Source organism: Bactrocera tryoni, chromosome 5 (genome assembly GCF_016617805.1).
Source record: "Bactrocera tryoni isolate S06 chromosome 5, CSIRO_BtryS06_freeze2, whole genome shotgun sequence".
NCBI classification, from domain to species: Eukaryota; Metazoa; Arthropoda; class Insecta; order Diptera; family Tephritidae; genus Bactrocera; species Bactrocera tryoni.
Genome location: NC_052503.1, coordinates 15,235,288 through 15,379,466, shown reverse-complemented (window position 1 = coordinate 15,379,466; position 144,179 = coordinate 15,235,288). Strand labels below are relative to the sequence as shown.

The window sequence follows — 144,179 nt, the reverse complement described above, 5'->3', positions numbered from 1 at the left end:
CAAAAAATCCTCATCCGACGGTTATCGTATTTTGGAGGAAGATTGTGGTGAACATGCTCTAGCTAAGTCATTTACACGATTTAAAAGTGGTGGTTTTGGCTTGTCAGACGAAGTACGTTCCGGAAGACTTTGAAAATGAGAGTTTGAAAATGGGAAACTGGAAGCACCACTCAACAAAGATTATTGTCAAGCGAAAGAAGAGTTCGCGGAATATTTGGCAGTCACTCAAGCAGCCATTTTCAAAACATTTACTATTTGAACTCTATAAAATGAAGACGAAAAATGTCTCGATTCATTACGACAACCCTGAATCGAGAAATCACTTGTAAGACTTAGCAAACCAACCAACTCAACGACAAAGCCAATCCGACAAAACCGACAAATTCATGATGCCAAGGTATTGCTCAGTATTTGGTAGAATCACCAGGTGAAAACATTATTAATAGGAAACGCTGCCGCCAACAATTCCTCAAATTGAAGCGAGCGATCATCAAATTTAAGACTAAACATGAGGCAATACTTTTCCATCGTGACAGCACTCGGCGTCATGCTGCAAGACCGATTAAAAACTATTTGGGAAGCAGGGGCTGGGAAGTTTTGCCTCGCTCTCCTTTTTGTTCTGATAATTCCTTCGCTGGTATATGGCTCACATCATCACAGGGGGTATTAAAATTGGCTTATTTCATTCTGCTGCCTAGCCGGAGCAATTCCTTTGTGATGTAATCTGCAAATGGCCAGAAAGATGGGAAATTTGTATGGCTTCATATTCGCAATACTTTGAATGATACTATTGTGCATGAATATAGTTTCAGACCTAATACTTGTAAATTTGTTTAGGGTTGCCAAAAGACGAATATATTCAAAATAAATAAGCAGTAAAAAATAGATGTGCTTCATATGGTGAGGAAAACAAGTTTATGTTATTATTTATTCTTTAAAATTGTAGTCATTTTGAAGTTAATTAAACCAGTTATGTAGTATAAATAAAAGGGTTGCCAACTATCTAAATCTCAAACATAGTATAACTATGCGGTTTTACACTTTTATTTTATTATATACCCGTATGTAAATGCCTTTTCAGATGGTTTTAATACAGAGCAGTTACAAATAGGGTTGCCACCCTACTTTCTCCAAACTGTTATTATTATAATCTAAAATAATATTATAACCAGTGGCAACTGTATAATATTTACATATACATACATATGCACTATATACATATATGCACACATACTGGTCCATATCATATTCACCGTCCGTTAAAAATCACGCACCAGATGTTCAACCGATCTGTGATCGGCAATCACTGGACCGCATACCAGCGCGACTTAAAAGCAAATTCCAGTTCAGCGCCATTTTTGGTGCGTCCATAAGCATACAATGGCGACGCCAATGCCGTTACTGACGTCGCAGTCGCCGCCAACGACAGCGGCAGCCCATTTAAGGAAGAAGCGCGCCAATCACGGCAGCAATAACATATGAAACACTTGGCCGAAAACAATGATGTCGAAGCAATAAAATGCCGTAGCCGTAAATGCAACAACAAGAGCAACTTAAGCGCTTAAGTGCATCGTGCAGCTGTGAAGTGTAGAATAAATACAAGTACATATGTATATACACCGTAAATACGTGCATATGTATAGCACGGTGTGTGCACAAGTGCCAAGCGAATGTTGGCGCGCTCATTTGACTTCAATTACAAGCAGCAGCAACAACAACCACCGTTCATATCATACCACACGTGGACGACTTGTGAGTTGCAAGTTGCCAATAAAAATAGCATTAATAGCAACAACAACAATAACAACAATGCTTGCAATGCCAAGCATGCGGTGAGCGGCTGATGACCGGTTACGCTGCCACTACGCCGTTGCGTGTTGCAGGTGTGCTAAGGTGCTAATAAAAAGAAACGAGTGAAATTCTTAAGCGATCGCGCCAGCAATAGCCTGTTCTTATAGAACAGCAACAGCAACAACACGCGCTGGCGGCTGGCCCTGCCGCAAACGCACCCATAAGCCACCGCAGACAAGCGATCACGGTCAACTCCCACTGCACGCCAACTCACACATGCATGCGCTTGGCGCAATTTTATTTCTGTTTATGCATATTTGTTGCATATATTTGCATACTTCGTGTGTACATATGTATGTATGTATGTAAATGATGTGTGTACCTTTGCATAGGCAAATTGCAGTTTCTTTGCGGGAGATAGGGTTACACTCATAAATATATGTACATATGTATGAAGTAGATATATGAATACTATTTATTGTGCTGATATTAAGCAGTTCAGTATCGGGATCCCGTTATTTCGGGATTCAACTTTCGGGATTTATGTTTCTAGTGTTTTGAGGCTGTTAAAAAGTTAAGTATCGGGATCCCGTTATTTCGGAACTCAACTTCGGGATTTGCATTTCGGGATTTTCGAGCAAACTGCACCTACATATGTATGTAAATCAACCCTTTTCAGAACTAGTTCAAATATTTTCAGATTCTGAAAATTAAGTACATATTTGCCATTTTAAGTAATATCAAATATTTCGGGATCCCTAAAAAAGTAGGTAACTTATTATTTCGGGGTCCCGAATATTAAGTTTTTCAAATCCCGAAATCCCGTACAACACAAAATGTACTGCTTTTTTAATAACTGAATGGCAACGTATTTTTTCCGAAACTAATTCCAATATTTCGGGATAACTAAAATTAAATTTTTCAAATACCGAAATCTCATACAACACAAAATGTATTTTTTTTTTAATAACTGAATGGAAACGTATTTTTTCCCAACTAATTTAAATATTTCGGAATCCCGAAATTTAAATTTTTCAAATCCCGAAATCCCCTACAACACAAAATGTACCTACTGTTTTTTATTTAATAATTGAATGACAACGTATTTTTTCCGAAACTAATTCAAATATTTCGGGATCCCGAAAATTAAATTTTCAAATCCCGAAAACCAAAACATCACAAACTCCATCAATATTATTTATTTATGCCTTAATGGCAACGCATTATTATTACGGTGAATGCAAACGCGTTCGAGTGCTGATTGATTAATCACCAGCTGACTGCTTGGCTAACTGCTTGTTAAATCTTTGATTTTGTCTATTATTGTTTCGTTTTTGGCTTTCGTTTTTTACGCGTTTGTATTATTTTCATGTTCACATTCGCGCTTCATTAGCCCGCGTTGTATTCAAATTTAATTTTATTTCAATTACAAATCGCTGCACCTCAACAGTGACGCCATCGGTGCGCATGCTCAGCACAATTTTCAGTGATTTTCGCATTTTATTCGCAATTTTTGCAGTTGTTGTAGTCATGTTCGCGAACATTGCTATTGTTTCTGTATCACTTAACCGACGATCGTCATGATCGATTACCTTGCCGCATGTCAAGCGCCAAACTCAGCTGAGCAGCCGTCTCAGACGCAGTCTCAATCTCAGCTGTGCGCACCTCACCTTGGCATTAAAAAGATGGCGGTGGCAGCAACCAAACGGTAAATTGCGCGCGTTTACATATTCATCACCCGCACCGTAGGCACACTCGTATGCAAGCGCTTTTGCACTTGGTGCATAAATAGCACAACGCCGGTACCGGTTTATGAGCGCACACTCGCTCGCGTGATCTACATTTGTTTACAGTTGAATGGAGATTGTATATCTCTGAGGCATAAGTGCTCATATTGCGGTCGAATGATTTATGACTTACGACAGTTGGCGAGATTTCGCGATCGATCGTTTAACTCCCCCATCAACGAGGCATGCTATAAACGTTCTCTGACTCATAGCTTGAAAGTGCCATACTTTGACTTTATATTATGTTCGGAATAAAATTACGCCCAAATTCGCAAAAATATGTTGAACCCTAGACTAGTAAATTGTCACCGAATGATGTCGGAGGCGTAGTTGGTGTATGGATTTTGAATAACTATACTGACACAGACGACGCTGACTATTAAGGCAGTTAGCGAGGAAGCTGTTCTACGCCAAATTTATTTCACCACACGATATCGGATGGGCATTGCACGAGCAGGAATTGTAAGCTCTACAATTTATAAAAAACGTCTGTCCTTATTTCTTAAAATTTATTGTTCCATTGGTTGTATGACATGTAGCGGTGTCTTATTGGAACCAAAGGTTGTCCACATCAACATTCCCTAATTCAATCAAGAAACAGTAATTAGTGGTCTATAGCGCCCCATTATCGGTAATATTATGGCCATTTTCAGTTTTGAAGGTATTTGGACCAATGATTCCCTGTGCCCATTGATAACACCAAGAAGTGACTTTTGGTTTTTGACGTCTCAACAATGGCTTGTGAATTATAATAACCCCAAACGCGACAATTTTATTTATTATCATACTCATTAACCCAAAAGATAGTTTCATCGCTGAAAAAAAATTTCTTGTAAAAATCGGGTTCAGAGGCCTTCAGATCGGGATCGGTGACCTAATGGCCGTTCGGCTTCAAGTTCGGCAATATTTGAATTTTGCAAGCCCGCAAGTCGAAATCCTTCCACAAAATTTTTCATAAAGTGGATGGCCTCAGCTCCAATTGTTGTGCGCGATGGCTGATGGACTCATTGAGGTATTCTTCGATACTCTGCTCCACAATAACGTCTTCGGTGCGCACTGTACTTCGTCACTAAGGATTCGCATTATCCACTAGTGTACACGAAATCGATCCAGTGTTGCATTAATAACCGACTCTGCTGGACGATTATGTCGATCGAATATTGGAAGCAGTGCACGATGCAACGGCTATACTGGCTTTGAGCTCGCTGACTGTGCGTTCATAACTAGTCAAGGACTGCATGACCTCATTAGAAATAAAGCCGGTGAGCTTGCAAATGAGAATTCCATGTGATTGGAAGCTAGCCGGTTTTCGAATGTGTGTTTGCGTTGTGGCACTAGATTTTTGTACCTTCAGGGAGCTTAGCAAACGCTGATCATCAACCAGAACTTGTGCGACTGCAAGATCCATAAGGGCCTGAAGGTCCTCAGAGGTTATCCGAACTGCTGGCTCTTAGCAAAGCAAGTTTCGCCGCAATTGTATGTGTTCTGACTGGACACTGTCCAATAGGTATACACGCGGTGCGGCTACATATTTTGTTGGACGATCTTTGCCAAAGCTGTATGGAGTAAAGCGAGGTGGAATCATCTCGTCACTTTCTCTTCTACTGCCCGGCTTTTTCCGTACTAAGATTGAAATATTTATCTTTGGCGAACCTAATGAAGTGGCTGGTATTGATATTGTTGATTTATGAGTATGAGGTGATCCATTTTTTAGGCGTTTATAGATAACACAAAGTACAAATATACTACTGTGATCAAATTGAAAGGTGAATTTTGTCCATTTCATCTCCTTCAAAGTAATCCCTTCCCGCTGCAATACACCTATATCAACGAATTTTTGAGTCATCATAGCACTTGGAATAATTATCCGTCGTAATGGCCATCAGAGCCTTCCTCGATTCAGCTTTTATAACCTCAATTAACACAAAACGGCGTCCTCGGTGTGGTCATGTGAATTTGTTGAATAGCCAGAAGTTACACGAAGGTAAATCAGGCGAATGCGGTGGTTACGGCAGGAAATTCGCTGGAAATGCGGCGAAATGATCACGAATAACCAATGCAGTATGAGTTGGTGCATTATCGCAATTCTTTGTTCAATAAATTCAGACAAAGTAAAAATCGAAGCATTCACTTTTAGAGCCTCATAGCAAAGATGTCACTAACAGTACTACCAACTTACAGAAAAAAAATTTACCGATTCGAAAAACGCGCGAAGTATAAATTAAAAATTCACCTTTCGATTTGATCACAATAGTATGTCCGATTGAGATCTATCGATTGGCAAGAAAGCTCGACATCTCTCGCGTGTCTGTTCGAATGATTTTGGTGGATATTTTGGGTAGGAAAGCCGTTCTTGCTCGACTCGTACCAATAAAGCTGAATTTTTTTCAAAAAGAAGTATCTTTGGACATACTTGATCGTGCGAATTCCGATCCCGCATTCATGGAAAATATTATAACTGCCGATGAGACATGGGTTTATGAGTTTGACATGCAAACAAGTCAACAATCAACGGAATGGAGGAAAAAAAAGGAACAGAAACCAAAAAAACACTTCAAAGCCGATCAAAAATCAAGGTAATACTCATTGTTTTTTTCGATATTCGTGGTTTGGTACATCATGAATTTGTTCCAGAGGCACAGACGGTCAATAAGGAGTTTTATTTGGTCGAATTGAGGCAGTTGCGTGAGAACATGAGTCGAAAAGGGCAGGAATTGAGACCTGAAATTGGGTGATGTGTGAATTGTTCATGGATTTAACACGATGACACCATCACATCGAGCCAAGATAGTGACAGAATTTAAAACCATCGATTCACCACCGTGTTGCCGCTCCGTTGAACCCGTTTTCTGTCGACGAAGAGACAAACCAAATTTCGTTAAAGGAGCTGAAGACTCGGGAGTCAAGGGAATCCCATGATTTTCAAAATAAATCACGAAAAGAGTCCAATGAATTCTGTAAATATTTTTTTTATTTATTAATAAAATGTATCTTCAATAAAAATCACACAACGCATTTTTCTGACTTACACGTGAGTATAACCGCTGAACTGATAATCATAAAACACATACTTAGATATGTAAATCCGTTTATTTAGATTTTTATAGCTCCATATCAATCTCCATGCGAGCTCACTTCATTCTGCATTTATCGCCCAGGGTGTTTATGCATACATACCATATACTAAATATGAATGTATGTAAGTATGAATATTTATATGTTTGTATGTGTATATAGAAACGTCAATAAAAATAAATTGTATGTCAATGTGCATTTAATTCCAATAAATATATCATTTAAATCATTTAGTGCCGGTGTAGTTAATATTTAATCGCTAATTGCGTTTTACGGTCCATAAAATATTTCTTGTTCTGAAGTGTTTTAAGTATGACTGAGCACAAGATAATAAATATATTTTACTGCCATTTGTCACTTCTGCATCGATTGGCATTCAGTTTTTAATGGAATTAATCGCAATGTGTGGAATTCATAAATTTTAGAAAACTTTTCGTTTGGTATGCGGATTCATAACAGGAACTTGGCAAGTTGACTTAAAAGTTGGCGCTCTTTGAACGAACAAATAATGTAACTCTCCATAAATAGAAACCGAATGACGTAAGCCTACCGTTAGTCCATATTTCGACTGATTAGATGTTGCTTGAACTTTTTGGAAGGCAAAGTGTTATGGCTGATTTTGCGTATGATTTTCGAAGAGGTGAGCAAACAGGGCAAAAATGATGAAACGATGAATTTTCGAAAATTTCTGATAAAAACAAAGTATGCAGCACAATTCCATGGATGCTACTGTCAATACAAAATGTCCATAAAAGACAAAACCAGTTCAACACATTTTCTCTCACATTGTTGCTTTTGAAAACAGTATTAGATGATTTTAATTAGTACCATTATCGGCAAAGAAAGCTTTTCGAACCCGAAAACACAAACTGTGTGCAAAACCTTTTCGGAAAGGCGCTCCTGGAGTACACTTGTCCGCGCATTTCCGGAAAAGACCTTTACTATGTATATTTCTCCTCGTACAGAATTTAATCGCGTACCTTTGCTCTAAAGAAGGCTGCAATTTCGGCTTGCACCACTCACGGAAACACGTCGCGCGAAAATGCTTGTACTGACTCTCCAGGTGCTCGGGGATAACTAACCAGCCGCTCGTTCGTTAGCTAGGAACGCCCTCTACCGAATCCACCCTCCTAAGTATAGTCACGGCGGAAGAAAATCAGTCCAATGACTTTCCGAACAAACCATTTATTCAAAAACGTTCCGCCATTTATTGTACTCACTTCACTTGAGCCCTTTCATAATATGTTCCAAAAATATATACATAAATAGTGACCCCCAATATTAGAATAACGTAATCACAGGTAACGAGTCATGGATCTTTGAATTTAATCGCGAGAAAAGGCCGATGAAAGGTAAACATTTTGAAACGGCAAAGGGATCCAAGCAGCATGCACCTCGGCTCTCAAGGCTATTCCGGAGAATGCCTACCGTGACGCCTTCAATACTTAAAAATCGCGCTGGCAGCATCGACGGTGTCCAAGTGCCGAACCTATTATCCACCTCGTAGTAGTCACATATGTACATAACCCACCTATGCTGATCATCGCACTTCGAAATTCACAAGAGATCTGAATGCCCCTATTTGACCTCACACAACAATCAACAGGGCGTCACAGCTGTCTTAACACTAATAAATGTATGTGTGTAAGTATGCGTCTAAGTTTGCTGTAAAATCGGTGCGTTCCCATGACTTCAAGCATAAAGTCAGCGTGAAGGGCTTGTCGCTTCAGCTGGCAAACACAGGAACAAAACCATTTAAATGGTGAGAAAATATGCTGGCGCAACAACCAAGCTTACTAACATACCTACATACCGCCATCTATTCAGCCAGGCAGGTCAACATTGGTCTAGAAGTCAAGCCATCACTCACTTGGCCATTCAACTGCTCATTCAACTCGACTCACTTGCTGCGCATTGTTGTTTCGGTATGTGATTTTCTAAGTTGAGGTGAATGTAAGACATAATAATTATAGGCAGCGCCGACGAAGGAAGGCAACGCAAGAAATGAAGGGTTTGCGGTAGTCGTGTGGGGGCGGACTAGTGGAAATGACGATGATGACGACGATGATATGGCGAAATTTCAACGATCGTCACGGCAATACAAGATATGCCTAGAAATATGCAGATGTGTGAGTTAGGGGAAAGGTGAATGAAATTCACGGCGGTTGAGGGGTCGATGGCGCTGACCGCTGCACGCTGCTTACTGTATGTTTTTTTTTTGTTTCTTTCTATCTACTATTTATCTGCCAGAGTGAAAATAATTTAAATAGACATAATTCAAATCAGCTCGAGCACCTATGTACAAACATATATGGCAAGTCTTAACCGTTACTATAACATATAAGTTTACGGGCTTAAAGTATAACTCTTAATGATATACCATCTGAACAAAATAGTGTCGGAAAATCCAAGTTGTTGAAAATGTTGCAGAAGTGTTTCGAAAAATCTACTTTAACACGAACTCAAGTATTTTAGTGGTACAAAAGATTCAATGAAGATCGGAAAATCATCGAAAACTCTGCTCTTGCGAGTCGTCCATCCACCTCTATTAATCAGAAAGTTTGCAAAGGATCTCAACTCTTATGGATAGACTCAACAGATTTCAGTTAATGTTTTGGGTATGTAGCATAACAATGTTGGACTCTTCTCAAAAGAGGAATTAAAAATACCTGAATCTTTTGTAACTAGGATTTCTAGTAGAGGTCGCAAAAGATGAGCTTGACAACCTAGCTGAGAAGCCTACATTTAGCAAACGCATCATTGCTGGTGACTGGACTTGGATTTATGAATATGATGAAATCGAAACTGTCCAACAATCTAGCTAATGGCGCCAAAAATATGCCGAGACGATAATAAGATGGAGATTTTGTCAGTTCGGTTCACATTTGGTATATAGTGGAAAGGGGGCTGATATCAGCAATAAATAATGTCTTCTCTTCCTAAGAAAGACTCAAAAGAAATCATATGGTTACCGACTGCTGAAAAGTGTAATGTTAGATCATGGCAATAGAGGAAAATAATCTACTTTGGATCAGTACTAAGTACTTTCACCACCTAAGCTCTTCAGTGAACTTAGCAAAAACTGGTAATGCTCGACCTTGAAAGATCTTCAGAGTCTCTATGATTAAGAACCACTTTGTGTGGTAAATCATATAAACAAAAAAATTATAATTTTCGAGGAAATGTTAACACAGTTCGTGTAAATTTATTGAAAACTTCTATCGCTACAAAGAAATATTACGCTGCCGAGCCGCAATATCAACTATCAACTTTGTTAGATCTTCAGTCGAGTTTCTTATTTTTGTTGAGGGTCCATGTTACCCGACTACATTGACCAGTTTTCATAAAAAGTTCAAAAATATTCGTTTCTATGCAACCGGAACGAAACCCACCGAAGACAGGCAACTCGGCAGCGTTGTTTAAAACTATTTTGAAAAAAATAAAACAACCTAGAAAGTCTTGGAACTTCAAAAATATGGCATAACCTTCTTCAAATCTTTGTACTACCCAATGGCCACCCCGACCATTCAAAATTCTTTGGTATTTCAATAGAAAGCCACCGATCTCACGATTTTCCTGATTTTTCCGTGTTACTTTAGAAGTCTCTACATCATCACCCACACCTGAAAAGTTATTGAAAAAACCAGCACAAACGAAGAATAGGAAGGCATAACAAAAATTTCCCGCAGGCGAATACCAACACTGGCTCACACCCACACGAAGAACAGCAAAACTTCATAAGTAAAAGCGGGGGATTGCGTGTCGACAAAACTCCACTCAAATTGTAATTCGTGATGTCAGTTTTATTACGTTTACGTATTTAAATGCCGACCGACTACAGCCACAACAATAGCAAATACACAAGTAGTACAGCTGCGGGTCAACAACGTTGTAATTTAAGACGAAGCCATCAAACTCATCAAGCCAGGCGGACAGTTGTATATGTTTGTACTTTCAAGTGGGTACTGACTGCGTCGAGGTAAAGAACACTTTTGAACTACCTCAAGTTTAGTGGGAGCCATGGAACGTCAGTACGACAGCCAATTTAACATCGACAGTGCCACCGTCAGCGTCGACCATTCGTTCAGTATTTGGACGGTGGATATCGAAAACCGCAATTCGTGCGACAAATATACGAATAAAGAGAATAGAAAGACAGCTTCGCAGCTGCGGAAGTCCGTACGAAAAAGCTCACCACATAAAAAGGTTCAACGATCGTGGGTCACGACTTTGCTGCCGCCATAACGATCCCCAACGATCTTGTCGATCGCACCAGTGTCGAAGCTGTTGAAGTTGACTAAATACACAAAGGCGACTGACGCCGTTGATTGCTATTGAAATGCGCGTTGCGTTCGGGTGTAGTGCTCTGAAGTGACGTTGAGTGAAATTCAATGGCACAGAATGCAAAGAGTAGTGGGTTGGTAGTCACTATCAAGCCAACCGACTGGATGACTGACTGACTCGCTGGGAAACGGGCGATATTTGCACAGCTGTGCGCCGCCAAAGACCCCCACAAGTACTGCGTGTGTGCGCCAATGAACACCGCAGCAAAATCGATCACTCGCTCACTCTGTAAGTACGTCGGTGTGTGTATGTGTGCCAGGTGCCTGCTCCCAATATAAAAGCTATCAAGCGCAAAGTGGGAGCTAAAAAGGTATAAATGCACCAAAGCACAAAGCACTGATAGACGTCACAACGTGCGGACGAACGATTGGCTTGGCCGCATGTCAGCGATAAATCCATCCGAAAAAGAGCATGTAATCGTTTTGCTTCACTGCGGTCGTATTACAAACATATGTACTTACGAGGGCGGATGAGGAAGTTAGGATATCGAATGCGGTTTTGTAAAGTTCCCTAGCTGGATTATGTCTTCGAAAATAACGAATGGTATAGAAATCTCGTGTAGTTCAACATTTAGTAAAAAAATTCTCTCTATTTCTCTCTGCTCTCTTGACCAACAAGAGGTAGTTTTGGAGTGGAGTGTTACTAGTTGGAAGACGTCTTTAAATGTCTAATGGATTTTTGAAGAACTATTATAATTTTATATTTGAACCCGGTACCCATCACGTGGTAATCATGCTTCCAATGTTAACAGTCTAGGCGGAGGAAACCATATCTCAGCGAATTATACTATGGCAACTAGATGACCATTACACAATATTTGAATGGACCGAGGCTCCGCAGTGCTGAAGATATTTAAATTATATTCCTTCATCGTACTTTATATCTTTAAATCGCTTAAGCCATAGATTAATCCCTAACAAGTATCTCGGTTATGGCGGTCAGGTTAGGTAAATGGGCTGATTTTCGTAAAACCACGAATAATACCACTTGGAAAGACTCCTGTCCGTTGTGTTGCCCAGAACAAATTTGCTGAGACGCCCAATATCAATTCCGACCAATTCGCCGGGTTCGTAGAAAGTAAATCAACCGAGATTATTTTACCTTGATCTGGCGGAAGCTGGACACTGAAGGTGAAAGTGTCGAGTTACTCCCAACTCATCGTCCTTCCTGCAATTTTTTCAAGTTACTACTTCCAAAATCTTTAGCCTCACCGCTTGAGTGCCAATGGGACAGTAACCAGTTAGGAAAACTATCATTGCGGCGATGTAAACCTTGCTAAGAGCTTGTAGTATCGATAATAATGGCTCCCAGGGCAAATGTATCTTGTGACCAATTCATCACCTATCTAAGTCTGAACTTTTGAATGTTTTTTTAATAATAATGACCTATTATGTGTATGCTAACTCATACCCAAGTCCTCAATTACGGATGCTTGGAATAATAAGATCCAATATATCGGCTCACATTTCCTGACTCGCTCAATAATATTGGGTAAAAATACTTTGGATATCTTAAGGATGTTGTTGTACTTAAAAACTATTTTTATGGTGTAAATGATATTTACTAAGAACTGAATTCAATCTGTCGTTTTGATCACTGATCGCTTGCACCTGAATCTCTTGATTAGTATAAATTGCTCTTTCAGAGCTTTCAACAACCAAATAACACTCTTTTCGTCTGAATCTAACTTCAATCTGTTAATTTTCTGTCCATCCCTCGCACCAATGCAATCGAAATCATTACCTAAAAGCAGCCGATCGCTTAACACAAGCGCTCCATACGAATTCTCCGATGTAATACCATACCGTGGAATCTACATACAACAACATGCGAGCGTTGCACCACTCACTGCCATGGCATACCAAGACTATTGGTTTACATAGAGCTCAGCGTAGCGTAAAATTTGCTCCCGATTCATTAATCGTCTGATCACACAATCGATTGTGCGATCACCTTCTGCCGAAAGCGGCTTTCATTGCAGCTCAGCCTTACACATATGTATATGTACTTGTGGATATGTACAGCAGATATCTGTGGTATCTACAGCAGTCAAAACGCTTGATTGTCTGCGAAGCGGCAACAATTTGACTATGCCAATGTGATGTCGAGCAACAATTTTCATTTGATCAATGAAGCTGATAATTTAGCGCGCGATTGTGCGGCGTGATCGTAGTGTAAACCTATATTTATGGATATACTTGTATATGTAAGAATAAAGGGTGGTTTTGTTAGAGTTCTGTACTTTTATTTTGAAGAAAACATGCAAAAAGTTAATGCAAAGACCTTAATTGGTAAGAAGATCATCATCCATGAATACCTACCATGTATTGAGGCTAAAAATTTAGTCGGACTCAATCTGTCAAAGTTGTATGGAAGAAGGTGGGAGGTCCAGACACTTTCTCCTTCATTGTCTAGTTTTTGCACGATTGAGATTGAAACATCTCGCCAGTCATACCTTCGATGGAGACATGCCGAAACTGACTGGTTAGCCGTCTCAACAATTTGTGATCGACTCAAAGCTCTTCAACGTTTTTTGAGGGTCTTTATGATCATTATTATAGGAGTGCTAGGTACCACAACGCACCGGCGATAAGCTGTCCAAGTGAAATCCTTCTTAGGATCGTCTTTTTAAATGAACCTAAACTAATTGGTAAACAATTTTCTGTTTACTTTTGAATCGGAAACCGGACAATAGAAAGACGAAGAAGGTAGGGGGTCCAGACACTTTCTTCTTCATTGTCTAGTTTTTGCCAGAATGAGATTGAAATATCTCGCCAGTCATACCTTCGATGAACCAGGAGACATGCCGAAACTGACTTGTTAGCCGTCTCAACAATTTGTGATCGGCTCAAAGCTCTTCAACGTTTTTTGAGGGTCTTTATGATCATATAGGAGTTCTAGGTACCACAACGTACCGGCGATAAGCTGTCCAAGTGAGATCCTTGTTAGTTAAACTAACCTAAATCAATAGGTAAAAAATTTTCTGTTTACTTTTGAATTGGAAACCGGACAATAGAAAGACGACCTTAAAGTTCAAACTTTTTATGCATTTGGCTCACTATGACTTTATCCTCTTTTCGAAACAGGAAAACCTGTTTCAGGGAACGTATCATAAGTCCATAGATCCAATATATGAAAATCGCTCAACAAACTTTTCGCGTCGTACACAAAACGCTGACTAGATTATAGCAGACTAATGATTAGATTATGTGGAGATCATTCTTCTCACGAACATAAAAGGTTCATACCAATTTGGGAAATATTTTTCGATTCGGTTTAAATAGACTAATCCGAGTCATATTTGATCTTGAGTGCAAGTCTTTGCCAAAGTATACTGACGATGAATGTCAAATCGATGTTCTGACTTTGACAGCTAAACTGACAGCTATCCCTTTAGTATACTCGACACCTCCAAAAACACACCCCATGTAACTCTACTGCTTGTGCAGACTCACTCACACACTCGTACGCTGCTTAAGAGCCGGTAGGAGTGCTTTGGCTTTCAAAGTGACGAGTTGATTGACGTCTGTAGACTTGAATGGTGCGAACGATCGTGCTGGCGAATTTGCTTCACATATATACATACCATGTATGTATAGAGATATATGTACATCAAGCTTTTTTTTTTGACTGTTGGTGTCTGTAGAAATACAATAATCACTTTGGATATTGCGGCCAACTTCGCACCGGCGTTCGAGCTTCAATATATACATACATACATAAATGTGTGTAAGTATGTTTGTATCTGAGCCTATCATCTGAAATTGTAATTTTGTTATTTTTTCATTCATACGCTGTGGCTCTTGCTGTGCCTTTCTTAAAATGTTTTCTTGTGCTTTCATAAGCCGCTTTGTCTGCGGCTGGAAGATCAAGACTTGACCTTCTTTAACTAAGCTTTTTGGCGTCTGCGAACACGTGCAGCCATGAAAAGTTGCCGCTTGCTATTCATAAAAGATACCTGCTTTCATATATACATGCATACCTACATACCAGCTAGACAAGCATACATATCTACACCTGGCTGATGCCCAAATGAAGCAATACTTTGAAAGTTTGCCGCCGGTTGGGTGTTAATTACCGTTCAACGCTGCCAACTTACTGACTTACTTAAAACCTGCTATTTTACATGCACTAACACACACATACATATGTATATACACTCAGCTGGCTGATAACTTCTGCTTGCATAGCGCTTGAAAGCCAAGCGATCTTGTCGCCGCTTTATGCCGGCGATCTTATTCACCAGCCACACACACAAACACCCCCCTACCGGCTCTATGTATCTGGTTGCATACACCATTTTCTGCTGGGGAGTTTTGTTTTTATAGCGTGTAAAGAATTTGTTACTTTGACTTCTTTAATGTGCTGGTTAATTAGCGTTTCATGAGCTTGTTGCTATATCCGCTGCACTTGTTGCACGCAAAGAATGTTGCAGGCAAAGGTGGCGGGTTTCTGTACTCTTATAAAAGAAAATTTCTTCATTTGTAGGTGTGTTAGTGCGCAATAAAAAGCCGTAGAAAAATTGTTGTTCACTTAGTGGAGTGTGCCAAGTGAATGGAGAGCTTGAAATTTTTGTGAAGATAATTAGCTATGGTGCAACATTGCTACATTGCTTACATAATATAACATCGTATACCAATCGTATGTTCTTGATATTATACTGCTATACATATGAAAAAATTTTAAATATCGATATTTTCCGATAACCATTTATCGATACAAATTTAATGTATCGATTATAATTTTAGAATCATTGAGTGGTCAAATGAGGATTTCATTTACGAAACAAATTTCGAAAAATGGAAATTTTCGATAACATTTTAGCGATAAATTAACGAACATTGCTACATTTTATTTTACTTGATATTAAATCTTTTGCACCTGATATAATACTATGCATACGAAAAACATTGTCTATCGATATTTTAGTTTATTTCGGTAACAATTTATCGATACAAATTTAATGTATCGATTATAATTTTAGAATAATTGAGTGGTCAAATGAGGGTATCATTTACGAAAACAATTTCGAAAAATGGAAATTTTCGATAACAATTTAGCCATAAATTATCGAACATTGCTACATTTTATTTAACTTGATTTAATTGTATACCAATCGCAGGTATCTGATACATGTAATACTATGCATACGAAAAAAAATATTGTATTTTATTTCGATAACAATTTATCGATAAAAATGTAATATATCGATCATAATTATAAAATGATTGAATGGTCAAATGTCATTTACGAAATCATTTCGAAAAATGGAAATTTTCGATAACATTTTAGCAATAAATTATCGAACATTGCTACATTTTATTTAACTTGATTTAATTGTATACCAATCGCAGGTATCTGATATAATACTATGCATACGAAAAAAATATTGTATTTTATTTCGATAACAATTTATCGATAAAAATCTGATATACTGATCATAATTATAAAATGATTGATTGGTCAAATATCATTTACGAAAACATTTCGAAAAATGGAAATTTTCGATAACATTTTAGCGATAAATTATCGAACATTGCTACATTTTATTTAACTTGATTTAATTGTACCAATCGTATGTATCTGATATAATACGATGCATACGTAAAAAATTTAAATATCGATATTTTATTTTATTTCGATAACAAATTTATCGATAAAAATCTAAAATACTGATCATAATTATAAAATAATAGAATGGTCATTTCCGAAAAATTTAAATTTTCGAAAATATTTTATCGATAAAATATCGAATATAACTACATAGTATATACTGATGGAATGGTAAAATGAAGATTTGCGCTAAAAACTTCACTTAAAGTGGAAATTTTGCATAAAATTGTATCGATAAAATATCTAAAATAGTTATATAATTATTTAATTTTCAAAAAATCGACGTTGAAAACATTAAAATTGTGTTTAGCATTTCTTCCTCTTATATCACAGTAAGAAAATTCATAAATCAGAGTATGTGGCATTCGATACCATGACATCTTACTAACGATCTTGCTACTGATATGTTCGCTGACAAATGGCCTTCTGTACTTTGAGTAGGCATTATGTAATTATGGCAGTTAGAGAGTGTCTTCTCTACATAACCGATGTAAAAAAGTATGAAAGGTTAAAACTCAAAATGAATAAAATATGCTAATGAGGGTCTAAGTTTATCAAGCTGCACTTTCTTTTCAACACAAACAATTTACCTAAATTTATGTGCAATTGTTGGTAAAAGTGGAAACAATTTAGGAACATACATACTCATATGTATGTATGTGTGTACATTCATAAATAGATAAAAGCACTTATCAGCAACAATTGACTTCGCCGTCATGAAGCAAGTTTCTGCTCTTCAAATGAGGATCCTGTGAACTGCTCAAACACTGATATCTTTTTCACAATCTTATAGGCGCTGTACACGTGTATGTGTGTGTGTGTTTGTTCTCATGCAACTGTACAAATATAAGGTCGATCAAACATCCCTCAACGCTTGATAAGATGTTTAACTTTTCCGCACACATACACACATACACGCATACATGTATATGTTGTTGTATATCACATATTTTCAAAGGCGTTGAAATTTATCCGCATAAAAAGGTAGACCAGGTGTTGATGACCACACAGATGTTCCAAATCTAAAATATTAAGTATTCCGGCTGCTCAATTTTGCATATTTAAAAATTTAAACAAAAAAATATTTTCTGTGTGTGTTTGCTTGTTTCTTGATTAATTTGTAGTTCCTTGAGAAATGCAGTCAGCAAGAACGATTGCTACGCAGCAAAAATAGAGGCGAATAATCTTCTAAGAAAAGCGGAAAAAAGGGGTTGGATATATGCGTATAGTCGCACAACAATAACAAAAACATAGGCGGTGACACCGCAGCACAGAAGTCGTGCCCAACAATAAAAACAAATATTCCATTTATACTTATGAGTATATTTGAGCGCGAGTGATACGAGGGTGGTTCCAGCAGTTATTGTGGCCTGGAAAAATATATTTTGTTTTTGGAAAAAAAAATATTTTAAAAATGTTTTATGTCAGCAAAAAAACTCAATTTAATGACTTCATAATATACTGCTATCTTAAAATCAACCCTGCAGTTACTTGCAAATATCATAACGGGGAACTAAACCCCAATTTTTGGTAGGAAGGAGGAATCATCGAAGACTAAAATAAAAAATTAATTTTTTAACTAAATTTTGAAATCACCTCTTGATACTAGGACCATTTCGCCAGCAACAAAAATTTTTCCCCAAGTTAAAACGATAACTTCGATTTCACCGGAGCTGTAATACCCTCCACGCATAACAAACTTTCCATACAAGGACTTGATTTTGACTGATCAGCTATAGTAATCCGATCTAAAAAATGTATCAGAAGATTTTGCGTATTCTTAGGTAATATACTGCGCCAAATATCTTGTCGAAGAAAAACTTAAATCTGATCGTTCCGCACCCATATGCTATAATATTCCGATATCAGCGATTCCGAGAAATGAAAAAATACTGTGCTATTAAAATTTCTTAGCCTCATTATCAGAACGTCTAATATCATGTTGTTCATTTTATTGAAGATTCTTAGTATGATCCGTTTTTCCTGGATTCGTGAATTTTCGGAATAATTTGTACCTATTTGATACCACCATCAGGACTTTCCTTGGCTTGGATAATGTTTTCTACCCACAAAACTTAATGCCTTTCTAATATAGGAGACCATCTTTCTGACTATCGACCCAATACAGATACCCCGTAATTCACCAAAAACAATACAAAATGAAGTTCCCGAAAGGTATGACAGACGGATGAGGCAAAATACTTTAAGAACATGCCGAATCACCAAGATCATGTACAAAAACCCCGATGCACTTTACTTGCACAGTCTTGAAAAGACTGAATGACGTTTGTTGGCCTAGTCAAAATTTTAAAGTTGAGCCGGATGGGCATTAGTAAAGATGATGCATGCAGAAAGTTCCGGGAAGTAGTCATACAAGACACACCCCATGTTGCTGTCTAGTCTTATCTAGAAATTGCCTTAGATATACATATGAGAGCTTCGCAGTTCAAGGGACTAGATGAAGTATCAAAATTAGATCTCAAGTCAATCTTTAAGTTCGCCAAAAGCGTTGGCGTCCTGTATGAAGAATACTATACCTCAGCTTAAAATAAAATAGACCTCCATCTGGCACTACTATGAATATTAGGTATACATACATATGTATGGCGTGACAGCCTGCCAGTATAACCTAACCTAACCAAATCTAGTACAGAAAACTGGATTACAACAATTTTCGTTCAAAACTTCAAGAAACCACTAACCTACTCTAATTTTTTATAAATTTAAAAAAGATTGGATCTCCAACCACATCACAAAATCTGCTTAAAATTTAACAGTAGTCGAATAACTTTTTTCTATTAACAGACGCAGGGTTGGATTTAATGACCCGGATAATGAATCCCAAATTCACAAAATTATCAAACAACCCTCGTAACAATATTAAATACTTTTGTAATTGAGCGCATGACTTTAAATTTGCGCACTTTTACAAGTCCAAACACACAAACACGCATGCCGCACTGAAAGGAATCACGCTAGAGTGACTACTGACCGCCCGAGCGTTCTTCAGCTGTCTGCAAAGTGGTTACGCGACCCTGTCAGGAATGTCTTGCACTTTTGGCGGCACATACATACATATGTACATATGCAAATGCAGCTAGGCTTTTATCAACGCGTACACACATACGCAAGTGTTCCGTCCAGTTCGATTGAGTCTGCTTGAAAGTCCGCTAAGTAAAAGTAGCCGCTAAGCAACGATCACCACTTTTGCAGAGATTTCATGACCGCTCACCAGACTGTGTGAACTCGCATATCCATATAAGAATATTTGTATGTATGTATGTGTGTACACTTTACATTTGCGCAGCTGTGCGCAATTTGACGATTTCGAATCGAGGGAATCACAGCTGCTGACCGCTCTGTTTCCTTTTTTTCTTCGCTCTTTTTTTTTGGTGGGTATTTCTGATATCGCCGCAGGGCAGCCGGCCAGCGAGCAATTATCAACCGCTCAGGCGGCATTACGTCAATATTTGTGGTAATTTGCATCCGGAACTTGACTTCCCAACAAGGCTTATGACACATGCATATACTCGTAGTATGTATGTTTGTAAGCGATAGCTGCCGTTTTCTTAGACTGATGGGTGAATGTAGGGTATATAATATGTCCATATGTGATGTAAGCAGAAGAGTATTTAAACAAGCCTTTAGTGCTTACTTTGCTCATTATTTATTTTGAAAGAAATGCTTGCTCGAGATAAGTTATTGTTTTCTTAACGGAAGCTATAAAAAATAGACTGGAACTGTTTCTAGCAAAAGCTTCAACTTGGCTAAAGCTTCGACTTGGCATAACCTTCCTCAACAACTGTACCACAGACCAGCGTTTGACCGCCGAATGAGTTCAAGGCATACATACTTTGGCTTTGAATTTTATCACTGGTATTGATGATGACGAGATGGTTAAGAGGTCAAAGAGAAATGAGAAGAAGGCCACAATAAATTTTACACAAAAAATATTATCCTAACCTAACATGCTTCGAACTAAGCTTTGGTTAGATTAGGTTAAACTGGTAGTCCAATAAGCCACGCATAGACCAGTTTTGGTCCTTTGCGATACCAGATGGAGTTCAGTTCCTAGGTCCAACAGAAGTAGTCACCCTTTAGGGTGCCTGCGCTTTTGCTTTTACAAGTTCTGCGGCCTCACTATCGATACCTCCTCCGCTGTTTCATAGCATGGGGACCCAAGATGCTTACAGCGAACAAAAGATACTCCACTGTTTCCCTAGGGCCCTGCTCTAAACATTTCCCTAACTTTCATTGGCAATCTAGAATTTCTTTGGAACTCAACATTAATGTCTTTAAACTGAACGGTCAAACTCAGTGTTAGAGAATCGGCACTTCAAACTATTTTGGCCGTTCAAATCAAACCAACAATTATACTGGAGTTCATAAAAATGCTTAACAGAGTTGCTACGGAAAATAACATTTTAATATCATGGATTCTTGGCGATAGAGACATCGATGGAAATGAGCTAGCCGAACAGTTCGATGGAACCAGAACCTTTCTTCGCTTTACGAGAGGAGCTATGGAAATACGGGAAGACCCTCTGGCAACAAGTGCCCGGGCTTTGACAGGTGAGGCTGTTTCTGGAAGAGTTCGATACAGAACGGTATAAGAAATAATCATTCTTCCCAGAAACAAATTCAGACAGCTTAAGGGATTTCATACAGGCCAATGCAGGCTAAGGTGTCAACTACACAGTTTAAGTTACTGTTCCACCGATCGGTCGCTTCTGTAACCGTAATCGCAAGGAGAAGGAGTCAGACAATCGAATAAATTAATCCGGTGATAGAAGGTAATACACCGGAGCTTTACTAAATTTCTTTGAATCGACGGGATTTAACGACGTGTTGTGACAACAGAAGTGGGCCATGTAATATCTACTCTGCAGCAGCTATCTACGCACACCGAAACTTGCTCCCTTTCCAGCAAACTTACAATAGCCATAAACTTGGATTCGTCTAGAAGAGCTTTGGTTTCATACTTAACTCAATAGCGTTCTCTTATCGTTCTATAACTTGCTTCAATATCAATACGGTTCTTTTGCCTATTATAACCGGTCTTTCATACGAGTCTTATTAAATACAACAAAAACAGTTGGGGTACATTCGATGCCATTATGTATGGAACTTGATTTTTGTTTTACTGTCTTCTAATAACACGAATAGCAACCCTTATTTCGCATTTCCGCCAAAGGTCTATGTAAAATATTCAGTTTCTGGCGCCATCTCATGGTGGCCACTAGAAACTGTGACGAAAAGAACTGCCTAGATGTCGCAAGAAATGTGGTTGTTGTAAACGCTAGAAATCTTGAAGCTAATTCAAATCATACACTGAGAAAATAATGTAGCTAATTTATACATAAGATTAGAAAGGAAACCTTGTTTTTGAACTTATTCGTCAGCATGAGTCCAAGGTAGGCTTGCAGCGACTAAAATCGACTAAATCAGCGCTCAGACTTCAATTGAAATGCCTCAGATGGAAAAATCTTTACTGAGAACCGAAGTCGTACTTTATAGCATTTACCGACCGCCATCTATTCATAACATTTAGGCTGTTGAGTAGATTATCTCTCTAATATACTGTATAGCAAGAATTATCGATACAAAAATAGCACTTGTATATCTCGTCACCAGGTGATTTGTATCTAATCTACACGAAATCTCCCAGTGCGACTTTGATATAGCGTCATCTGTCGGTTGAGAAGGGAAATTTATCACAGCTGATTTAGGCACAACAAACAGCAGCGCAGATTTATATGTATGGACGTTGTCAAATAGGAAAAAACTGTAAACAAACAAATAAATTAAATGCAACATCAATTAAACACATAAGATTAACTGAAAATAGCGGAGAAACAGAGCTAGTGATGTGGAGTGAGGCTGCCGAAGCCGATCTTATAAAGCTGTGGCGAGCAAAAATGCCACAGCTTCGATCAGACAGGCAATACAGCGGCCACATACTCGTATATCAGGAGATGGCGGACGCCATGGAGACTCTTGGCCACGAGTATACTGCCGCAGAAATAAAAGAGAAACTGTATGAATTCACCAACAAATACAAGTAAGTAATAAATTAACAAATAAAAGATTATTATTAAAAAGTATTTGTTGTATATTTTTAGGCATGAGCAACAGAAAATTGCCCCTTCTTCGTGGACACATTTTACTGCGGTCCACGAAGTATTAGATGGCTTTGGTTCGACGAGCTTGTAGAAGACAGCATTATGGGTAAGTTGTAAGTGTATTGGAGTAGCTTCGATAAAGGACTGTCTCTTTTAAATAAATATATACAATATTAGTTCGTATTATTTGAAATTCGTATTCGCTCTTATATTAAATTTAATGAAACGGCCTTTTTGGAACATTTTTCAATGTTTTTTTTGTTTGTTGTTATTGTCTTTTATATACATACTATATGTATGTACGTATTTCATTTCAGTTGATATTGAGAACATTGAGCCGATTAATGAGGATTGCGAAAACGAATGTCAATCAACACTTCCGAGGACTGACGCATCGCCATTCGATAACTCCAATCACTCTTCATCCAGTGGCACTGAAAACAATGAAAATAAAACGGCAGTATCGGTGATGGAAGAAATGCGGGAGGATTTTTTGAAGGCGACTCAGTCGTGGAAGGAGGCTAATGAAAAACATCAAATTATTTTGCAAAAATATGTCAATGACTTTCGCGAGATGAAGGATGCTTTCATCGACTTCCTTCGTCGCCAAAATTAGTCTTGGACTTGTTTTTTATGCTTACAAATATAGATATAAGTATGTATAAGTATGATATAGTTTTTATGTTTGTTGTTTTACCGTAAGCCATACATTTATAAAAACACAATTATGGTTTAACATAAAAGACTGTACAAATTCACAAAATAATATTTTTTTTTATTTTTACGACTTTGGTGTAAACGAATATACATACACACGTATGTTTATGTATATATATTTTTTTGTTTGAATACTGGAAATTTTTATGAAAACGTACATATGTATGGCATATGTAAGTATGTACCTGTTGTTGAATACGCAGGTAGTTTGGGAAATGGGCCAACTAAAACTTAAAAATATATCGGAATTTATTATATTAGGAATATGAGGTGTGGACCAAGGTCTCAACCAATTCCATTCATATTAAGCGCTAAACCACTTAATTTCACTAAAATACCACAGATTTTGACTAACCTGAACGGTTTAAGCCGATGGAAAGCCAAAAATATGATATATTGAGGGCAGAAAATCACTGGTCTGATTGCATAAACTTTTGACATTACTCGGGTATACTCGAAAACATATTTTCAAGCACATAATCGGCATAAGTTTTGTAAGAATAACGAAAATATTACATCTGTAAGGAGAATGAGGATGGTATTGCCCAAATTTTATGAATTTTTGGCATTACGACATAAGTATTATTAAGAAAATTCATACACATACCATCACCAATATAATATATAAAGAGTAAAGTCAACCGGATGTTCGAAAATCCTGATTTTAGTTATTTGGGCGCTAGGGCAAGTTTCCATCCACTTTTATCAATTTTAGGAAAAAATATTGACTGCTATTAGAAACGGTCTCTCCATTTTATTGAGATAACCCTCATGTTGATCGAAAATTGTGGTATAAAGTCCCGATTCAACCCATTTTGACATGCAATCAATTATCAGAAAAGCGTTCTCAATTCAATTCTCCAAATTCAATTTCAATTATATAGCTTACATATTGACCGGTATATAATATTAGGTAAAAAGTCAACTATATGCTGTGTGGTCTTCATCTTCGGTATATAGGGGCTTGAACGACTATGGTCGGCTTTTGATAATTTTTAGACTTGAAATGGTATACCTTAAAAGCGATATTTGCGCAAACTTTAATCCCGATATATTCATTGGTGTTTGATTTTTATACTGGAAACTGATTGAATCAGATCTCATTTAAAATTATGTTATATAGAAAGTAGGCGCGATAACGCCCGTTTTTGCACTATAAGATTGGTTGAATAGGTCCAGAGATATGGGTTTTCACTTAAAGGTAAGCGCTTCCACACTTCTCGTCTAATTTTGACACCGACTCCTGGAAAGCCCTCTAGTACCAACCCGGTTGTAAAATTTAATGTCTGATGTATTTAGTTATTGAATTATGGCTCTTTAAGTAGTTTAAAAAATCGTTTTATGGGGAGTAAGCGGGGTTATCATCCGATTTCACCTGTTTTAACATTTTCGCAGCTTATTAAAGCTTCATCCGTCTATGCTATACCTACATATTTATAGACTTTAACGAAAAACGAGCTTTGTGATGACGTCATTATAATTCAACGAGTTTCGAAGTCTACTCCGGCTAGAACAGATGTAATACTACCTGGTTTGCTGGAAAGAACTAGAAGAAAGCGTCTTGGTTTGCACTAGATATTTCGAAAGGGAGCTAAACAACCAGACAAAAACAAGATTTTTAATGAAAAAAAGCTTTTTTATACTCAAAGTACTCAAGTTAAATGCTTCGAAGGACAGAAAATCAATGAATAAATATGATAAGAACCAGCAAATAAAATTTATGTTTAAATTTTCCTATTTCCTTAAAATAATATGATCGACTTAATTGAGCAAAACGCTCCAGCAAGCTTACTAAAGCATTACTCTCTGAGTAAATAATGTGTAAAACGCTTTCTACTTTTATATAAATAAACAAATATCTACATACTAACAAGCACATACAATTCGACACAATTCCACATTGAATGTTGAATATAAGCATTTGTGAACCTAACAGCTTAAAAGCTTGCTTCTCCCCAGACAGCGATACGATATGCTCTATTTGCTCATACTCACGAGATGGACTTCGACTGGCTTCATTATGCCTCTCTTAAATATATGTATGAACAAATGTATGGTTAATATATACTTATATATGTACGTATATGTATGTATGTATATATTTCTTTACTGCCATTTGCAAAATTCAAAGCTTTTTAGACTGATCCAACTGCCTTCACTTATCGGAAGTATGAAAAAGTTACCGTGCAAAGCCTTGTACATATGTATGTACTTATGTACATATGTAGCAATTTACGTCTGTTATAAAAAGTTTACCTTTATACCACTGACGTACCTACATATGTAAGTATGTCTACTTTAGTACATGCCATTGTCTGTATATGTATGTATATCTCACTGACTCGTACAGATAGTATACGGTTTCACTTGTTGATACTCACTTCTTCGCATGCTACGATGTCGGTAGGTATTCGCTCAGCCGTAATGCTCCGAACCGAGCCACCGCTCAACAGCCGATATGCCCGAGAGTAACGGCATGCTTAGACAATTGCCGCGAGCGCACACTGCAAATTTATTGAAACCGACTCAGCGCTCTCACCAATAATAGCTTCACAGCACTTCTTTGCCATTTTACGCTTTGAGGTTCGCTTGCCTTAACTTCGTTTGCTTACTCGCATACCTACACACTTGTTTACTTAGATATATACGTATATACTTATGAACATAACGAAAAACAAGAGTGTGTGCCGAAGAATTGAATTGAAAATTTCAATCGCGCTTAATGAGCACAGCACAGCGTTTTCGCTTCCATGTCTCTCGATCGTAGCCGATCGACGGCTATTATGCGGCTACGCCAGCTTAGTATCCGATAGAGTTTGGAAGTAATAAGTTGTATATTCGCTTGAGAGGACGCTTCTGTGTTGCTAAACGTGGTTTTCCGGAGCTTTATAAAGCTTATTGTTGTAATTGTAGTTCGCTGCTCTTTTTTTATACAAACATACAGGCAATGGAATTGTTAAACGCGAAACATCGCGATTATAAAACGCGCAATATACTGACGACGGCGGAGCGCATTAAGGTGATCAAAGCCTACAAACGCATGCCGAACTATCAACGTTTGGCGAGCACATTCGGCTGCAGTGCCAAGCAGATAAAGAACATCATTTCGAATAAGGATCAACTGTTGCGTCATTACGATAGCGTGCGCGCCAATAAGCTAACCGATGAGGTGACCAATCGACGGCAAGAGAAGATCGACTTTCTCGGCAAAGTCGTCTATGAGTTTCTGCTGCGCGCTCTCTACCTGCGCATGCCGATCGGCACCACGATCATACGCCAAAAGGCATTTGAAGTTAAGGAAGCGATTGCCATTGAAAATTTCTCACCCAACAATGTTTGGCTGCGCGACTTCAAAGCCACTTATAATCGTTTGGATTTGGCGAGCATGATGGAGCACTTGCCCAGCGATATGGATCAGCGGCGTTCGCTGAAGTGCATCGATATAATCGAGTATGTTAGTCAGCAGGAGAGAGAAGAACGGCGCAAAATGTTGACAATGACGAAAGATGAGAATTGCAATAGTGTGTGGGAGAGTGATGCGGATGGCAGTCATAGTTCGTGTAGTTACGAGCATACGGTGAATAATCGAGTCGACGACAGTGGCGAGGTGTTCAGCGATGCTGATATGAAAAGTAATGATGACGATAGCGTCGTCGGTACAAATATTGAGCCGATTGTCGTGAATCTAGCGTCGGATGACGAGGAAGGGAGCAATGATGGTGTCTCTCTTGCCAAAGCAGAATCAATCAACGTGCCTACTAATCAGAGCATTTCGACGCAAAAACCGATATCGTTGCCCCCCTTCCCCGATATACACAGTTATCCGGAGGCTTTGCGTCATTTGCGGGTGCTCGAAGACTTTGCGATGATTGAGGAGAACTATCGTGCCATCGGCTTGATAACTCAACTGGAGCAGATATTTAAGAATCCACCCAAATTGAAGAGTTTAACTCATTGAATTGGAAGTGGAATTTAAACTAAGTTCAGTTAATTGTTAAAGAAATATGTAAATACAAATATATTATTTAAGTTAAATTAATACATAGTATATGAATAATTTAAGTAAAAATTGACATGCATACATATGTATGTATATTTAAATAAGTTCATGATTATATTTACAAGCGCATTTCTAAATGTTATATGACAAAGGCTTTTTACAAAAGCTTTTTCTAATATTTTTTTATATATATATTTTTTTTTTACATTTTCAGTGAATTACTTTTAAAATCTTTTTATTGTTGTTTTTGTAAGGTAATGTTATTATCTAAAGTAATCTGGTTATATTTGCTTAACCCAAAAAGATTTATATCTAATAATTAAAACAAAAAAATTGCTATATTTTAAAGTTTCAGTTATGTCAAAGTAACTTATACTAAAAATGTCTATACATTCTTCCATAAGTACTATTTTTGATTATCATTTATTTTTCTCAATTCTATATTCTTTTGATTATAGACTCCTAAGACTTCTTAACATTCCAATGAATACACATGTACATAAGGGTTGCAAAAATAAACTAAAAATGTATTTGAATTAATGTTTACTAGTGATTAATAAACTGTATATCGGCCCCAAATGTTGGAAGCACTTCCCTTATCTACAATCATAGACCTATGCTCCTTTTTTATTAGGAGAAAGCATGGAAAGCCGTAGTGCGAGACTTTAATCCACTAAATCTTACCATCTCATGCCTCTTCCACTGGAACACAGGAGAAAGTATCATGTGAGAGAAGCAGACATTTAAGTATTCTCTATTGTACGGACTGACTGACGCCTAATCTGTTGTAAATAAGTATCTCAATATTGTCATAATTAGAGCTGCCGCTTCACTGACAGTTTTCCATAGGTCTCACACATTTGTAAGTGCATTCAAAATTTCCACTGTGAGACTACCACCAAGTGTAGTTTTCAGCTTTTCCCTTATACTTGAAAACCGAGGGAAATGATAGAGTACGTGTTCAGAGTCTTCTATACACTCTGTACACCTCGGACAATATGGACTGAAGTCATGACGATATTTGTATAGGTAGCTTCTAAAGCACCCATGGCCAGTGAGTATTCGGGTTAGGTGAAAAGCCAGATCCCCATGTTTGTCCGGAATCAGTCCGTAGGTCCACCGTCCTTTGTATGAAGTTTGCCACTGTTAGTGCCACATTGCGATGCTTTTGATTCTCTTTTTGCTGCAGTACGCGTCTCTGATAAGTTATACATATGTATATTCGCGCGAATTCGTCTCCCTGGATGTCAATCGGCTCCATACTGGCTAATACCTCAGCAGCGGTCATTTGATATGGTTCGGAAAGTACTTATCACTCGTATTACAGAAAGCCTTTGCGCTGCATTAATTGGTCCAGCATATTATTTTATGTCTAGTGCCTGTATCCATATTGGTGCCGCCTACAGTATAACCGAACTCATTACCTTAGCTATTAAAAAACGTCGGCTGGAACGAACACAACCTTTATTTGCCGTCATTCTAGATAGAGCGTTATAGATTTTATTTGATTTACAATACGTATTTTCCAAGTACTCCTTAAATTTGAGCCTTGAGTCCACTATTACACCAAGATACTTCAACTGTGGCTGTGAAGTAATCTGACATTCTCCTATAGAAGAGACTTTCCACCAAATTAAGTTTTATCACAATAAATCAGTGTATCGTCTGCTTACGTGGAACTCAAAAAAATTATCACGTCGTTTGACATATTGCCGAGATTGTTTTTACTTAAACGCCAAAGATTTAAAGCATCTACTCGATCAATCTTTTTTTAGTTTTACAATGAAATCTTAAATAACATAAATAGAATCAGAGATCTGAAATTATCATACGATATTTTAGATTTTGTTACGTAACCGGAACGAATCCGGATTTGCATATATCCTTTCAAACACTGTACTCTAGGCTGCATTCTCCCGAATTAATTAGGCATTATTTATTAAAATGACAGAGCTTCTGAAAAACTCTTCAAAACGGAAAATTATTTGGTTTATCAATTTTTGTGAATTGCAGTTGGTTTGACTCTCTATCCTCCAAGAAAAGTATCATTTAAGCTATCTACATACATAATATGTACATAGATGTAAATACTAGCCAAACTCAATGACAGCATTATGCTTCAAAGACTACCCGATTTCACAGTGCCACAAAAAGTCAACTCGGAACTTAACTATGCACTTCAGCTAAGCCTTGTATGAAGCCAGTTGTTCAACTTCAATCATCATTCGTGAATATTAAATTTTTTAAGAAGCATGATTTGAAAATGAGTCTATGGTCTCTTATGAAGCCCCCTTTTACAGTATACGAGTATTATGACTTCCGTTAATTCATTCATTCCAATATCCACGATTCCAATTTCCATTTTACAACGATCTAATGCCAAATAGTTGGGTCTGAATGCGTGATAGGACCAAGGATGTTCCTTTAAGGGCATTCACCTATTCGTTATTTAGAACAGCACAGTGCGGCATCGAAAATTTTTAAGCATACCTTACCCCAGTAACCCTAAAAAGTGGCAAGAGTATTTAATATACATACAGTAATTCGGTTCCGAACTAAATCCACCAATTTATTGTTTCACATCACACGCTTCTAAGCTTTTACAAATAATATAAAATTTGTTTTCTTTTCAGCATTTCATGCAAATACAAAACACCTGTTCTACGACTCCCAAAAAGTTTGGCCTATCTCAGCGAATATCAAGAGAGCAATGAGACGCTCTCTCATACTCACTTTTAGAATTAGCATGTATTAGGGCTCTCGCGTACGTTTGGAGATCTTAATTATAGATATTGAGAATTATTATTATTGTTACACTTACAATAAATAACGGTTGTACGAGTATTTGAAATTATATCCATAATATTATACAATTAATTAAAACTTTTACTGAGATTTTTTGCATACTCACCTATCTACAGGCCTATGTACCTATCTACATGTACATACATACATATGTATTTATATGTATATTTTGGTTTTTAGCTTCTCAAACAGCTGTTCGGCATTGTTTTGACTTGTTAATATAACAGCCAAACGCTCGGCAAGCGATAGCAGAGAGAGCACGCAATGTTTACAAAATTTCAGTGCTGAAAGCTACATATATACATGCATAATACATACATGCATACATAAGTATACATACACATATAAACGCGCTACTACATATATATGTATACTATTGACTCTCAAACTCAGCTCTCGCGCCTAAAATTGCACCAAAACTTGTTCTCTTGAAAGCGGTGAGACGCTCTCGTGTTTAGCTATGCACGTATGTTTAGGTGTGTATGTACATACTTTTGTTCATGAGTTTATATGTGGGAAATACGATTATGAGCGCACTACTTCCCTCGGCTACTACTCTTCTTATACATATGTATATTAATGGGTACACATGTGTGTTTCTGACGATCGTCACTGCCAAGGCTTGGTCAGCTGCTCAGTATCCGATACAATTTGGTAGTGGTGTGTTGTTTTTCGTCTGTAACGGTGGTTTTCCGGCGCTTTATATGACTAATTCTCAAAATTAAATAGCTTTGCATGCTTTTGTTGTATATACATACATACATATTTACACAACCTTATATAAAGTTAGATATATATAAATATATGTAAAATGGAGCCGCAACAGCTGAAGTGGCGCCAGTACAAGTCCTACAAGAGGCTGACGTTGGGCCAACGCATACAAGTGATTAAGGCCTACAAATACATACCAAACTATCGGCAATTGGCCATGCATTTCGGCTGTAGTGAATTGCAGATTAGGAGAATTATGGGCAGCAAGGATGAACTGCTGCAGAGCTATGAGAGCGTACGTGCCAAGAATCTAAACGCCACAGTGGACAATTCAAATGAGGCGAAAATCGAATTGCTCGGCAAAGTGATCTTTGAATTTCTACTACGCGCACTCAATCATCGCATGTCTACCGATGCGACCGCCATACGCCGCAAAGCGTTGGAGGTGAAGGAAGCCCTGGCCATTGAGAATTTCACACCGAACGATGCGTGGCTGCATGCTTTCAAACTAAAACACAATAGTGTGGACCTCATGAAGACGTTGGAGCAATTGGAGAGTGATATGGGTAAGCGTAGCTCGTTGGATTGCAATGACATTATTGCATATGTGCGCGAGCAGCAAAAAGAGGAGCAACGCAAACTGTTGGCCGAAGATAAGCGCATTGCTGCATTGAGCAAAAGAGTGGAAGAGTTATGCAAAAGTGAAACTGAACTGAATATGGAACGTGCAAAAACTAAAGAAAAAACTGCAAAAGTACCCACGACAACAAAAACCCAAAGACGTCTTAAAGACGATATCGAAGCGCTTGTTATGAGCATAATGTCAGATGTCAAAGAACAAAATGTCGAAACGTCTGTGCCAAGTACAAGCACTACTAAGAGCGCGCAGGTAGTGGAACCCACTGAAATCAGTATAAAAACCGAAGCTGAGGAGAATGACCTAGTCTCGGTTGTTAAAATTGAATCCACCGATATTAGCGATAACACTTACAGCACAACAACTCAAAAACCAACAACAAATCAGCCAAAACGTAGCACACGTATAACAAATTATAAGGAGGCGTTGCGTTATTTAAGAGTTCTGGAGAATTTCGTCATGACTGAGGAGAACTATAGCGCGCTTAGCTTGATAACACAACTGGAGTATATATTTAGGAGTACGGCCGATGCGAAAAGTAAAGCTACGTAAGATAATTACTAATATATGTACTTAGGTTTATGAAATATACCTGCGAGAGCATATAAAACATACTTGGAAGTGACTAGTGTAGGCCAGCCACGGCATACATACATACACATATAGATATTTGTTTTTGTACCGCGGAAGCACAAATCATTTTTTAGAGCACGCAGGCAATATGCTAATGAAAGTGCTGCGATTCGCTGTTGTAATTAGCGTAATAAGGCTAAGCAGATAGTGGTGCGAACAGCGAAGCTGTGATAAAATACGGAATATAAATTAATATTAACTATATAAATTTAAGTTAGGTTAAAACATTTTAATAACTTTGTTCTGCTAGATTAATGGCTGGTAAAGTTTTTAGGTGTCTATGTAATAATACAAATTATTCAATACTATGTTCCAAAGAATTTTCAGAGTTATCTTTAGCTGTAGATTTGTAAGATCAAAAAGATTCTAGCATGTTTCTAATAATTTTAGCAATTAAAATTTCCGAAATAAATTTTTTAGTCTGATAATTTTTAACTAGTTTATTTGAAGAAAATATTATAAGGGCTCTTGATTGTTTTCTTTTCATTGAGATAGTCATTATATGACGATCCCAAAGGACTTGATAACTTTTTCCCTCACTTTTAGATCCTGAATGCACCGCTCTCTCGCTGTTCCTCAATATAATTTCAAAAATTATCCGAAAACTTAACCAGATGATTCTGATTGATCCTGAAGGATGAAGGTCAGAAAGCTTGTCAGCATATTTTTCACAATTTCTTCATAATTTGGTGTTTTAAAGACTACCTTAGAAATTTTAACTAAAACCTTCCAAAAAGTTACGAAGATGCTGCTCAAAAGGAAACCATATGCCGTGATTGGTTTCGTTGCTTCAAAGACGGCGATTTCGTTATCAACGACCGTCCGCGTGAACGAAGGCCAAAAACCTTCGAAGACGCTGAATTGGAGTCGTTCGGAATAATCCAGAAATAAGGCGCTTCGGTTCCTTATGACCTCAATAGTACGAAAGGCACAAAAAGTAATGATACTTGATGACAACGCTCGACCTAACCGAAGTTAGAGTTTATGCTCATCGGCGTCCGTGCCTATCAACCGAGTTCTTTGTCTTATCAGCCGCATCCACCAACTTCCTGAGTTCTACTGGAATAGTGGCATTTCAACACATTAAAAATTAGCTGGAGACGCTTATGGTATACCCAAAGTATTGCACCGTCCGATTATTATTTGTTCTGTTCAATGGCACATGGGCTTATTAGGTGTAAATAGATAGAAAATATAGATCTGTAATGGCAAATAAAATTAAACTTAAGAAAAATTAAAAAATTATTTATATATTTTAAACACAGTCCAACTTCCATAGCTCGAACTATTAAATTGGCACGTGATTCTCTAAATCGCTTTTTTAGAAAAATTCGACTTTGTAAACAGCCGCTAACAGAGAAGTCGCGGCGCGTATTAATTCCTTCAAATATTACTATTACAGATTATATTGAGGTGTGACGTTCGGCGCCCTTTTTTCTTCTATAGGTGTAACGTAACGATTTTCAGCGTATTCTGCACAATGCATCTGAAAAATACAAATTAATATGTGTATAAAACTAGTAAAAGTGTATATTTCTCTTTACCAATGAAGATATAGAATTATGTTTGTGTATCAATATGATCAGATTGACGAGACGAATTGAATTCCGAATGATACTTTTTAAAATCCTAAGATACCGAGTATGAGTTTATGCTCATTGCCGTCCGTGCCTATCAAAAGAGTTCTTCGTCTTATCTGCCGCATCCACCAACCTTCTGAGTTCTACTGGAATAGTGGCACTTCATAACCGTGGGTCATGTAACTGGATGAAAGGTGTGTGTCTAATTCTTGCCATCTTTTACGTCTACCACAGTCAGGTCATCTGAAGAGAAATTTTGATCAATATGTGAGTACATATAGTACTTTTCTTTAGCAGTGTAGCTGTTCTGACCTTGTTTGTTTAACTCGGGAAGTACGACTAGTATGTTGGTGACTTTAGTCTAGATAAAGTCAGAGGCTACTTGCTATTATTCAGGTATGTTTGAAGAACCTTCACTGTTAAATTCGGGTTTCTTCTCGGGGTCGGGTTGAGTCACCGGCTCACCCTTACTTGCGTCATGGAGCTTCAAGGTGGCCTATAGAATATCTTCTAGATCCTCCTCCATCTCGTTATCCTTCAACGTATTTTCATTGTTATCGTCTGGATGGCCGTTTAAAATGTCTTCGGACGACTTATTTATTTGAAGAAAGTACAATTGGCTGACATCTCTCTTGTCGGAGTTGGTAACCTTCAAGACCTCCAATCTTCCGTCGGCATATCAGAATTTATTTCTTCTGAATAGCCGCAGTGCATCCTCCGGTTCTACCGTTCGTGGAATGAGCACCTTCGCTTTCGGAGGAATGAGAATGCAGCTACGGTCCACAATGTCCAGAAGGGCACCCTTCCACAGGCCTTGAAGGTTCCTAATCACTTCTTTTACCCATAGAAGTGAGGACCTGTCCTCACCCGTCCATCGAAATTTGGTATAAGCGTGCCCGGAGCCCTATCGATTCTTGCGAAGAGCGCATGGGGTGGCTACGGTCAATTAGGGCCTCTTGGCTATCTCGCTGGCCGTTGCTGCCGCCCTAGATGTTGAGGGTTTCTCTCGATCGAGGCAGTCGTTTGGCCTTACAGCATCATCTTCTCTCTTCGGTCGTTTATACGGGCAAGCTGTTTCATCGATCCAGTTTGCGAATTCCGTATCTGTCGAAGTGAATTGCTGCCGTGAAGTATTGTATGGCCAGTTGTATTCGATTTTCTCAGTATGCCAGAGCGTTTCGCTTTCAGCGGACAGCTGCCATTTGGCTGAAATTCTTTCGTCGACCCGATTTGCGAATCTCGGATCCGTGAACGTGAATTTTTGCCGCGACGTATGGTATGGCTGGTTGTAGTCAATTCTAACACGATCGAGACTGACATTTGGCCTTACAGCATCGTCTTTCCATTTATGTCGTTTAGACGGACGCGCTGTTTCGCTTTCATCGGACAGCTGCCAATTGCCTGCGATTATTCCGTCGACCCTGAGCCTGACATTTTGTCTTACATCGTCGTATTTCCTCTTCGGTCGGTCATTTGGCCTCGCTGTTTCGCTTTCAGCGGTCGCGATGCATAATAAGCTCGGCCTTCTTCCATTTTTCCTGTAGCCCAAGCCAACATTTCCTCCTTGCAGCTAAGTGTTCCGTTGACTTCGACCGCAGCTTTGTAGATCGCTTTCACTTTTAACCCCTCCTTATTGGGTTTTGACCTAAACCTAGGCTTTTTCGGCGAATCAGCATCCCCTGAAGAGCCTGGCAATACTTACTCTTCAGTTATGTTGACGCTGTCAATACATGCAAGGTCCATATCTACATGGACTGTGGCACCTCTACATTGTAAACCGAATATGGCAATAGCACTACTACTGTGAACTGCTCCCTTCACAGCAGAAGTATGGCCACTGGCGACACAGTTTGTAAACTCGCTGTGCCCGCCGGTGGTAGCAACCACTTTTCCCACCGACGTTTGGACTGGTATCCCAGCCCGATTTTCGTCCTTTTTAGCCTCCATATTGAAATTTACCAGCACCGCGTTCTGACTATTCTGCTTTATCTAGTTGCTGAAAGTGAAAGTGAAAGAAAGTGAAATATACTAGTGAAGTAATGGACCTGCCGGTTTAAACATAGATTAAAATAGGAGCTTCACTCATACCCACCACCTACGTTTGAAACTAACTTCCTCATATGTGACATCTCTCTACTGAGAAGGAATATACTTTAGTTGCTTTTCCTTTTCTTCCGCAGGCTTGATATGCAGATATTTGGGACAAGCGACATTTAATTTGCATAAACAGTATTTCTACTAAAAGGCTTATACTCCTGAAAAGGAGTTCGCTCCTCGGCATCGCCTGTTCCTGTTAACCATTGCGAGTAGGAGTTACCAGGGTGTCCCGACGAGCTCATTGTGGTATGAATTCTTCAACGTTCCTTATTATTAAACAAAGGAGCGCCAAGATGTTTCTCAGTGGTTATTCGTGCCGATAGCGGTATAGTCTGTTCGCACGCTGTGATGTTTTTAGAATGCGCAACGGTAGTTGGGAAACTCTCCAGGGGAGATTTTGCAGGTTTACCTTTTTCGAAGCGCGCATTATGTAACTTAAAGGCACATATGTCCGAGGACGACGACAGGATTAGGGCCATTAGACCATCGCTGAACACCGCCAGGAAGAAATTTTGCACTCCGCTGACATACTCCCTCCCGAACGCCCAGCGTCGCCATCAGCGGTGAATACAAACTAATTATCGATGCTTGGAGCGGTTAAACTACTGCTAGCTATTTTGTTGGGTACCTCGCTGGGGGCTTGGTATTTTGCTTCCGGATTTTGTATTTGTTTTTCAGTATTGAGAAGCTGATTGTTTTCGGCATTAGTAACAGTGACCTGTGTACTGGTTGCGGCTGCCAGACGACCGAGACCGAGACGCTTACTAGTAGTCATTCCACCATACCAACCCGCATCCTTTTTTTTCAACATGGGCTTGGGACCAGCTAGGTCGGTGTTACTAAGTGTGACCGGATGTTAAGAATGACCTTCAGCACAGAAAATATACCGCCTTACTGCCCACAACTTCAAGTCAATAAAACGAGTACTGATCAATGTTCATTGTGTCCATTATGAGGTCCTTTCCTTTTCACTTATTGCTTTTCAACTGAACTCGATCGGTCACTAAAAGGTTGTATTCTTTTAATACTGACATTTCTTCAATTCAAACGAGTACGCATAACAAGTTTTATTGAAGGACATTTTTTTTTAAATAATTGTATGAGTTTCATTAGATTTTGTTCCATTTGAGAGATCCAGACCTCGAGATTTCATTTTGTTATTGTCGTATATTACCAAATTACCCCGTTTTCATTTTTCATTGCGGTTATCAAGGTCACATTTAAATTCTGGAAAACAAAAATATAAGGAATTTATGAATTAAGACGAATTTTATATCATAAAGAATTACTGAAACACTTAAATATATATGTAAATTACAATTTTTTTCTAAGGGGTTAGGGTGTATTCATTACCTATTAAATCAAAGAGTAATTCTTCAAATCTATTATAAAGATATTTGTATACTCTTTATGATTTAATTGAACAACTACAAGCAATTAATATAAAGGGATAAAACTTTGCACTAATAATTCCTTCGAGGTAAGCCACCTTATGCCCAAAAATTGTCTAAATCGAACCAAAACTGTTCAAGCTCCTAGATAGCGTATGTGAACCCCAGTATCTATAGTTGATTTAGCCAAAAATATCGGCCAATGTATGAAATATATGTATGTATGTACATACATTTGAAATTCAGAGATAATACTTTTCTGATTAAAGTGTCTTTGCGTATTAAAAATGGGTTAAATCGGGTCAATACCTCCCTGAGCCCCAAATAGTTATAAAGATTTTCGAACTTCCGGGTGACGTTTCACACCTAAGTTCACCTGACTTGTTTCATTTACGATATGATAATACTCATAAATACATAATATAGACCAAAATACATAATATATACTGATACACGAGGTGTGTTCAAAAAGTGTCGCGAATTTTGTGTTTTTCAAAAATTATTTATTTATTCATGAATATCTATTTTGTCCCCTTCAAAGTGATCCCCATGAGATATTATACACTTGTGCCAACGGTTTTTCCAATCTTCGAAGCACTTCAAAAAATCATTTTTTTTATCTTCTTCAGCTCCTCCTTCGATGCCGTCATTATCTCGTCAAGAGAAGCGTAACGTCGTCCTTTCATGGGCCTCTTCAGTTTAGGGAACAAGAAAAAGTCACAGGGGGCCAGATCTGGGGAATACGGTGGCTGCGGCATCATTAGTGTGTTGTTTTTGGCCAAAAAGTCGCGCACAAGCAACGATGTGTGAGCAGGGGCGTTATCGTGGTGCTAAAGCCAATTTTTGTTCTTCCACAAATCCGGGCGTTTCTGGCGGATTGCTTCGCGCAAATTACGCATAACTTGCCAATCGATATGTTTAGGTACTCAGCAACTTCTCTAACGGTGATTCGACGATTGGCCAATACCATTTTCTCCACTTCATTAATTTTTTTCCGGCACGCTCTTCGTCGTTCACATCTTCTCGGCCTTCTGAGCGCATTTTGTACCACCATTTTTTTGAATAGCTAAAGATCGAAGCCGATCCAAAACACGTGCAAGCAAAGCAGCAGTCAACAATTAAATGGACATTCAAAATGGCCGAGCTTGTCGGCATAAGTGAGAGACATGAGTACCAACATAACGCCACAAAAAATTCGAAATTCGAATATACGTAACCCGCGAAAATTCAAAATTCGAGATACTTTTTGAACACATCTCGTATACATACATATTATACTTCCGTACAAATAGACTTGAAGATCATTATATATTTCATTATGAATCCCTTAGCTAAGAGTAAATTATGTACATACATATGTATGTACATATGAAGGTATTTATTAAATAATAATAATGTAAATAAATACTCAAAACTACGTTCGATTTATCATATTTATTAAATATCGTTCGCATATGAAATATTAGCCGAAGCGCCACATCTAAAAATAACCTAAATTCACATTCTTATGTATAAATACACACATGTATGCATGTACATACATAATATGAAAATACAACTATATGCATACTTACATATATGCTATCGTCAGTACATATATATTTCACAGCCCTATCTAACGCACACAGTGACGCGATACTCAGAGCGCCTGTAAAAGCATGTTCTAAAGAAGCGGTTATGTGAGTAAATGCTCTCACAACGCTTCTTCTACACATTCGCAATGGCAAAGCGAGCGCATGTGAGCGCCGACAATGACACTAGCTCTCGTCAGCCGACTTTCACTTGCGGTGTGTGCCCGCAATTGTATGTTATTGCTGTTGTTGCACTTATTCTTGCTCTTGCTAAACACGTTTTTCGTTCGATCCGCGGCTGCTCAACTGGCGTGCAAGGCGAAAAACGTGGCTACGAAGAACCGTTGGAGAGAGGCCGCTTCTAACGACCCTGCAATCGTGACTCTCCCACACGCACAAAAATATTCTCTTGCGCGCTGTCCGTGTGCGTTTCTCTTTGACGCTCACTTGCGCTTGTTTTTCAGCTCCATTTCGAGGGCGTTAGCGGTTGTTGGCGGCACTGTAGGGAGCGCATTAGCGAACATTGTAGAAGCGTCGAACTGAATTTAGTATTGTTTAGCAGCTTTCAGTGTTGATAACGAAAAAAGTGTTGGATCGTCAGCGTATTACTTAATTTTTAACACACACACACACATACTCGCACACAAACACAGTTGGAGTGTATATCAAGATCTGCGAGGGAAAAGAAAGCAATTTCGCGCCCACAAAAGCTTTTAGTTAATTTACACACAAGCACATCAGCTAGTCGCTGTTTGCTTACAACAACAACAACGTAGAGTTGTTGAAGCTCACGAAATCTACTGCAGCGGCTACGATTGCGTTCTTATTGTTGCTGCTTTCACACATTGCTTTGCGTGAATCATTGGCAAGCAATCATCACCTGACTAACCGAACGACAACAAGCTGCCAAAATAGCCACAACAACAACACTGCCGAGTGCAGCAGCAACAACCTACACTCGCGCAGTCATACATACACATACACACGCACTCACACAACTGGAGCAGCGCTGCAAATATTGTTAGCAGAAAACCGGTTAGCCACGACCAGCCTGCACAGTGCGCTTGCTCATGCCGTTTTTTTGCTGTTGTTGTTGTTGATGCATACGCGTTTTGCGAACAGCACAAGGAAAAAACTGGTTACCGCTTGCGCCAGCGAAACGCGGACCGGTTGGGCGAGTTCGTTTTTTCTACGCTGTGGGTCTGGTTTCAACTCTAACGACACTGAGCTCTTAAGTGTTCTGGTTTTCTGTGTTTAGTTATCATTGTTGTTATTGTTGTTGCTGCTGTTTACGTGTTGTTTTTTTTTATTTCAAATCGGGGAACGTTTGAACGGTTTTTGTTTTACGCTAAAACAGGCTTTGCCATTTATCATTACAGTTTCAGCCGTCGAACATGGCTAAGGTGAGTGTGGCCAAGTAAACTTCTTTCGCTTTTGGAAATTTTAATGCATAATTAATTTAATTCATATTCTAATATTTACTTATTTTACATATGTATGTACATATATTCGTATGCATTTTGGAACGTCACAGGACACAATTTCATTACGGAACAAGTCGATACCGGAGATCAGCAAGAAAAAGGTTAGTAACAGATACATTTTTGAACTAGATTAAGCTTGGGTAGAGGTTTTAAATCGTTTATAGGTACTATTTATATTATATAATATATTTGCATTATTTATGTATAGTATTGATATATAAATATCTAAACATACAGTATAATGGATTAGATCTTATTGCTTACTGTTAAAACAATATATAGAAAGAATTAGATTTTCTAACATTTACCAGGAGACAATGATGAATATCCATCAGGGGTGGATCAAGAGTAGAACTTCGGGGTGGGAACTGTATAATTTTTACTTGCAACTCCAAGTATTTTTCTTATATAATATAACTTTTGGGGGGAGAGGAGACTCTACGCAGCAAAAAAAAATTATTTGTATTTTTTTTATTCCACAATCGTGAATAATAATTTTGAAAATAAATTATCAAAATATTATTTTTTTAATTAAAAAAATGCAACCCTGCATATAAGAGAAATTTCAATTTTCTATACTTCATTTATCATTCGTCTTTTATCAAATTTACAAATTTTCGAGCTGTAAACCGATAAACCAGGATTTTTTTAGACATAAACCCGAGATCAAAATGCACTCGATGAAAATAACAGCTCATACTGGCTATGAGGCTGGGAGACAGTGGTTTGGTCCCAACCACAATCATTGGTTAAAACATGTAGCGCAAGAGAAGATATGTAGTTCTAAAGAGTTTTATTTCAAAGTCAAAAGTGACATAAACCTATTTGAATTATGTCTCCAATTTTGAGGGCTTTTAAGTCAAACGAAACTGTCAAAGACAAATATTTTCGAAAAAAACGCACAAGAGCTTTCATTAGTCCTCGCCTCCACTCAACAACGACAATGATGCCTTTACAATTCTTCAGATTTCTACTACAAACTTCAATATCAAAACAGTTGATTAATGAACAAATCGTAACATTTCAGAGTGTCAAGGACTACATCGACATCGATCAAACCGTGCTGGAACCGAGTCCGCAACGCATACGCAACATATTGACGCTGGAGGAGCGCGTCGCCGCCATAGAGGCCTACGATTGTCGGCCCATGTACACGAAAGTGGCGAAAATGTTCAATTGCAGTTGGGAGCAAATCAAGAATATAATCGCCAATCGTGATGCTATAATGGAATTCTATATGGCCACCCGAAGCGCTGAAACGCAAAACGATTCCAATCGCCTTGAGGTACGTTCGCGTAAAATACGCTTTCTCGGCGAATGCCTCTACGAGTACATACAGCGTGCACAATTTCACGCAAAGGCGCACATAACGGAAGAGTTGTTGCGCATGAAAGCCATCGAATTTCGCGATATCATACAAATCGATAATTTCATGCCGAACAAGGCGTGGATTAATCACTTCAAAGCGACCTACAATTTTTCGCTGTCAAATCGACAAATAACGATCACACGCACACCGCCCACCTCGCTGGATCTCAAGGACATCATGACCTATTGCACGAAGAATAAAGCCAAAGCGGAGGCGTCAAGCCCAAGCGCGATTGAGGACAGAGAATCCGATCTATATCGCACCGCCACGCGCATCGCTATCTCTGGCGAGAATGAAGCCGCTTTGCAGGAGATGAAACAACGGCGCTTACGCAAAATCAACTTTCTCAAGAAGACGCTCTTCGAGTATTGGCAACGCGCCAGACACCACCATAAGATGCGTATGAATGAGAACTCGTTGCGCAAAGTCGCTTTCGAATTGAAAGAGATGCTGAAAATCGACAATTTCTATCCGGATAAAGAGTGGTTGACGCAGTACATAACGGTCATATATCCGGCAATGCTGAAGCAAGCGCAGGATATGCGTCCGCCGCCGCTTTCGCTCGACCTGAAGGACATACTGAGCTACTGCAGCAGGCAGGAGAATAAGAAACAGGCGCCCAGCACGATAACACTTGCGCCAAAAGAAACTGCGCAGCAACCAACAACAACAACCGCAGCAACAACCACACCGCTAGTGCAAATACACACCTTTAACTTGCGACGCAGCGATGAGGCTGGCAAACCTACGGGTGCGCAGAGCGCAACAAGCGCTAAACCAGCTACAACAACAACTACGTTAGTGACGAAAATCAAAGAAGAAGTCATAGATCTGGACGCGGATGAAGAGGAGCAGGATGTTAAACCAAACATAAGTGAACTTGTGCCACCACCACCATCGCCTACGACAACAACTGCAGCAACTGTCGAAACTAATAAACGCCGCAGAACACCAACACCACCTGCCGCGCCGGTGTCCACACAAACCGTGCAACAACAACACGCGGCGCCAGCCACCACGTCCCATGCCGCTCAACTGCCCGCTCTGAGAGTCGTGAGCTTAAGTGAATTAGTGCCACCGCTAGCACCGTTGCCAAAAATTGCGTCACCGGTCACATCGCAAACCAATAATACGCACACCCCTGAAATAACTCAAACAATAAGCTTAGGTCGCAAACGTCCGAGCAGCGAGGCGAGCTTCACGCACCAACCGCTGAAAATACAAAAGATCGAGTCGATTGGCGTACCAGTTACCGAGCGACCAGCACATAGTCCGGGACATTGGTCGGAGCATAGCGACCGCGACGAGGAGGAGCTGCCCAAACACGTGACTAATTACACCGACGCGCTGAAGCTTTTGAAACCATTGGAGGAATTCGCGATGCTGGAGGAGAACTATCGTGTCATCGGTTTAATATCACAGCTCGAAGAGATTTTCAAGCATCCACCGCCGAAGGAGGACAACTAAACAGAGCTGATTGTGAAGTTATGTGTTCTATAAAAAGTAGCCTTAGGCGGCGCTGTGGACTTGTTTTAAAGTTAGCCCCGCAAAAAAATATTATAGTGAGAGCATGCTTGTAAATATTTTTTGTAGTAAGAGTATACATTTTTTGACTTATAAATATTAAAAATTCATATTTATGCGCATACATTGAGTTTATTGTGTTGTAATACACCAACACAGATACAAATGTACACTATTAGATATAGAAACGTCAGTCAGTGAGATTACTCGCATGTATGTATATGTGATACAACTATTTATGGATACATCTAAATTTTGCAATAATCTTATGTAATTATGTTGGCTTTGCTCTGAATTAGTCATAATTTTTTTGATTAATTAATTTCTGTAAAATATTAAAATAATTTTCTTGAATATTTTTAACTAAAAATTAAAATGAAACTGTTTATAATTAAAACATCATATTAAATTAGAAAATTTCATATTTCGACTATACAAAACTACCTGTCTATGGTTTCAGTATCATGGCAAGTCAGCCGATTTAGTATTCCCTTAAAATTTCTTTTAGTAACTATGTGTTGTTTGTATGGCAGCTATATGCTATAGTAATCCGATCTGAAAAATTTTTTCGGAGATTATATTGTTGTCTTAGAAAATAACTTGTGTTAACTTTTGTGAAGATACATTGTCAAATGTGAAAGTTTCCATACAAGAACTTGATTCCGATCGTCCAGTTTGTATGGTAGCTATATGTTTTGTGTTTCGATATCGGCAGTTCCGACAAATGAGCAGCATTTGAGAAAATGACGTTTGCAAAATTTCAAAACGACATCTTAAAATCTGAGGGACTAGTTCGTATTTATACAGACGGACGGACATCGCTAAATCGACTGAGCTCAACATACTGATCATTTATATATATACTTTATGGGGTCTCCAACGCTTTCTTCTGGGTGTTACAAATTTCGTGGCAAACTTCATATACCCTGTTCAGGGTATAATAAACCATAAAATCCTTACTAATGGATTACCTAAGCCAAAAAGTATATTCCTAGGAGCAGTAAATTTTATCGATCGAATGGTTCGAAACCATTCCCACAGTCCCGACTTCCGCCTGCACAACGTATACAAATCGTTCAACTTTATTTCGAAAATTCACGGTCTGTAAAGAATGCGCGCTTCGCTCAACTTATGGACAACATAAACGGGCTACTGAGCGTACTATTTGCAATACTATCACACATCTTGAGATCTAGCATTCATTCTTAGAAAATATTCGACCGAATAGACTACCTCCAGCACACAGTAGTAGCTGTAACTGAATGCGGAGGACACGGAGAGTCGATTCGGCGCCGTTCACAGCAACTCGGACTGACGTATGGAACGACTTGGAGCATTTTACGTCGAAATCTTCAATTGAAAGCATACAAAATACAGCTTATGCAAGAACTGAAGCCGCTCGACTCTCCCTTCTCGCTTCGCTCTGTGGACTCATGAAAATTTCCAAGAAGACCCGACGTTTTGGACCCAAATTTCGTTCAGCAATGAGGCCCATTTCTGCCTCAATGGGTACGTAAACAAGCAAAATTGCCGCATTTGGGACGAAGAGCAACCTGAAAAGATTCAAGAGCTGACATTTCAACCATATTTTTTCAAAAATGATACCAGTGAGAAAGTAATTGTCAATGACGACCGTAACGCGCCTTGATAACCGACCAAACTTGACTTCACATCAATCAAGGGATTTATTGAGAGAACACTTCGGTGAGCAAATAATTTCACAGTTTGGGTCGGTCGATTGGCCACCAAGATCCTTTGATATCACTCCGTTAGACTTTTTTCCTGTTCGATTCAAACTTTAGAGCAAAACAGCATCGTTCGCCTGTTACCAATTGAAATGTTCGAAGAAGTCATGGAAAATTGGACTCACCGGACCATCTGCGTCGTAGCCGCGGCCAAGATTTGAAAGAGTTAATCTTTTAAAAATAGAATTTTCTTTCGAATGATAATAAGCATTTCCCATTACATTTGAAGTTTCTGTGTTTTTTCTTTAAAAAAGTAGGGAGCCTCGAAATGGATCGCCTTTTCACTCACCTCGTCCAGTTTCGGAAGTTTACTCCACGAGTTCAACAAATTTGTCACCTTTCTATGTATTTGTACAAAATAACTAATTGAAATATTTTTCCTAAATACACGCACTAATGTCATTTACAACCGTTTAGTAGCAGTTGAAAACTTTTTGAAGAGAGTTAGCTTGATGAGGATTAATATAGGTTTTCACGTAATGGTTAGAGCTCTGATTGTTGAACATTGTATAATTAAATAAGGCTTCTAAAGAGAAGAGATGCAAGTTTTATTTAATGCCGATATTTCAATTTACAACCTAACTCCATTCGGTTGAGAATTTACTAATCCGATATTATCGATAACAACTCAACCTGCCTAAAAATTTTAAGTTGAATTGTTAATCATAAACTTCAACTGAAATTAGTTGTAATGCCAAAAAAAGAGTTAATTTGTTTTAAAGTTGAGTTGTATTGGTTTCAATTCAACCGAGTTTTAGATATTACCTCTAATACGGATATTAGTGTTTGTTCGCACAATTAAAGGGACTACTTTTCCCTTTATAGGCATGAAAAACCCTGATTATATGAAAATGTAGATTTAACTCTAACTAAATACCAGTTGCTAGACAACTGACAAGCAATGTAGGAAACTTTTTTTTTCAGACATCAGACCTCACGACCACTGCAAATGCATAAAAATTAAGCTGAATAATTTACTGGAAGTCGAACTCCCTTACTCACATTAGAAATTCAGTACATCTCCGTCATGCTACTTAGGCCACACGTACCTACTACAGTATATACTTTGAACTCACAGCTGGCTTGCTATCGAACTTTCCAAGGTAACTTCAGATATTTTCTTTGTAACAATTTTGCCTTATAACCATTTACTATGTACATACATACTTCTTCAGTAGGTAGATACACAGCTGCTAGGCAACTCGATGGTTACTACCTCGTTTATGGGTTCTCATTTATTTTATACCCTACCATTACTACTTACATTTCCTTCGGGTTTTAGCGCACCCTTCAGTCGCAGTCATTATATATATAGATATTGAGTTTCATCCGCAACTGGTCAGCAAAAGTCCGGAAATTCATGGAAAAGTCCTTGTGAGCAGTAAAACCAAAAGTTTCTTTCAACCATTGTAGGTTGTGCACACACTTTATCGGGTCGGTTGGCGGTAACGAAGGGTCTATTTATATTCATTTGTATGCCCGTCGTCCATCCATTGAACCAAGCTTTTGTGAGGGTGGAAAGCTGTCAGGTTGAATTACCATCCTGTGCAATTGAGTTGGTGACGTTCGTAAGCTGAGTGTTGTTTTTGTCAATCTCAAAAATGTTTGTGTAAAAACTTTTATGTATATATACATACATACATATGTATATAGTATTCATTTAAATGTATTTTGCGATGGTATTAACTCAGATTCTTCATGTGAATTCATTAGTTCTACTTGTTTGATGTTAATCTCGTCCATCTATCTCTCTTTTGATGGCCGATAACAAATGATGTCTTTCTTCCTCGGCAGTTTTCAACATTCGAAAAGTAAATAAATATCTGTGGTATATCTACATACATAAGTTTGTATGTAATTTGCTTAATTTAATAAATTGATTTTACTGAATTATGTTTCCAAAGCGAAGGGTGTTGAAAGAAGAATAGCTTTGAAAAGATGCATTCGCTTTAATGAGGGTTTTGTGTGTAATAATGGAATTTAATAAAGTATACGAATATTTACGTGACAGATGTTTGTATTGCAAGCGGGTAATGAATTTTTAACTGGCCTTCAAAAATATGTTTGACGCCCTCAAGTGAGTATTGCAATTATTTTAGATACAAGTATATAGGTAGAGACTTCTGTGGTGACTAAAAGCAGTTTCCTGGAATATGTTGCCTATACTAGGTACGCCCCTCTCTTTGATGGTCGACAACAAAAGTTGAAACTACCTGCAAGGTCTGCAATTTCTTAAAATATGTAGATTAAAGATTTTTTGTTTTTTTGCTTTAGAAATGAATTATCTTTAGGCACTGCATTAAAAACGGTCAATTTTTATGAAATATTTATACTTGCGTGAGAAGGGTTGCCACCCATATACAATTTTTTTCTGGATTAAAATCACAAATAAATAAAATTATAGAAAATGGACAGCAAAATAAAAAGGGTTACAAAAGCTTTCTGTATGATAAAAATTTTGGGTCTACCAACAAGGACGCCGGGATGTTAAAATAAAATAAAATACTCAAGCGCGGTCAAAATGTGTGTGTAATAAATGGCGACCAATGGCCGCCACTGCTCCGCGATTTCAACAACAGAACCAGGTATTTGAGGATTGATAAAGACTTTTATTAATAAAGATGTTTAAACCAAACGTAGAGCAAACATAAGAAGTATCGAAGGACAAAGTTCGGGTGTAACCCGAATTTCAGTATTAAACCTGACATGTTGATTATATTTTCGGTAAAAGTTCGCAATAGGAACTGTCGTCCACATATTCGATATCTGAGGCGTGTATAGTTTTGGCCCGACTTGCACAATTTTTAGTCATAAAGTGACTCACCTCAAAGACACTATTCGTGCAAAGTTTTATCAAGATATATCAATCAGATTTAAATTTGTGTTATACGAGAAGAAGGGGTTCGCCCATTTTCACAGCTTAATATACATTTGAAAATAATCCTACGCACCAAATTTGGTTAAAATTGGTCGAGTATGTCTGGATATATGTGATTTTCCCCTAAATATGGGCGGTGCCACGCCTATCGGATCCTTCATACCAATTTCGACCAGTTGTAGGTGATACAAACAACCGTTAGGCGAACAAAACATGTTACAAGAGTAAAAAAAATGTGATAACTTTATATATATTTTCGAAACACAATTCCCAGTTCCACTTTGGAGGTCAAACCTCGTTCTAGTTGAGCGGTTACATGGGTTTACAGGTTTCAAAACATCGATTTTTCTCGAAACTGTATTTTCGAAGTCGCTTGGCAATATTTCTCAAGAACTACTCAACCGATCTTCATGAAATTTTACACAGATCTTTGGGATACAATTCTTAAAGACCCGGACGAAGGATTTTTTTCGTTTTCAATTATTACAAAAACAACATTACAGCAAAATAAAATGTCCCGAAATTTTCACCGAAATTTTAATTTTTTTGTAAAAATGTCTTTCAAAAATCCAATTTTAATTGTTTCCCTTCGTCCAAGTTCTAAATTAAGGTTTTAACTAAAACATCTTTTTTCCGAGGATCATCGGAAATGGCGTCGCAATGGCGGAGTTTCAAATATTTTTTTCCAAAAATATCAGAATTTCTTTTTTAATAGTGTATGTTTGTAACAGTAAAAAATCTAGTGAAACATTTATTTTTTTATATGAAAAAAAAAAATTTTCTCGAAGAAACCCATGTAACTCCTTAACACAACTATTCCAAAGATGTAAAATAGAACCTATTCTGTGGATTGTTGACGGACAAATATTAAATATTAGTTGAAGATTCAGATGTTCATTATGTGGATCTCGCAACAGACCTTAATAATAGTTTGAGCTACATTTTCTCATCAGACTGCAACTCAATATAAACTTTACATAATATAAACTTTAAACTTCCTTTTACAACCATTTACCCTAAAAATTATGATTACCGCATATTCCACGCATAAATAAAGGTTCAACCTAAACTTTTAATATTTTATGTATGCCAACTTGATATCTAAGGCACGTAGGATTAAACGATTCATTACTACTGCGCATTTATATTCGTAAAATAATGGACGACTGTCGTAAACCCAAAAAATACGATTTTCCTCTACGACGCCATTATATTAAATTGAGACTCACACTTTGAAAGTAAATGCAATGAAGAACAGAGAAGGCATAACTGACGAAACTCTTGCGATAATAACTTTGCTTTCAAAAGTTATCCGAATGAGGACAATGACGGCGACAGAAGTAACAACGAGCCCATATAAATACCATGCTTGAATCTGATATCCCTTACCGATAACACCGCACTCAAGCCAGCTGAGCTGAAACCCATATTTGCTTGCTCCCCTATGTGCATATATTCACAATCATACATACATATATACTCGTACATAGTAATTTTGTTTGAAAAGAAAACACACCCTGAACGTTCTTTTGAAGGTGACTAGGGTCGGGTAAAATAATAATAATCATGCATACCTACAATATACACGTAAGAGTATATACTTATCGTATACTGAGGCTTGTTCTTGTAGGGTTTATGGAAAAATTATAATGTAATTACGAAATTGATAAAGGGAACCGTTGGATAGATATGTAAATATGCTTATTACTATAGCTGCACATATGTATTTGAAATAATTTTAAATATAACTATATATTATATGCATATATACAATATATATTTATAAAATTTATAAATACCGTCCGATTTGTCCCACAGTGATAAAAAAATAATTATTTTTTTAATATAAATCGTAATTATCGCCATCAAAATAGGCTGGCAAGATAGGGATTATACAAGTTGTAAGTCAACTCCGTACTGTTTCTATAGTATACCTGTATGAATACTGGGCTAGGGTCGCCAGCTGTAGGAAAAAGTCCTACCATTTTCAAACCTCAGACCAAATTGGTACTCAAGACCTCGCACTCAATTGCGGACCTCAGCGGTGCGAGTTTAACTTTTTCATAACATTTTCTGTTGGACAGATTTTCAGAGAGTCCTTCGCCCAGTCTTTAATGTTAGAAGAAGAAGAAAATTTATAAAATATCGTCATCGATCTTTAGGAGACTCTTAATTGAACGTTTCTTGGACTTTGAGGTTAACTTTGTTTCTTCAATGTCTGTTTGTTTCATTTCACGGTTTCTTTTGTTCACTCTAATAATACATAGAACCTTAGTTTTTCATAGACGAGCACAGGTTTCTCAACAATTTTCCTTCCATGAAGTAACATCAAAAGCAGTATCTGTTCGCTAGACTACGTTTCTCCGTAAAAACGCTCGCAAACTTTGCTTTCAAACTGCACTAAGCCCCAAATAAGCAACGTTAAATGAAAAATAAACAGCAGATTAGACAGATGACATCAAAACAACATGGCGGCCTAGGTCGTCAACATCTACACATTACCATAAAGTAGGGTGAACATATTTTGTCGGACATGCGGAACTTTACAAAACAAGCGCACATAAACTGCATATAAATAAAGCTAAAGAGACCTAAATTAAAGAGATACAACAACTTGAACCCAATTTTGACCCGCTATCCAAGCACATACAACATACCCAGATACATAAAATAGTACATACATATATATGGCATTTGGAAATGAGAGTATACTACCTCACAAAGTTTTAATGACGCACAAGCATGTATCTATCCAGCTCATGAACCAATCGTATTACTACTATAGTATGTATCTACAAGCAGATACCCAGTTTATCTTCACAATAAATCGTGCAGTGCAGTTTTGAACATTGTCCAAATGGCATAGAACCAAGCTGAATACTTGTTTTTCCTTTCCATTCCCATAGCTGTCTAGCTGCCAAACTGCCAAGCGTCGAAAATTTTTGCTCATCGTCATTGCCGTTTCGACGAGGCCAACACCACTCACCAAAGAACCCAGTCAGACCGGCATAACAACTCGGACGAGCGCCATGCAACCGACAGTTGTGAGCTGAGAACTTGAGGCGAAAACACATAAATGAGAGGCAGATGGATCGAATAGCGTGCGACCCAACAACTCGACTGGCTGACTGGCTGACTGTCTGACTGAGTAATCGGCAGAACGAACGTCTGAACCACCAGTCGAACCGGCTGGGGCGCAACGAGGTGAACGGTCTGGTGAATGGAGCGCACGAGCAACGAACAGACAACAACAATACGATGGCAAAGCTAACGTTATGCTGAAAGGAAAGGCGGGCGATATTTGCCCCCTCGTGACACGATATCGAAAGCCAACTAACGACGACGTCAACGACAACGACAACGCCAACGGCGGCAGCGACAGCGTTAGCGCTTGATATCACTGTATGTACATATGTGTGGGGATGTTAATGAAGCTGCTTGTTTGGGTGTGTGTATGGCGGTGGGTTGGTGGGGTCAGACGCTGAGCTTCTGCTGTTGCAGCATTGTTGCTGACTCTGGCGGCTGCTGTTGCTGCGGCTGCAGTTGATGCTGATGATGATTATTGTTCTGATTATTGCAATGACTGAGAATATGTGTGTATGTACATATGCATATGTTGAGTGTTGCTGCTGTTGTTGGCGTTGCCGTAAAAGTTCTCTACGTGGTTTCCAAAAATGTAGCGAATCATATAACCTGGCCAACATTTTATGTAGTATATTATTAATGAAGCTTTATAACTTTCTTACTAATTTGTTATAAAATTATTCGATTTACGAGCGAACTACGAGTGTGTATAGCTTTCGAATAGGAATTCGGGTTGGTTCACCGAATATATGTATACAGTGCTATGGCTTTGTATAGAGATAGGTATTTATTGGCTTTGCAACTGTATTTGTAGTTTCGATGTGCATAGCAATATTTGTATTTGTATGCTCATCGAATCATCAGTTTTGGGGTCCGTTGAAGTTTGGGTCGCACGCACCCGAACGAATAACAGCTTATCGTCGTGTTGTGTCTAGGCGAATGGGCATGTTTGTTAGGTGTGTATGGCGTGTACTATAGACAGTTAGAATCCATAGTTTTTCGCCATTATTTATTATATAGAAGTTAGATAGTTTATGGCGGTTCTGCAATAATAAATATAAAAACATGTATATATGTGTGTGTGTAAATTGTTGCATTTTTGTTTCAACATACATATATTGAGATACATACAAACATGTATGGGTGTCAAATTATGCGCGCGCGCAGAAGGCCGAAATCACTCCACCTGTACTGCCCACTTGCCGGTGTTTGTGTGCGTGTGTGTGTTTGAATGTTCGTATGTGTGAGCATGGTATTCGGCAAACTGATTCTAAAGCATCTGCTTACAAAAAAAATTAATGCGCAAGCCATTTAAAATATAATAATCATATAGTTTTACATTATCATCTTTTTACTTTATATACCATCTGAGCAAATTTGAGCCGGACTGACATACATTTCCACGTATTTTAATACAAATCTTTATTGTCATCTTCAAAATAGGCTCCTGGTACAAGTAAGCCAACGCTTAATTCAATTCTAGATTCACTTATTATAAGCCTCGGCTGAGATGGCCTTCAGTGCCTTCAGCGAATTTAAGTTTTTTTTTGGTTTCGGCTCATTTTTGGAGCTCCACTGTCTAGATTTTTCGACAGTTCCGTCGTCATATTTGTAAACCAACGTCTCAACACTAAAAATGCGGCGTTTGATAAATGTGGTGTCCTTAGCTACGTTGTCAAGTATCTATTTTGCGAGTTCTACTCGATGTTGTTTTCGGAAAAAATCCAGCTCGGGTTTAGCATTTGGCACACTTCATACCCAAATCATTAAACAAAATGTGTTGTGTGGATCCATTAGTGATGTTGAGATCCTCTACCATCTCTATGATGCCAAAACGACGATCTTGAGACAATGTATATTTCACTTTTTCGAGGTTATCTTTATTAACATAGGCTGTTAGACGACTCGCTTGAGGTAAATTTTCGATCACTTCACGTCCTTTACTGAATAATTTGTACCACTCAAATATAGGGGTTTTCAATAGGGCACTAGGCGGGGATAGATAGGGACAAACGACGCCACATTTTTCATCGCTCTTTTGACATTTCTCTTAACTAAGGTTTGCCATATCATCATGGAAAGATATACGATCCAACAACGAGTCGAAATGATTAAATTTTACTTCTGTATTTCCGTGATTTCATTGAAAAAATAGCAAACTCAGTGTTCTATTTTTTGTCCGTAATAAAAAACTCCAAAAACAAACTTTCAGCACCGTAAAAAGAAAGCTCGCACTAATTGACATATGGTGGTCCAACTTCACACGAACATAAAAAAGGTTGTAGCAAAAAATCAAAAAAAAATGTATCGATTCGGTTTGTCAGATGGTACATATGTACATTAGGGCGGGTCGATTTACAGGGACCCAATGAAAAATCGGAAAAATTGCGTATGCGGTAAGTGTTCTAGGGATCATTTTGTACAAATTTGCCTAAGAGACTATGGGTCTAGTTTCAAGCCAACGATTTTAAGATGTAGTTGTTTAGGGATTATACAAATTTGTACGTTAGTTTTTGAGATATCAGAAAGAAGTTTAAGTTTAAGTTACAAAGGTGACTTTTGATATTCTGTTCATCATTTGTCGGAATCTTCAAAATGGGACAACTACATATATCACGCATCTCCCTCCCATAGAATGGATTATTCAGATTTTTTTAAGCTTAGTTTTAAAAATCGCTGGCTTGAAACCGGTTTAGATCCATGATCCATAGAACATTTTTAGCATAAGCAATTATATAGTAAAAAAATCTAGCAGCCCTATCTCTTTTTTCAGTTAGAAATTAAAGTTGAGCCTTAACATAACCCAAATGATGACATACTGAAAAAATAAATTATCGGTCAGTTGTGGCCCTCGTAGATCAAGGATGAATAATAAGCTAAGCTTAGTGCATAACCCAGCACAGAAAAAAAATTTCAATCGCTGAATAGACCATATTGTTTCTTTTTTGCCACCATGGATATTCAAGGTAGCTTGTGGGTTATGCTTGGGTACAAGGGTAATAAGGCCGAATTCTAGGGAAAAGCTTGTTGTAAGATGAATGGCAACTGCATTGCCTAAACTAGAAATAACGTTCACTTCAGTAGCACCAAAGCTATAATACCCCTCACAAATACCAAAGATGGCATACACGAGCTTGATTTTGATCGGTCAGAGATGTGGTAACTACATACATTCTTAAGTACTCCGATCTTAACGATATATACAGAGATTAAAGAGGTGCCTTATCAAATAAAAAAGTTTTTCATACCAGATCTCATTTCTTTAACGTTCATACAAAGTTATACCATATAGCGGTCCGATCTCCGAATATTGTTAATACATGTCAAGTTTCATAAGGATTTCTGGTCAAATACAAAACATGAATTACATTTTGATCGTCAGTGTGTATGACAGCTATATGTTATAGTGGTTCCATATTAGCGGTTTCGACAAATGAGCGGCTTCTTGGAGGGAACTATATACAGGTAGACAGCCAAACATGGCTAAATCGACTCAGCTCATATCTCCTTCCTTCATTTACATATGTATTTTATAGGACCTCGGGCGTCTCCCTTTGGGTGTTACAAACTTCGGGGAAAACCGTTCATGACATGAGAAGGATTTCGTTTCCTATGGTCTCTTGGACGATTGAAGTTTCACGCCATGAAGCTCCCCTGTTTCTGTCCGACCTTATCTAGAATTCGCCTTAGTTATCTAGGAGTGTGGCAGTGCAAGGGACTAGATGAAGAAAGACATCAAGCCTCTATTAAACTTCGAAAACATTCTATATGACGAAAATGCCATTACAGCTAGCCAGTATAACCTAAGCTATCTTCCGATACATTAATTTTTGACTAGATAGAGAAATGTTTCTTCACTAGTTATTGTACAAACTCTTTCAACGCCAGCGATTTTGGCGTGACTGTACAGCCAGACCCTTATATTTATCTTACTATCTTTCTACATAAAAATAATTCATTTCGGAAAATCATTGCGTCGAGTCTTTATACCTTCTTGGCAATCGTTTTATGTTCATATGTACAAGAAGATATATAAATTAGTAGCTAACCCGGCGACCTCAATACACACCCAGGGCATTGAGAACATTCAGCAAATATCTATATATGCATACATACTAAAACATATGTATAAACGTACACGCTTGTAACCTCATCTCTAAACGCTATACGACTACGATAAGTGCTCGTACAAAAGCAATGTCTCAGCTCTCAAAAATATAATCCATTAACTTTTATATATTTTGATGGACGTTTAGATTTCCAGCAGTCTTTGGGAAATCCGAGATGGATGACTGCATGGAAAAAACTCATTAAAGGGAGAATGAAAAACTTGCTGAGACAAGCATGACAAACAACACAGCTAGGCGAGTGAGAATGAGAACGAGCACGACAGCGACGAAAGAATTTGAAGTATAAAATGGGTTCGCCAAGCCCGTATTCGACGCGCTAGCTATGAAGGGGACGAACCGAAAATCAAGTAAAACTGAACCCTAACAAATACACGCTCGCCCAGCAAAGAAGAATGTGTGATTATGCGCGTACATAGGTATAGAGAAGAAGCAAGTTTCAGACTGTTTTTCTTCGAAGTATACACATTTTACTTTCAATAATGGGAACGTATAATTTTATACAAAATCCCTCAAAAGGTTCAAGAATACTATACACAAAGCAAGAGCGATGATAATACTGATGCTGCTGCAGTCGACGTCGCTGCTGACGTCGCGTATTGTGTGTGCGCATGTAGTTGTGTGTTTCTTTTGAACAAGTAATGCTGTTATCCGAGTTGAAATCGCTTGTTCATGTGTATACACACATACATATGTTGTTGTTGCTGTGCGCCGGAAAGGACGCTAAGGATGTTAGACATTGAATGATTGAACGATTTCGTTGTGTTCAGGTTAGGTTAGCTGATACGCCCAAGAATTGCTTATGTGCTTAGATACTATATACCATGTTTACTTATGTATGTACATTTGGGTATGCTCATGCCTTGGTTTCTTTCAGACGAAAATGATTGAACGTAGTTTGGGTTGTTTCTGGGTATTATTGGTTTAGACAGTATGAAGCAGCTTTATTTCCTTCAATACAAGGTCACTTGAGCCGTTATTTACACAGTCGCTGACCCTACCAATGCATAGATCTATAAATGTATATATACATATACAGGAAATACAGGGTGCTATACATGTGATATACAACTTTTGGTGTAAAAAAATACATATCTGAAATTTTTGAAATTATAATAAAATATCTTAACTAAATTAATTACAAATGATATTGCTTGGCAAGAAGTTGGGCATTAGAGCTTGTAAACCAATGGCTGGGTTCTTGATAGCCATAGTTCCTAAAAGAAGCCACCAAAACCTGCAGAATCTCGATCTTCCATATATAAAATGTAAAACAAGCCGAGATGATAGAGATCCGCTTTTTCTGCGATCTTTCAAATTTCGAAAAATTACTCCAGCGCCAACTTTACCCTAATTTTTCATTATCAGCTCTAAAACGAACAATCTTTCTTCCTACATGCTGCGATTATTGTTGCCACAAATAAAATTTAAAAAAAAATCATAGCTTGAACTTCTATAACTCAAAGATCTCCATAACGCGAACTCTTGAATTGGCAATAGAAGGCAAATTTCATACAAATTTCCTCTCATAACTCGAAGTCTCTCTAAATCGAAATTTTTTTGGGGATTATTTATTAGGGAACTTCAACTGTATATAAAAATGTATTTTCAAAATGTATTTTTATGCTACAAAAAGATCTTTATCTTGATTTTGATCGGCCAGTTTATTTGGCAGTTACATATATGCTATAGTGGACCGATCTGAACAGTTTTTTCGGAAAGTACCATAACAATAGATTGTTTCTCGAATTTCGTGAAGATATCATCAAATAAATAATTTGTCCATACAAGTACTACATTTTTATAGATCATTACAACTTATACTGTAGTAGTCCGATATCGGCGATTCCGACAAATCAGCAGGTTCTTAGAGAAAAAAGGAAAATGCGGATCGATATCTCAAAAACTGAGTTACTAGTTCGCCTATGATACAATTGGACGGATAGATGGGCATGACTATATACAGGGTTTGTACGGAAAGTAATAGGACTGAGTCGATTTAAAAAAAAATTATTGAACCAATCGTTACAATTCTTTAAAAGCTTTCAAAATAGGCTCCTTCTGCGTCGACGAAGCGCTACCAACTCGATTTCCAGGCATCGAACGCGTCAAGGAAGGCATTCTCCGGAAAAGCCTTGAGAGCCGAGGTGCATGCTGATTGGATCACCTTTGTCGTCTCAAAATGCTTGCCTTTCATCGGCCTTTTTAGGCAAGGAAACAAAACAAGTCCGGAAGGGCCTCATCTGGGCTGTAGGGCGGCTGCGGAAGCGTTGGGATGCCGGCCTTGGTTAGGTAGCTGTTCAAAAGAAAGGCCAGGGCGTTGTCGTGGTGCAACTTTTAGTCGGCTGCGATGTCTTGTCGGACCCAAAAGGTTCGATGACTTTGATCAATAAAGACAATGAGCATCGTTTTCACTTTGGATTTGCTCATCTTCCGGTCTTCATCATAGACCTCTTCCCGGCCCTACAAAAAGGCTCCAATCTGAGTAAGCCTACTTGATCATATCAAACGTCTCTATCGCAGATTTACCGAGTTTCACACAGAATTTAATCGCGTACCTCTGCTGTAACGAACGGCTTGCACCACTCACAGAAACACGTCGCGCGAAAAGAAGTACAGTCGCGGTGGAAGAAAATCAGTCCTATTACTCTCCGGACAAACCCTGTTTGTATAAGTATACTTATATTTATTTTATAGGGTCCCCCAACGTTTCCTTTAACGTTGCAGACTTCATAACGAACTTAAAAAGGTATACAAATAAAACAAGTTATTAATGGTCAAGAGTTATCTCAAGCAACGCAACAAAATATAAGACTTTATTACTTTTTTTCAAAATTTGCATATGTTTATCATGTATATTTTAATTCATAGCCACCCTGTATGCGATTGCGCTTAATATTGCTATATCATATGCCATAAGAAAACAGTTAAGTACAATGAAACGGTAAAATAATGCCCCAACCAAGGTGACCCTATCTTTAGATAGCCAACACAAATTAGAAGATAAATTGTGAGCCGAAGTAAGTGTATACCTAAAGTCGATGCAACTAAAAAAAGGTGGAGCAGCACCAAAGGTGCGCCGTCTAAGCGCACAAGCTGTAGCTTCTTGAGACAGAGCGCCTCTGTTCTGGCCAAACAACACAACTAAGCAAGTCTTCGAATGGCTTAGCGACCAGCGACAGTAAACGACTTAACGACACAGCGCTCATAGCCCAGCCACGGCCTACTTAGTACACCATACAATAAAGGCGGAAGACAGAATAATTCGATACCGAAAATGTGCCGCCGAGTGCCCAAATATTAATACTTGATTCGTAGTATCTCCAATAGTTTGAGCATTTCTTGTTTTACACAAACAACTGCCCGGCCAAATGATATCTCTTAACTTCCGTACTTTTGTACGAGTATATACTTATGTAGAAGTATAATGCTGTAGGTATACGCCAGCAGCAGCACTATAACTACAAACGAATCCATAAAAAGTTATATGCGCCATCCAATCGGCCAACGTCCGCTCGTCCGCTTGTCCATGCGTCCACTCAACCACTCATCCATTGGCACGACGGCATGTGTCAGAGCGAGTTGGCAAATATCCAGATACACAGATACAGAAAATTATATTGTGCACGAGTACTTCTTGCCCGAGTAAAATTCCATTTCATGGTTTCGTTTCGTCGTTAAACGATGAGTTTGCCAGTTTTTCAAGTAGTTCGAGTTTGGGTTGGTTCGTTACACATTGGGACGCAATGCTCGATTTTCATACAATAATGGCAGCTGGGCAATGATGCTGACGACGATAATCCCCAGCTGTATAGCAGATATAAAGCCAAGGCAGCGATGCAGGGAAGCAGACATATCTACAATACTTGTATGTATATTTGTTAGTATGTCTGTTGGTCTGCTGGTATAAGTAGACTCTGCTCTGCGCGTACATATATTTGACACTATGGTATGTACGTTGTAGGAGCATTCAAGAATGGGATCATTGCTCATGGGGTATTTGAACCACTGCTGCTATAAGTCCCCGAAGGGTTGCATTGAATATTTCTTTTTTTTAGAGTGTAGATACTGCATTTTTGCTCATCAGCTCATTGGGTTGAATGAATTTGGCACACCCCTCGTCCGTATAATACGACCGTGTTCGATATAAAAAGTTTACGGATCGAGCATGCTCACAGCAACAACACATATAATAGAATTATGCACTTAATAGGGGAATGTGCTAACACATGTTCAAATATATTTTATAAATATGTATATAGTTTGTTTGTGTGTATAGAGCAATGACAACGGGCCTTATGAAAGCGCTTTGTGTGCACAATCAGAAAATGTACTGGGGTGGGTCCACACCTCAAATAAATTGTAGAGAATACTATCTAACAAAAAAATCAATTTCAGATGTTTTCCAACAGATGACTAACAATGGTTTGGCATATGTTGGGAAGTTTTTTGTTGTTTCTGACAGAAAATAGATTTGAGATTTTAATAGAGAAAATGAGATTTGCTATTTATGTAGAGGGTGAGATTATAAGCAACAAAGAACTACGTTTTATAAATTAGTAATTAATCTTCGGTTTTCAAAGTATCAAATAATGGACTTTTTTTATTTTTTACCTTTCGCTGTGCTTCAACGAGAGAAAATTCTCCGATCACCATTTGCCTACACAGATTGAATTCTATTATAATTTTCTCATCATGTCATATAAGAAATTTCGGGATTAGTGATGTAATACTGTTCTTTACATTCAAAAAATTAACAAAATTCCTAATGTGCAGCAATCACGACTTTTCAATCCCGAAATTTGGGGATTTCTAAGAAATAATGTTGCTTAAATTACGAAATTGTAATATCAATTTTACGATACTCGCAGGAGTATAGCAAATGTCGTTTTACAATCCCGAAATTTCGGGATTAGTGATAAAACAGTGTTCCTCCAAGCATAAAAAACTGAAAATGCAGTCCAATAGTAGTTAAATGGCTATTACAAGAATGTAAAATTTGGAAATTTCGGCGCCAAAATATTAGAATCAATATAAAAAATGCTAAAGCACAATTCTGAATTTTCGGAACCAATAATAACAAACTAAAAAGTATACTTGCAAATGAATTATAAAATCCCAAAATTTGGAATTAGTATATTATAAACGACTTTTTTTATAAAAAAAAAAACAAATTGGAATCCCGAAATCGTAATCAATAATACATAAATAAATGGCAATCCAATATAATTAATTTCACAATCCCGAAATTTCCTCAAAACATATGTACATATATGTATGTATGTATGTATCATAAAAATACAATCCCGATTTTGCAATCCCGAAATTTCGGGATTAGTAAAAATATTAAGTTCCTTACATTCCGTAATTGTAATTCCAAATTGCAGGTATGTAGCATATGTCATTTTATTTCGGGATCAGTAGTAAATAAAAGACGGTTACAATAATCTGTAAGTTTGAAATTCCAATACCGTAACTTTGGGATATGAGAACTAACACAACAATTGTTAAATTACAATTAATAACAAACTGAAAATTACAAAAATCTTAAAAATGCCATTTAATACCGATATTTCGAATTTGTTTTTAATATTGCAATCCCAACTTTGAATTTAATTTAATGTTGTAAATTACAATTTTTCGGTACTCGAAATTCGAGATCAATAATAAAGAAATACTAGTCTGGTGCACTTAACTCTTTTTAATAAAATTGTTTTCCAGTCCCGAAATTTCCTCAAAAAAAAATATCGCAATTACAATTCCGAGTGTTCGGGGACAATAGAAAATAAATGACAATATGGTAAATTTATTTATATATTTATTTACTTTTTTGATAAAAAACAATTTTCAATCGCAAAATTTCTTCCAAAAAAATGCCGAAATTCCAATCCCGAGTTTTCGCGACCAATTGTAAAAAACTCACAATTACAGGAATCTACGAAATTTCGGGATTGGCATAATATATAAATATTGCATATCTGCAACGTCCTATTAAACAGTTAGTTATCAAGAACTATCTCAAAATTCTACGTCGATCGCAACGATAGGTATATAGGTTTTGACTTAGAGCTCACTATACGTTAGCAAGTCCTAAATAAATACTGTGATCCACAGGCTTGAGATCACGTGAGCCTTGATCTTCGTTTGTTATTCTTTAAGCAATAGAATCCATTCGATCTAGCACGTAATCGCCAATTCAATAGTGGTGGTCAAAGGTTAATGAAAGCTACTCTTTAGGCTGGCTAGCAATTTCATGAGCACTCATAAGTTCATAGTCTAACATCTGACTATTGGTTGGGATTAACACTGAGTATTTACAGTTGAAGAAAGCAAGAAAACCTGAATTTCTCAGGTCTAAGCTTTTAGTTATGTACTTATATGTATGTCATACATCTAAAATTGAAGGTTTTCAGAGTTATATTAACCGATAAATTTCTACTAAACGACTAGAGAATTTTATAAATAGTAAATACTCACCTATTTTCTGGGACGTTATGGAACAGTTATGGTCAAGTTATGAAATGAGATATCAGCATTTTAAATCATCAATGGTCCCCTTTTCGAATATAGTATAACTTTAGCTCGGCTCCTGCTATAGCCGCGTACGCGGTGTCTACGCCAGTAAAGAACTGCAGCTCGTTTGAAGTCTCTGCAACGAAAAAAATATTGGAAATAAAAAAAATTAAATCAGAAATATTAAATAAGGTAGCTCAAAAGTAACTTGCCGGAAAAAATTTTAACACAAAACTATTTAAATGCATAAATTTACATAACCACAACCAACTTTCCTCCCTTAATATCCTGATTTGAACTCTATGCCCACTGTGATGTCTATAAATAATTTAATTTATAGATTCTCCCCTTTGCTGAAATGAATAATGCAGAAACAATACCGTTAAAAAAACGGTTTCAACACACATATACATTTTGAAATAACAGTAAACTTATACAGATGCATTTTTATATTAACCAATACCAGTTCACCACACACGCACACACATACACATAGAACAACACCACACAAAACCCCTCGTTGCTCCTTAACACGAGCTGTTTTCGCCTCGCTCGCATATTGTGCTTTTTATAGACCCGTGCCCTAAAACTTACCCGACAACTTCGTACAGCTTTTATTATGCCATAGTATCATAAATAAAAGGATCCCTAAATGTGAATGTTGGGCGTATAATAAAATGGTTTTATAAATATTTGTACATAGTATACATATGTATAAAGCACAGAGGCGCTAACAAAATGTATATATGGTAAGTGGGTGTGGGTCTGTCATGATATGAGGGCGTATTTGTACGCCAAGCAAAATGTTCGACTAAAAGTCGCTCTCACTGCGCTGCACGGCCCCTAGCAGCAACGGACGCCAGTCGTGTGGGTCGTCAGTAGTCGGCTCTCGACTGTCGCTTGTCGGCGTGGAGACCCAAAACGGCTGAGGCAACCTCGACAAATGTGCGCTGTGCGCAGTTCAACGGCTTCACAACAGATACACGAAATCGAATACATACAGAATATATATACAGTAGTATATATGCAAACATCTACATGAATACACCTCTCAGGTTGCTATAATTTCTCGAAATGACTTCAGGCATCAGAATTAGCAGGTATGCGCGTGTAAAAATAAATTTCTGAAAGTTGAAGTGCCGTGCATATGAGTTTTCTGCTGGTAGCCTTGTGGACCAACGAACCCGTTTAAGTACTCTCAAGCATATATATGTACATATATGTGCTATATACTAATACCAGCATCTGTAAGTGGGTTGCTTATAGCTGCCTCTGCATGTAAACATGTGCATTAGCTAGCACTTACCGCTCGAGTTGTTATACTACTTTCAAAGCCCGAAACCAAAAGCCTTGGAAACTGCGCTATTCACAAAGTCGTCACAAAGTTTTTAGAAGTGAACACAGAAACGAGCTCGAGTATAATAACCATAGATAGGTAGCTCATAATAAACTACCATAGAAGGTAGCGAGCCGTACAAGCAAAGAAGAAATGAAAAAACCAGCAAGCCAAGCGACGCGCCAGGTGAGATGATCGAATAAACGACTGTCAGCGAGCTCGACGTTCAACGTTGAAGCAGCAAGCAGCAAGCAGCCAAAAAAAAAAAAACAACCAACGAACTTACCAACCAACCTTTCTATCTCTATCACAATATACCATAAAAGCGACGCTACGGAACGAACTATGTACATAAGTATAACTCACCGATGGATGGCCTCACGGCTGGGTCTCAATAGCTTTTGTTTACTTTCCACCACTGACTGACTGACTGAAGACGACAACGACGATACGATACGATGACGGCAATGTAGACTACGACGAGTCATGCTAGCGACATCACTAACAGCTTGATTGTATTCACCGACTTTTTCTACAACATCATCATCAATACCGACAACAACCATACAAAGACGTACACCATACTCAGCTGTTGTTGTTGTTGTTGCTGTTATGAACGCCTCCATTTCTTCTGATGCAGCCCGTATAGACGTCGTAGGTAGTCAGTCTTTCAGTTGGGTTCTGCTGCTTCTTCTGCTTAAGTCGCTGCGCATCGCAGCGTCATCGACAACATCGTACAAAACTACCGAGTATACTACCGACGACACAACGAACTCGTCGTATGCATCTACAGCTTACCTCTTACCTTGGCACCGCACATAAGCCTGTGTGCTGCCTGAGTGTTTTTTTGCCTTACCTAGTCTACCTCTAAGCGTTTCGTCCCAGCAACCACAGTGAACGCGACCAACAAACCATCCCAACCAAGCAACCATCTATGCAGCAGTCAGTCAGTCATTCATACAAACTTCCCTCCACGGTATGAGTGTATAATACCATATATACACAGGGTATTTGTGTGTGCGTGTGTGTGTTTGTGTGCATATTGTATAGAGTTGTTTTTGTGCTTATACATCGAACAACGCTTGGCACTGACGACTCACGACTAACGACTACGGATGCCGGGCCACACTATGCTTGGAGGATTTTCGTCTATATACGCGTATGGGAAAAACGAGTATTATTTTGGGGCGCACGAGACCTCGACCACCAAGTCGGTTGTACGTACGTTTCATTTAGTGCTGAGCAGTCGCTTTGAACGTTTGTAATTTTGTCAGCGCGCTCTTCTCCTCGCTGATGGTGTAGTATCATTATACTTTTTTCACTACTATTCTATACGATACTTGTGTGATTATTATTGTTGTAGTATCTAATATTTGTGCTGTACTTGGTACTAGGCGTTCAAAGAACATAGAACACAGAAGAACGTTGGCGCTCTCTCGCCTTAGCTGCTGTTTAACTTGAATAATAGTGAGTGGAGTGTTTTGTTTTTATTCCTCGCAAAGACGCTTTGATTTCGAACGCTTAAAAAATACTACGGAACAGCTTGTTTGTTGTGTGACGCGCGCTTTACTGGATATAAAAGTTGATTCAGAAAGTAATCATTGATTAGCATTGACAAATATATATTTACGTGCGTTCATAATAGTAGCGCTGCGAAAGTGGTTCTTAAAATAGTAAAAAAAAATAAAGAAAAAATAATCGTCATATCGCAAACGGAGGCCAGCGCGTGAAGACCGCTCGAATATATAGACATTATAAGTATACTTGGTGTGTTGGGATCTATCGACGTCGGCTATAGGAGATTGTGTCCACTGACACCTGAAATTTACTCAATACACATACAAAAGCCGGCGTGTTGTGTACGTGTGTAACGGTCACGCAAAAAAACGCAAGAGCGCGCTGAGTGGATACGACAACGAGGCTATCGAAACGAGTCAGACAAGAGACGGGGTCTTGAGAATTGTGCTGATGTGTGTGTGTGTGCACGTACAAGGTAATTATCAATCATATGTGAATATTTTTACATACATACATACATACATACATATACATATATGTAGATATGCATACACACATGCATATTAATTAGTTTGTATGCGTTAAGACGCGGTTTTGTTTTGTTGTTGTCATTACGTATTTCACTGCGTTTTATTACTTGTTATTATTATCGTTATTACAGCTACCGCTTTTTTAAGTGTTTGTTGTTGTTTATATTTGTGTTTCGCACAGCTGATATTGTAAGCGACATAAACTTTGTTGCGCTTGTGTGTGTGTGTGAGTGCTTCGTTTGACAACTGTTTGTGATTTGGTGCGTGATATTTCAGATTTCGCAAGCAGTAAGCATGAAAGCCGGCTGACTACTTGACTTTCTTATGAGAGCAGCATTGTTGAAAATAAGAACAAGCATTTCTTCTTTTTTTTTAATATTTCTGATATGCTCTTTTTGAAGTGTTATACAGATATAAGTACTTACTATTAAACAGATAAATGTCATTTGTTTAGGAATCGGATTTGTCATTTGCAAAGTGACTAATGGAGAATTGTTTTTGTATAAAACAGTAAAAAAAACTCTTTAGCGCCAAATAAGTAGCATGACAAATGGACAAAGTATATGTTTGTATGTCAGTTATTTTGAGTGCTTACTAACTGTATTTAAAGACGTTCAAAATCCGTTATTAATGATTTAGAACACTAAATATAATAAAAACAATCAAGACTTATAGCAATACTAACGAGTTCGAACAGTTATTAGTCATCCAAAATCATCAATAAAGTATTACGTATAGAAAAATCCTATTTTATTCTAGTCTAAAAGACACAAGCGATGAGCAATAACTAACCTAAATTAAATGAGAAAAAATATGTTATCTTCGGTTGCTTTAATAACTTTCACAAGTAAAAACGTTTTCCAAAGAGAACTTGATTTTGTGCGCTCATTTTGCAAGGCAGCTACATATATGATATAGTCCACCGATTAGAGCAATATAATCAGAGGTTATAGCATTGCCTTGGACAATAATCCATGCAAAATTACGCGAGGATGTCTTGTCAAATAAAAAAGTTTTCCATACAAGAACTTGATCTTCATCGAACAGTTTGTAGGACAGTTATATCATATAGTGGTCCGATTTGAACAATTTCTTCAGAGATAATACCGTTGCTTTAGAAAACAATCCATGCCAAATTTCATGAAGATATCTCATCAAATAAAAAAGTTTCCTATACGAAGACATAGTATTGATCGGTGAGTTTGTATGACAGCTATAAGCTATAGTGGTCCGATATCAGCGGTTCCGACAAATAAGCAGCTTTTTAAGGAGAAAGAGAGGTGTGCCAAGTTTCAGATCAATATCTCAAAAGTTCATGAACTGGAACGCGTATATATAAACAGGTGGTGGACTTGGCTAAATCTGCTCGACTCGTTAAGCGGATCATATATTTATAAAAGTTTTTTTATTACATACATAATCTCCCACATTTTTCTGGCTTGTTACAAACTTCGTAGCAAATTTTGCATAGCCTGTTCAGGGTGTAAAAAATGTGTAGTACACACGTCCGAGGGGTTAAGAACAATCCAACACATATTAGTGGTGACGAAAACCACCCTTACAATAATAGGTTTTGAAGATATATCATTAATCTCTTAAGAGCAATATAATGAATGCATCAAAGCTAAAGCGAAGCTGGAAAAAAGCCTGCTCTCATTTGGTTTTAACATCTAATCCCAACAACAATCAACAGCATACTGACATACACACAAACACATTTTTGTATCTTGAGATTGTGTGTGCGCATGCATACATATCGAAAAGGTCAAATTAGCACATAATACATTAATCATTTACATTGATTGCTTTGCACTTATACATAATATTCATATAACGTTCTCATGCATATAATGTTCTCAAATATAACTGCTTAATATTTCATGATATTGCGTTACACTTCTAAGATTTTGTATTGAAAAACTCGAAAATCAATTCGGAATCAATAAATAAATAAATGTTTAGTGTTTCTAAAGTTAAGCTTAACTCTACTTAGTACAGACTTTGCATATACCGATCAAATTTATATATAACAATTTATTTATATCTGATCAAATTTAACCCGGACTGCGAAAAAATATGACGTTGTCAAGCATCTCTATCTCTCTACTGCCAACACGTCGACTTTCAAGCACTGTATTTTTAACTTGTTCGATGTTATCGTCATTAACAGAAGTGGATGGCCATCACATCATGAAAAAAAACAAGTTATCGATGACTTCACGACCTTCACTGAATGCTTTGTACCACTCAAATGATAAAGTGGACTCTTCAAAAGACTTTTGTAACATTTTTAACAATTAAGTAGCCATGATTCTACTGGATACCCAAAATTTTAAGCAAACTCGTTTTCAGTTTTTTCCATGGTAAAAATCGCCAGACAAATTTATGGCTCTTGTCGAAACAATTTATAATTGTCCAAAAATGGCAAGAGAAATTCATTACATTTTTATGACCACTTTTCATTCGGTCACTATTTATTATTCGATTCGCCACTTTCCAAGGGATTTCGAAGACAGATTTAAACTCAATGGAATTACATGAAACTTCTAATCGAAAAAAAATTTTTTCATTAAACGAAAATAAATTTTTTTTTTATAATACATACTATGTACATACATATGTACATATTTAAAGTTAAAAAAAAAAAAAAACCTAACAAATTTCTTACTGGGGTCTTTAACACAAGAGTGCAAAGATATTCTTGTAGGTGTACTGCGGAATGCTTAGTCCAGTCATCATTCATAGACACTTTTTCATTTTATTTCGCATTTATGAACATTTTGGTTTAATCGGTGCCATCTGCTTTCAAATAAAATAATCTACAATAACTACCAATAGTCTAGTCTCACTATATACACATTTGTAGTATGTTGTATATGTATATATTGTAGATATGTATGTACATATGTACATATGTATGTATATTGTTGCGCTATCTTTTTCGGGGAGTTTCTTGGGTGTTGTTTATATATACATACATATATTTATATCTGTACATAATTTTTGATATTAAACACATGCATAGTATATACAGAGAGAGAGATATCAGGGAACCCTATTATGTGCTATAACGCAGGAGAATGACTTTTAATGAAATACTATATGTATATATACATAAACTGTTTTCTATTATTTTTGTGAAGTTTACCGGAAAATATTTTCTGATTTTTTTTATTACTAAAACTTTTGAATTATTAAATTCTATTTTGAAACAGTTACAATTTTTTCGATGTCTAATATTTTAGAATATTTTCGTAATTTATTAATTATTTTTTCTTTAATATTTAAATTTCCAAATATTTTTTCAAATTTTTTTATTTTTTTTATAAATTTTTTTAATTTTATTTATTTTATTTCTATTTCTTATTTTACTTTATTTTATTTTTTATTTTAATTTATTTTTTTTTTTTTAGTTTTAAACTTTTAATCTAAATTTTCTATGCCGTTTTTACATAAGAATATTTTATTATTAATTATAATTTTAATGTGTCGTTAAATGCAAACCAAAATATAATCTCAGAAAATATAGTATACATAGTGAAACTAGCTCAATTTAAACTAAAGCTTCAGCTTATTTATGAACACAAAAAATTCCGAATTAAAGCAAAAATCTTAGAAAAACATGTGCTATTGAGAAAATTCTCGATAATCTCACCTGTAAATCTATATTTGGGAACAGGCAATATAAATCTGTACGTGTGTGTGGCACAAGTACACATTTCAGGTAGGGCAACTAAACTCTATAACTCTAAAATTGGCAGCTGCGACTTAAGCGTGGGCTATTATAGAAAAAACGGTTACAGAGACATAAACCTATATGCAAACACATACATATGTATGTATGTACATATATTGGCACATACATATAAATATAAATCCCCAGCTTGTCTTCAGCAACCCAGTTGGGATTACGTGATTTGATAGCTAAAGACCAACAATGAAATGAACTTTCTTACAGATAAGACATCTGTTCACAACCCAGTAAATATATACAAATACATACATATACAGCCAAACATATTTATAGACTAACCGCTAGCATACCTAAATATGATGAAAGATTAAACCACTCGAACATCCGCTAGAAGCAAAGCATGGGAACCGAGCGACTTCGAATTCAAAAGAAAAATTGTATATTTAATGTTCAAAGCGAACTACTTGTATACCCATTAATCGGGAGGCAAAAGTGGAAACTGGGGGAAAAATATGTCTGTATACATACTATGCATGAGACAGTCAGAGCGTCAGAGGCGCGCTACAACAGTGCCAATAGAAATGTTAGACTACAACTGGCTCTATGTTTGTATGTAAATCGATATATACAAGGCAAACAGCTCTCGTACTCAGACATACACGCCATTCATACATATGTACAACCACTTGAATCGAAGTACAAATTCCACAGCCTCAAGTCGTAACTCAACCTTAGAAGAACTCGAAACGCGATGAATAAATCGCTAAACGAAGTCAGCTTATAGAAATATAGCGACGCTGTTTTGGGCGCTGAGAGAGTCTTCGTGTGCTGCGTTATCGAATTGTCTGTCATTAGGCACGATTCCGTTTCCAGCACCATAAAAATATACAAACACATACATATATAAATGTGTATGTATGATGTACATCTGCAGATTGTGCATATATAGACTTCTGTACATAATATGTTATAGCTACCATCAACCTGATTTTCAGTTATTTCAGGTAATCTTCATTGCCACAGTTAATCGTTGAGACACAAAAATAAGAAGAAATAAGCAACTCACTCAGCTTGACTCACTCGGTCTTCGGCAGCTGTCTGAGTCAACACAATGGCATACGAAAAAGATGTTAGTTGGAATGATGTTACACACAAAAGTACCCAATCGAAATGAAACATCTTTGCGCTGTCTGTCAGTAAAAATACCTATAAGTAGTACAATAACTTCCGTTTACCTGTGACGAATTTCAGATTTCTCAAAAACCTTTATAAGCCGAAGCAACAATACTAATTAGGGATACCAGCCGAGTCAGTGGAATTTCAAAAGGAATATAAGTATGTTCATGTTTGTACTTTCATATTTATCAACAACTGAATATATCGATTTGTTTCGGATACACTCAGTGAGTAGTTATATACTTGTTTGATAAAAGTGCCTGAAAAGGGAAGCGTCGGTTACAACGACTCTCTTTTTGGGGTCTTAACGATAACTGTTGCGTGTATATGTGTATGTATAGTACTACTTACTATGTATTCACAGTGAGTTCATGGCTACAGTCGTGCATACATACCTACTTTTATATTGATATAATTTATCACTTTGGGTCGAATATCAAGTATCTGTAATTTATTTTGTGGGCTTCTACAACCACCACAGTGTACGAGTGTAAATGTGATTCTTTGTTGCTCTGCTCGCAGCGGTAGTTTGAAAACTTTTGCTGTATGGAACTCCCCTAGGGTGTTTCCACAATTCAAAAACTGACTCTCAGGAAAAGTATACCTTCAGATAAACTTATAAATGCCTTTGTTCATACATATGTACATACATACGTATCTATATGCATTAAGCAATTTTGTACGGACAATACATATAAAAACTTGAAGTTGGTAGCAGTCTTTGTAATTTCCTGTCAGTTGTTTCCCCAGATGCTATTTTTTATAGGAAGAGTTCAGATTTCGCGCGTAATAGCGATTACTCAGTTTTTATGGCACTGTTGCTATCACACAATAAAGAAAAAAATAATTGATTAAAAAGTACACTATTAAATGTTAAAATTTCGCGGAAAGAAATATGTAAATATGTGAGAATAATACAAAAAAAATGATTGTATAAAATGAGATAGTAAAAGTTGTTTTATGAAAAATTATAGAAAAAAAATTAAGTAAAATAATAAATAAAAAAAAAAAAATATAAATTCAAAAAAAAAAATATTTAAAAATAAGTTAAATAAAAAACTAAAAAAAAAAACAAAAATACAATAAAAAAATTAACAAAATTCAATAAGAGAATTAATACCATATATAAATGAAGGATTTATCATTTGGTAAAAAAAAATATGTTGCTTTGCCAATATTAAGACATGAGTGTATCTATATAGAATCCTTAAGATTTTATTTTAACTTACGTATGTATATTACATACATTTGTACACTATTATTAATATTCCCACATTCTTAAAAACGTATGTTCATTTCTTTCTGGTCACTCTACAATACTTTTTCTACTCTTCTCATTTCAGCTGTTCTATAACGGACTTCAAAAATTAAAGCAAAAACGCATAAATTCGAAAGAGGAAAATCAGCAAAGCAGTAGGAATTATTATTCTTAAAACAGAAATAAACAATTAATATAACAACAAAATGCCTACAATAAGACGTTGCTGCATCGTGGGTTGCCTTTCTAATTCCCGACAGAGCCCACAATTGCAGTTCTTCCAATTCCCCCGCCCGGAAAACCCATTCTATGGTCTCTGGAAGCAGGCATGCCATGCTTCGCTCAATCGCATTTTACCCTTCAAAAAGCCTGTTGTATGTGCACTACACTTTCATCCAAATCTTATAGGCGGCCGAAGATTAACATCATCAGCTGTGCCATCGCTACGCCTAGATGTACCCAATGATTTGAAAGCTGTCGAACAACAAGCAATGGTTGAGGAAATAGAGAGAAGCCGCAAATGTGCATACATCAATGCAGTTGTTTATGAATGGTTGGTGCGTGCGAACTTGAATCCACAACTTCGTGGTTCCATAACACACGGCATGATTAAGGAAAAAGCCGCTACAGCAGGACAACTCGTGGGTTCAACCTCATTTGTCGCTGACAATCGTTGGCTGAATAGATTCCGTGAGACACATTTAAGCGGCTTTGCACAAAAATTAGCTAGCAATCAGTTGAAACCACTCGGCGTATCTTTGTGGATTCCCGATATTGTACAAGATCTGCAGCATCTCTTTCCGCCAACTAGTGCTGAACGTGTAGCGAAATTAGAAAGCCTACCTGAACAGTATATGGACTATATGCAACAGTATGGTGAATATGAAGAGGATGATGATCAGGATTCACAGGGTGCATCCCTAAAGGATCAACAACAGAGCCATGCTGGATATGACGCATATGGTCAACCAATACCAAATTACAATGGCGGTTATGACAGCTATGAGGGATACTACGATCAACGTCAAAACCAACATAGTAATTATAGTTCCCCACAACCCCAACGTCCTGCCTCGAATTCGCCACCTCTGCAACAGCTACAAAAATTAGCCTCTCCAGCATATCGTGCCAGCCCAATACTACAACCGCCTGCGAAACGACCTCGTTCCAATGACGGTGAGGTCAGCGAAATAACAGCAACAAATGGTAATAACGTAACCGATTTGACTAGCGATTGCGAAGTAAACGATTGTGATGTTAAGCCAATTAAACTCAATGGTACAGCAACACCAACATCAAATGGTACTAATGGCCACACACCAGCTGCTTCGCCGAAACCCACAATGAATGGTACTACAAATGGTAATAGTGGTAGTACAAATGGTAATTCAAATGGTACTACCAAACATGCGGATGTCGAGCTCTCGTCCTACACACAGGCGCTCGAACACCTTAAACCTTTGGAGGAGTTTGCACTTTCAAGGGAGAATTTCCGCGCAATCGGGCTAATATCACAATTAGAGGTGATATTACGAAAAGGTGAAAATAAACATTTGGCGGCGGTGCTGAAATAAGCATTATTCAACTGAATAAGACATGTTTAAAGAGCAGAAGCGATAAGAGGAATTATAAACTAATTCCTAAAATGTTGATGTGATTTAGTTTTTGTAAAAAAAATTTAAATATGTTTAGTATTATTATAGAATATATGCTTAATTAATGGTTAATTGAATAATTATTTGCTTTTACAAGAAAATTAATATCTAAAATATAGAAATAAATGTATATAAAATGTAAGGATACTTTATTCAATCCTTAACTAAAAATACTGCATAGCAAGCAATGCCGACGTTAAGGTGTTTTATTTATTACACAAATAAAAAATATATTCCATTCATAAGATCCAAAATGTTTTGTTTTTCTTGTTCACTAATTTTATATATTTCGTTAAGAGATTCAAATATTGCATTAAAAAATAGTTTAATTAACATTTGAATTATTTTTTTTTATTTTGAAATCCCTTACAACAAATTTTAAGTTTTTTCCAAAGTACTGGATAAAATAAAAATTATCCAAAATTCGAGATAAATCCAAATACCGGATTGAAAAAAATTACACCCAGAATATAAGAAAGAATTAATAAAAGAAATTGTTTTAGAATTTACATTTTGTCGTGTTTGCGTACTTCGTGTTATACAACTTTGAACTAAACCTTGCATAGAGCCATAACATCTTTACTTCTCTAAAGCACTTGTCTGCAAACTTACACATTAAAATGATTCATATTTTATCAACTTTTAATTTATTTTTAAAATCTAATTTTTACCCCAACGGAATTAAAAAATAGGAAGCCCTGAATATCGTCTATTAGCCATGACTGTCTGGTCTACGCCACCAGAATAGGCCAATAACCACAAACATATTAAGAAACTTGGGCAAATAAACGCCTGTGCCAACTGTGCAACTAAAGTAGTAAAAAAATAATATTTTAACATTGAATAATTTGTGCAGGTTCATTGTACATACACGTGTACATAAGTAAATTATTGAATTAAATATTAAAATTTGAACTGAAATGAAAAGTGCTACGTACTGTGCATGCTTATCAGGCAGATAACGCAAAACTTTTGGAAGCGTGTATGGAAATCAATTAAGTAATTTGAGATTTCCACAATTATTCGTCAACATCTCTTCTTTGGTTGTGCCAACATTGTATAGCACCTTTCACAAAACTTTCCAGCCTCCACATCTTCTTGAGCTTGAGAAACTGCTTTGAGCAATTCTGTTTTAATCGTTTGACGGTCTTCGAGTTTCAATTTGCGCGTCTCCTCAAACATTCTTTCAAAGAAATCCTTTAGTTCTAAATTGCTATGAACATCAACGTTTTTCATTGGATTTGAATGACAAGCGCATTTACTCGTGCCTTCGCTGAAGTTTGTTAGGATTTTTGCATGGGGAGTTTTGTTTATTTTTAAAGAAGCCACTTTTCTTCCGCTCGATGCTTTCTGTAGTAAGCTTGACGTTCCGGGTATTTCCAAAAAATATGGTGTTTTAGGGATTAATCGGTTGGTTGTTGTGCCATTTGTAGTAAAAATTTTTGATATTGTATTTTGTTTTCGAATTTTTGAATTTTCAGAATGTGGAAGTTGTAGATGTTGTGTAACTGCAATTTCAGACGCATGATTTTTTGTATGTTTGCCAGACTCAGTATTAAGTTGATTTACATTCAGTACTACCGGATTTCTTGCATTTATTTCGTATAGCATGACATTACCAGCTACTTCTGGATTCTTATCCTCACCGATCTCTTCAGACTTAATGTATAGAAAATCTTGATCTTTATCATATGTCAATTGGCCAACCTTCCTGCGGTTAGAGGTACACACATCCTTAGAGTTTAGCTGCGTTAAGTAGATGTCATCATTGTATTCTAATGGTTCACTTTTTACTACAGCCATTGATTGAAAGTTGCTGTTTTCAATTGTAGAACTGTTCTTCGGGGACAACACATCCATAGAATTTACATGCGTTATGGGAATGTCATATTCGGATTGACTATTTACTACAACATTTGGTTGAGCGTTACATGTTTTAGTTCTAGCGCTATTTTCTGCAATAAAAGTAAATAATTAAAACTTAACAATTTGCAATATTTTACTATTGGTTCTTGTTCTTGGTGTTATGGTAAAATGAATAACCATATTTTTAACATTTAACTTTACCTATTATATTTTGTATATACCTTGTTTTGAATCCAAACAATTAAACCTTGGCTTATTTTCATGTTTTCTTCTCTGGCGTCTTCGCTTCTCACTCCTAGCATTCAAAAATTTAGGCATATCGAATCAAATTGTATGCCCTGTTGATAGTAATTAAGATGTGTTAACTCAAAATTTAAAAATATAATAGTTACAACTTACTGCGAACACAACAAAACAATTTTTTTTTTCTTAGTTATTATTTACATATCACAGTACTTATGTTATAGATTTTGTATCAACTAAAAAACAGATGCACATATTGTGATGCCATATCATTGTTATTGTATTAAAGAAACTTGGACTTAAACGGTAATTCAGTGAATCTGTGATTGTTTTACGTTCAACTAAGATATGATGTACTTAAAAATAAAACAAGTATTAGCAAATACAGTGTTAAATATTTCTAAACTTCCTCAAAAACAACATATTCGAGTTCCACATCCGAAAAAACTCTTTCTGGCGTTGCCATTTTGTAATTTTAGTTTTCATTCTAATTATCACAGAGGTGCCAGAGAAAAATTTGTTCTTTCACGGCCTTAAAGTTTTTGCATCAAATATGGATAAATGTTAATAGAATTCAAAAAAAATTGTGAAAATAATAAAAAATATTTTCCTTTAAAAATTTAATTTGTCCTAAATATATCTATAATTGGGAATTTTCAGTCACTTCAAGTTATTGGTAAATATGTATAAAATGCGATTTTAAATTTATTGGGAATATTGTTGAGAAATTTCAAATTCGAGAGTGATATCAACTAATGCATAGGTCTTATTTGTTTCCTTGAAATGTTTTAATTCAGATTATAAAAAATTTATTTGAGCTAGGTAACTTCACCAATAGAGATTTAAATCGTCTTCTTTAATTATCGATAAATACAGTACAAGTTTGTATCGAGAAAATAAGAGTTGCCAGTTTAGTGACATAAAATTATGTAATCATTAAAAAATAAAAGAAAAGTTAAAGTCGGTTGGACCGAAGTTATATGTAATACCCTTTCAAACACAAAAGTTTTCCATACGAGAGTTGGATTTTAATAGGTCAGTTTGTGCGATCCGAACTATACAATTTCTTCAAATATTTTTCGTCAAATAATAAAGTTTTCCATAAATGGAAACCAGCTATATGCAATAGTAGTCCAATCTGAATTTTCTGAGATGCTACCGGTGCCTTGGGCGGTAGTCCAACCCAAATTTCGTGACAATATCAAGTCAAATTATTATATTTTTCCATACAAAGATCTAACTCTGATTGTTCAGCTTGAATGGCAGTTATTTGCTATATATATTTTCCAATAGTTCCTATGTGGAACATAGAGCCTCGAGTTTTATGCTATAGTGGTTCGATATCAACAGTTTTTTGGAGAGAAAAGAACGTGTTCAAAGTTTCAGATCGATATTTAAAAAAATGAGGAAATACTTCGTGTACATATATACAAATGTGCATACAGACAGCCATGACTATATCGACTCAGCTCGGCACGCTGATCATATTACTGTGATCTCCGACGCTTTCTTCTGTTTGTTTCAAACTTCGTGGCAAACTTCATATACCCTCTTCAAGGTATACAAAGTAGATAGTGTGAGCATGCTAGTCGTTGTATTAAGGGTTGAGGATTGACCAATTTAAAATATGTATATATAATATATATTATTTCTAACATTACCTAAAGCCTTTCTGCATCCTCTTAAATTAATCCTATGATTTTATTTTCATTTGTATTAAGAGATAATAAAGTTATCAATCCTTGAAGGCTTGTTTTTGATTTTATATTGATCAGGCGTACATACGCTTAAACGATTCTCGATTCTATACTATATGCTACATTGAATTTAAATATCAATTCAAGACTCTCTCTACTTATCACATCTACTGATATGTCACTGATAATAACAAAATTTAATCAGTGATTCTGTGAGCAATATGACAATCTTGCCTTCAAAACATGACCTTTCTTATCAGGCGCTCAAACCAAAGTATGTGCTCTCATTTGAGTATTAGAGAGATTAACAATTATTTTCGATCAATTCAAAGACGGGTTATGAAGAGAACATAGGCGTTAACTTCCAAACTGAAGATGATGTCTGAGATACATTTTATCTGAACATCTGCTATTTATATTACTTTACACATATTTACTTAAAAGTTAAAAACAAAGTTATTTCTTTATTTAAAATATTTAAAGGTTGCATGTTTATCTTATCAAATTGTAAGCATTATTGAGAGTAAGAGCAAATCATATACATACATATATCTTCTCTTCATTTGACTCTTAATAAATGACATTGTCAGCGCAACGGCGCATGGTTAGGGTTGGCGCGAAAGGGGTGGTGTATACTATATACACAAATACACGCATATAAGCGCTGGGATCGATCTCATCGTGGAGAGTAGCCACGACGGTATCCGACAAACTGCGACGTCGACTGTTTATTATATATGTATGTATGTATTTTGAGCATTATTCAATCGTGTGTGTATTTATTATATATTATAGTAGAAGTCAGCGATAAGATTTGCTTGACATGCGCAATTGCAACTTTGGGTGCTTTATTTAGTACGCAACTATGTACATATGTACATATGTATGTATGTATGTACGTCATCTCGTTACGTTGCTTTTCTGGGCGTAAATTCGCAGCGCACGAATGAATAAGTAAGCGAAATTGTGTAAGAATTAGTTTATTTTTTATTTATTACAGAACTAATTTGAGATTTAATTGTTTAGGTCAATTGTTTAGGCACTACTACCATAGATTTATCTATGCTACTACTCCTATGGAACTGCTCTTTACAAAAATAGGTCTAATTCACACGAGCTTTGTCAAGTGTACTCGACCCAAGCAATTGTATTACTGTGTATATGTATATATGTATGTATATGTATGTACATATATGTATATGCACATTTACATACATATGTATTGTATGTACATATGTTTGTATGACTTTTGAAATAGTATGTATGTACATATCTGGCTATGATCATCAATTTGATCGTGAAGTAATTTTGGTGGAATTTCATACATATTTTCAATTGATATTAAAACAATGGATTTATAAGAATGAATGTCAGTATAAATTTATGGAATTTAGTGTTAGAAATTTACATAAAGGGTTGCATCTACTTGTGAATTAAAAAAACATGTTTTTCTATATGCGTTAAAATCTTTTATTTGTAAACAATTTTTGTCCTGATGTAATCGGCACACTTTAAACCCGCTTTTCTCCCGTTTCAAAGACAGCAAGGAAAAATTCTTCTCTTCATAAAAAAGAAGTTTTTTGGGAAGCCGCCATTTAGCGTAATATCATTATCTGTATTTATTTAGTGTAATAATAAATTATTATTTTTGGATTTAAGTTTATTTTAAGTAAGAAATTCTTTTCCACCGCCAAACACTTTTTTATGGCAAAAACTTTTCGAAATCAATCACCGATTATTTACGTATATACAATTCCTCATAATCGGACACTTACCGGCGCAGTGTTTTTGTCTGGCTAATAGAGCCCATACACGAGCACACAAGTGCGTTCGATCGGTGTGAATTCGTTTGCCCATACACGACACACAAATCCATCAAACTTCTGAAAAAAACAAGAAAACCCATTCCCGAAGATCCTTTATAGGTGCATTTCTTATATAGTAGCACAAAAGGACTCAATTTTTATCATGATCTTGATCGTTTTGTATGGTAGCTATATGTTATAGTGGCCCGATTTGATCAGTATGTGCGGAGATTGTAGCGTTGTTTTGAATAAGAACCTCGTCAAATTAAAAAAAAAAAACTGTTTCATAAATTTGGTGGGTTATAGAGGTACAAAAGAAGGTATTTTTACGATTTCTTTTTTAATATAAGCAAATACATATATGTTTGAAAAATACAATATGGCATAACAAAGGTACAATTTGAACAATGCCTCCTGAAATTTTGATATCTTCTTATATGACCATATCTTATTATTGGTCCACTTAAAATTAAAAAACTAAACATTATCCATTAATATACATATATACCTTAAAGAATCATTTTTGAACTAAGAAAATAAAAAAAATATTAAAATTTTCCTTTTTTTCTCTGACTTTAAACAAAAAAACCTAATTTTTTGGCCCAATTTTCGCCATTTATTGGTAAAAAAAATTAGTTGTATTGAAAGAAAAAAATCCTTCGTTCAATAACTAGATAATGTTATTTTAAAGACGTGTTCACAATTCGAACTAAATCGGCTAATAACTTTTCGAGAAATCGTGTCCATCGACTTCAAAAACACACCTTCAAGCACAAGTTCTCAAGGCTGTATCTCCGAAACTATTACTCGGATCAATTTAGGAAAATATTTTAGAAGTGTTGTAGAATTTAATAAGACAAACAAAAAAAATCTATTTTTTGAAATTTTCAAACCCACCTAACCCCTTAAACGAATACTTAGTTGACGGTCTAAGTTCAAAACTTTGCGCATTGTTGATGTTTGTCGAAGTCGCAGGTCTCCCAGCACGATCTTCATCAGCGACCTCTTCTCGACCCTCCAAAAAGGCCTGGTCCCACCAAAACACACCACTTTTTTCTAAAGTAAGAACTGGGTAAGCCTGCTTGATTATATCAAACGTTTCTGTCGCAGATTTACCGAGTTTTACACAGAATTTTATCGCGTACCTTTGCTCTGCGTTCGTTCTCTTCAATATACCAAAAGGGCGAATTAAAAATCAGCGATCGCGAATTGACTTTTGAACTGTGTCAGCAAGATTTTTATTGGATTCATTCAGAATACAGACATCAGCAATAATATTTATTATACGTATGTACATATATGTTGATGTATTATTTATATGTATGTATGTATGTATGTACATATGTAAATACATACACGTATGTATGTGGATTGAAGGGCGAATGGATTATAATAATCTTATTCAATAAACCAGCGATCGACAATATATAGTATAGTACGTTATATTTACATATGTATGTATGTATGTATGTATGTACATACATATTTTTATAGTATAAGGTGTATTTCAGGTTAATTTTCTATAAATTAAAACTATTTATTTATTTTCGAATGAAACTTAAAGAGTGTAACTTGCAAAGTGCAATAATAATGCACAATATTTGTTGTGAATTTTTTTAAAAGATTGAATTAAATTTTATAAGGCTTCGATTGAAGTAAAATTAATTAAATAAATAAATTTGGACTTTATTTTGATAAGTTCGAAGGTATTAATGGATGAATCCGGCGATTGAACATAAAATTGATAATACAAAAAACAACTGCAGCAGCACATGTTAAACAAATAATACAAAGCTCTAAATGTACATACATACATACATACATATGTATATAATAAATGCGCGTACTTGCATTAAATAAATAAAAGTTGAACGCCGGCGCTCCTTCTAACTAAAAGAAGACCGAAAGCAGCGCCAATTTCATAATTTTCACAATAATCACAGAAGCACATGAGCGGCCAGTAGCTGAGCTGTTGAGAACGATGACGGCTATGGAGAGCGCGACGGTGAGAAATGTGCTGCAGATGCGCACGAAAGCAAAATTTCCAAAACCCAAACGAAAGCGAAATTGAACACACAGAGCAAAAGAAACAGCGAACAGCAAGCACCCAAAGTCATGCTGAATAAACTTCAATAACACACTGGTACATAAGCATATACACACATATGCATGTGTGTGTGTGGAATAAATCGCCAGCAGCGATAAACGCTGTAGTGGCACGCAAAGAGCAAGCGCAAAGAGACGACCAACGCGGCTATTGCACGGCAAACGCTCTCGCGCTCTCCGCATGGCCCGGCGCAGTCACATGCGTGTGTGTGTTGGTTAGAACATAGAACGATAGACGACGACTCAGCGGCGCTGACTCGACTCGACTCGTTGACATACATATGTGTTGGTTGGCTGGCTGGCTGGCCTGACTGGCTGTTTGGTTTGCTGGTTGCTTCCGCTTCAAGACAAACGCAACGTTCTAGTTGGGACACCGCGCTCTGGCAATCTGGTTGAAAAAGTTCTACACCGTACGTTTTACTACGAGTTGTGTGCGTTCGCGAAGAGCCACAGAACAACGAACGCCCGCCCGCCCATCACCAGGCAGCACAGCACAGCCGTCATCTGTGAAAACAAAGCAAAACACAGCAGTTTGTAGGAACGTCTACGAAGCAAATAATACACACGTTTTAGAATACCTACGTGTGTATGTTTGTGTGTTTGTGGGCATACGCAGCGGAGAAGGGAGGAAAGCACACTTGGAATCGCATTTTAAGTGCTTTGTGTTCTGTCAAATCGCTTTGGATTTGGTAGATGGAAGTGCATATATCCATAAATTCGCAGCATATTAAGCAAGTGCATTGACGTGTGTTTAGATGTATGTATATATTTGTGTGTGTGTGTGTGTGATTGCGTGCTAAGGAAGAAAGAAAAATAAACTGAATTTGTATATTACAGAAGTGCGGCGACCAATTGTGCATGCAATTGCACGACAAAGCGACGCAACGACAACAGCCACACAAACAACAATAATAACCACAACAACAGCAACAATATCACTAGCAGTAGCGGTCGCAGCCACCAAAACGATAACGTTGCAAAAGTACACACGGTGTTATAATACAATCAGCCACGACGACGTCTACAACGGTGTCAGCCGCTCCGGCGTTCGCATCGGATACGCCGAAGCAACAACAAAATTCGCGACGTCGTCGTCGAATAGTCGAACCGCCGTTATTTAGTGCCATCAACACGACGACGACCACGACTAGTCGTGTCGGCCGACGCGTGCGCCTGCCCGTGCACCTCGCCACATCGGTGACGTCGAGCGCGGCTATAAGGGCGGCCACGGTGTCATCCTCGCTGGGTCCGAAAAAATTGCGAAGTTTGCGAAATTTGTTGTCGCGCGGCAAGCGAAAACCCCTCCGTGTGCGTAGCACCAGCGGCGGCAGCAGTGCTCAACAACAACAACAGCAGCAGCGACCACAACAACAACAACCGAGTGTTGCTGAGCAGCAGCACCAGCAGGTTCATAATAATATCAATAGGCATAATACCCAGAATAGCATTGACAGCAATTGTAAAAGCAATAACAACAACAACAACACAAACACAGTTCAACACAACGAAAATGCGATGAAAGTGAAGGAGCGCGAAAAGGTAGCCGAAAAGCATGCGATTGCAGCCGAGGAGTTAGATGACAGTGACGACGACGCTAATGAAGATGGCGCCGATGGCTATAAGTCTGAGAATGTAAGTGGATAAAGCGTTTAATTTGCAATGTACATACATATGTATGGAAGTCCGCCTAGACACATTGACAACGGCGAAGTTCGAAATTTTATTCGGTACATAAGTATACATATACTATATCTCTCTTGCTGTTCGAGATAGACATTCAAAAGTTTTAGTACTAACTAGACGAATCTCAGTATATTAGTTACACGAGGAGGCGGAGAAAGTTATAGACTATCTTTCCCATTAATATAGGGTCAATATACTTGGATTTTTATGTGACCAAGGTCTGTCTACTTTGCTGCATTCTTTAAAATTATTTTGGGAATGTGTGTTCTGATGCTACAATCGCGATCACCTACAAGGGACTTCAAGGGTCTTTTCGACGTCTTTCCGCTAGTGAAATTTAAAATAGGTTCGAAAGGCAATTGGAAATTCCAAGTGCAACCAGGTCCTTTTCCTCATAGTCTTTCCAACGGAGTGGCAGTCTTCATCTTCTTCTGTAAAATTTTCAACTTGCTACTTACCGACCAAAACGAGGTAAGATCGTCGAAATAAACGCCTTTAGCCGAAAAAAATTCGAGTCAATTCCGGAGTGTTAACCGGCTGTTGTGAACCCCTGCATGACTCTAACCACTATTTCTCTATGGTTCAACCCCTCCGAATCAGTCCGTTTCCTGGGCATCCCGTTAGAATACTTTGATGACAATAAACTTACGCCTTGCCACCCAAACAGGGTCTAAATAACCGTTACAATAATAACAGAAGAGTGAAAGAAGTAAGCAGAAAGCCGAAATTTATTTTTTTTCTGGCGGAAAGTAAAAAAGGGGGTCGGATTCATAGGGATATACATACATACAAGTATATACATTTGTATTCATAAAATTATATTTTTCACCTTTTACTTGTGATTTGTGAAAAAAATAAAATCTGCAACATTAAATGAGGCGTGTCAGGCAAAAATCTTTATATGCATTTAATGACGTAATATATTTAAGAGTACGCTATATACTAGTTGGTACATTAGTAAATATATACAATCATGATCATGCCACCAGCTACCATACATATACATACACAAATTCTACTTTTCTGTACTTCAATCACTTTTCACAAATGACTAATTCCTCACACACACTCACTTACTGTTCTCTCTTCGGTTTTACAGAACCCCCCAACAGCGTTGGCACAGCCATTCCACGAGAAAATGCTCTACGACACACGAATACGTCGGAAAAATGTGTTGGCGCTCAACGAGAAAGTGGCCGCGATACGCGAGTACGAAAAGTCGCCGGTGTACAAGCGCATCGGACGCATGTTTCACTGCAGTCCCGACCAGATCAAGCGCATAGTACAGCAGAAAGACAACATACTCGAGGCTTGGGAGCAGCGTACACGTCGCTGTCACGATGCAAAAACGCTCGAAATGAAAGTGGTGCGCGTGTCGATGCTGGGCAAAGCGGTCTTCGATTGGCTACGCCGCATGATCTACTACCAGGACATACAGATAACGGATGGGCTCATACAGAAGACGGCGCTGCAGTTTAAAAGCGCCATGGGTCTACAGAATTTCTTTCCGCATCAGGATTGGTGTGATAAATTTCGACAGACATACAAAATCCACACAACCGACAGTAAACTGCTGAATATTGGCTATACACAAGGCTATTCTGTGCAAATAAAGGATGTCATGAAGGACGTGCTCAACGAGTGTACACCGGATGCGGGCAGCAAGACGCAACCGATGGATGACGAAGACAATGACGATGAAGTGGAAGAGATTAAGGAGGAGTGTGATAATACGGAAAATACGAAAGCGCACGAAGGTGATGCGGAGCAGGAGGCAAAGCGGAGACGACTGAAGGCAGCCGGTAATCTACAAAGCGCTAAAAGCAATGTTGCAGGCAACATACCACAGCCAACTGGTAGCACACTAAATGCAACTGGCAATCCAATTGTGAAACGCATAAATATCACAAACCCCAACGGGAATATGTCGAATAATCAATTAGCCGCCAATTTACAAAAGAAGAACACGCCGTCACCAGCCATGCACAATCTTGCAGCACCGCAATTGGCACCATTCCGTCAACTGGTCGCATTGCCACTACAAGGCAATGTCGCCGGCATGCCGCAAAAGGTGCTGGTGGCCACACCCATAACGCCGGCTGGTCAGATGCCAGGCGGCAAGCCAATGACCATGACAATCATACCGCTGGCGACTATCGCACAATCGCAGAGCATGCAAGCAGCTGCGGCCACAGCCACAGCCGCGGCAACTGCAACAGCTGCAGCGACTGCCACACCGACTGCACTAACTGCCGCGCTGGCAACAACAACCGCTACTGCCGCCACACCTGCGTCGGATGCCGAGAAATCCAATGTGCCACCACCGATGCTGGATATTAAAAAGGAAATCAAGCAGGAGCCGCAGGAGCCCGTTGAAATCAAACAGGAATATATTTCAGACGCGGAGGATGAGGAGCCAACGGAGCAGGACCACCAACAGCCCACTGAGGTTGCTGTGAAAACAAACACTGCGTTGCAAGCGAATGCCATTAACAATAATAGCGCGCCATTTACACCAGAAGGTGATACATCCTCCAGTGGTAGTACGGATGTTGAGGAGCGTGTTCGCGCGCCTGAAACAGCCGATGATGACAATATAGCTTTAGCCAATTTGCGGCGACTCATACAGACGCAAGGTAAACTTGTTGCAACTTCAACGCCATCCGCAACCGGTGTACGTCCTACCGTCTCGTCGGCCGTGCCGCCTTTAGCACCGAAACCCATTTTATTACCCGCTCCATTAAACCCCAGCACATCCGGCACGACTGAGCGTCAGAGCTTGCCAACATCGACGACTGCCATTACTTGCATACCCGCCGCCAATATATCCGCCATGAGTAGATCCCTATGCTTTACGCCGCCATTGCCGCCTTTGACGAAGGCACCGGATGCCGTTATAAATCGCTTGGCGAATAAACGCAAACACGCCACAAACAATATGCCACTGCTGCCGCCCATTAAGTCCTGCTCGGAGGCGCGTAAATATCTGAAACTTTTGGAAGATTTCGCGCTGGTTAAAGAGAACTTTAGACTGATCGGCTTGATCACGCGTGCCGACGAAGTACTGCGCGAGCTTGATGGGGACGACGACGTGGATGTGGACTGAGTTGTTGTTTACAAACAAACTTCTAGTTTAAAAATAATACGCACATACACATCTGTTGTACATCTGTTGTACATATGTATGTGTATCCATGCGTAGAATGTAAGAGTATAGCTTTTTCTATGAATACCAAAGCCGGTAATTGTTACCATAGTTTGTAAGTAAAGTGGGAAAACTTATGTACATACAAACATACTCCTGTGAGTATGTACATATGTATGCAGCCTATATACAAATCAATTTTTTCACATACTATATAGAGGTTTATATACATAAACACATATTTCTAAGTAGAAGTGCACTAGGGACACGTCTATGTATATAGTTACTAAATTACATACATACATACATACATACTCCTCCTGTATTGGAGTTACCCATTTTTGTTTTGTTTATTTTATATGAAATATTTTATTTTTAAGTGAATATCAATACTGTATTTAATTTTTTTTTCACATACATACATACTTACATATATTTGTACGTTAACAATGAAATATTATTCTTACCCACGTATGTGCATACATTTTTTAGAGAAGCTACCAATTAATTAAAAGTTGAATAAAAAGGAATTTGAAAAGAAAATCGCTTGGAATCTTCAATTAGTGGAAAACGCGAAAACAAATGTAACAATTCTTGATGAATAATTAAATAATGTAAACTGTATGGATCAGAGCAGAGATCAAAGTGTCAGAGGTGTTTACGTCAAATTCGATTAATTTTCTGGGTATTGGGTCAAAAAAATTTTTACTTAGTTCTAGTAAGGTTTTGCATTTTTCGAAGTAAGACTCCGAAATCGAAATATTTGTCTTGGAATTTCGAAATTTTGCTTTTTATGGAGGAAACACTTCTTCAGCCTCCAGAGTGGCAGTAAAACCATAACACCAGGAGATGGCGAAACCGATTCCCCAAGCGATGAAGATGGAGTAGACGTTCAGTTGCCCTCCCAAGAAGAAGTTCAAATTGAAATTTCCCGTCTGAAGATCAATAAAGCGGCAGAGGCCGATGATTGGAATTTCAACTACCGTGGATAAGCCTCCTCAACATCCCGTATAAGGCTATATCGAGCGTATTATGTGTAAAATTAAAGCCTACCGTCAACAAACTTATTGGACGTTATCAGTGTGGCTTTAGACCTGGAAAGTAAACAACCGGTACAATATTCTATAAGAGTGTACATCTGCTGGCGTACAATCGCCTCGTTAGTTCTGATTTCTTGAGGTTTGACAAAGTAGTGAAGCAAATGGGTCTGGTAGTGAAAGAGGTCAAGACGAGACAAACAGTCGTCGCACTCGCGACTAGGCTCCCACGTCACTGTTGACAGTCATAACTTCGAAGTCATAGTTAATTTCGTTTATCTTGGAACCAGCATTAATACAAACAACAACCACTCATTATTTCCGTCCATCTATGTGGTGTAGTGACATGGACGATGGAAACATCTGATGAGTCGGCGTTACGAGTGCTTGAGAGAAAGGTGCTGCGAAAGAGTTATCGTCGGTTATCGGCCACGGCGAATGTCGCATTCGATGGAAGGATGAGTTGTATGAGCTATACAACGACATTGACATAGTTCAGCGGCTACGGTCATGTTGTCCGAATGGACGAAAACACTCCAGCTCTGAAAGTATTCGACGCAGTACCCGCCGGGGGAAGCAGAGGAACAGGAAGACCTCCACTCCGTTGGAAGGACCAGGTGGAGAAGGACCTGGCTTCGCTTGGAATCTTCAATTAGCGCCAAGCAGCGAAAAATAAAAGCAGCTGGCGCGTTGCTATAAACTCGGCTATACACAATTATAGCGGTGTCTACGCCAATATAGAAGAAGAAATATTAAACAGAACTAGCTGTATAAAATAAGGTCTATCATATTGGCGTAGGATATTCCTTAAGTTGCTTTAGAGAATGCTAGTGAGGACACAATCAATGGTCAAGTATTAATCTGAGTTGGTTACGAAGGAGCTTTAAAAAGATTTTGTTTTAACAAAATACCTATATTTCCATAACTTGTACAAAGGTTTGCCACGAATTTTGCAAAGTCCAGAAGTAATCTTCGGAGTACATGTGTATATAATGATGAAATAAAGCGTGACAAACTGTGTCGATTTAGCCATGTCGGTCTGTATATATGCGAACGATTTGCTCAGTTTTTGATATATCGATATTTGTTCAGCTTATTTTCCCCCAAGAAGTTGCTCATTTGTCAGAACCGCCGATGTCGGACCTTTATAGCATACACTACCATACAAACTGGCTGACCAAAATCTAGACAAATAACTTTTTATTCCCTTTCATGCTACAAGAAATGCTCTAAGAAAGGATGTTATATCTTCGGAGCAGCCGAAATATTCGGTTTTGCATGTTTCTCAATAAATATGCAACTCTTTAGAATTTTACTCACGGACACACACTTATTAGTGCCACTATTGCCTGCTGAGGACCGATAAGGAGAAAATATAGCTATAAAATCAATTACCTAAACAAACGTCCATTCCACGTCTATATGCTAAATATGTAATGTATGTATATATGTAAGTGCATACATAGGAATACGTGTGCACATTAGCAACATCTCCTTCTAGCGTTGACCTGGCCGCCAATGCGCATGTCTGCCCACTGAGTTAAAGCGTCTGCCAGCGATGACTAGTTCATATGCATACATACATATATGAATAGTAAATTGCTTCGTAGATATAAATATATGCACAGTACTATATACTAGTTCATTTACATACACAGTAATGCGCACATTCAGTCCCCATGCCTTATAGAACGCGCTCTCAGCGCTGAAATGGGCCTCTCAGCGTGGCGGGCATTGTGACTGCATTGTATTATCGCAAAAAAGTTGGCAATTATATTTAGAACAAGCATGCAAACACGCCAAGCTGCGACCCAACTTTTGTGAGTCAATAAATGCTATATTTGTATTTGTATTTACTTATTACCTTTGTTACTGCGGCGGCAATCTTGTCCAGCACAGTAAAATGTAAAATTTTGTAAATTCATAAACGTGTCAGCGCTGATAAGAATCGCTAGCGATCCGTCGAAATTGTGGGATTGCAGCGCGCTACTAATTACGCTCTGGCGAAGAGCACAAATAAGAGAGTTTGGTGGCGCTTTACAACGAAGAAATACAAATTGCTTTTGGTACATATAGAAAACTTTAAATTTATTCAGCTGCGCTTAACCTTACACAAATTATATAATATTTCGATTAATTGTGGGCTAATTAATTTGTATTTTTATTGTACATTAAGTTATTATGCATCACTTAATCCACGCTATAACTACAGAGAGAGTCTCAAACTAACATATTTACATACGCTTGTACGCTTAAATGTGCTAACATACATATTTATTATAACTTCTTTATCATTTCAAATGTCTTAATTACGAATTATGAATTCGTCTTTGTGCTGTGCTGCGTTTGGCGCCCTTCTCGAAGACGCGCGCCAATTGCATAAGCAAGTTTATTGCCTGAAAATCCTCTTGCTGCGTCGCGAAGTCCTCTAAAGGGCACATATTGCGCAATGCCTCCGCATAAGTGGTCACCGCGTCTGTTTTCAAACGCTTGCTATTTGACTCGTCACTATTTGTTATTGTGTTTGGTGTTGTTGTAGGTGAGTGCTTGCCTTTGACGCCAGCACCACCACCACCACCACCACCCGCTGTCGTGGCGCTCGTGCTCGTGCCACTTGTCACGGTCAATGGCGATAGCAATGGTGGACTGCGGCTACGACTGCGACTGCGTCGCTCCTGCTTAATCTGCACTTCGGCTAGCAAAGCGGGTTCCGCTGTTATTTCTGTGGGCGCCGCAGCCTCGTGACTTACGCTGGTACGTGGTAAATCGTATGTTGCTGTTTCCACAGTGTTAGCGTAATGGTTGTTGGTGCCTGCTGGCTCTGACTCAAAACCATTAAAGCCCTCATCATCGTTGTCGGGTGTGTCTAAATAAGTGCCGGAAAAATCGTCAATTTCATTCACCACAGGCACATCATCGTATTGCTCAGCGTACATCGAATCGGATGCGTTGTCATCGAAACTACCCTCAATACCAACACCAACATCAATGTCGCCACCACTACTGGCCGACTCATACTCCGCATCATCCGTATGGTAGAGTTGCGAACTCTCCTTCTTTGACAGCGGTTTGGGCATTTTACCTATTAGCGACTGTGCTTTCGACACCATGCGCGTACAGTATTCGATCAAATCCTTGTTGTCTAGCGAACGCGGCGGTACACCGCATATAATCAGCGCGTCCAAATTTTGCCACTCCACATTGTAGACCTTCTTGAAATCGGCCAACCATGCCTTATTCGGATGAAACTGTTCGATCTGCAGGATGTCGCGTAGTTTGAGCGCACGCTGTCGCAATGTCTCATCGTTGAGCGTCGCGCTGCGGTGGTAGTGGGCGCGTCGCACAAACTCGTATGTGACATTGCCGAGAAAGTTGATTTTCTTGTTGCGCGCATATTGTGGCGTGTCCTTGTGCGTCACAGTCTGACATTCGCCATAATAGCGCAGTATGTCGTCGCGATTGGCGATTACATTGCGTACTTGCTCCCAACTGCACTTGAAGACGGACGCCACACGCTGGTAGACCGGCTTCTCTTGGTACAGGCGTATGGCCAGCACGCGCTCTTCCAGATTGAGCACCTTGCGCGGCTTGTTCTTCATTGTGGCGCGTTCGCGTTCATAACGTGTGGGCTGCAAGGTGGATATTATTGAATATCAGTTAAATATTTTGTGCTCATATATTGCATGCATACATACATATATACATATGTGTGTGATTAAATTGTATGAATATACATATGCTTTAAATGAAATTTTTCTAGTGGCAAATTTTCAGTTGGTTCCAAAAATTAAAAAAAAAATACGAAAAATAAAATTCTTGTGCTATTTTTATAACTTTTTTCAAAGGTAAAAAATTGAATTGAATTGAATTATGCCATTCTCAGAAAATATTCACTGTTAGTAATTTAATTTGGTGCTTTTTAGGGAAAACACTCATAAATAACTCACTCAATTTGTATGAAAGGTGTGTATTTAAATTTCAGTATTTTCGGGGGTTAGGCCATCGAAGATTTAATAAAAATAATTTTTTTTGCAATAAGGTTTAAAATAAGAAAGTAAGGCTTCTAAAAATATTATTCAAACTATAATAGAATTTTATGCCCTATCTAATCAAATAGGATCCAGGTTTTAGGATTTCAAATTGCAGCTTCAATTGTTTGTATTCGGTCAAAAACATGTTTAAGGGTGGGTACATGGGTTTATGGGTTTCAAAAAATTGGCTTGTTTTTATTGTCTTATTAAATACTATAACACCTCTAGAATATTGTCCTAAAATTTCAAGTTTCGGAGATACAGCCTTGAGAACTTGTGCGCTCGAGGCTAGAAAGGCTAAGTGCGCGGTCTTTCAATGCGTTTTTTTTTCGAAACTGTGTTTTTGAAATCAGTTGGCAAGATTTCTAGAAAACTACTCAAACCGATCCTCATGAAATTTTACACAGGTCTCTGAGATACAATTCTTAAGGACTTAGATGAACGATTTACATATCTTCGATTACAACTATTTGAGAAAAAAATTTCGCGAAATTTTCACTGAAATTTTAATTCTTTTGTAAAAATGTATGCTAAAAATTAAATTTTCAGTTTTTTTCTTTCGCCCAAGTTCTAAGTTAAGGTTTTAACTAAAACACATATTTTTCACTTTAGATGATCCTGCAAGGAGTTGTCCTGCCAAATTGTAAAAATACAAAATTCTAATAAAATATTTCATTTTTTATATGAGAAAAAACTTTTTAAAAAAATGTTGTTTTTACCCGTTGAAACCCATGTAACCTCTTGATGGAACCTCAAAGAGACAAATTTGATTTCTCCGTGATCCCAGAATACTTTGGCAACATTCGCCGTTTTTCAGCGCTCTGGACTGGTCTAACCCCTTAAATGAGTATGTATTCAATTTGACCGGTATTTTAGAACAATGAATAATTTTTAAATATGCAGCAGTAATAATAGTTAGTAAACGTTTTAAGAATTCTTACAGTGTATTGATTATGGAAGACCGGGTTTGTTTGCTTAGAGGGCACCGATTTCTTCATTAACTTTCTGACAGGCATTTGTTCCTCAATTAATTTGTCAACATTATAACTTTTATTTTGTCTTTCCTTTAGAAAATATGTTCTTACAGCTGATGATTCTTCCATCTACAACAAAAAATTAAAAGTATAATGAAAAAAATGTTGATGAAACGAAAGATTTCAATGTAATGAGACTTACATGCGAATGAATATATAAATTGTTTGATAATAATGTATTATATTTTATATAATATTGCTTTAAACAATTCAATAACACATTCTTATTTGACTCGTTTCAATATCAGCTGATTGTCCTACAACTAGCCTAACTCGTCATCCCACGCTGGGAAACATTAATCTTGCATTCGGTACTTATTTTACTCAAGTTTTCACACTTTTTGCCCTTTACGAATGTTATCTAATCGATATCATGCAGATGATCTTAATGATCTTTACTTTATAACCTCTTAAAATGTTCCGAACAAATCTCTTAGTTTTATTAATGAGCTGAGATATTTTGCGAACAGATTTCCCTTCAGCAACCAATAATGAACTCTTTTTCGTTCATCTTCGGTTAGATTTGGGCAACGTGACATCTTGCAAATAAATTTATAAATATGTCTGATCTCTTTTTGTATGTATGTATGTATGTATATAGGAAAATGGAAGTGATGTCTTGCTCTGTTTCTTTCATAGTTCCCGAATATTCAGTGTTTTTAAGTGAGTGCCAAATACAATTTACTCGCTATTAATTCTTCCTTACAATTTTGGCTCCTAAGCATACATACATATGTAAGTCAGAAAGTTTTACTAACTATACTACCATTTACACAATTTTAGACCCTAATATACCGAGCGTAATTTCTCCTTACCCCTTCCAACTTGGTATGAAGCCTGGACCACTTGGTTAAAAGTGAGGTTATACTAATTTTATGAACTGAGAGTTGTCATGCTCTATTTGCACCTATTATTTCAGCGTAAAGCTTATACAAATACCTGTATATACATAAGTATGTATGATTGCATGTAAGTACATATGTAAGTATGTATGTATATAAGTACACACAATAATAATTTACGACCTATAGGTTCAAAACAAACACCTCTTCAAGCAACTTCATGCTCGCTGTATTAAAGCGATTAAATGCAATTACGAATGATTGAGAGTAATCAATACCGGCTCTGTGTACTTACATTTTTCATAACTCCTTCCAAAAATGTGAACCCAAAGTCAGAAGGGCAGGTCCGCAACTGTACTTCTTCCAAACTCCAACACTCTGGCTAGAGCTCGTCTGTCTTTAAAAGAACAAAATCGAAATGAAATCAAATAAAGCCGACACAACAACAACACTAATAACAAAAACGACGTAAAAGTGCTCTCGCTACCTCCACAACTTTTCAAAGTGGCAATTTATTGCGAGTACACAAGCATACGCACATACATATGTGCATATGTGTGCTTACCGTCTCGTCTGGCGAGCGCAAAAGCAAATGCAAAGTCACAAACACGCGCGATAATAAAAATGCAAAGCAAGTATTCGGTAAACACACAACAATAACAACACAAGCTAAAAGCAAAAAACCGGCAAACTGTTGCAAAACCAGACCAAACACGTGAAATTTACAGGGAACCCGACGAGCGACTGAGTGTCATACACCAGAAAACAGACCGAACAAGCTCCACAACGCGAAACTCGTAGCACATAATAGATGTGTGGCGTCGTCACCGAAGAGCGGCACCAACACGTCGATAAAGCGAGGCCAGTGAAGTGTATAACGAAAGAGACAGCTGAGTGAGTCCAAGCCTCGGGTACAGAGCTCGACCGGGCGCACCAGCCAAGCGAACGACCGAACAAGCGTGCAAAAATACAAAATTATGGACGTAATCACAAAACAGAATTTCGCTATATATCGAGTGCGTTACGCAGTTGCTGCGTGAGATGTGGCCTCGTAGTCGTGTCTCTGGGCAACACTAAATACGCGGTCCCAATGCAAGCTTCGTCGGAACAACGCACATATGAGCAGGCATTGATATGCTGCTGCACATGTTTATTTCTACCTACATACATATGTACATATGTGTATATGTATGTGTTTAATTGCATATTCGGTATTTACATACCCTAAATCTCAGCGCGGGGCCTTCCCAGTGCAGATAGCAGCGCTTGTGTCATTTGAGGTCGCGCAAAACTAGCGAATGCTTTGCTATAATTGAAAAGTTCACTGGCTATTCTGGTTGTTTTTTGTGAGTTTCATTATGATAACTTCATCCCGCTAATAATAACCTCCTCCTACCTCTCTTGTAAGGTTTCCGCCTTTGCCACTTTTGTTTGTTGTTTTTGTTATTACTACGACGTCGACTGTTTGAAAACTACGCAATGTGTTAATAAACAAATCTCGGTGGACTTGTATTAGCAGGGTAGGCAACCAGGTAACCTTGGCTCTCAACTCTCTTTTCAACACGCGGCTCTGCTATACTCCCTACCTGTATATATGTACATATGTTTGTATAACACATGCATGTGGCGAAACTGCGCTGCTTCCCCAAGCAGAGCCTTTCAAGAACAGCTCTCACTTCATACATACTTATGTATGTAAATGTTCTTTGCTTTTTTTTGGATTGAGGTGTTAAAAAATACGCTAATAAACAATAAACGAGTTGCTAAAGACCATAAAGAGCATAAAAATGCATTAACGAAATAAAAAAAAAACCTTTTGAATTAAGAAAACTTACTTTAGTGTAAAAGAGTTACTTCAGCTTTTGTATTAATTAACCGTGTCTATTCCCTGTCCTGTCATTCGCGAAATGCTGTTTTGAAGGTCATTCAACGGTAGCGCATCAACGTACTGGCAGAGGGATACAAAATTTGGTTATTAAATATGAAAACTGAAATATAGTTATTTACTCATGCGTACATACATACATATGTACATACATATGTATGCACAAACATAAATATTTTTGTAGATATGAATACGATGAGATGAATGTCATATTTGAAGAGTTCAGCTACTCTCAACTCACCTAGGAGAGAATTAATGAAAAGTAGACTATTTTTTTTTGTTCGTTCCTACAACAGGCGGGTCTAAGTAACTTGAACGGATCCGAATTTTGGTCCAAGGACTGTCAACCTGGCAGCATTCCATGTCATTACTCCAGGAATGCTTTCTGTAACTACACATAACAACAACAACAACAACAACAACAACTGTTTTGTGTATTTGGGCTTAGGTGGGATTTTACGCAAATATTTTTACATCGATAATCAAATTATTTATTTTGCTATTTAAGTTCAAGGTCGCTTGAAAAATTAGAACAGAGCACATACAACCCGATTACTACAGGGGACCTATTACCACAGAAAGATTTAAAAAATCATCAAAATTTAAAAAAGCAAGCCCCGTCAAAGCTCCTCGTTTTCTATGAGTAAATTTAAAAACACACATACATACATATTTACATTTGCATATATATAAAGTATTGCTCGTTTCATGAATTGCAGTTTTTTTACATTTTACAGAAACCTATTTTCGGTACTGCACACACTTCTAAACAAATATGTGTACACTCGTTCAGCGCAGCTAAGCAGCGCTGCTGACGCACATGAAAAAAATAAACAGAGAACAGTGAAATGGAAAGTCAAATCAAGCAATCGAAAGAGCGGGAGAGCGTTTGAAAAAAATATGCTTGACTCAGTTGATGTCGAGCAATCAAGCCGACCGGACAAGCCAATTAGTGTGATTGAAGTTGCGTTTCGCTGCCGTTATCGGTGATTCACGGTGTTTTGACATTGTTGCGTTGCCGTCTATATACATACATACACAATTCCGGTGCAAGCAACAAAATGGCGAATGCCCGCCCGCATGCACATACAATTGATAAGCGCGCTTTCTGGACAGAGTTTTTTGCGCTATACGAGAGTTTACCAGCGCTATGGGACCTGAGTAATCCGTTGTATAAGGATCGACAGAGTAAGACACATGGCTATGAGATGTTGGTAATGAAAATGCGCGAAATTGATCCGCATGCATGTCGGGAAGATGTTTTGCGCAAAATCAACATATTTCGTACCAATTATCGACGTGAATGTACACGCATTAAAGCGAGCAATCAAATGGGCAAACGGTATAACACCTCGCTCTGGTACTTTCACATGCTCGACTTTTTGCAGAGCCAAGAGTTTCGTAAAGAGCGAAAGCGTGTGCCGAATAGTGAGAAGAAAATCTTAGTAAGTTTGTGAGACAACCAAAAAAATATTTAATTTGTTTGTAGACTTTTTAGATTTGTAAAATCATTGCTTTGTTTTTGTCATTTGTCCATAGCAGCGGCGGATGGCGAGATCACATTCGGATATTGAGAAAGTAAGGTCACAGCTTTTGGAATCACCACACACATCACAAGACAGTTCCAGCGAATACAAAATGCAGCTCAACAAATACGAATATGCATCTGACAATGGTAACGAAACAGAGGAGCATTTAGAGGCGGTTCAGTATTTAGATGAGAATTCGTTTCAGCAGCAATTTCAGAATCAATTTCGTACACTTACATTACCCAACCAAAAGCAACAGCATATAATAACAGCGCCAGATGATGATGATGACATCAAAACGATTGGAGATGCAGACACCGAAGACTATCATGAAATCATCAACATTGATGATTCATCGCATACTGCCGACGATATGTTAGATGTAAAAACTGTCGAAGACTGTAGTAAGAATGTAACTGCTGAATCCATAGCATCTACGCCATCAGAACTGTCACAGCAACTGCTAACGACTAGACAAATCAAAAAGACACCCATAACTGGTATAATTAAAGAAGAGGCGAGAGGACGTGCGGTGCAATCATCTCGATCAGGTCTTGCTATTAGTGAATCTACAGAGATATTAGCGAAATCGTGGGCAATACAGTATGAAGAAATGTCCCAGGAGCAAAGAATTTATGCACGCAAAGCGATAGCTGAAATACTTTTTGAAGGTTGCCTTGGAAATTTAGGACGTCAACAAAATGTCAAAACACATGTTAATGCTACGGAGCCTGTAGTTTCAACGCAATACGAAAAGGATGAGATTATGGAGGATAATGAGGGAGTTACAGAACATATGGCGGAAGAAACATTACTGCACATGGATGATGGCAATCCCACTTACGTATATGCAGTCGGTGGTGAACAAATGCAGCTACACGAATACATACATTGACTTGTATATAAGTGAAAGGCCAAAAGTGAATTTTATGTCTGAGTTTAAACAAATTCTACCGCTATTTATTCCGAAAACGCGTCAATCTTCATCAATCAATCAGTGGATTTCCTCTTTTATTTACACATGACTGCGATGACAGATGTTTCTTCTTCTATCGTTTCGTCTGGACGTGTTCAGTTGGCTGAAGTAATAGTTTAGGTGTGTTCCTTGTCTCATTTGTTACTAGTTTTAATTTTTATAACATGAAAATATGTTTGAAAATAAAACTGGATATTTTACCTTTGGTATAAAATTACCAAAACTAATAATATTTGCAGTTCACATATCAAGTATAAATTACTTTTAGCACTTTTAGTTCAAAATCGTCATTAAAACTAGCTGTGTTTAATAGGTCTTAAATTCGACATCAGAGATATGTTTACCGGCTGTGTATTCAACCATTAAATCAGCTGCAAAGTCTATTTGTTTACATCCAGCACAAAAATATTAAATGAAATATTACTACTACTTGTAATATTATCAATAATATAACATAATTAATATTTGCTTTTTATTATAAGTGTGGAAATTTTTTCATTCTCTTAACTTTGTTTAGACCTAAACATGTCCTTAGAAAATAATCCACAAATATTGTCTCTTATACAAGCAGTACGAAAGAATAAAGTCTTGTATGATACTCGGCATGAAAATTACTTGGATGCAGACCCACGTACGAACAGGATTTGGGAAGATGTTGCGCTGGAATGTGGTTATGATAATGGTAATATATTTTACTTAACCACAAATCTCAGTATATGTTTTCAATATATTAATAATTTTAGGCGCCGATGCGGAAAAAGCATGGAAAGATCTTAAAACTTATTTTATGACAAACTATCGCAATAAATTTGTAACAAACGATCTTGAAAAAAGTAATGAAAGCGGGTCTGATGATTCAAATTGTTGGGATTACTATGGTGAAATGCGTTTCATACTACCGTTTATAGCGGTAAACACAGATTTGGGAGAGAACTTTTTGAATATAAGCAAAAGCAAAAAATTAGAAGGTAGTATTCAGCCAATAACCATATCGTCAGTAAGAGCATCTGCTGCGACCCAAACACCTTTGGAGAACATACGTATGGATATACCGGCCATTTGTGAGGCAAACATGACAGAAAATGAAGTATGTTTGCGAAATTATTTCGATGCAATATACCGTGCAACGTGTACTTTACCATTAAAATGGCAAAATAAAGTTAAGCGAGACATGTTACAATCGCTAAATTCGGCAGAAATTTTAGCTGACGCTGATAAAAGGACGTTGCTCAGGGCGAAACAGCAAAATAGTTGAATACACAAACGCTATGTTTTTTTAGTTATGTGCAAAATATGGATACATTCGTTTTTAATCTCTCAACTGTGCTACATGCCAAGAACAATTACAGCTTGTTGTAAGGCTGTAAGTCTGTCGATACACCAACAACAATCACAGCTTGGTTAAACTGAAATTTGATTATTATAATCATCAGTGAAAAGATTTATAATAATATGCAGTTATCTTTGCTACATAAAACAGGAACTTCGTGAAAGATCTTACCTAGTTGCACACAAAATTATTCTTATTACATTTGACATAATCAGCTGTTTGCTGACGTCAGGCTAGCAAAAGTTAATGAAGTTTTGTGTGTGTGTTTTAAGGCATATTTTCACTACGTAAAATAATGTGTAATTTTAACAAAAGTAATAATTTATTTTAAAAGATATAATGTAACAACAAACAAAATATAGTGCATTGTAAAATAATTTATATAAAAATGAAATGTGCAGTTGCCAATTGTCGCAGCGACAATCACTCAAAAGCCTCCAATTGTAGCTTCTACATTTTCCCTTCGAATATGGAGTTGGCAAAAAAGTGGGTGGAATTTTGTAGGCGAAAAGACTACTTTAATCCAAAGACTAGTTTTATATGCATGAAGCATTTCACTCGCGACGACTTTGGGAACAGTCTTCAATTCGAAATGGGTATAGTATAGAAACACATTAATTTATTTATTTAAAGTGAAACTCTTTAACTATCGCATCGAATTATCTGGCCCTTCTGTTGCATGACTCATTGCACCTCTATATAAATGAATACTTATGTACACATTTATTTAATTACATTTGTTAATACGTATCATTTTGGTAGTGGGTATCTCGAGAAGGTAATAGTAGCCCCCTATAGGGCCCTATCGAAATTCGGCTTGTTGATTGCTTAATTTTCCTGGTTCTAAAAACAGGTCCGTTTTTACAGTTTTTCATTTACGAATCGCTAGTTTTTCAACTTTGTCATAAGAGTTTGTTTTGCTGCTTACAAGGTCTACATACATTGCTTGGTAAAATTTGGCTTGGACCACACTTCTTATTTTTCAATTAATGTCTCGTTTGAAAAAATAGCAACAGTTTCTATCTTTTGCGGTTCTTCGTTTCGCCATCATTTGGAGGTGTCTTCATAATTCAGATATTCTCCGAAAAATATTTTCTGATGCTATATACAGAGCCCATGTCTTAGTTATAAAATATTTGGGAACACATGTCAATAAGTATGTTCAGCACCTTGGTGGAAAAATCTTCATTTTAATTGCGATGAGTGGCAACGCCAAAACCAAAAAGAAAACGAAAAGGAGAACAGATGTTAGATCAAAACAAATCGCCAACGGTTGTCAAACCAGAGAACGTATATTATGATTTACGTTCTCTGGTCAAACATATCTCTAACGTACATATTATCAGCGCTTGATTGTAAATTCTTACTTTATCTGGATGGACATAAGTGCCACTAGTGATTCCAACAAGCCGATAAACCATGAAAAAACTTGTGTGGATAAATTGCGCCCCAGGAGGCAGAATGATGACAATGTTCGTGCTTTTAGGAAAAGGAAAAAAATCTTGGTATGATAATTTAATGAAGTCGTTTAATTTATAAACAGTTTATTAAATATATTTAAATTATTTAGCTAGTGGACTGATAGCTGATGTCACGTTGAGTAATGAAAAGTCTATCGATAAAAGCTGTGAGCCGCTTTCAGAAAAACGTCTATGTAGAATGCGACTAAATGCAGAAGCACTTTTATACCTACGGCATCGTGAAAAACGCAAGCGGTTAAAATTGAGCGCTAGAATTAATCGAAGCACAGGAGACATAGTTTCGAATACGAGTCTAGGTACAAGAAGGTGCCGAAAAATTGTATTTTATGCAATTATAATTTATATTCTGTTCATTCATTATTTTTAATTTTACTTAGTAGTCAGGTAACGGAAGCCATGTACTAGTACTACTAGTTATCCTATATCGAGTTGTGTCCATAATAAGTCTATCGTTCAAAGCAGTGATTTGAAAAAAGAATTTGGTAATTTGAAAAAAGAAGAAGCAAGCAGCTAAATTCGTGCGTCAGTTCTAAGCGAGACACAACCTAAACAGTGATACAAGTAGGTATCACGTGAATGACTGTCAATCTTTATATCATTCGTATGTGATATGTTGTATTTTTACGTAAATTGCAATGAAAATTCCAAGCATCATAAGAACAACAACAACATCCAACCGAACTCTTTTTTCGCTACGTTTATTATATTTCAATTGGAAAAAACAAATCAAAACAACTATTAAGCAAACAAATTATAACGTCTAATCCTGTTCGAGTGATAAACATAACATATACAGTCAAACCTGGGTAAGTGAGAACTGGACTAGTAAGAAAACTCTATAAGTGAGAAATATAGCCAGGACCCGTCATTTTAAGCTCCCAAAACCTCTATTAGCGAGAAAAAGAATCCTCTAACCCAGTAAGTGAGAACTGGACTAGTAAGAAAACTCTATAAGTGAGAGTTATAGCCAGGACCCGTCATTTTAAGCTCCCAAAACCTCTATTAGCGAGAAAAAGAATCCTCTATAAGAGAGAGTCGTATTTCCCTCATGGACCTCCGTAAGTGAGAATGCTACTTATTTTTACCTCTATAAGCGACAGTCAAGGTTTATTTATTTATGTATATTATTCAGGAGGAACAATAGTTACAATAGGAATACATACATACATAAAAACACACATACAGTAACAAATGACAAAACAAATTACAAAATTTAACATCTCCTATTTTATGGCTCATTCTTAAATATCGTGGAACTTCCTACAATTGTTTTTGTATTGTTTTCTTTTCAATATTGTGTCTATTCTATTGCGTGGAACTAAATAACGTTGTTATTTTATCGCACTCGGGTTATCCAGAAACCTCTATAAGCGAGAATGAGATTGTGCTCCCTTGAACTCTTGCTTATCCAGGTTTGACTGTATACATATATTATATTTATTCAAAGTTCGACTAAACGGCGGGTTTAATTAACACAGTACAACAGCTAATCTGGGGGGTGAGAAATTCCAAGTCATGGTGATGGTACTATGTCAGTATAGTAAAACCCTCAAAGGGTTTGGCGTTCGTATGTGTCAGTTTTTTTTATGACCTTTTAAATTTTTTCGTTATCTTGATGTGTTTTCGCTTAACGTAGTTTAACATAAAAAAAATAATCCCAAAAATGTTCAATAGTGTAATGGTCAAAGATTTGTTTTTTTTGCATATTCGCATATTTTTTATTTTCAAATTGATATTAAAATGTATAATTGGATATCATTTATCCTGTTATTTATTAAATTAAGATTAAAGTCGTGATTTTAAAAAACTAATAATTTTTCCAAAAAACTATAAAACAATCTGTAAAAAGTTTCACTTTCACGTAGTTTCATAATACCAAACATTATTGTTTCTTAAATTATGTTTAATTGTGTTATTAAAATGTTCTAGGATACGCTAGGAATCGATTGTTGAAGCGTGGCGTTGTACCATCAATTTATGAAAACTCTTCTAAAGGATCGGAGACAAAAACTACGACTGGCCAGCGTTTGCTCGTCCATGATACTCCCACTGCTGAAAGATCAGAGGTAAGAATGAAAAGCAATAAGTGTTTTGTTCAAGTAAATACGAGATAGTAACCCAAATACGTATGTACGTATATTTAAAATTAGCTTAAATTATTAGCTTGTTTTAATTACAGATGCTAACTTTATACATAACCTTAAATTTCATATATGAACTCGATGTATTTAAGAAATGTAGATGATATAGAATTTCTAGTGTACATAATTCAATAAAACATTTAAATCAGGAAAAATAATGTTCAAAAATGTTTAGCACACAATTTTTCTCACCAACCTTATTTTTTTCTCTTTTAATAAAAATAGCCCTGCGTAAAAGAAAACTTAAAAATAATAAATTTCGTGAAGACCAATCCGTTGGTATACACTAGTCTGTCGATGAAGGTGCGAAATGCAATTTGGCAGAAAATTGACACCGCATGTGGATTTAAAAAACGTAAGTTAAAATTATAATAATACATGTGTGTATGTAATTAAATAAATTGATTTTCTTAAACTTCAGATGAATCCAAAAAACGTTGGGAGCGACTGCTTAGCGACTTTTATGTGCATATACTTAAAGTGTCCCAGAAAAGACCACCAAACGACGGACTGCCAACACCTAATAACGGAAGCATCAAATTTCATGACTATCGCTATTTCAAAGAAATGCTTTTCATGATGCCCTTTATCAAAAGCATTGTGGGCGATGCTAAATTAAAAGCGATACAAGAAGAAATAAAAAAGAAAGAAATTCTTACGGCTGATATGCAAGCAAACAGAAATATGGAGTCAGAAACAGAGTTGAAGACGATTGACATCAGTGAAGATATTGCTGAAGACTCTGAGAAACCTTCCACATCCAAATCGCTTACAGTTACATCACACAAAAAAGCACGCATGGAATACGTAACTGATAAACAAAAAGATGAAAGTCCTATCGAAATAAAAATCGATAACAAGGTTTACAAAATTCAAATGTGTACTTCAGAAGACTCAGAATCTCCTAATTATGATTTTCAAATAAAACAGAGTAAGTTAAATACTTTACGCACAAAATCACATCATACATGTTCAACAAATGCTGCTACAACTACTTTAACGACAACAGACACTATGACGGAACGTAAGCAGGCGACGCCCTACGAGAACTTATCATCAGAAGAAAAGGGCTTGAAAGCATTTTTTGACGCAATGTTAGGTGCAACACAACGGTTACCTGAATTTCATCAGCGTCGCATTAAGGGGGATTTGGTGAAAGCGTTACGACATCAAGGAGTCAACATAACGGAATAGTATAATATAATAGTGTCATAAAACAGTATTACATCTTTTCTTTTAGTTTAATTTTTTTATTTGTATTCTAAGAATCTTTGATATTGTGCAAGAAATTGACTTGAAAAAAATTATTTTCGAAAAAACCGTTTTGAAACCGTTTATTAATAAGCAGTGTTCGGAAATTACGTAGTTGAGATGTGTACTTATGTATGTATATAATATATCCTGAGTTCAGAATTGCGAATTTTTTTGTTAAAACAATTTTGAAAACATTTTAATTCTATTTTTGTGATTAAAAATAAATTTTTACATTTTTTATTTTAAAATTAAAATTATTTTTAAATTTTAAAATTAAAATTATTTTAAAATTTAAAATTTTTATTCTATTTTTGTAATTGAAAATTTAATTGCAATCTTTAATTTCGATTTTGGTATTAAATATAAAATTTCGAAATTTTTAATGCTGATTTTGTGATCAAAAATTGAAAATTTATTGTTTTAATTTAGTAATGAAAGTTTAATATTGAACGGAGAAACAATTTTTTTTAGTTCAAAAAATGTACTCCTTAGCAATGGATTTCAGCCTTAGAACCTACAACCAACATTTTTAATTTAATGTTTATAACCTCAATCACATCTGGACAAAAAAGCTTATTTGAAAATTTGAAAAATTAACAAAATGACAGCGAATTAAAAAAGTGCATTTTTTGACTATGGTTTTCGAGCTTAAAAAGACTAAGAAAAAAAAAACACATCCCAAAAAACTTCTGAATATTTTATAGTTTAGTCAGAATTGTGCCAAAATACTACCTTTTGTGAAAAAACGTTACTTTCTTTCGCACGAACCAGCCTTGCAGTCATCTGCTTAGAGCCGCGTCGTAGGATCAAAATTATGACGACGACATTACGGACGTAACGCACTCCAGACAAGCAATGAACGCCAGTAGAGCTATCAAGACCTCCACTTACTCCCCGCAGCGTCTTTGGAGTCAAACCCCAGGCCATAGCAAAAAGAGAAGAGAGTCTTGTGAATCTAGACGTTGTTATGGTTGCAGGTTAGCCTCCTACTTATCCCGAATCGGCACCGACGTACCAGATCTACATATGTCCTGCATGCAATGAGTCTTCTCAGGAGTTCAACCACCTTTGCATTACCTATGACACCAATACATTTAACACCCTTATCCCTATGGTCCGATCCCGTCGAAAAAACATGTTTCCTGTGGTCCTCATTTGATGATATTTATGACATTTAACCCAAACGAGGGCTGGATAACTGTTACAACAATAACAACAATTTCGGATAAAATCCGTGTCTGTTGCGGTTACGTAGATCCGACTGGAAACAGAACAATTAACATTTCAAATTCTGTTGTTGTGGTGGCGGCAGAATTATGCCGAGTTTACAGTCCTTTGTCGGATAAAAATCCGGTTCCGTTCCGGTGGCAACACAAAATCGTTCTTTTAGGAACGTGATTTCGGGAAAATAACAAAATATATGCGATCAAATTAGCGCTGAATCAAGGTTTTCACCATTCCACTGCAAAATATTAAGTGAGCTTATGTTTTTTATATTAAGTGAGGTTATGAAAACAACTTTCTTCGCAGAAGATTGATTGCCAACAGCAGTGCCAGTTGGTTTGAGTTTTCCTTCAATTAAGCGCCACCTGCTCACAGCAATTTGAAATTATTGCTCCAAAAAACTTAAATGCGGGACAAGTTAGCAAGGAGAAGGACGTTGAATGTGTGTATGTATGTATATAGACGAGTATAGACATGCTATTAGATTTACTTTATTGATGTAGCAGCATATTGTGGCAGCAATGACCATCGCATGTTGCAAGTGGCTCTTTAAATTCCACAACCGGCAGATGTTCAATCAGCTAGTTTGCTGGTAACCAACATAACAATAACAACAACAGCAAAATCGAGTACGAGTATGTAGATAGCCGAGCATCTAAACTATTCGCACTCACTTAGCAGCTGTGCATGCCACACTCATATTCAAGTGCGGCAACAACTCAGATTTTCACATGCAACAACAACAACAACATGCCACGGATACCGGCGGCACAAAGCCACCCCACACACTTTGCGCACTCTGGGCGCATGAATGACTCAATGAATGAATGATTCGTGGAAGCCGACGATGAACATGTGGTAAAAGCGCCCAAGCCGTCCAGCTAACTAACTCTTGCATGGGTGTGTGTGCGTGTGCGCTTAGAGAAACACGGCAGATAACAAGTTGCAGCCGCCCCGGTGCGCATCTGTTGTCAATGGACGCACTGGAGCGACGGCGACCGTGGCTCATGCAGCTTCTATTCATGGCCACAATGTGGCAGCATTTAGCGCTGATATTTACACATGCACTTGCTTAGAAGCATGCAACCAAATCACATACATGCCACCAGTTACATATGTATGTGAGTATGCATGTTGCATGTTGCCTGCGCCGCCGCCGTGTGGCACAATTGCAGGGGGCAATTGTTGTGTTATTGTCGTCGTTGTTGTTGTCATTGGATTTTCTCGTGGGGGGAAAACTTGGCGCTGCATTAAAATCACATAGACGGCAGGTGCAAATGTTGTCTGTTCTCGCCTGTCCACATTGTGATCGCCTAAATGATGGCAGATGCTGCATGCCGCCGCCACATGTGCATGCGCTTCAAGTGGGTTACTTGCAACAAGTATAACCACTTCTGCGGCGATTTGGCTGGCTTTGATTTTTATATACCCATTCGACAAATATTTATTCATCACTCACACTCCTGTTGCACACCACAGCCTACGTGTGCATGTGTGTGTATGTATGTGTGTACTTAGTTGTAGTTAAGTTTAGTTATTTATAAAGTCGCCGTTGTGGCAAATGAGCAGCTGCAAATAAGTTTGATTATTAATTAATTTGCATTTGTACACACACTTCACTTGTGGCAATCTCGCTGCTCAACCAGTCTTGGGGCCGTTGCAACAATCTGGTTGCTTTTGATTTTAATTTCATGTCGATCAAAATTGTTGACACGACTGAAGTGGAAGTTATAAATGATTTTCATTCTAAATTTCTGTTAAATGGTGTGCTTTAATATATTATGGACGCCTCTTTATATCCTCATAGCGAAGCTGATGCTGAACGCGCCAGTAACAGCGGGGGTTTGTCATATATGGTCAGTGCAATCAACAACCTTCCCATACCGAGAGCCATTGATAGCTTGTAATTATATGAAGTGTTTTCTGGCTTGAAATAATTCGAGGGATGCATGCAGCTTTGGAATTCTATGTGATACCTTTGCACATAAAGACTGCCGAATCGAACAAACAGCTGGTATAAATCTAACAGGCTGGCATAATCAAAAAATAAGCAAAAAAATTCCAAATTAAAGGCAATACACGAGATCATATATGTACATATGTATGTATATGTAATTATATATGCCCTGATCAATTTTGACAGACTGACAAAAACAAAAAAAAAACATTTTGATGGTTTTGAATACAAATCACCTTCAACATAAGCATGTCAACTGTTAATCCAATTTTCCGTAAACTGTTTATAAGCGTCTCTGCGCCTTCAGCGAGTTTTGATTTAATCGGCTTGGGCTCATTTTTGGAACGTCTTTCTCTCGATTGTTGGACAATTTCGACGTCATACTCATAAATTCAGGTCTCGTCACCTTGTAAGGATGCGTCAAGTATGTGTCTTGCGACCTCTACTCGACGTCGTTTTTGGAAGATATTCACGTCTTTTGATACTAGTTTAGCATTGACACGATTCATACCCAAAACCTTAACCCAAATGTGTTCAGTAGAGGCATAAGTTGGATCGAGATCTTTTGCCTACCTGACGATTATCAAGCATTGTTTCTTTAACTTTTCCGACGTTTACTGGGAGATTTTTTTTGCAAAGTACTGTGAAATTAATCAAGTCAACAAACATCATAATGGAGAAAAAAAAACAAACAAGCCGAAACCAAAAAAGCCACCCAAACCGCTCAAAAATCAATGATCAAATGATGGTCATTGTCTTCGATATTCGTGGTTTGGTGCATCAAGAATTTGTTCCGGAAGCTCAGACAATCAATAAGGAGTTCTATTTAGCCGTTTTGAGGCATTTGCGTGGGAGAATCTGTCGAAAACCGCCGGAATTGTGGAAGAACAATTCATGGATTTTACACGATGGTAATGCACCATCGCATCAAGTACGATTGTGACCGAATTTAAAGCCAAAAAAGCAATGAATACTATCGATCAGCTCCGCATTCACCAGATTTGGCTTCGTATGATTTTTTCTTGTTCCCCAAATTGCCGCTCCGTGGAACCTGTTTTCAGTAGATCGAAGAGATAAAATAAAAAGTCCGTATGGAAAATGTTTCGAGGACTGGAAAAAACGTTGGCATAAGTGTATTACATCTGGTGGGGATTACTTTAAGGGCAAAAAATAAATATTGATGAATTATTTAATATTTTGCGTTTTATTTACAATTCACGGGTACTTTTATGTCACAATGTTTATAATACAACCTGACAATCATATATAGTTTATTCAGAAGAAGCTTAAAATCTAGTCCTTAAATATTTTTACAACCAGACCTAATAGGAGTTAGAGGAAAGTATATACATATTTACATATAATATGATTTTCGAATTGGGATCTTAAGCGAATGTGCATTTCATCTCCGAATACATGTTAAACAGGCTGAAAATTTTTTATAGAGGCTAAAGAGGGCTACTAATTGTGAATCTAAAAATTTTGTATTTAAACAAAATTAAAATTTCACGAGTATAAATTTACCTACTGGTTCAAGCTTTGTATTTTAATAGAAAAGTAATTGTGATGATCCCGAAAATTGGCTTGGTTAACGTTATGAAGGTTCTGCATCAGGTTACCATTCGTAAGTTTTTTGATAAATTTCATTCAGGTTATTTGAGCAAAGAAGACGTCCATGGCAGGCAGGTCCGAATCATCAAAAGGTCACAAAATAAGTTCGGATGATCGTTCAACAAAGTTCATTGATACAGTTGACATTCCGAACATATCAAAATATCGTATTGGATATTTGGTTTATGCAAATTTAGATACGAGAAAGCTTTGTGCAAAGTGGGTAACCCGATTTCTTTTAACTGACCGATTTAGTGTGCCACAGTGTCACAAATCAACGATAATGATCACAAAATTGCATGAGTCCAGCTCCAATGTCTTTTTACTATCTCTAAAGCTTAAGAGAAGACGAATGAAAGATATTTCGCGACAAAGAAGAGACAATTGCCGCAAAATACAAATCATATTACAAAATTGGTGTTCAAAGTTTGGAAGATCATCTAAATCGTGGTATCATTTTCGACGGCAAGTATGTTGATCAAGTCAAGACAAAATAAATCACATTGACATTAAAGCTTATCCAAAATTTTATTAACGAAATAAACCTACTTATATTCTGTATAAGTGTGATGTCTTACAAGCCGTTGAATTTTAAAGCTTTACGTGGAGCCATCTCCTTCTTAGCGTACATCAGCAATCTTTACACGAACTTCCTTATCATTTACTAATCCACAAACACATGCAAATATATTTTGATTTTTTTTTATATTTAAGCAGCTGATTCAAATCGCAAGCAACAATTGGTCAGCAATTTTCTGCACCCAAAATCGAAACGATCTCGAGCTGGTGTAATAATAGAGACAGATAGTCGGGCTTCAACCTAATACACTTGTAGTTACAAAATTTCAGAGGGCCGTGCCACCAGCTGCTTCTATTGTTGCACATTTATATGCAAGTGCTTTTGTATGTGCACATCTTTGGTTAGATGAACCCGCAGTCAAATGGGTTTATGAACCCATAAGTGATACCGCCATATCTCACAGCGGCCAAGCGAGTAAGCGTACTTGCAACATAATATCAGATTGCATTGTTTTCCGATCACAATTGCTCAGTTGTGCCGTTTATTATCGGTTGCGCCAGCAATTTGCCACAAAGATCGTTGCACGATCGCTTTGATGATCACTTGTTGTGTTTCGTAAAAGTTACTTTCATTGTTGTTGCTGTTACTGTTGCTGTAAATTGTTATGGTTGAGTACACTCCCAACGATCGCTATGAGTTTATTAAATGCATAATTCTCTGTATGAAATTCGTTCGGTCGCTTTGCCTTGCGAGTCTTTGGTGGTTCGCGATATCAGCTGCGGTCGTTGCGATCGCCCAGCCTTGGTGTAAGCGCACAATCCTTGCTGTTGGAGCGCTGGTGAATGCTGTATTAAGCTTTCCATTTGTTTAAATTATAATAATTTCATTATTTCAAAAAGGCGTTCGAGTTCAGGCCTCCGAGCCGCAGCTCCAGTTATTACACTTATAGCCGCAAAAGTATTTTTTCGTGAGTCCAAAGTGGCTGCGCGCGTTTAATTCGCCTTTTGCTTTGTTGGTGTTTTCCTTTTGTGGTTTCAAATAAATTTTATCTGTTTGTGAATGTTTTTGAAGCAATTGGTTTTCATTATTTCTCTTTTAATTCTCATTGGTTTATAACTTTTTTTATGTGGAGCTTAGGACAGAGGGTGGTTCGTGCTGTGCTTTTTGGTTGAATTGAATGAATGAAAGGAATCACTTTTTGAATAATTTTGAATTATGTATTTTGATAATATATGTATGTTCGGAGATTGTGATGGCACTTTCCATAATATTCTTCTTTATTGGCTTAGACATCGCTTACGCCGTTATAGCCGAGTTTACAACAGTGCGCCAGTCGTTCTTCTTTCTCGCTGGATTGGAGATTGGAGCGAAGTCAGGTCCTTCTCCACCTCGTCTTGCCAACGGTGTGAAGGGGTTCCTCTTCCTCTGCTTCCCTCGACGGGTACGGCGTCGAATACTTTCAGAGCAGGAGCTCTAGCCAGCGTAGCCTCCAAACAGCTCATCGTTCTATCGAATGCGACATTCGCCGTAGCCAATGCGCCATAAATTTTCCGCAGAAACTTTTTCTCGAAAACTCGTAATTTCAACTCATCAGTTGTTGTCATCGTCGATGCCTCTGCACCGTATAGTAGGACGGGGTAATGAGTGACTTATAGAGTTTGGTTTTTATTCTTTGAGAGAGGACTTTTCTTCTGAATTGCCTACTTAGTCCGAAATAGCACCTGTTGGCAAGAGTTATTCTGCGTTGGATTTCGAGGCTGACATTGTTTTTGGTGTTAATACTTTTTCCAAAATAGGCAAACTTATCTACGATCAAGCCGCGAGTGCGACGACTGTTTGTTTGATGACAGGAGATATTTCGTCTTGCTCTCGCTCACTACCAGCTTCGCTTTTTTATCCAATCTAGAGAAAGCAGAACTAACGGTGCGGTGGATGAGGCCAATGATATCAATATCTTCCGCGCACACCAGGAGCTGTCTTACAGAAGAGGGTACCTTCTCTATTTAGTTCCGCAGCTCAAATTATTTTCTCCAAGAGTAGGTTGCAGAAGTCACACACAGTCACAGAAGGGAGTCCCATTGTCTGAAACCTCGTTTGGTGTCGAACGGCTCGGAGAGAAGCTGATGCATGCTCCTTATCAGTTCTTCGCCGCCTTATTTGAATAGCTCGGCCGGCAATGCATAAGCCACCACCGCTTTGTTGTTCTTCAGACGGGTAATGGTTGTAGGAACTTCTTCAAGGTGCAATGGAACGTCTGCTTCATCGTCATCGATTGAGGAATCGGTTTCACCAACTCCAGGTATTATGTTTTCACTGCCATTCAGCAGGCTGGAGAAATGTTCCCTCCATAATTTTAGTATTCTGTTGGCATCAGTCACTAGATAACCTCTGGGGGTTCTACAAGAGAATGCTCCGGTGTTGAAACCTTCTGTTAGTTGCGGTATCTTTTCGTAGAATTTTCGGTCTTTCGGCCAGCTTGTCAAACTCTTCGTTTCACGCATTTCGTCCTCTCTCTTTTTTTGTCTCTTCTTCAGTTGCGAGGTAGTCAATCTGTTTTCTCTCCACTGCGACAAGACACTCCTCATCGTACCAGCTGTTCTTTTGCATTTTCCGAAAACCAATGACATCTTTTGCAGGGAGGGATGGTTCCCCTTCTTAATTAAGCTGCCTTCAAATGGATGTTTTTTTGGCTACCTAGAGAATACTTGGTCTTAGACCGAAAATCGGAAGCTACTTGAGCTATATGTAAAAGAATCGTTTCACCACTGTCAAGTGAATGGCAGTCAGAGAACTTTCCTCACTTGGGGAAGTATGTGTAGACTCCATCCTTCAAAAGAGTCACAACTCGAAAAATGGCAAATGTCAAGAAACCAGTGGACGCAATTAACACAATAGTAGACAATGCAATTTCTTGATTAGATTAGATAAGTGTATTACATCGGTTTTAAAAATTTTCGAGCTGTAATGCTTTTAGACTTAGTGTGCGATATGACCTCGTACTCTGAAACCGTAAACAAAATCAATGCTTGCTTTTTCGAAAAAGCTTTTTAAATTTTGCTACTTTTTTATTTCGAGTAACATACCACTTTAGGAACCACCCTTTAGAATCCAATATAATTTTAATATCATATCTGCACCGCCTCTAAACTATAATGCAGACCGCGCACGTGCGCATTACATAGAAAGCCTGTTTATTAATACAAATATTGTTTAGGCTACCTCCATGACTAACTTAGTTTTACATGCTCTCTGCCTTATGACGGTGAGTTTATGTGCATATACTTTTAATTCAGTCACTAAAAGGCTTTTAAAGCGGACCATAGTGGGCGTTGATCGTAACCGACGCAATAAATGCACTTTGCGGCTATCGCGGCCGCCAGTGGATGTGGAGTTTTATAGCGAATTCCTGTGTAGCCATTGAAATGAGCTTCTTTGCCAACATGTTGCAGATACCATAACCACACATTCACTATTCTCTTTAGAGCTTGGACGCCATGGATAGTTGCAAAGAGGGGAGAAATAGTGATAAGTAAGTAAAGCACTTGCTACTTTGCACTGAATTGCTCTAAAGCCTATCGCTAAACTACAAAATGCGTAACAAAGGGCTTAAATCAAAGTTTGTCAAAGCTTTTAGCCAATGAGTGGAAAATGTGCAGAAGGGTTTCTTCCTGCAACCTCTACTATTTCTTCCATTTATTCCAAGTGTTGTTAACAACTCTGAAGTTAATTTTTAACCCAACTGAGAAAAAGCATACGTTGAGTGTTCCGAAAGTCCACTTATCCAATAAAAAACAAGCAGCTATCAGCTGTGCTCGACTTTCTTGGTGAAATTTAACAAGCTTATTTCTCACCCCAATTTGGACATATTAAATTTTAATAATTGAAAGAATACTGTCAAGTGAAGTGATCATTTTTCATCTTTGAAAGCATTTCGGTTGCCTGACCTCTTATATTTTATAGGTCACCTAAATAAGAAAGCCTCCGTGGATATAACAACGCGTCTGAGCTGATAAATGTAATGTTCTCTTAATGAATATCTCGCTGCAATAGTCTAACTCTTTCTTCTTGCGATCGCGTGGAAATCGAGAAGAACATTGTATGTATACTGTGGCGTTACCGCCGCCAGGTCGCAGAACCGACAGTGATATGTAGAGCGGGTCATTGACATTACTCGGCCAAATGTGTGTTTAGAAGGTATGACTCTTTGAAGAGTATTTTTCTCAATATAATGTCGAACAAATCTAGTTGGTTACTAAGTCATGACGATCTCTCTGAAGGATTTTTTATCTTAATCTTAATTTCTCTATGGGAACGGTATTAGGTGAAAAGGGAAGTTCTAAGAACCTGCATTTACTTATGAAACGAAAAAATATAGAAATGCTTTTGGTAAGGAAATTTATATTAAAACATTGTCAAAAGACCCTGAGCATTGCTTGGCTCCGTTTATCAGCGCCTTCATTCCCTTATTAATGATTATACGAGCATGCTACTGTTGGCAAGAAATAATTCTAACTTTAATTTCGCGCGAAAACACATTCATCGAAATACTCTTTTCAGAGAGTCGCTCAGAATGTTGTAAAAGACCTTTGGTGATAATTGTTTATCGCAGCGAAGTGTTTTTGACTATAACTATCGGAAGGATCAGTGAAAATCATTTTGAAAGATGATTCGGGCCTAAGAAAACTGAAAGCATGGTACCAAAATCATTAAATTTTTTCGAAAAAGAGCGTTGCGTAAACGTCTGTGAAACAATGCTTTCCGACGACCAGGATGTCATGAAACGTATTATTACTGGCGATAAGTCTAGGACCCGGAAACAAACGATGTTTCGTTCGAATATCGTGTCAAAGTTAAGCCGAAACCGAAAAACCACGAAAAAGCAGGTCAAAAATCGAGGATATTTTAACAGTTTTCTTCGATTAAAAAAGGCCGGAATTATGGGCCGACAACTCTTGGTTTTTGCACCACGATAATGCAGCGTCGCCTATTGCATTGATTCTTTGTGAGTTTTTAGCCAAATTTTCAACTAATATCGTGCCGCAACCACCTTATTCGCCTGGTTTAGGTTCGTGTGACTTCTGGCTATTCAGGAAATTCAAACGACCACTCAGGGAAAACCCTTTTTGAGCCAATTGAAGATATTAAACGTTAGCTTCGACTTTAACAACTGATTAGCGGGTTGGAAAAAACGTTGACACAACTGTACTGGGGCCAAGGGGGATTACTTTGAGGGGGACGACATATATGTACATATGTATTTTGAAGAATAAATTGCTATGACTATTTTTTGCTCATAGTAGTAATATTGGATTTGTAAAGAAGTCTAGGTCCAATATAAATTTGGCTTAACTCGATTTTTAAATATTCGCTGTTATGCATTGTTTTTTATTTGTACTTATGTATGTATATGTACATATTTCTAGCCAACGTCTCCTTCAGGGAATTTTTAAAATCATCCCAATTCCTCAATTGGTTATTTAAGCTTGAGAAAAAATTTGTATGCTGAAAAACCAGCAATTTTGAAAATGCTTAAGAAATTCTTTGTAAATACTTAGCCATATAAACATCCGTGTGGATGTGAATCTAAACGCACTCTCACATAGAACATTGCGTGAACTTGGCAAAATTCGTCGTTTCTCAGTCTCACACTTTTTGGGTTTCCCACACTTGCTTGGCGTGTGAACGGTATTCCAGAGGCTCAAACAACAAAGTAATATTATTTAACGCGCCGACGCGCACGCGTCGCTCTCATCGTTATTGGCGATCATGTTGATATCCACACACACACACACTTGTTAGTAATATTGGTTAAGCTGCGGGTTTGTTTACTATTAATTCATTGTGTGTCCATAATTGTCATAGTTTAACTGGACTGCCAAGCCAAGTCGTATTTTAGCGCTGATTGTTGTGACTCTTCAACCGTTGTACGGGATGACCGGTTGCGAAAGAATGTGCAACAGCGTTTGTACACAAACAAAAGTATTATATTTAAATGGAATTAAATCATTGTGTGGATGCCTCTTAATAAACGTGAATTGAAGTCTATGCGGGGGAGGGTATGTGGTTGGTGGGAATTTGAGGCGCACGCAACATGTACTGAGCTAAGCTAAATTTGGGTACAAAGCCGGTCAAATGAAAGCTTACGAATTTATATTACATTAATATTCGAAAAATACAGTTTTTCTTTTTATTGGTAATCTAACGAGTTGAAGAAAAACAGTTAGTTTGCCCAACTTTGGAACTTTTTGATTCGGAAATTAACCGAATAAGCTATAACTTCGGAGTTTTACGGTTCGGATTGAGTTTTACGTGTGAAATTTTGTTTGATAAAAAAACCACGTGGAATAATTACTAGTTTGAGAAGGAAAAATCTGAAATAATGACGAACTTTTACAAAGGTTTTTAGTATATAAAGCTAATTATTTTTTAGAGGTTACATGGGTTTCCTCGGGTAAAAAACACTCTTTTCTCAACAATTTTTTGCTCATATAAAAAAAATTTATTAAATTTTTGTATTGTTACAAACATACATTGTGAGGCCATTTCCGGTGACCCCTCGGAAAAAAGATGCGCCCGCGTTGGCAGAATAACTCCTTAAAGGTTCATCTAAAGTGAAAAAAATCTAAGTCCAAGTCTTTAAGAATTTTCAATTTCGTTTTCATGAAGATCGGTTAAGTGGTTCTCGAGAAATCTTGCCAACTGACTTCAAAAACATAGTTTCGAGAAAAACGCGTTTAAAGACGGCGCACTTAGCCTAGCTAGCCTTGAGCGCATAAGTTTTCAAGGTACTATCTCCGAAACTATTACTCGGATCAACTTGAAAGTTTAGGACAATATTGTAGAGATGTTGTAAAATTTAATTGGACAACAAAAAATCGATTTTTTGAAACCTGTAAACCCTTGTAACACCTTAACAAAGGTGTTTAAGCTTTTCCAAGTCCAAGGGAATCAACCGAACTTGTATCATTTTCAAATCCATTGTTCATCTCATTCTTTTGAGTCTTAAGACTCAAATAGAAAAGCCTCAGAAAGCCCTATATACTTGTGGAATATTGATTTTGTTATTTTAGGCGCAGTCCTTGAGTTCGTAAACTCTTTGCAAATATTTGTAGTAGAGATTCTGGTTGTAGGGTTAAAATGTCTCCGCATATCTTCATCGTATATTAAAATCAGCTTTTTCGCATTTTTATACCATAAACAGGGTGTATTAATTTTGCCACGAACACCCTGAGGAAAACATCGGAGGCCCAACAAAATATGTATATAAATGATGGACATGGCGAGCTGAGTAAATTTAGCCATATTCGTCGGTATATACGTGATCTAGTCTCTGACCTTATGAGATATCGCTCCGAAATTTTGCACCTATCCTTTTCTCTCCAAGAATCAACTCACTTGTTGAAACCGCCGATATAAGACTACTATAGCATTCAGCTGCCATACAAACTGATCTCTCTATACCCTTTTATGCTCTAAGAATTGCACATGTGAAGGGCATTGTAGCTTCGCTGCAACCAAAGTTGCCGTTTCTTCTTGTTTGACTTACGAAACCCTAAGTGGTAAACTTTCAATTGACGTCTTGTGTATTTGTAGGCCTGTTCCACTTATACATGTAACAATTTCGAAATTCTTCACATAAGTCAGTTCTTTGCTCGTCCCTAACGACAATAAACGAATTGCGTGCAGAAACAACAAAAAATTTCCTCTACAACTAAAATGCGGGCGGTGATATTGCCAGCACCTACAATCGCTTCAAACGAATGAAATGCAAAAACAACTCAACAAAAACGATTTTACGTTTTAAAATATTTTCACATCACATGGCGTGGTTCTCGTGTGACTTTTCAACCGCGCTACCGATTCCGATGGGAACTTCCACGCTCTGCGCCCAAGTGGCATGGCAGTTATTCCAAAATTAGTTAAATTCACAGCAGTCAAAGCAACGAATCAGCAGACGTTGAATGGACGTTATTTACGCTAAACGCTGGTGTTAATAGTGTTTTAGTAGCGCTTTGAAGGTGCGAGGGTTTGCCTCATCGTTCACGCAGTGCGAACTGTGCGTTCTCACACCGCCACGCATTACCGGCGTGAAAGAGCGATTGGATTTTGGTATAGAAGAAAAAACAAAAACACATTGTCGGCTTAACTCAGTAGTTTGCAGCAGCTTATCAATCTGCGTATGAAAAGCGCATAGCGCACAACCCTTAATGGGTTCGGCGACACCTGAGCGACTGCAGCTGCGCGCCACCGCTTGCTCTCGAAGCGCTAATTCGGTTTTGACGACCAATTGTCGCCGATGGGCTTTGCCGATGAGTGTTTGTACACTTCGCAGCCGCATAAACGCCTGTCGCAGTTCACCGTTATCAACCACCCCATCGCGCTACTCGCCTTGCGTTCGGCTCAATTATCTGCCTGTGTGATGAGCTCAGCGCAGCCGTTACCGTTAGACAGCCGCCTTCACTGCGCTTGCCGTACGTGCGTCCGCCACGTGCGCGTGGGAATTTCTCTGACATTCGCGTTGCCTTGCTTCGATTGCTTTAGTGTTTTGTTGTGTACTCTGCGATTTTGGGGTGTGCTTTTGTTGATTGTAACTTTTTGTATGCAAGTTGAACATTTATTGTTACCCTCGAATTGGATTATTGTTTCATTAGCGCAATTGCACTTTGTATGCATTTTGTTCCGTTTGTTCCGTTTGCTCGATGTGAATGCGCGCTGTTATGACAGTGTTATTGTGGAGTGATTTGATCTATGTTTCGTTGATGGGAGAATAATATTTCTCATCGGAATTGTTGCAGCTGTATTTGCACTTCGGGCCACTGCTCAATGGTTAATGAATTTGAAATGGAACGCGTGTGTGTGCGCATCAATTCGATAGTCATATCGGTTAATTTAAAGGACAAGAGCGAATTAACTATTCAATGCATAAGATAAAGAGCTCGTAATAGAAATGATATAATATATTACTTATTTTATTCTACTTGAATTCCTTTTTCCTTGGGATAACATTTATACATATATATACATACATATGTATATGTGCTATACGAGTCGAAGAATAAACTGTCTTTCGTTCGCAATTTAATTTTTTTAAATTTAAAATCCCAAATGAGTTTAATATATTTGATTCTTCTTCTTCTTTAATGGCGTAAACACCGCTTACGCGGCTAGAGCCGGGTTAACAACAGCCCGCCAATCGTTTCTTCTGTTAGCAATTTGGCTCCAATTCGAGATACGAAGTGCAGCCAGTTCCTTCTTCACCTAATCTTTGCTACGGAGTGAAGATCTTCCTCTTCTTCTGCTTCCCCGGTGGGTACTGCGTCGAATACTTTCAGAGCTTTAGTGTTGTCATCCAAGCGGACTACATGACCTACCCAGCGTAGCCGCTGTCTTTTTTCTTTTCATTGGTAGGTTTTTTTACGTGCCGGGTCCCAAACCCAGCGCACAACCATTGGGAGGGATGCTTCGCCTTCTAATTTTAACTCCCCTTCAAATGGATGTTTTTTGGCTACCCAGAGGATACTTGGTCTAAGACCGGAAGTCGTGAGCTGCTTAATAATAGGTTGCCAAAAAAGTTTTGCGGTATTTTCGCTTGTTGGCGCTGAAAGCGCGTAGTTCTAACACGTGTTTGATCGATTGTCGTTTCTTTTAAGTCGTTCGTGAGTTATAACGTTGCAAACATGGAGCAAAATTAGGAGAAAATACGGCTTATTTTACAGAACTACTACGATAAAGACAAAAATGCATCTCAAGCCGCCAATAAAATTTGTGCAGTTTATGAACCCGATACAGTTTTCATTTCCACCGCACAACGATCGTTTCAACGTTTTCGTTCTGGTGTAGAGGTGCTCGAAGATGCGCCACGCTCCGGAAGGCCTGTTGGTCGAAAGAGACCGGCATAGTAACAGCCGTAGCATCGGTCAAGAGCTGGGCATGAGTCATCAAAAACTCATTTCAATTTCAATAAAAAAAATGTAATAAAAATATCGCAAGACTTTTTTGACAACCCATTATAATTCATATAATACGCAAAAAGCCAATAAAGTCGTACCTTAATATCACCATGTACATTTCCCGGTATTACGAGTTTAAAAGTATTTTAAACAATCATATATTTATCCTTCTAATGCAGTTTAGCTACTTTTATTAATAACACTTCTTCAAATACATACATATGTACATAAATGGCATATCTGAAGCACTATTCTGAAGATTTCAGCACCATTTCCTAAAAGGTTTATATTCACTTATGAATTGCAAAAAATCAATTTTTTGCGCTGAAGTAAATATGAATATCAGAAGTGGCTGGAACAATCGACTTGAAATTTTCGCACGACTTTTTTTTAGATATCTTCATCAGACAATAGTGGAAGGAATAAGATTATTCGATAGAACTTCAAAAAAATATTTTTTTTTTGAAAATCGCCATTTTCTTAAAAGCCAAAATTCGACCTTTTCAGTAATCATCTATAGTTATAACAATTATATTTTTTTATTTTTGATTGTTTTTTAGATTTGAGATTGGATTAAGCAGAAAAATCTTTCTCACCGAAGGACCTCCGACTCTTGGACTGTATGGGATGTCAAAAAAAAATAAAAATCAAAATAATAATTTGTGTTCTGAACTACATAAAGTGCATTCGGCGATTTTTACTATGAGTGAAATTATTCAATAAAGAAGTACCATTAAGTTTTGTGTGCGGAAACGAATTTCTGGTGACGAAATGTTCAGAAGGTTGGTAGGGCTTCGGTGATAATTGCTTATCCCAAGCAAGTGTTTTTGATTGGTACAAATTATTCAAAGAATAACGGACGACGACATTCGTTGACGACCCACTACGTCCAGCACGGTGATTAACAACAACTGATGTTCAACACGTCAATAAAATAAAGGAATTAAATGCTTGAGTATCGACTATTAACAGTCAGAGAACTTAATGGCATCGTTAGAATATAGGAAAGATCAGTGAAAACCATATTGAAAGATCATTTTGTCTCAGAAAAGGGAAAGCACGATTGGTTTCAAAATCACTAAATTTTTTCAACAAACAGCGTCGCAATAATGTCTGTGAAGCAATAATTTCCGACTACGAGGATGTCATGAAACATATTATTACTGGCGTTTAGTCTTGAATGTTTGCTTGCGACCCGGAAACATACGATCAGTTGGCCGAAATCGTGGCAAAGGTGAGCCGAAGCCGAAAAAACACGTCAAAGCAGGTGAAAAATTAAGGATAGGTTGGCATTTTTTTTCAATTTTCTTCTTCTTCCGATCAAACAACTGTTAACAAGGAATACTATTTGAGTGTTTTGCGTCCTTTGCTCAAAGCTATACATAGAAAGAGGCCGGAATTATGGACCGACAACTCTCGGATCACGATAATGCACCGTCGCATACCGCATTGAATCTTTGTAAGATTTTCGCCAAATTTTCATCCAATATCGTGCCACAACCACCGTACTATTCGCCTGATTTATTTCCGTGTGTTTCCTGGGTATTCAGCAAACTCAAACGGCCGCTTCGGGAAAACAAGTAAATTGAAGACATTAAACATGAATCGCCACGGGCATTGAAGGCTATTCCAAAAATTGAAATTTCGAAGATTGGAAAAAACGTTGGCACAAGTTGGGTCCAGGGGGGATTACTTTGATGAGCACGATATTGATTTTGAAGAATTAATTAAGAATTGTAAAATTATTAATAAAGTTTTACTATTTTTTGCACATAGTTCTATTCTATTATATAAATCGTAATCTAATTTTAGTTTCTTATCCGAAAAAGATTTTATAAAATATTTTTCAATAGCCATTGGTGCTGTAAGGTTTTAAAAAATCCAGACCCTTTCTACGAATCCATGCTTTTTTCTCCCTCGAAAGATTAACATGAAAAAGAGACCGCCGTAGTAGAAGTAAACTTCATTTCGTCCCGTAATGATTATGGCGTGTTTTGGATGGAAAACTATACAAGGTCGTGACGTCATGAAAGTTTCACAGTATTATAATCAATGTCGGTTTATAATGTCAAATGACGACAGCTATGTATAGAATACCCATCTGATTTAATAAAATATTCCACATAAAACCGATGCATAAAGTATACGTGGACATAAATCCTCACATCACATTCGGTATATGTATGAGGCCTGTGGGAATATATTAACTGATTTCTGCGGTTAAAAAATCAAACCGACGGACGACAAGCAGCATAATCATAAATAAGTTAGAGGAAAGCTTTCGACCGAAAGTTGCCACATAACTCGAAATTGAATAAAAAATATATTTATGTGTCAACCACTTTTCAGAAACGTAGCTTCAGTTTTTATTTTTCTAATTTTTTGCTCCTATATAATTTTTGTTTTTGCATCAATTTCACAAACACCATTTCGACACCTGATTTATAAGCTTTTAATACGCCAACTACTGTCTACCCAGCGCCAATGCTACTCACACACAGTTTGCAATAATTTTGCATTAGAAGCGGCGGAATTGCTTGCAACCAGTTTGGTGGCAGCGTGATAAGCCACACGTGCTGCAGCAGTTAGTTGTAGTGGTGGCGACGCATTAAAATTCTTGCAACAACTTTGGAGGATAAATAAATATCACAATAACAACTGTGGCAAGTGGAAAATACATACAAACAGGAAATTGCAAATTATGCACATAAATATATAGACATGCAATAAATATGTATGCGCATTTGTTTGAGTATTTATAGATGAAATATAAATAATATTTAATTGCTAGGCGCATAAGTAGCTAAACTCGTATATGCATAATGTTATGCGAGTGTGTGTGTGTGCTTGTGTGCGCGTAACGATAAGAGGTGTCAAAAGCGGTGCAACGTCACTCGGCCGGCTGACCAGCTACGCATGCGCAAGACGCGTTTAAGTCAAGACACAGCGATCGGCTTATGATGGAAGCGAACATTGGCAGAAATATGATTTTTCTACTTAACAAGTGGCCAAAAGCAAATCAGCAACTTGTTGCAAGTGGCTATGTGTGGCAAGAAGTGCAGCGGTGCGCGTGAAGAGTTCATTGCGTTGCTGCGTGGCGCAGTTGACAAGTGGATTGGCGCGCCTGCGGCCCACTTGACGCGAAAATATTTGTTTTTGCAACTGTCGCATTTGGCTTATCGGCCAGCGAAACGCATGAATGAATAATAAAAGAAAAACCGGTCAATGCGCGACAACTGAGCCATTCACGCATACGCGCACACACACATACACGCATGCCAACATGCTAAACAAGTGATTACCTATCATGGATGCTACAACACATGCATTTGCATATGGCCAGTGTTATTTAGTAAGGCGTCTTGTTGCAACATTGCCCACCAAATTGCGGAAATGTCGCTGTTGCGCGTACAACATTCAAAGAGCAGCGTCTGTGTGTGTGATGCTTATCGCCACGGCTGTGCGGCTGCGCAATTAATTGCGTGCAATTAAGCGTGCAAGAGTCAGGCGGTGGCAGCAAGTGGCAGTGGCCAAGTGGCAATAACAACATCCTGCCACACAGCACTTGTTTTCGGCTGCCCATCTTTAGCGCGGCGGCAGCTACTGTCAACGGCATGCATACAAGCATTTTAACTCCTCTGTTATGTACAGGTGTATATGCAACATGTTTGGTAGCGGTGGGTACGAGTGCGTCGGCCCACTGTCATTATCAGTCAACGACACTCATCCATTGCGCATGCGTTGGACTTGAAAATCTGCGACGACATTTTGCCAAAGCGACAACGCTACCAACAACAACAAAACACATAGATTTGTGTATGTGTGCTTCATGTTGCAAGTATTTCTGGCTTTTACTGATTATGTGGCATGCAACTGCAGCTGTCGTCATTTGAGAAAAAGTCGCGAAAATTGATGATTTCAATTAAGAAAAGAAGTCATAATATTGTAGCAACATGCAGGTACTTTTCAATCGCTGCTATAACACACACACACGCACACTCAAACACATTCATATATACATACATATGAGAATATGTTGGCAGTTAACAATGCAATGAGTGACAGCAACAAGCAATCACCAATTCACGGTAGCACGCTTAACGTTATTGGCCACGACCGTGGCAGCAACAGTGACCGCGGCGACAGTTATGCCTGTCGCACGTAATTAGGTGATTTTCAAATTGGCAAAACATGTTGCAAGCTGTCGTCTGGCTGCCGCAATCTCGCTACCGCTTTTCTTCGTTGCTTCTTCGGTTGTCGCGCATATCGTGGCATCATCAGGTGGCACATTTGTCAGTGCCAAATTTTTCTTGCCTCTTAATGGTATTCACATGTCTTTTGCTTGTTGTTGTTGTTATTGTTTGATTCTTTAAGGAGCTTGTACACTCCTCACAATTAATTTTTCAGCAATTCTACGACAGTGGTTTGCGCTCTTTTTTGTTGTTGTGGGCTTTTTTGGTGAATTGTCAAATCTGGTATGTTGCAGCTGTCATTCGCCACTGTTCGGCCCCTGTTGCAGGGTGTTATGCCTTATCATTTGATTTATTTCGTCCTTACTTCTTTTATAAATAAGATTTCAATTACATTTTTAAAATGGACTTTTTATTACACAGCATATTATTCAAAAGCTAAAAATGTGGCAGATGGAGAGTTCTGCATGGATTTGAACGAGTGATAGTGGGAATTTCAACAATAAAATTTGCACAGAACTTTATGCCATTCCATTACATCATCACGCAGCTGCGAAATGAGTATTGATATATCCATAAAAGTAGCGTGCCCCATAACTTGAGTCTAACTGTGACAAATAATTCTTATATTATACAAAATGTCCGCCACTAGTTCTAACTTGTGTTAAACTTTGGTTTTCGGAAAAGGCAATGGAACAGTTGGCATGATGAGAAGTGCCGTGTCGCAGTGGACAGAATACAGACCGCCTCGCCGGGATCTGATAGATGCAGAGAGTTGAGTAGGGAAGCGAGACGAATTTGCAGACAAAATAAGGCCACGATGATTCTAAGACTTTGTGCTATATGGAGCAAAATATTATGCGAGACATTAATCTACATAAGAGTTATTGGTAAGTACGATGGGTGTATTGGGGTAGTGAAGTGATCAAACTGCCTCTCTTATTCAACCAACAACTTCACCCACTGTCCGGATGGGATTTGGTGCGCACTTTCGTCCTAGCTAAATAAGTTCTGTCGACCGAGATCAGGTTGTATAACATAGCGCAGAGCAAATGCTGTTACATAACGATCCTGGCATTTACTTGTAGAGCCACTCGCTTGCAACCCCTGACATGTATCCTTTGGACGGGCTTTATCTACTCTAGTACTATCAAAAAATGATTTCAAACCCAATGCATAATATGTCTCCAAGAGGCACGCGAACTACTTTGCGCAATCAACCTGCGATGGCAGCTTGTACATTGGATTTGGAGGTGCAAAACTCATGTTCAATTGGAAATGATTGTAGTATACTTGTAAATGAAACCGCTATTAGCAGCGCAGTGCTCCTAAAGCCAGAGGAACAAAGAAAAAGAAGGCATACATGTTTTTGTTTACAAGTCTACCAAAATTGGCTAAAAATTAGCAGCTTTCATTAAAAAAAATTTGCAATTCATAGTTCACTAGATCGCTTCAATGTTACTATGAAGCTACAACTAAAATTTCAAGTGGATAAATCCGATAGCCTCCGGGTACTATTGTTGCTTGATCTGAAAAATTCGGTTTCATGAAAAATGCGTTTACTGTTTTACAGACGGACCCGTAGGCTTCGACAATATAGCGGATTGGAAATTCTTTTAGTTCAATTACATTTTTTAGGAACCTAAAGTGTATTTTTAGATAAAAATTTGTTTTTTGAAAATCCTAGACGCGCCCAGAGATTAGGCTTAGTCGAGTCTTCAAATAATTAAGTTGGTATATGGGTTTGGTATGGGGGTAAAAAACAGCCTTTTTTTCAAAAGTTTGTTTCTCAAATAAAAAATTAAATATTTTATTAGAATTTTTTATTGTTACAAACATACATACACTATTAACAAAGAATTTTTGAAATTTTTATAAAAAAAATATTTTAAACTCGGCCATTGCGACCCCATTTCCGGTGATGTCTCGGAAAAGAGATGTGACCGCCTTGGCAGGATAACCATCTAAAGTGAAAAAGTACTTGTTTTAATTAAAACCTTAACTTTGAACTTGGACGAAAGAAAGAAACTGAAAATTGGATTTTTGACAAAAAATTAAAATTTTAGTGAAAATTTCGCGAAATTTTATTTCAAATAGTTGTAATCGAAAAAAAATTCTTCGTCCAAGCCTTTAAGAATTGTGTCTCAAAAACCTGTGAAAAATTTTATGAAGATCGGTTAGGTAGTTTTCGAGAAATCTTGTCAACCAACTTCAAAAACACAGAAACGTGTTTAAAGACGGTGCACTTAGCCTCGAACGCATAAGTTCTCAGGGCGGTATCTCCGAAACTATTACTCGCCTCACCTTGAATTTTGGACAATACTCTAGAGGTGTCGTAGAATTTAATATGACAATAAAAAACTTGATTTTTCTAAGCTCGTAAACCCATGTGACCCTTTAAGATCAACTCGAAATATTAAAAAAGTAGAAAAGCTTTTTTATAATCAGAGTCGGCGTGCGGCTATTAAGGTTCTTTGTACCTGACTATTTGATTTCCGTTATTTGAAAGTGTCAGCTCTCTGCTTATATTTACTTTAATTGCTTTTTTAAATAATTTTAATAAAAAACACTTATTTTAAATATTTTTCAGTTTGAAGAAAAGTATGCACAAATCAAGCTTCTACAATTTGTCTCCGGAAAATTCATTTTTGTAACCAAACGTTATCAGAGAATGTTAAAGTCTCAGTTAAAGTTCTCTAGTGACATCTTCATTAACAGACATTTTTAACAGCCATAATTTAACATATTTCTCCTTACTCTGCACAAAATTTCCCCTTCTAAATGCTTTACCTTTACATAACAGTTGCTGTAGAACTCTCCACTAACTACGATTTCCCACCCTCATTTTTAACAGCGCTACATACCCCACTTACTCCTTTTACCAACATTTTACCCCTGCTGTTAATGTGCACTTTCTCCAGCTGTTAAGTGTACACCCCAATGTTACCCAATTCTCCTACACTCTCCGCTGTACTCCTCAAACCTTTACCCCAGCCACTGTTATGCTCACTATGTGGGGAAAGCAAGTGGAGAGTACTTGAGCGAAGAGCACACAGCAAGACAACAGTTGGTGGTAAGCACGATATCATAAGCTAGTCAGCCAGCCAACAGTGCGTCGAGCTTAGTAAAGCGAACTTGGTCAACACGAAGCCACAACGAATCGTTTGCGCATGCGTTAATCCACATTGGCTGGTAACAGACGGCAACTTGCGCATAGTGCATATTGGCAACACAAGTGCGCTGTAACGGCGCTAACACTCGTGCAATTGGCCGACCATGCGGAAATGAGCGTCACATACATACATACCCAGCAATCAGTTCACTAGATTAGCTTATGAGCGGTTTAGTGTTGCAATGTGGATCGATCGCGCGATCGATCGCACGCCCAACGTCCAACTCGTGACCTTTCGGCAACCTTGTAGCACATTCATTTTCTTGCAACTATGCCGCACAGCTGCCGCAGCATATGCGAGCGCGCATGTTGTAGCTACAGAGTGTTATGCACTGTTGTTGTTGTAACTCCTTTTATTACCAGTGATTGCATTGCAATCGCAAATTTAGTGCGCGCCATAAAGTTCGTGGATCAATCACGTTGCAGCTAAGCAACCGATTGTGTTGTGGCATGCTTGCTACTCGCGCATTTCTCCGGCATTCTTCTATTTCATTTTTTGATATTTTTCAGTTGGAACGACCTTTTGATCTGCTTCAGTCAATTCAATTGATGATTTTCGTATTCTGCCTCGCTTTGTGGCATACAAAATTGGCTGCGCAGGCCGAATGCAGCAGATGATGTTGGTTGGCAGCAGGAATAACAAACAGTAAAAGCAAATTACCATGTATGATTGGTTGAACCTTTTGGTCTGATCGTGCCGCATTGTTGTTGGTGCAGTGCAATCAGTAGCTCATTGCGCAGACGCTTCTTCATGAGTTGGTGTTGTTGTGCCCATTTGTTGATTTCGTTGCTTACACGTGGCTGTGCTGAAATCGGGTGGTGTGTTAAGGAGCTCAGCGCGAAGGTGAAGACCCATAGCGAATTTTATTTAGTGGTCATATCAACTTGGCCTTTGTGGTTTGCGGTTAATTTGCGTCTCATCGGCGCAGTTCCAATGCAAAGCAAATTGAATTTAGGATTGTGGCATGCACTTGATATTGAATTTTATTTTTATTACTTTTGTACCGCACGTTTTACTTTATCATCATTTGTGTTATGGGTTCATTTAGTAGCGAGGTTGAGTCTTGGTTTAGTAAAGATGGAATGCTGAGTAGCATATGTGACGTTTTGGGTTGGCTTAACCTTATCTTACCGCAGCTTTCTGATTAGAGGATTAAAATTTTGTTGAATCAGTAATGAATGATTTCTGTTGGAATAAATCTGAGGCTTTAATCAAAATAGATTCCGGAAAACCTCCAAACATAATAAAAATAAATTTTCTAAGGCCTTCCAGGTCATAAATTGTATAGAGAAAACGAATTGGAAAATAAATGAAAGAAAATACAACTTTTTTAAGAGTATAAGATGAGTTTAAGTTTCGGTGTACTGTTTAGTGAGCACTTGAGGTTTTGAATAATTATTTATTAACTTAAAATTTATTTCTTGGAGTCATAAAACGATTTTGAAAACCCTTTACTTCAGATCTTATAATAACTCTGACGACATCTCTTGAAAATTACAGCAACTGACAATGTAGAGAAATGTTTTTGGGGAATATTTGAAATATATAATCTTTATTAGGTCTATTAGTGTAGCATGAACACCTAGACAACTGACTTGGTTAGTTAGTTGGTAGGTTGAAAAGGGAAAGGCAAGAGCACCGTACCACAGAGGTCACACTTAGGCCATCTTTAGGCCCATTAATTATGTATGATCAACAATTCAGTGGATTGGGTAAAATACTAAATTTTTTCCACCCCAGCTGTCCAATGTCTCTTAAACCGGAGTATTAAGAGCCAGAAGAGATATCCTGTCTGAATCGGCTGAAAAGTGGGTATTCGCAAAGTAACTATTTCCGTGTTTCCTCATCCTTCCCGAATACACTTTACCAATTTTCTGTAGGTGGGGACCTCTAAGACCCCAATGATGATCCCTACAATGTTCCCAAATTCAGTATTGACTAAAAGTAGGAACATCATCAATGATTCCTCAAATCATTCCTCATCAAATTCCTTAAAGCTACCCCAAAGAATGATTGTGGTGTGCCCTGTGTTGCTAAGCTTCGATGACCTTAGGTGTTCTAGGGTCCATTGCTTTAAGTAATCCTTGAAAGAGACATATGGTCTAGAACGGTTTAGGGGAATGGTGTTTTTGGCTGCTCCTGCCTTTTTGTTTCATTCTATTCCTGAATAACCCAACGCAGTGTGCCTTATCGTAGTAATTTAGTTTGAAACTACCTTCTGCGTATGGAATCCAAAGAAGTCTGCTCCAATTCCTATTTCACCCTTTGCTCCATCGATGAATATGCCGATTTTATCGTTGGCACTACTGAACACAGAACCGTTGATTTTAGGGAATTAAAACGTTGCGTTTATTTCACCTCGGACCTGCTTTTCTCGGTCGCATTGCCAATTTGGCCCGAGTTCAGTAACAAAGTCGAGTGTGACAACATGTTCGCAGTTTGGCGTTGTTGTTGTTGTTGTAGGCACAGAAAACCTTCCTAAGAAATTTCGAGGTATGGTGCCGAGTTTAAAGTCCTTGGCTGCATGAAAATCCGCGCCCGTTAAATTAGATAAATAGCCGAGGAATGTACCGCGACCTTAGGTCTATTGTGCCCTTTTCTAAATCACAAAGATTCACCCAGTCCCAGCATATTGATAAAGTCCAATATATTGCTAGGTACTAGTAAGTCGATGTGATCCCTATTTTGAAACATGGGCCAAGGGCCTTCAAGTTCAGGTTACCCGCCTGTCGTGGGAACGCAGTTTGGTGTTACTGATGTCGCCTAGTTCCTACACCTGACTTACTATCTGTAATTCTTAATTTTCCAAGAAAAGCAGTTTTAACATGATAAATATAACCCCTAACTCTCCTTAAACTGCACTGAATCCACCGCCCACACATCGCAGCATTTGATAATCTTGTTTATAGATCTAATACATGAAAAAATGTAAGTCATACTTCGAGTTTCTTAAGCCGCCAATATGAACACCTTGCAGTTGTTCATAAATTCTACGAACTAAACTCGACTTATTGCCTCAAAGAGAATGTACTATTCCTTCATATTCTCGAAAAGCCGTCGACTGTAATTTGTGTTGATTGGTATTTTATTTTCACCTTCAGGTCTTTAAGCCTACTAAATACATACACACGCGTCTTTGCGCCCTGTAATCTACAGCGCGCTCACGCGTCAGCAATCATCGGACACATTGATGTGCGGTTCAATTACGCAGGACTGTGAAAATTCGTGATCGCATAAAGATCAGTAGAATATGATCCGCATTTCACGCAGCGCATAGCCACAAGCAGCATTACATAAATTTGTCCAAGTGTGTGTGAATATTTCTTACTTAGTGCACATTAAATATGCGGCTACGGTTGCGTAGAGGACGCATATGCGCTCGTATGCGCCCCTCACACACCTGTAATTATTTTATAGGAATCATTAGTACTGCAACACGATCTCTAGACGCTCTTAGCTTAGACCTAATTGATGGAAAAAGAGCAAAAAAAAAGACAAAATGAAGTGGTATATAGTTGCTAACGGCCACTTGTGTTCGTTTTGTGTTAGTGGAAAAAAATTGTCGCCGCCGGTCATCAATTAATAACGAATCACGAAAACAAATTACGCCAAGTTACGACAGCGACAGCCATAACGAAGAAGCGGCAACAAAAAGTGGAGAAGAGAAAAGACAAATGCAACATTAGCATGCACTTCATTAGGAGCGACGAGCGTCGCAAACGGCTAGTCTTAGTTGATATTGATGTTGTTGTTGTTGGTGTGCAACAAGGCGAGTTCGCTTTGACCATAAAACAAATTAAATGTTTATTAAATGACGCGCAATTTACACCAGTAAATGTCAAAATGGAATAAGACAAGAAAACATAGCAACAACAACAACAACAACAACCACATTAAATAGTGCTGCGATCCGGTTGCTCATTTGTTGCCTGTGTTGTAGACAATTACAAATGTTGCAAGCGTCGAACTGCGCTTTGGTCAAAAGTGAGCACCTCACCCCAGTGACCGATCCAGCGACCGCTGCCGCGTCGGCAACACAACTTTAACCCACTGCAGGCGGCACGGCGCAGCCTCCGGTGTGCGCCAGTCTAGTGCGGTTAATATCAAAATCACGTTATTGCCTGTTGGCTGCCAGCAAAGATTTGCTTCTTGTTGTTGGGCCGACAGGCTTAATCGTCGCTGTACGATGTGGTGGAGCTGGTGGAGTGGTTGCCTGACGCTCGTTGACCCGCTGTTGCTGCACCATCGACCAGTCGCCTTGCTGGGCGCTTATCATTGTTGCAGTGGCTGCTATTGTTGTTGTTGCGCCGGTTGCCGTGGCTGCGCGTATAAAATTACCTCTTTCGAGGTCATGGGAAAATATGAAGCGTGTTTTGTTCGCTACAGCTGAGTGCTTTTCCTCCGCGTGCAATTTTTCGTAATCTTTTTTGTTTTTGCTGTTGTTGTTGTAATACTATTTATTGCTCGCTTTGTTGCTTGCTGCTTTTGGTAGTTAGTATGCAAATATTTTGCTGTACGCTCACCATTGGCTACGGAATTGAATTGCTGCTAATCCATGAAATTGAGATCTCAATTTGGTTGGAAAATAATTTTGGCATTTTTTTGTGATTTTTTTATACTTTGGTTCAACAAAATTTTGTGTTATTTTAATTTCTGTTTTGTTAGTTTTTGGCTTTATTCAAATCGTTTGCAATCGGTTTTATCTCTTGCAACGATTTTTAATATCTCAATTGAACATTACCGATTGAGTAATGATTATTTTTGGTGTTTTAGTGCAATAAAATTACATTTAACTCTTTCACGTTCACTGCTTCATACTTGAAATAGATTGTTTATCGCTGTTAAGACTAAGGACCCAATTATGTTTGAGATGTGATTTATTTTGAATCATCGGTTAATTTGCTATACTCCACATCCCTATTTGATAGGGAATGCTTATTATCATTCGAAAGAACATTTTTTGGTATTTATTTTTTGAAGATTATCTCTTTCAAATGTTGGCCGCGGCTATGTCTCAGACGGTCCATCCGTTGTTTCCAATTTTTTTATGACTCATTCGAGTATGTCGACTGGTAATTGTGGGTGTGATATCACACGATCTTGGTGATCAGTCGACCGGTCCAAAACGTGAAATTTCCTACTCACCTACACCTGTAAGTGTTATCTCAATAAATCCATTCTTTGATGCGATATGTGGAAAGTGGCATCGTCTTGTTGAAATTGTGCCGCCGAGATCACGAGCTTCAATTTTTGGCATCAAATAGTCGGTCGATGATTCCACCGGCCCAGAAACCACCCCAAATCACTGTTTTTTTTTTGGATGAATGGCAGCTATGGAATCTCTTCAGGTTGCTCTTCGTCCCAAATGCGGCAATTTTACTTGTTTACATTCCCATCGGTCTCATCGCTGAACAAAATTTGGCTCGAAATCGTCGGATCAGCTTGAAACTTTCCAAGAACCAAAACAGCGAAGCGAGATCGCTTGGGAAGGTCGCGTGGCTTCAGTTCTTACCCAAGCTTTATTTTGTACGCTTTTCAATTTAAGATCTCGACTAAACTGCGCCAAGTCGTTCCATACGTCATCCAAGTAGCTGGAATCTGAACGAAAGTTCTGTACATAGGGAGGATAAACTTTATTAATGTTAAGTCTAGCGAGATCAACGGCTTTATATAAAATGTTTGTTATGTTGGTCTGATTAGAGATGCTCGAATAAAAACTACATCACAAAAGGATGTTACTGAGAAATATTTAAATAAAGAACTAGGCTAGATAAGGTTCGATGGCTGACACTCAAGATTGGCATGACATATGCAGTCTATTGTGATGCTATGAAAATAAAACTCCTATTTCTATTCCAACCAGCTCAGTAGGATATCTGAAACTGTGAGCTCTCAAGTGTTTAAGCAAAAGAAAGACAATCAGGAAGGAAGCTTTTGAGGTGTTTTTCACTGTGTATTTTTCCACAACTAGAGAGAGACTAGCTTTACTGTGGGTAAAGTACCCACTACACTCTCAATCTCTTGGGTAAAAAGGATCTTCCGATAGCGCAAGAATCTATGGTAGCCCACGCTGCCCAAACTATACAGTAATGAGGAGAGCGGAGCACATAACCGCGCCAATTCTACTGATACCGAGGCATCCTAGCACCGTCTTGGGTGTTCGTCAGCTTTTGCAGTTACCTGCGATTTTGCTGTGGTCTGGCACTCATACTAGTCTTATCATCGATGATCTTATCTCGATGTCATTTACAATGAGGTTAGGCATTCCTTAACCAGCCTTGAACGTGTGGATAGTGAGCTCAAAGCTAGTGTCGTCGCCTTGCTTTCAAAGTAGATAGTCGCGTATCTGCCGAAACAGTAAAACTACCGGTACTTTAATAGCAGCAACGACGGCTTGAAAAACGCTACAGTAGTCAGGTAGTCTGAAACTGTAGATGATTGAGAGTTCCTGACAATTTACACCTCCATCGATCTAAATACTCTTCTAGTAACAGATTAATTTTTATCAGGAAGTTTAAAATGTTGGAAAACCCCGCTTCTGTTATGTCCGAATTGGGTATTTAAAAGCCAGGATACTCATTTGGAAAACTACATACATATGTATACTTGTATGTGCATTTTATAATAAACTATTTTATTTGTTATCAATAAATATTACAACCCATAATAATAATAAGTCCAATGATTACTTGAAACCCAAACAAATACCTCAATAAATGTTTAATTGGAAATTATAATTACAAAAACATTCCACACATTGACAGCAGATCTAGTTTTTACAATAACAAAATTTCATTTATTTTTTTTTTTATTTTTTTGTTGAAGACAGATTTATGAATTTTTATGAAAAAGGTGAGGAATGGCTTAACATCAACAGTTTATAGCATAACAAGCGCATAAATCATGTCGTATTTCACTTGCTCTGCATATTTTAACGGTCAGCGGGCACACCCACTTGTCACTGGTGTTGTGGTGAAACGGCAGAACCTTTTTATTAGTCTTACAAAGTTACTGTGTCATTAAAAACTTAATTATGTGTGTAATTGTAGCATGTAAGCGCAAGCTCGTAAACAAACACACACTTCCGAACGCGAGCAATTCGAGCAAAACACCCTTTATAAGCAGGCACACACACACAAACGCACATATGTGTTTACTTATGTGCCACATGCTGATCGCAGATCGCGTTAAATACCTGTTGCTGCACGTTCACCACTTTGTAGCGGCTCTGGTAATTGCTTACTTAACAGTTGAAATAATAATTTTCCAATTAAATAAAACACATTTAAATAATTAAAGCGACACAATTATGTCAAAATAAAAGTGAGCAAAATAAGCGAAAAATTTATCTGTAATTTACTATGCAACGCTGCCAAGCGATATTTCAAAGGCGCACACCAAAACACATACATACACACAAACGGACTTGCGGACTTGGTATTGAATTACAGTTATGTGTTGCTGCTAAGTTTACTGATTTGTTGTCAGCTTAGTTAATACAACGTCCGTCTGTCGGCATGCCACTTGTGGAATTTTATTGCTTGGCTATAATTTACACGTACAAATGCACACAAACACCCAGCCATGCAAACGCCGTTCGTTGGGCATACGCACTTTGCGTTGCTGCAGCAATCCATAAAGCCAGTGTATTGTTGCTATTGTTGTTATTGCTTGGTTATTAAATAGAGTTCTGTTGGCGCTGCTACTGTTCTCGCTGTGGCCAAGCACTATTAATTGCCGCTAGTTAATCGATTTTCCGCTGTTCCGTGTGTGTGTGGCGACATAAATTCCTGTGGAATGCCACAGACAGGTGTCGCAAAGAAATGTGTGAGTTTTGAAGTGTGCTTGTAAATAGTTTAAGGATTTTATTGCAATTGCAGTGGTTGTAACATTTAATCAAACGAATTTCTTTTGAGTTCCGTTAAGGGGGTAAGGTATTTTTTATTTTGCATTTTTTTTATTTTATGTTAATGTACAATATCTTAAGATTATTCTGTGAAAATTTGAGAGCAATTAAAGCAAAATTGACGGAGATATACACTTGTAAGTCTCCGCCCTCCGATTTGATTGTGAGCGGCCGCGACCGTAACGACCAGCACCTGATATTAAGTTAAGTTTTTCTCACACTTCACTTTTTCGAAGCCATGTAGCTCTGTAGCTCAAAATCTACTGAACCGATCCTTTTGAAATTTTGCACAGTCTTCCTTTACATGAATTGTGAGGTAACGCTGTCGAGTTTTTTTAATTTTAACTTATTTTTAAACAACGAAATTTCTGATTTTTTTTGATGAAAAATCAGTATTTTGAGTTCCGAGCCTTGTAAAAAATTGAAAAATCATTAAAAAAAAACTTGACAGCGTTACCTGAGGAAATGTATCAACTAATCAAATCAATTTGGTTTTTTAATTTCAGATGATCCAGTCATGAGTTATGCGGTTCACCGCGAATCAATTTTTTTGGAACGTATGCGAAGGTTCTCTGTCACCGGCTCATTTTTTAATATTTTACTATGAAACTTTCACAGAATATTCTTTAAATATCATATAATTATGCTATAATAAAGAGAAAATTTAAGGAAAAAGTTGGGGTTTTTAATAAAAAGAAAAAATCGTTAAATTTCCCTTCAAAGGTGCATTTGTTTTCCTTCATGTCGAACTAAGGTTACTTAACCAGAAAAGAGATTATCTTGTCATTGAGCTACATATGTACTGAGTAGCCCGATCTGAACAATTTATTCTGAGATCGTACTATTGTCTTAGTTAAGATAGTTAATAATGAGGTATTGCACTGCGATCTAGGGTCTTTTGTGTCTTGTTGTCTTGGCACTAATACCTGCCGAATTTCGTGAATATATCTTTTCAACTAATAAATTTTTCCAAAAAATTATTCGATCAGTTTATATATTAGTTATACTCCATATCGGCGGTTCCAATAAATGAGGGTACAAATGGACGTGTCCAAATTCAGATCCGTATCTCCACAACTGGAGCTTAGTTGGCGTATATACATTCAGACGGCAGACGGACACGGCTAAACTCCGCTAGCTCATCCGGCTGATCATTATATTTATATACTATGTACACTTTATGGGGTCTCCGACTTTAATTTTTAAATCAGTGTTACGTTGTTGCCTTTTATATTTCGAAATTGGAGAACAAAAACTAATATTAATCAACGAAAATCGTTTTATTGTTTTTCAAAATATTTTCCATTAAAATTTATATACTTTTGCATGCGTTTGCTCTAATTGTCGAAGGAATTTTGTCACTCAGATTGAGATATCTCCAAAACTAAACACAGCAACCAATCAGAAGATATATCCGGCTTCGGTCGTTGGTTTTCCTGATTTCTTGAAAAACAACTATCAAGCAATTGGTTGTATATCGAAAAACGTTAAGCAAGACGTTTTTCGAAGCACCGTTATCGTACTATTTTTACATTTCATTCGTCTAATCGACACGAGCCCTTTTTTAAGCGATTGACAAATTGTGTTAGTATTCTTTACAGTAAAATTTTCATGCAATATTGAAGACATTCGCCTTGGAATAATCTACGATCTCGATTGAATTTACCATACCATCGATAAACACTAATCTCCGATGAAGCTTCATCGTCAAAAATTGAATTAAGCTCATCTATACACTCTTGCCACGATCCACGTCGAAAGTTGTAAAAAATAGTTGCGCGAAAATGTTCACAATTTATTTTAAATTTGGACCGTATTGAATATTTTAAGTTACAGTAAACAACATAAGTATCGCTCGTATGACAAAACGTTCCGAGTATGAATAACATCAAAAATGTCAAACTTTATGATAAAGTTGAGAGTTGACAGATTGCAACACTAGGATTGCCATATCCCAAAATATAAAAGGCTACCTTTGTATCTGATATATTACATATCTTTGCTATTTTTTTATTTTTTCTAAAAGTACTGGCTCTTTAGCCCAAAGTCTCTTTGACCCTTTCTTCTAATGTTCAACAAAGCGATCTTTGGTTATTGCCGCTATTTGTACAGTTGTTCTTTATCTTAAATATTTTTAAAAGTCCACAAAATAAAAAAAAATACTATACACGTTCTCTGTCACAGCAAACATTTCCTAAGTATCTTCCAATAGTTCCATTGAATACCGCACTATGCGGCTTGTGAAAACACAAAAGACCTAACCTTAGAAAATATTCTTCGGAAATGTTGTTGCTATGTAATTGAAATTTGTAGTTAAAGAACTATTGTGGTTGCAGTGTGTGGTTGTCAACGGCGATTTCCCAGCCACAAACAACGATTCTTCGGAGAAATTCTCACGCTGTGACGACAACGATGTTAGAACGCGCAGCAACGGCGAATATTGGTAGCAACATACCTGTTAATATGCGCGACAACATTTGTACAACAATGACAACAAACATACATATGTGTATGGGCCTACAAGCTCTTCGCTTTACGTTGGTGCACGCAGGAGTCGAAGCATCTGCGATTCACAACACACATGCAAACAAATATAGGCAAGCGTGTGTGTGTATGTGAGTGTAACTAACTTATTGTGTCGCTTGTTATTTAAATGTGCGGCGCGGCAACACAGTAGTCAAATGTGGAAGCAACCAACTGTCAACGTTATCAGTAAATGTGAGTAGAAACCGTGAGGAACTCGTAATTCAACTGACACGGCTGGTGCAGCAGTTGAAGAGCTTTGGCTTGGGCCGCGTTGAAACACTTTTTTTTTATTTTTGTTCTTTTCTACGAAAATCCAGAAGCAACAACAAACTTTTTCAGAGGCTTTGCTGTTGTATGATAATCTCTAAGCTTATATTTAGGCAGGTACATTTGTGGGTACGAGGTCTGCTGGTTGTGCTATAAGCTGTCAAATAATAGAGCGCATGCTGGAAAGGCTTCCAGTTGGTGCTGTTAATGTTAACAGTCAGTCAGTAGATTAGATTAGTTTAATAATCAGGCTGATAGTCGTGAAGCCACGAATCCTCCATCTCGGATTGCTAGAAACACCTATCCCTTGTGATGACCAGAACTAAAAAAGACTGCCATTGATCGAGAAAGCGCCTTGAGTCTACGAGACTTTTGTTGAGGCAGCTAATATCAACTTCGGCTATCGCTCATGGCTCGCCATAGTATGACTGTCGACATGTTTAAATCTCAGTCCTGCAAAGGCTGCACAGTGGAGAAAAAATTTCACGATATTTCCACCTTACATTCTTCTATACAACTTTGGCGGCTTACCTTCAAAAGCTTTAGTCTCAACGCAAGGATACCATTAGAACTGTGTCCGAGTTTGAACTCCCATCGTTGGGGCAATATGCATCTTACTAAGAGCAAGTAATTCAATAGACTTATTTCTTTCCATTCTGGGCTAGAAGATGTGCTGGTTGCTGAGGAGACAGAACCTCACCTTGTAGTCTATTCACCTTTTGTAGTAGACGCGCACTTCCTCCCACCGCCACTACATACTTGACACTACCTTAAATCCGCAAGAGCTCTAATAGCTGACCCCGGCCGCACATTAGGAAACATTCAGACTGAACAAGTTCTATTTCCGTCTTACTTACAGTTCTTGTTTGAATAAAAATCCGAGTTCGTTCTGATTTCAAACACCCAACAGTCGAGAGATCTCCATGGTTTTCTCAGTTTCCAATAATATCCACTTACAGGGGCCAAGCAGAGGTTGTTAAGAAAAGATTTCCAATATTACATTACGACTGTACTAAATTTGTTAAAAAGTCGTTTTAAAGTTTCGATTCCATAAAATGTATTCGAAATGTATCCGTGGTCCGAAATTAATTGGTCATTAGGTAAAATCTTATTCTATCAAAAAATCAGATGGGATTAGAAAAATTATATCTTACCTCACAGAGTTATAAAGCTACCCTTTTTATAAGCCTATTTTAGCCACTAAATTATTTGTAAGTACTTGCTTTAAGCGATGTCGTTGGCACCCGCGAAGTAAAAAGCGACCTGGCTGCTATTGTATTACTGTGAACTCTGTTGATGGGCCGTGACCGCGGTTTAAACAGCTGTGCCCATATTTTTTTGGCTGGAAGAGGCAACGAGTAGATAGTGTGCTGACAGTAGAATGAACAGATAAGAATGATAGGGCAAGGAGCAGCACTGAGTTGGGACTGTCATACCGTCAGTGGCAAAGTCCCGCATGGTGGGTACCGAATTCTTAATTCATTTTAATGTACCACTTTTTCCTTTTTTTCTTGAATGAAGACATGTATGTACATATGTATGTATATAGTGGCAACTGCTGCTACTGATTGTTGTCAGATTCTTGTCTCATACCAAGCTACCACTACCAAATAAGTGAAGAAATGAACTTCTTCTTGATCAAATTCAACAAAATGCTCGCCAACAACAACCGCTCCCATGCTGTGACCAAGTCTAGTCTTCTGTTGCAACGGGAAGATTCGCTGCAAATGCAGTGCTCGTTCAAATTCCAGTATTGTGCGCTATGTCTCTACCATATTTGCAAGAATCACTGTTGTAAGCTGGCGGAGATTCACCATTGAAATGCGCTGCAAATATGTACCTATGTATGTGCGCCCCAACAACGATGATGTCCAATTAACGTGGCTTGTTGCAAGCAGAGCTACGACACGATACTAAAAAAATCTAAAAAAAGTGGTACTGAAGAAGATTAAGAATGAAGTGAAATAAAGCGAGATTCGGTGCAATCATTACACACTCGTCGCACCCGCCGACCCGGCAGCCAACTGACTGCCTTGCCATCGCGTAGACAACAACGACATGTGACTTATGATTAGAATCATGGCGTGACATAGGCCATGGGCCAGCAGACTGCCAAGTAATAGACAATAAAGTGTAAGTAGAGAAAAAATAGTAATTCTTAATCTTCATATATACATACATATGTATGTATATGTAAGTATGTACGTTTGCATAAGAGAGTGCTAAATGTTGCAGTCGAGTCTGAGTCTGAGTCTACGCGCGAGCTAATGAAGCGAATAGCTTACCTTGCCGGCTTCTTGGCAGTCTGGTGTGCCGCCCGTTAGCAGCTATGTATTTATGCATTTAATTGAAGGCGCTCGTCGAGTTAATGTCGGTAGATGAGATAGAGTTGGGCGTTAAAGAAGCAGTAATTCGTATTATCTTTGAGCGCTTGTTGGTAGAAACATCTAACAACTTAACTAGACATACAAGGCCAATGGGTATATTCACAAGCTCAAGTGCAGGTCTGGAGTCCTGGGAGGCAGTAAAGTCTCATAAGTGTGTGCTTTTAGTAGACATTTGGTTAACTAGCCGTTACAGGTTATTTATTTTAAAAGAGTTTTTATGCTTAATCTATCTATTGAAGAATATTTCGATTTTTACAAATAAAAAGAAATCGTTTAGAGAAAGCATTATATGTATACAGGGTTTGTCCAGAAAGTAATAGGACTGATTTTCTTCCACCGCAACTTTACTTCGGAGCGTACGCGCACTGACTGGATTTGGTAGACGGTATTCTTAGCTAATGAACGAGCGTGCAGTTGTCTCCGAGTACCTGAAGAGTCAGGACAAACATTTCGCGCGACGTGTTTCTGTGAGTGGTGCAAGTCGAAAATGCAGCTCGGAAAATCTGCGACAGAGACGTTTGTCATGATCAAGAAGGCTTACCCAGCAAGAAGTGGTGTGTTTCGGTGGCACCAGGCCTTTTTGGAGGGCCGGAAAGAGCTCACTAGTGAAGACCGTGCTGCGAGACCTGCGACTTCAACAAACACCGACAATGTGACTCGTGTGCGCAAAGTTTTGAGCTCAGACCGTCGACTAAGTCTTCGTTTAATTGCCCAGATGTTAAATTTATCAAAATCTGTGATTCAAGACATTGTGACGGAGGACTTAAACATGCGTAGATGGTCCCAAAAGTGCTCACTGAGGATCATAAATTGTGCCAGGAAAATTTGAGCATGTGTGCAAGTGACCACCAATTTTCGAATAACGCAAACATAGGTGACGAGTCATAGATATTTGAGTGTGATCCCGAGACAAAGAGGCAATCTTCGAGCATTTTTAGACGACAGAGGGGATCCAAGCAGCATGCAACTCGGCTCTCAAAGCTATTCCGGAGAATGCCTTCCGTGACGCCTTCAATGCTTGGAAATCGTGCTGGCAGCGATGCATCGACGCAGAAGGGGCCTATTTTGAAGGTTTTTAAAGAATTGCAACGATTGGTTAACCCGAAATCTGCCTGGATGAGCCCAATGTTGTAAGTCTATGATGTGCGGCTTTGAATATTTCAAAAATAGCTAAACTTCCACAATCAAAAGCCTAACTGATGAAAAACCAGAACATCTTCTGAATATACCTGGAAGGAATATATCAGAGTCAGTAGGCATTAGTCGATCAAGCATTACAGAAAAGCTTATCATAGAATTCACTTTGAATTGAATGACACATGCTTACTTGGTCATTGATAATATACGAGAGGCAACCCGACGACATACAATCCTTCGTAGGTTCTTGATATAGAACCTGCGAGAAGTCCTACGTTCACTGACATCTACAGATCGCTTGACAAATCGAGGTGGTTTGTAAATCACAGAATATTATAGGTATAATGCAATCGATAGAATTACGAGTTTGCTGAGCTGAGAACTTTAACTAGGTTAACTATAAATTCTATGTAAAAAACGTCTCTTTCTCACTCTTTTCATACAATAAATGCTCACACAATCTATCGTATTGAAACCACATACTTTATGCCGAGATTAGTCAACATAGTGCTTTTGATTCAGATCTCGAGCTCTTATGCTCCTCTTCGGCAGGCATTCCTCTAAATAACTAATATTTTAAATATTTTATCTGTAAAAATTTTATACCCCAACTTGAATTTAAGCTTTGCCTCATTAACAAATATTTTTATGGCTGAAAATACTTATCTAACTTGGTAGTACGATAACTCAGTATATAGTTAAACATAGGAATAATTTACTTATACGAGTACCGACTAAGAATATTCTTCAGTGCTGCCAAGCTTGTATACTTTTACTTTTCTTTTTAAGTTTTGTATGAAGTCTGGTGCTCGTTGATCACGCGAAAGCTTTCTGGTGTTCTGCCATTGGCTGTATGTATTGGCGCATCTTTCACATCCTTCCAAGCGAACTCTGCAGCTGTGCGCTACACGGGAACGGGCAGGTACATATTGTCAATTTCCAGTGGCCAAAAATGGGCAAACAAGCAGTCAGATAGCATACATAGTTGTCGAATGCGGCTAGAAGCTGGTGTGCGGTATTTTGCTATCGAAATTATTAAATACTTACAAACATGCAATGCCCTGTTATGTGCAAGATGCTTGTAGATATGCGCCACAAAGCCGCCTCGTAAGCACCATGTATGCGCTCGTGTGTAACTGCGCTTGTAAGATAGCCAAACGACCTGTCTAGCCATCGCCTTAAATGGTGGATAATTTAGGGTAAATGAGCTGCCCATTGGGTTTGTAGCCTCCGCTCACTTCACCGTTGGTTTTTGTGCATTCTTGGGTGGAAAACTGATTGCTGATAGCTCATTTTCTTCTAATTTAATAACAACCGCTGGTTTAGCGTTGTGTGATATGAGAATGCATTTGACATTTGTAAGCTACGTAGAAGCCAAATATGGAGCCGACATGACAAGTTTTATTAAAGGCAATGTGTTTGAAGCTTCTTGTGAGATTTTTTTTGTTTTAGAAATAGTTTATATTAAAGAAAAACTTGGCTGGAGTTGCCATGAGAAAGGAAAGATTATGAATATAGTGCTTTGAAAAGTTTTTATTTTTCTTAGTGCTAACAGATGGCAATCCTAATTTAAAGTCGTTTTAGTTCTCACTGTCGGTGGAAGCTGTGTTCTAAGTCTTTTACTGTTAAAAAAATTATCAATCTGGTATTTGGTTTGGAAAGGCTTTGTAAGTTGCTTAGTTTTTTCTTCATAAAAGATGGCAACTCTAGCTTAAAATATTTTTTGCCTAAGTGTCCTTAAATATAATCCATAAATATTTCCCATTTTCATAGCCTTTCTATGTTTACTTTTCTAAATAAATTTTATTTTCAAGACATATGGCAACTATTTCCAAAAATCTCAATCTTTTCTGAAAGTTTCAGGGTCTATGAGAAACATACCATACATGCACTTATCCAGCGTGTAGATAGAATGATGGTAGTATGTTAATAAAATACTTTTTTCCTTTCGATTTGAATTATTTGTGTTAATCTTAAAGATAAAATGTATTATTTCTCCGATCACATAGACTTATAATATAAATTCTTTTATACCAAATGGGTTATGGTCAAAAGAAAAGTTTGACATAAATATTCATTATTCATTTGAAGACAAGTTCTCGACTTCGAGGTCCGTTCGTATAGAGTTTTTCAATAGGGCACTACAAAAGTAGACCGATAGAGACAGCAAACGACGCTATATTTTTTCCCGCTCTTTTGACATTTCTCTTCAGTAAGGTTTACCATTTCATCATGAGAAGATATTTGATCCAACAACGAGTCGAAATTATTAAAATGTACTACCTAAATTCGGAGTCTGTGATCTCAACTTTAAAAGCGCTACGTCCAATTTATGGTCGTTATAATCGTCCTGTCAGATCAACAATTGAGAGTCTAGTGGAAAAATTTGAATCCACAGTACAAAATGTTCTCGTGCCAGTGAGGCAGAGAAGTGTCCGTAGTGTCAGAAACATTGCTGCCGCTAACGCATCAATTGAGGGAGATCCAAATCAGTATCTCACATGTCGTTCTCAAGCGTTGGGCATCTCTGTGATGTCGTTGTGCAAAAAGATTTTGGCCTACGTCCTTACAAGATCAAATTGACGCAAGAACTGAAGCCGCTTAACCACCGGAATCATGGTATGTTCGTGAATTTGGCTGAGCAACAACTTGAAAATGATCGCGATTTTCATCGAAAAATCATTTTAAGCGTTGAGGATCATTTCTGGCTTAATGACTTCGTCAATAAGAGAAATATGCTTTATTGGTCAGACAGCAATCCACAAGCACTCAATGAGTCACCATTGCATCCCGAAAAAATCATTATCATTGGGCCGTACTTATTTCGTGATGATCAAGACCGACACGTTACTGTGATTAGGAATCGGTACCGCTCAATGATAACCGGATATAATAATATGGATTTGAACAATATGTGGTTCCAACAAGGCGGCGAAAAAAACCACACAGCGAATGTCACAATCGATTTATTGAAAGCCGAGTTTGGTGAACGTGTTATCTCACGAAATTGCCCAGTGAGCTGGCCGCCTCGGTCGTGAGATTTGACGCCGTTTTACTATTTCTTGTGGGGATGCGTCAAGCCTATAGTCTATGCCAAAAAGCTTGCGACGATTGATGAACTTCGTACGAATATTGAACATGATTTTGCAGCAGTATTGGCCGATTTATGCTAGAAAACCGCCGAAAATGTGGTTCAGCGTCTGGACTTCTGCAAGCGTGCCCGTAGTGGCCATGCAAAAGAAATCGAGTTCTACATATACAAAATGGCATTGAATGAACTTTCCTAGGAATAAAGAATTTCATTGATATCCCAAACCTTTTTTTGTTTTACTTAAAAAAAAACTTTTGCGTACTTATTGAAAACCCCGTTATAATATCAAGATTAGAAGTAGAGCAGAATATAAGCACCGCTCTGTGTATACTTGCCACTACATTCCATTTTATATACATATGTATATCTCTAGAAATAATTAACTAGTCAACCACGCTAAAATTATTATTTCAACTACCGGTTCACTCCTCCAGTACTCAGTATTGCTATTTATTCTCACACTTCTGCCACACACCATTCTTATTATTATTAATTTTTTAGCAAAGCCTTTTGTTGCCACACTATTTATAAACTCAATGAATACGCAATTACAAGCCAGATAATATAAATAAGTCTTTGTGCCCATAAACAATGTCATTGTGCATTGATTTATTTACAAATTAGGTTCTCACTTGCCTCGTCACTATCGCGCGCTTGTGAATTCTCTTTCAAAAGAAACCGGAAACCTTTGTGAACGTGTGAAATTGAATGCGGGACACAGGTTCTACTCTCATATATTTACACATCAAGCTGAACTTCATTGAAATAATAATGAGGATTAGAACTGATTTGTGGGAACTGTGCCAGGAGTTGTGATGTTTTTGGAAACCATTTTCAATTGAAGTACTATTGAGCAATATCACTAGAATATTATGAAACTTATGATATAAATTTCGAGGCTGACATTGTTGCTGGTGTTAATACTGGTTCCGAAATAGACGAAATTATCTACGACTTTAAAGTTATGACTGTCAACAGTGACATGCGAGCCAAGTCGCCAATTCGAAGGCTGTTTGTTTGATGACAGGAGGTATTTCGTCTTGTCCTCGTTCACAACCAGAGCCACACGCTTTGCTCCTTATCCAGTCTGGAGAAAGTAGAACTTAGGGCGTGAGTACGACAGCAGCTGTACACACTTATAGAAGATTCTACCTACTCTACTTACTCTTCAGCTCTTATTATTTTCTCCAGCAATAGGTAGAGGAAGCCACACGATAGGGAGCCACCTTGCCTGAAACATCGCTTGTTACATTTGTAGAGGCCTTTCCCGATCTGACGGAGCTTTTGGTGTTACACAACGTCAGCTTACATAGCCGTATTCCTTTCCCGTTCCTTTTCGTGCTGTCGAAGGCGGCTTTAAATTGGATGAAGAGATGGTGTATGCTGGTCT

At 37.8% G+C, this 144,179-nt stretch overlaps 9 protein-coding genes across 29 annotated transcripts; 7 read left to right on the top strand and 2 right to left on the bottom strand.

Annotated features, from left to right (window-relative positions):
- Positions 1-22,375: 22,375 nt before the first annotated feature.
- Positions 22,376-23,498, top strand: LOC120777556. The gene is made up of 4 exons (XM_040108945.1): positions 22,376-22,671; positions 22,733-22,765; positions 22,826-22,845; positions 23,050-23,498. Exons 1-4 carry the CDS (start codon positions 22,478-22,480, stop codon positions 23,346-23,348), a joined length of 546 nt encoding a protein of 181 aa, XP_039964879.1. The 5' UTR covers positions 22,376-22,477; the 3' UTR covers positions 23,349-23,498.
- A 2,898-nt stretch (positions 23,499-26,396) lies between these two features.
- On the top strand, positions 26,397-27,407 carry LOC120777013. The gene has a single exon (XM_040108117.1). The coding sequence runs from the start codon at positions 26,397-26,399 to the stop codon at positions 27,405-27,407; it is 1,011 nt and encodes a 336-aa protein (XP_039964051.1).
- Positions 27,408-31,065: 3,658 nt separating this feature from the next.
- LOC120777012 lies at positions 31,066-32,154 on the top strand. The gene has a single exon (XM_040108116.1). It carries the CDS (start codon positions 31,066-31,068, stop codon positions 32,152-32,154), a length of 1,089 nt encoding a protein of 362 aa, XP_039964050.1.
- A 1,185-nt stretch (positions 32,155-33,339) lies between these two features.
- LOC120776599 lies at positions 33,340-75,298 on the bottom strand. Of its 9 annotated transcripts, XR_005705444.1 has the most exons (9): positions 75,031-75,298; positions 74,853-74,969; positions 73,704-74,720; positions 61,563-61,734; positions 35,908-37,139; positions 34,128-35,811; positions 33,780-34,058; positions 33,636-33,721; positions 33,340-33,435 (listed from the first exon to the last, which is right to left on the bottom strand). XR_005705444.1 is itself a non-coding variant. In XM_040107384.1 (4 exons), exons 2-4 carry the CDS (start codon positions 74,947-74,949, stop codon positions 74,169-74,171), a joined length of 588 nt encoding a protein of 195 aa, XP_039963318.1. In that variant the 5' UTR covers positions 74,950-74,969; positions 75,031-75,298; the 3' UTR covers positions 74,071-74,168. The 9 variants fall into 9 exon arrangements, 2 of the variants coding, with proteins under 2 accessions (XP_039963317.1, XP_039963318.1); XR_005705443.1 differs by having other exon boundaries at positions 33,340-33,721; positions 35,904-37,139; XR_005705441.1 differs by having other exon boundaries at positions 33,340-33,721.
- On the top strand, positions 39,401-43,515 carry LOC120776598. The gene is made up of 3 exons (XM_040107382.1): positions 39,401-40,277; positions 40,409-40,459; positions 41,386-43,515. The coding sequence occupies exons 1-3, from the start codon at positions 40,269-40,271 to the stop codon at positions 43,192-43,194; spliced, it is 1,869 nt and encodes a 622-aa protein (XP_039963316.1). The 5' UTR covers positions 39,401-40,268; the 3' UTR covers positions 43,195-43,515.
- LOC120777009 lies at positions 64,158-85,845 on the top strand. The gene is made up of 4 exons (XM_040108110.1): positions 64,158-64,927; positions 71,196-72,681; positions 81,461-82,114; positions 83,265-85,845. The coding sequence occupies exons 2-4, from the start codon at positions 71,317-71,319 to the stop codon at positions 85,269-85,271; spliced, it is 4,026 nt and encodes a 1,341-aa protein (XP_039964044.1). The 5' UTR covers positions 64,158-64,927; positions 71,196-71,316; the 3' UTR covers positions 85,272-85,845.
- A 2,635-nt stretch (positions 85,846-88,480) lies between these two features.
- Positions 88,481-96,572, bottom strand: LOC120776652. Of its 8 annotated transcripts, none has more exons than XM_040107499.1 (4): positions 96,513-96,572; positions 92,550-92,651; positions 91,320-91,481; positions 88,481-89,976 (listed from the first exon to the last, which is right to left on the bottom strand). In XM_040107499.1, the coding sequence occupies exons 2-4, from the start codon at positions 92,556-92,558 to the stop codon at positions 88,657-88,659; spliced, it is 1,491 nt and encodes a 496-aa protein (XP_039963433.1). In that variant the 5' UTR covers positions 92,559-92,651; positions 96,513-96,572; the 3' UTR covers positions 88,481-88,656. The 8 variants fall into 8 exon arrangements, with proteins under 8 accessions (XP_039963433.1, XP_039963432.1, XP_039963431.1 ...); XM_040107498.1 differs by lacking the exon at positions 96,513-96,572 and adding an exon at positions 94,090-94,152; XM_040107497.1 differs by lacking the exon at positions 96,513-96,572 and adding an exon at positions 93,651-93,733.
- Positions 94,172-96,846, top strand: LOC120776653. 2 transcript variants are annotated; one of them, XM_040107505.1, is made up of 3 exons: positions 94,172-94,225; positions 94,877-95,584; positions 95,682-96,846. In XM_040107505.1, the coding sequence occupies exons 2-3, from the start codon at positions 95,201-95,203 to the stop codon at positions 96,561-96,563; spliced, it is 1,266 nt and encodes a 421-aa protein (XP_039963439.1). In that variant the 5' UTR covers positions 94,172-94,225; positions 94,877-95,200; the 3' UTR covers positions 96,564-96,846. The 2 variants fall into 2 exon arrangements, with proteins under 2 accessions (XP_039963439.1, XP_039963438.1); XM_040107504.1 differs by having other exon boundaries at positions 95,679-96,846.
- Positions 96,847-96,990: 144 nt separating this feature from the next.
- On the top strand, positions 96,991-103,012 carry LOC120776654. 5 transcript variants are annotated; one of them, XM_040107507.1, is made up of 6 exons: positions 96,991-97,076; positions 97,216-97,326; positions 97,388-98,570; positions 101,385-101,521; positions 101,822-101,951; positions 102,018-103,012. In XM_040107507.1, exons 3-6 carry the CDS (start codon positions 98,363-98,365, stop codon positions 102,788-102,790), a joined length of 1,248 nt encoding a protein of 415 aa, XP_039963441.1. In that variant the 5' UTR covers positions 96,991-97,076; positions 97,216-97,326; positions 97,388-98,362; the 3' UTR covers positions 102,791-103,012. The 5 variants fall into 5 exon arrangements, with proteins under 5 accessions (XP_039963441.1, XP_039963440.1, XP_039963442.1 ...); XM_040107506.1 differs by having other exon boundaries at positions 97,039-97,076; positions 97,162-97,326; XM_040107508.1 differs by lacking the exon at positions 96,991-97,076 and having other exon boundaries at positions 97,084-97,326; positions 102,018-102,457; positions 102,527-103,012.
- Positions 103,013-144,179: the final 41,167 nt, after the last annotated feature.

What these genes read in the sequence shown, in the direction of transcription:
- LOC120777013 (XM_040108117.1), top strand. Translation starts at nt 26,397, where the DNA reads ATGGAATTGTTAAACGCGAAACATCGCGATTATAAAACGCGCAATATA.
- LOC120776653 (XM_040107504.1), top strand. Translation starts at nt 95,201, where the DNA reads ATGGCGAATGCCCGCCCGCATGCACATACAATTGATAAGCGCGCTTTC. An exon ending in ATAGTGAGAAGAAAATCTTA is followed by an intron (nt 95,585 to 95,678) that starts GTAAGTTTGTGA and finishes ATTTGTCCATAG; the next exon opens with CAGCGGCGGATGGCGAGATC.
- LOC120776599 (XM_040107383.1), bottom strand. Translation starts at nt 74,949, where the DNA reads ATGCCTAAATTTTTGAATGCTAGGAGTGAGAAGCGAAGACGCCAGAGA. An exon ending in TTGTTTGGATTCAAAACAAG is followed by an intron (nt 74,721 to 74,852) that starts GTATATACAAAA and finishes CTTTTATTGCAG; the next exon opens with AAAATAGCGCTAGAACTAAA.
- LOC120777556 (XM_040108945.1), top strand. Translation starts at nt 22,478, where the DNA reads ATGTGGAGTGAGGCTGCCGAAGCCGATCTTATAAAGCTGTGGCGAGCA. An exon ending in GAATTCACCAACAAATACAA is followed by an intron (nt 22,672 to 22,732) that starts GTAAGTAATAAA and finishes GTATATTTTTAG; the next exon opens with GCATGAGCAACAGAAAATTG. An exon ending in GACAGCATTATGGGTAAGTT is followed by an intron (nt 22,846 to 23,049) that starts GTAAGTGTATTG and finishes ATTTCATTTCAG; the next exon opens with TTGATATTGAGAACATTGAG.
- LOC120776654 (XM_040107507.1), top strand. Translation starts at nt 98,363, where the DNA reads ATGAAATGTGCAGTTGCCAATTGTCGCAGCGACAATCACTCAAAAGCC. An exon ending in CAGTCTTCAATTCGAAATGG is followed by an intron (nt 98,571 to 101,384) that starts GTATAGTATAGA and finishes AAAATGTTCTAG; the next exon opens with GATACGCTAGGAATCGATTG. An exon ending in CCACTGCTGAAAGATCAGAG is followed by an intron (nt 101,522 to 101,821) that starts GTAAGAATGAAA and finishes TAATAAAAATAG; the next exon opens with CCCTGCGTAAAAGAAAACTT.
- LOC120776652 (XM_040107499.1), bottom strand. An exon ending in TCTTCCATAATCAATACACT is followed by an intron (nt 89,977 to 91,319) that starts GTAAGAATTCTT and finishes TCCACCTTGCAG; the next exon opens with CCCACACGTTATGAACGCGA.
- LOC120777009 (XM_040108110.1), top strand. Translation starts at nt 71,317, where the DNA reads ATGCCTACAATAAGACGTTGCTGCATCGTGGGTTGCCTTTCTAATTCC. An exon ending in ATTTGGCGGCGGTGCTGAAA is followed by an intron (nt 72,682 to 81,460) that starts TAAGCATTATTC and finishes CGATAACGTTGC; the next exon opens with AAAAGTACACACGGTGTTAT. An exon ending in ATGGCTATAAGTCTGAGAAT is followed by an intron (nt 82,115 to 83,264) that starts GTAAGTGGATAA and finishes TCGGTTTTACAG; the next exon opens with AACCCCCCAACAGCGTTGGC.
- LOC120776598 (XM_040107382.1), top strand. An exon ending in CGGAGATCAGCAAGAAAAAG is followed by an intron (nt 40,460 to 41,385) that starts GTTAGTAACAGA and finishes GTAACATTTCAG; the next exon opens with AGTGTCAAGGACTACATCGA.
- LOC120777012 (XM_040108116.1), top strand. Translation starts at nt 31,066, where the DNA reads ATGGAGCCGCAACAGCTGAAGTGGCGCCAGTACAAGTCCTACAAGAGG.